The sequence below is a fragment of the Musca domestica genome, unplaced genomic scaffold (assembly GCF_030504385.1).
Source record: "Musca domestica strain aabys unplaced genomic scaffold, Musca_domestica.polishedcontigs.V.1.1 236, whole genome shotgun sequence".
NCBI classification, from domain to species: Eukaryota; Metazoa; Arthropoda; class Insecta; order Diptera; family Muscidae; genus Musca; species Musca domestica.
Genome location: NW_026712270.1, coordinates 218,843 through 362,112, shown reverse-complemented (window position 1 = coordinate 362,112; position 143,270 = coordinate 218,843). Strand labels below are relative to the sequence as shown.

At 35.2% G+C, this 143,270-nt stretch overlaps 13 protein-coding genes and 1 long non-coding RNA gene across 28 annotated transcripts in view; 7 read left to right on the top strand and 7 right to left on the bottom strand.

Annotated features, from left to right (window-relative positions):
- Positions 1-20,406, bottom strand: part of LOC101897750 (myotubularin-related protein 4) — a 69,969-nt gene extending 49,563 nt beyond the window's left edge. For 8 of the 10 annotated variants that reach the window (XR_009342351.1, XM_059123145.1, XM_059123151.1 and 5 more), the window contains exon 1: positions 19,423-20,007. The gene's annotated coding sequence lies outside the window, so the exon portion shown is untranslated. The other 2 variants (XM_059123146.1, XM_059123150.1) reach the window with 2 other exon arrangements.
- An 833-nt stretch (positions 20,407-21,239) lies between these two features.
- Positions 21,240-21,806, top strand: LOC131802730 (cysteine-rich DPF motif domain-containing protein 1-like). Its single transcript, XM_059123174.1, has one exon. The coding sequence runs from the start codon at positions 21,327-21,329 to the stop codon at positions 21,795-21,797; it is 471 nt and encodes a 156-aa protein (XP_058979157.1). The 5' UTR covers positions 21,240-21,326; the 3' UTR covers positions 21,798-21,806.
- A 145-nt stretch (positions 21,807-21,951) lies between these two features.
- Positions 21,952-23,810, bottom strand: LOC101899583 (RNA-binding protein 34). Its single transcript, XM_005183946.4, has 2 exons — positions 22,716-23,810; positions 21,952-22,654 (listed from the first exon to the last, which is right to left on the bottom strand). Exons 1-2 carry the CDS (start codon positions 23,689-23,691, stop codon positions 22,167-22,169), a joined length of 1,464 nt encoding a protein of 487 aa, XP_005184003.1. The 5' UTR covers positions 23,692-23,810; the 3' UTR covers positions 21,952-22,166.
- Positions 23,811-24,534: 724 nt separating this feature from the next.
- On the top strand, positions 24,535-32,798 carry LOC101899416 (myb-binding protein 1A). Its single transcript, XM_005183945.4, has 3 exons — positions 24,535-24,919; positions 24,997-25,374; positions 29,411-32,798. The coding sequence occupies exons 1-3, from the start codon at positions 24,605-24,607 to the stop codon at positions 32,582-32,584; spliced, it is 3,867 nt and encodes a 1,288-aa protein (XP_005184002.2). The 5' UTR covers positions 24,535-24,604; the 3' UTR covers positions 32,585-32,798.
- On the bottom strand, positions 25,741-28,251 carry LOC101897409 (putative glycerol kinase 5). The gene is made up of 6 exons (XM_005183931.4): positions 27,634-28,251; positions 27,458-27,551; positions 26,895-27,394; positions 26,403-26,840; positions 26,168-26,331; positions 25,741-26,109 (listed from the first exon to the last, which is right to left on the bottom strand). The coding sequence occupies exons 1-6, from the start codon at positions 27,727-27,729 to the stop codon at positions 25,833-25,835; spliced, it is 1,569 nt and encodes a 522-aa protein (XP_005183988.1). The 5' UTR covers positions 27,730-28,251; the 3' UTR covers positions 25,741-25,832.
- A 1,125-nt stretch (positions 32,799-33,923) lies between the features above and the next one.
- Positions 33,924-37,251, top strand: LOC101897229 (DNA topoisomerase 3-beta). The gene is made up of 6 exons (XM_005183930.4): positions 33,924-34,161; positions 34,252-34,996; positions 35,061-35,261; positions 35,319-35,913; positions 35,971-36,622; positions 36,685-37,251. The coding sequence occupies exons 1-6, from the start codon at positions 34,071-34,073 to the stop codon at positions 36,984-36,986; spliced, it is 2,586 nt and encodes an 861-aa protein (XP_005183987.1). The 5' UTR covers positions 33,924-34,070; the 3' UTR covers positions 36,987-37,251.
- Positions 37,252-45,247: 7,996 nt separating this feature from the next.
- On the top strand, positions 45,248-46,637 carry LOC101899235 (prisilkin-39). Its single transcript, XM_005183944.4, has 3 exons — positions 45,248-45,400; positions 45,472-45,808; positions 46,255-46,637. The coding sequence occupies exons 1-3, from the start codon at positions 45,389-45,391 to the stop codon at positions 46,527-46,529; spliced, it is 624 nt and encodes a 207-aa protein (XP_005184001.1). The 5' UTR covers positions 45,248-45,388; the 3' UTR covers positions 46,530-46,637.
- Positions 46,638-46,891: 254 nt separating this feature from the next.
- Positions 46,892-47,796, bottom strand: LOC101897052 (V-type proton ATPase subunit e). Its single transcript, XM_005183929.4, has one exon. The coding sequence runs from the start codon at positions 47,656-47,658 to the stop codon at positions 47,401-47,403; it is 258 nt and encodes an 85-aa protein (XP_005183986.1). The 5' UTR covers positions 47,659-47,796; the 3' UTR covers positions 46,892-47,400.
- A 1,812-nt stretch (positions 47,797-49,608) lies between these two features.
- Positions 49,609-70,385, top strand: LOC101896762 (plasma membrane calcium-transporting ATPase 3). Of its 3 annotated transcripts, none has more exons than XM_005183927.4 (12): positions 49,609-49,807; positions 63,487-63,847; positions 63,917-64,203; positions 64,267-64,477; positions 65,170-65,516; positions 66,507-66,749; positions 66,813-67,054; positions 67,120-67,564; positions 67,628-67,715; positions 69,166-69,479; positions 69,540-69,950; positions 70,009-70,385. In XM_005183927.4, exons 2-12 carry the CDS (start codon positions 63,496-63,498, stop codon positions 70,144-70,146), a joined length of 3,078 nt encoding a protein of 1,025 aa, XP_005183984.1. In that variant the 5' UTR covers positions 49,609-49,807; positions 63,487-63,495; the 3' UTR covers positions 70,147-70,385. The 3 variants fall into 3 exon arrangements, with proteins under 3 accessions (XP_005183984.1, XP_019892460.1, XP_005183985.1); XM_020036901.2 differs by lacking the exon at positions 49,609-49,807 and adding an exon at positions 54,225-54,337; XM_005183928.4 differs by lacking the exon at positions 49,609-49,807 and adding an exon at positions 54,637-54,956.
- A 702-nt stretch (positions 70,386-71,087) lies between these two features.
- Positions 71,088-73,252, top strand: LOC131802738 (uncharacterized). Its single transcript, XM_059123186.1, has 4 exons — positions 71,088-71,272; positions 71,356-71,663; positions 72,278-72,998; positions 73,063-73,252. The coding sequence occupies exons 1-3, from the start codon at positions 71,215-71,217 to the stop codon at positions 72,368-72,370; spliced, it is 459 nt and encodes a 152-aa protein (XP_058979169.1). The 5' UTR covers positions 71,088-71,214; the 3' UTR covers positions 72,371-72,998; positions 73,063-73,252.
- A 2,145-nt stretch (positions 73,253-75,397) lies between these two features.
- On the bottom strand, positions 75,398-86,995 carry LOC131802729 (endoplasmic reticulum resident protein 44-like). 3 transcript variants are annotated; one of them, XM_059123170.1, is made up of 8 exons: positions 86,821-86,995; positions 86,470-86,545; positions 81,590-81,681; positions 81,129-81,522; positions 80,927-80,974; positions 78,152-78,418; positions 77,877-78,075; positions 75,398-76,365 (listed from the first exon to the last, which is right to left on the bottom strand). In XM_059123170.1, exons 1-8 carry the CDS (start codon positions 86,866-86,868, stop codon positions 76,224-76,226), a joined length of 1,266 nt encoding a protein of 421 aa, XP_058979153.1. In that variant the 5' UTR covers positions 86,869-86,995; the 3' UTR covers positions 75,398-76,223. The 3 variants fall into 3 exon arrangements, with proteins under 3 accessions (XP_058979153.1, XP_058979154.1, XP_058979155.1); XM_059123171.1 differs by having other exon boundaries at positions 80,954-80,974; positions 86,821-86,994; XM_059123172.1 differs by lacking the exon at positions 80,927-80,974 and having other exon boundaries at positions 75,400-76,365; positions 86,821-86,993.
- A 1,184-nt stretch (positions 86,996-88,179) lies between these two features.
- On the bottom strand, positions 88,180-89,481 carry LOC131802728 (uncharacterized). Its single transcript, XR_009342352.1, has 2 exons — positions 89,374-89,481; positions 88,180-89,141 (listed from the first exon to the last, which is right to left on the bottom strand). It is a non-coding gene; the product is annotated as an uncharacterized LOC131802728 (long non-coding RNA).
- Positions 89,482-89,574: 93 nt separating this feature from the next.
- On the top strand, positions 89,575-90,697 carry LOC131802724 (serine/threonine-protein phosphatase Pgam5, mitochondrial-like). 2 transcript variants are annotated; one of them, XM_059123160.1, is made up of 2 exons: positions 89,575-90,274; positions 90,358-90,697. In XM_059123160.1, exons 1-2 carry the CDS (start codon positions 89,699-89,701, stop codon positions 90,664-90,666), a joined length of 885 nt encoding a protein of 294 aa, XP_058979143.1. In that variant the 5' UTR covers positions 89,575-89,698; the 3' UTR covers positions 90,667-90,697. The 2 variants fall into 2 exon arrangements, with proteins under 2 accessions (XP_058979143.1, XP_058979142.1); XM_059123159.1 differs by having other exon boundaries at positions 89,577-90,274; positions 90,355-90,697.
- A 2,418-nt stretch (positions 90,698-93,115) lies between these two features.
- On the bottom strand, positions 93,116-128,029 carry LOC101895839 (vinculin). The gene is made up of 7 exons (XM_005183921.4): positions 128,014-128,029; positions 109,086-109,370; positions 97,665-99,734; positions 97,467-97,587; positions 96,452-96,582; positions 94,031-94,429; positions 93,116-93,883 (listed from the first exon to the last, which is right to left on the bottom strand). The coding sequence occupies exons 2-7, from the start codon at positions 109,140-109,142 to the stop codon at positions 93,779-93,781; spliced, it is 2,883 nt and encodes a 960-aa protein (XP_005183978.1). The 5' UTR covers positions 109,143-109,370; positions 128,014-128,029; the 3' UTR covers positions 93,116-93,778.
- Between the last annotated feature and the right edge of the window lie 15,241 nt (positions 128,030-143,270).

Sequence of the window (143,270 nt, the reverse complement as noted above, 5' to 3'; positions counted from 1 at the left end):
GCTTCTTCGATTTTGCGGTAAAACTGAATGTGAGAATACAGCAAAGGAAAAACAACAACAGTATGTTGGAAATTGATTTTCTAAGATTTCCACTATTATTTCACTTAATGCCATTATTATTATTACTGATGACAATAAGCGATCTGGTTTTTTTTTGATAATATGTTTGACCCAAATTTCGCCGACCACTCGGCAGCAATTGCAGCTGCTGCTGAGATGCAATACGGCGCATCCATTGGAATGTTTGTCGCCAGGCCAGTAAAAAGTACAATTAAGAAGACGTCCAACTAACTGTGTCCCATTGATGATAATTGCCTTGGCCCATACGAACAATCTGATGTCCTTCTGCCACCTATTGGGCAATCATGTCAATGGAATTCGTTGTAGGTTGCCTTGAGAAACAAATATGAACAGTTAGTCACTTTTTGAATTTTCGAAGAAGGTCAGAAAATGAGTAAGGAGTCATTTTTTGGCGGTTATAAATTCTTAATATTTATTGACCAGCTATAAAGTGTCTACCGCTGAATGGGTTTATAACTCATATTTAAATAACGCCATCTATATGTCGGATATGTAGCAATGAGTCAACTGTTTGTAGTTTTGAAATATGTAAATAAAGAGTAATTTTTTTGGCGGTTAGAAATTCTTAATATTTTTGCCTAGCTATAAAAGGTCTACCGCTGAGTGGGTTTATAACTCATATTTAAATAACGCCATCTATATGTCGGAGGTTTAGTAATAAGTCGACTGTTTTTAGTTTCGAAATATGTTCTTAATATTTAGCTATTAAATATTATTCTTAATACTAGCTGGAAACAATCTCTAGATCCATAGATAACCTATCGTTCATTGTTCATATTTTAAGTAACGCCATCTACATGTCAGAAGTTAAGTAACAAGTAAGCTTTCAAAGACATAAAACTATAAAGACTGGAAAAAATGCATATGGGCTTTAATTTTTCTATCAGATAACAGATGGCAGACGACATAACAGAAATGCATAGGAAATTTTAGAAAAATATGTTATTCCGATATCGCCAAAAAATGGCAAAAATACGCGGAAAAAAATATCAGGTATGATAGACATGCTCTCAAAAATCTATTCCAGAGCATTTCCTTGTACATTGAATCGATAAAAATCAACAAAAACCCTTAAAAAGTGTCAGCTCCGTTAAATTATAACATAATGCTATGTCACGATATCGATATATTTTTCCACTACCAACGCCATCTATTGAAGAAAAGTGAAAATTTAATGTCGCATCTTATTATATTATATGTCTTTGAAGCTTTTTATAGCTGAAGTAAAAATTGCAAGCATTCATGGACTAGCTACTTATAATCTCTTTTTCCATAGCTTACATATTCATCTTGCAAGTAACGCCATCTACATGTCAGTAGTTAAGAAATGTTATCTTTTTATACCCTCAGCCAGATGACCTGATTTGATACGGCCAAAACGTGCCTCATCGAAATAACGTCTTTCGAACCTTGGTCTCTTTGGACCATATCCGTTTGAGGACATTTGGAGTCGATCTATCGATGTCCGTCCATCCGTTCGTCTCTCTATCTGGCTGGTGCTCACGATATTTCTCGAAGGGAGTATCCGATTTGATCCAAACTTGGTACATCATCATATAATTGTAAAACTTCAATCGGGTTCGGAGATGGTCAATATCGGTCCACTGCTTCTGGTACCTCCCACACAAAATCTCAATATTTTCAAGGAAAATAATTTGCTGCACAGAAAGAGAAAGAATAATCCGATTTTGCTCTAACTTTGCAAATCCTAATATTTGCATCAGTGCTATGTCAGGTGAGAAAATGGACAATATCGGTCCACTCCATCAAGTACCTTCCCCACAAAGGGTCAAAATTTTGAATTATTATAACTCTTTTAAAATGTGATGTAAGAATCCGACTGTCTTCGAATTTCACACATCCCAATATTTTTAATAACCCAAGATCTGCTGTGAAGATGAGATATATCGGTCCACTCCTTCTGGTAGCTCCCCCACAAAAGCTCGAAATTTTCAAAAAATATATTTTCTGCACAGAAAGAGGAAGGAAACTCCGATTTTGCTTCAACTTTGCAAATCCTAATATTTGCATCAGTGCTAGGTCAGGTGAGAAAATGGACAATATCGGTTCACTCCATCAAGTACCTCCCCCACAAAGGGTCAAAATTTTGAATTATTATAACTCTTATAAAATGTGATGTAAGATTCCGATTGTCTTCAAATTACACACATCACAATATTTTTACTAACCCAAGGTCTGGTGGGAAAATGGGATATATCGGTCCACTCCTTCTGGTGCCTCCCCCACAAAGAGTCAAAATTTTGAATATCCATGAAGCTCATAAAACACGAAATTTACATCCGATTCCATTCAGACTTGGCAAATCCTAATATTTCTATAATCGCAAGATCTTTTATAAAATTGGTAGAGATCGGACCATTCATTTTGGTACCTCCCCCTCAAAGGGTCAACATTTTGAATATCCATGAAGCTCTTAAAACGCGAAATTAACATCCGTTTCCATTCAGACTTGGCACATCTCAATATTTTCATCATCACAAGATCTGTTATAAAGATGGTAGAGATCGGACCATTCTCTCTGGTACCTTCCGCACAAAGGGTCAAAGATTTTGAATAACCAAAACGATCATAAAATCCGAAATAAACATACAATTTCATTGAGATTCGGTACAGCTCAATATTACCATAAATACAAAATCTGTTACAAAGATGGTAGAGATCGGACCAATTCTTCTGGTACCTCCCCCACAAAGGTTCGAAATCTTGAATAACCGAAACGGTCATAAAATCCGAAATAAGCACCCGATTCTCTTCATATTTCACACATCCCATTATTTCTACTTACACAAGATCTGATGTGAAGATGGAATATATCGGTCCACTCCTTCTGGTACCTCCCCCACAAATGGTCAAAATTTTGAATATCCATGAAGCTCAGAAAACACGAAATTAACATTCGATTCCATTCAGACTTGGCACATCTTAATACTTCCATCAGCACGAGATCTGTTATAAAGATGGTAGAGATCGGACCATTTCTTCTGGTACCTCCCCCACAAAGAGTCGAAATTTTGAATAGCTAAAACGGTCGTAAAATCCGAAATAAGCATCCGTTTCTCTTCATATTTTACACATCCCATTATTTCTTATAATACAATATCTGCTGTGAAGATGGAAAATATCGGTCCACTCCTTCTGGTACACCTCCCACAAAGGGTCAACATTTAGAATATTCATGAAGCTCTTAAAACTCGAAATTAACATTCGATTCCATTCAGGCTTGGCACATCTCAATATTTTCATCAGCACAAAATCTATTAAAAAGGTGGTAGAGATCGGACCATACCTTCTGGTACCTCCCCCACAAAGGGTCAAAATTGTTAATAACCAAAACGGTCATAAAATCCGAAATAATCATCCGTTTCTCTTCATATTTTACATATCCCATTATTTCTTATAATACAATATCTGCTGTGAAGATGGAATATATCGGCGGACTCCTTCTGGTACCTCTCCCACAAAGGGTCAAAATTTTGAATATCTACTAAGCTCATAAAACGCGAAATTATCATTCGATTCCATTCAGATTTGACACATCTCAATATTTCCATCATCACAAGATTAGTTATAAATAGGGTAGAGATCGAATCATTTCTTCCGGTACCTCCCCCACAAAGCGTCGAAATTTTGAATAACAAAAACGGTCATAAAATACGATATAAGCATCTAGTTCTCTTAATATTTCACACATCCCATTATTTCTACTTAAACAAGTTCTGCTGCGAAGATGGAATATATCGGTGCACTCCTTCTGGTACCTCCCCCACAAAGGGTCAAAATTTTGAATATCCATGAAGCTCCTAAAACGCGAAATTAACATCCGATTCCATTCAGACTTGGCAAATCCCAATATTTCTATAATCGCAAGATCTTTTATAAAATTGGTAGAGATCGGATCATTTCTTCTGGTACCTCCCCCACAAAGGGTCAAAATTATGAATAACCAAAACAATCAAAAAACCCAGATTCTGTTGTCGGAATGTATGATTTCGTATAAAATTGGATATAAATGTTCGATTGCCTTTAAATTTTGCACGAACAAATACTTTCATCTGTATTAGATGGTGTGGAATTCGGACCGCTATATCTGGTACCTCAGGCATTTTTCCACATTTTCCAAAAATTTGCACATATCTCATATGAAGTATAGGAAAAAGACGATATAGTCCAAATCTGACACGTTGTAATGTTTATATCAGATACGAATTGGACAATAAGGGCCAACTGCTTTGGAACCTCCACCCATAAAGGGTCAACAGTTTCAATAATCATAAATCAAGGCTGGGGGTATACATCTGTCGCCAAACCGACTGATACTATTTAACTTATTTTTCCATAGTTTTTTGTAGATCCACTGTTTTATAAGCTTCTTTCCCTTTATTCCTGATCCATAGTAGTAGATAATAAAGCCATCTGACAAAGTAAAAGTATTCCAAATCGATTTTTCATCCTCCTCTTCTCCATCGCTTGCCATGTGTTCATATTTTTTCTGTTTTTTTTTTTTTTTTTTTTGATTGACTCGAAAAAGTGTGCCTTACATTTCCAATCAAATTCTTTTCGATTTTTTTCTACGCATGTCTGCCAGACCATCGAGTCTGCGTCTTCTATTACAGATCCGACGTCTCTATGTCTGTCTGTCCCCCACGTCTAGCTCTCTATTACCAAGCCCCACTCTGATGACAGTTCACTTATCGCTGTGCGCAAAACATTAAGAAATGCAAGCAGCACTAGCGGCTCATTGCCTTCTATGGAATGTTGATGGCACTTGAAACTCTACTCAAACCCAAACAACAACAAAAAAAAACGAAATATGTGATGCGAAACGAAGATCGATGATAGAACGAGATTTCATACGGTCATAGTTTTAATTTTCACACTCAGCCGCGGTCGTATGTAGTGCATACAAATTGTGGTACACGGAGAGAAATGTGGGTGAGGTGGTAGGTACTAGAAGGGGTTGGAAGAAATATATATCATCTTCACAACAGATCTGCCATTAGCAAATATATTTGGAGGTGTGAAATTTAATTTTTTGTGGGGGAGGTACCAGAAGGTATGGTCCGATCTCTATCATCTTTATTACAGATCTTGTTGTTGGAAATATTGAGATGTGCCAAGTCTGAATGGAATCGGATGTCAATTTTTATTTAATAAGCTTCATGGATATTCAAAATGTTGACCCTTTGGGGGGGAGGTACCAACAGGAGTGGTCCGATATATTCCATCTTCACACCACACCTTGGGTTAATAAACATATTGTGATGTGTGTAAAATATGAAGAGAAACGGATGCTTTTTTCGGATTTTATGACCGTTTTGGTTATTCAAAACTTCGACCCTTTGTGGGAGAGGTACCAGAAGGAATGACCCGATCTCTACCATCTTTATAACGAATCTTGTGTTGATGGAAATATTGAGATGTGCAAAATCTGAATGTAATTGGATGTCAATTTCGTGTTTTATGAGCTTTATAGATATTCAAAATTGTTGACCCTTTGTGGGGGAGGTACCAGAAGGAGTGGACCGATATGTTCCATCTTCACACCAGACCTTGGGTTAATAAAAAATTTGTGATGTGTGTAATTGGAAGAGAATCGGATGCTTATTTCAGATTTTATGACCGTTTTGGTTATTCAAAACTTCGACCCTTTGTGGGGGAGGTACCAGAAGGAATCGTCCGATCACTACCATCGTTATAACAGATCTTGTGCTGATGGAAATATTGAGATGTGCCAAATCTCAATGGAATTGGATGTTTATTTCGTGTTTTATGAGCTTCGTGAATATTCAAAATTTTGAACCCTTGTGAGGGAGGTACCAGCAGGAGTGGACCGATATATCCCATTTTCACATCAGACCTTGGGTTGATAAGAATATTGTGATGTGTAATTGGAAGAGAATCGGATGCTTATTTCGGATTTTATTATCGTTTTGGTTATTCAAAATTTCGACCCTTTGTGGGAGAGGTACCAGAAGGAATGTTCCGATCTCTAACATCTTTATAACGAATCTTGTGTTGATAGAAATATTGAGATGTGCCAAGTCTGAATGGAATCGGATGTTAATTTCGTGTTTTATGAGCTTCATGAATATTCCAAACTTTGACCCTTTGTGGGGGAGGTACCAGAAGGAGTGGATCGATATATTCCATCTTCACCCCAGACCTTGGGTTAGTAAAAATATTGTTATGTGGGTAATTTGAAGACAGTCGGACACTTACATCACATTTTATAAGAGTTGTGATTATTCAAAATTTTGACCCTTTGTGGGGGAGGTACTTGATGGGGTGGTCCGATATTGTTCATTTTCACACCTGATCTAGCACTGATGCAAATATTAGGATTCGCAAAGTTGGAGTAAAATTGGATTATTCTTTCTCTTTCTGTGCAGTAAAATAATTTTCTTGAAAATTTCGATCTTTTGTGTGGGAGGTACCAGAAGGAGTGGACCGATATTGGCCACCTCCGAACTCGATTTAAGTTTGACAATAATATTACGATGTACCAAGTTTAGATGAAATCGGATACTCCCTTCGAGAGTTATCGTGCCAGCCAGCCAGAGAGACAGATGGGCGGATGGCATCGCTAGATCGACTCCAAATGTTCTGAAACGGATTTGGTCCAAAGAGACCTAGGGTCAAAAACTGTTATTTCACGTTTTGACCATATCAAATGATATATACCCTCTATAGCCATATGACTGATGGTGAAATGACTCATTCTGCTCGAGAGCTCTAATTTATTTCAGTACTCCCACCAAGATCCCGATATTATCCGATCAGAGATGACTTAGTATGTCAGAGAGCATACAATTTTTTTCAGTGTGTTTCATTTTTTTTGCAATACCTTGTTTTCTATTGGAAACGATATCAAGTTCGAAATAACTTGGTATTGGAAAGCCAATATCCAGCCTGTCAACATTTGGAGTCGCATTGCAATGCGTAGACAAACATCATTAACGTATTTTACGCATTCGACGTCAAATTGAAGGAGATATCAACGCCGGAACATTGGAATGTTTGTGGTCGATATCAGGCAAAAAAATATATATAGACGATGGCGATATTAAATGATAGTTACGAGGGTGGGTTAGGGAAATTGTTCGCATATAAGTATATACGAAAAAAAACAAAATTTTTCTTTAGAAATTTTTTTTTTGGCAAATGAGAATTCGAAAATTATGAGGAAGAGATATTGGAAATCACATGTAGATGTCGTTCGCTCCATGGCAGCTAGAAAATACCTTGGTTCATTGATGGACCGCCATCTCCATGTGAAACGAAAATACTCTCTTTGCTCAAAAATTTAAAATAATTCTTTGGAAGGAGTTTTGTCAAAAGTGAAAACTCGAAAGTAATGAGAGACGAGTTGGAATTGACATGTAGATGGCGCCAAGACCAATCAATGTTTTGAAAAAAGACAGAAGTTTAACTTCTTTGATGTGAACGACATCTACCTTTGAAATGGAACTTCTACCTTTGCAAAATCAAAATTCTTCATTGGAAGAATATTTTTCCACAAATTCAAACTTGAAAAAAATGAGGAAGAAGTTGGAATTCTAAGAGAGAAGATAGAATTCTTGATGTGAACGCCATCTACCTCTGAAAAATAATACAAAGAAAAACTAGCACATTTAGATGTCGTTAGCATCCAAGTCCCTCAGGCGATGATTTTTTTTAAAGAATTGTTTTTCCATCTCCTCAAAGACTCTACGGGTGGAGTTTATAAAAAAAATTTTGGCTTGCCCTCAAGACCTCTAGGCGTAGAATTTTTAAAGAATTTTTTTTAAAGAATGTGAACGCCATCTACCTCTGAAAAATAATACAAAGAAAAACTAGCACATTTAGATGTCGTTAGCATCCAAGTCCCTCAGGCGATGATTTTTTTTAAAGAATTGTTTTTCCATCTCCTCAAAGACTCTACGGGTGGAGTTTATAAAAAAAATTTTGGCTTGCCCTCAAGACCTCTAGGCGTAGAATTTTTAAAGAATTTTGGCTTGCCTTCAAGGCCTCCAGGCGTGGATTTTTAAACAATTTTTTGGCTTGCCTTCAAGGCCTCCAGGCGTGGATTTTTTAAACAATTTTTTGGCTTACCTTCAAGGCCTCCAGGCGTGGATTTTTTAAACAATTTTTTGGCTTGCCTTCAAGGCCTCCAGGCGTGGATTTTTTAAACAATTTTTTGGCTTGCCTTCAAGGCCTCCAGGCGTGGATTTTTTAAACAATTTTTTGGCTTGCCTTCAAGGCCTCCAGGCGTGGATTTTTTAAACAATTTTTTGGCTTGCCTTCAAGGCCTCCAGGCGTGGATTTTTTAAACAATTTTTTGGCTTGCCTTCAAGGCCTCCAGGCGTGGATTTTTTAAACAATTTTTTGGCTTGCCTTCAAGGCCTCCAGGCGTGGATTTTTTAAACAATTTTTTGGCTTGCCTTCAAGGCCTCCAGGCGTGGATTTTTTAAACAATTTTTTGGCTTGCCTTCAAGGCCTCCAGGCGTGGATTTTTTAAACAATTTTTTGGCTTGCCTTCAAGGCCTCCAGGCGTGGATTTTTTAAACAATTTTTTGGCTTGCCTTCAAGGCCTCCAGGCGTGGATTTTTTAAACAATTTTTTGGCTTGCCTTCAAGGCCTCCAGGCGTGGATTTTTTAAACAATTTTTTGGCTTGCCTTCAAGGCCTCCAGGCGTGGATTTTTTAAACAATTTTTTGGCTTGCCTTCAAGGCCTCTAGGCGTGGAGTTTTTAAATGAATTTTTGGCTTGCCCTCAAGACCTCTAGGCGTGGAGTTTTTAAATGAATTTTTGGCTTGCCCTCAAGTCCTCTAGGCGTGGAGTTTTTAAAGAATTTTTTTCCATCTCTTCAAAGCCTCTAGGCGTGGAATTTTTAAAGAATTTTTTCCATCTCTTCAAGGCTTCTAGGCGTGGAATTTTTAAAGAATTTTTTTCCATCTCTTCAAGGCCTCTAGGCGTGGAATTTTTAAAGAATTTTTTCCATCTCTTCAAGGCCTCTAGGCGTGGAATTTTTAAAGAATTTTTTTCCATCTCTTCAAGGCCTCTAGGCGTGTAATTTTTAAAGAATTTTTTTTCCATCTCTTCAAGGCCTCTAGGCGTGGAATTTTTAAAGAATTTTTTTTTCCATCTCTTCAAGGCCTCTAGGCGTGGAATTTTTAAAGAACTTTTTGGCTTGCCTTCAAGGCCTCTAGGCGTGTAGTTTTTATAGATTTTTTTGGCTTGCCTTCCAGGCCTCCAGGCGTGGATTTTTTAAAGAATGTTTTACCAACTATTTAGAGCCTCTAGACGTAGAGTTTTTAAGGAATTGTTTTCCCATCTCCTCAATGCCTCTAAGCGTGGATTTTTTAAGGAATTGTTTTCCCATCTCCTCAATGCCTCTAAGCGTGGATTTTTTAAAGAATTATTTACAAACTCTTCAAAGCCTCTAGGCGTGAATATTTTAAAGAATTTTTTTCCATCTCTTCAAGGCCTCTAGGCGTGGAGTTTTTATAGAATTTTTTTCCATCTCTTCAAGGCCTCTAGGCGTGGAGTTTTTAAAGAATTTTTTTTTTCATCTCTTCAAGGCCTCTAGGCGTGGAGTTTTTAAACAATTTTTGGCTTACCTTCAAGGCCTCTAGGCGTGGAGTTTTTAAAGATTTTTTGGGCTTGCCTTCAAGGCCTCTAGGCGTGGAGTTTTTAAAGATTTTTTGGGCTTGCCTTCAAGGCCTCTAGGCGTGGAGTTTTTAAAGATTTTTTGGGCTTGCCTTCCAGGCCTCTAGGCGTGGAGTTTGATGTCAGTCGAATCTACCTTTGAAATTAAAGTTTTTCCTTTCCAAAAAAAAATGAAAAATAGGAAACCTAGAAACAAGCCCAGGCACGATTATCCCAGGCCTCCCAGCCTCTGAAAATGAGAGAGAAGTTTGGAATCTACATTTGAAATGGAAGTCTTTCCTTTCCGAAAAAAATTATAAATAGGAAACATAGAAACGAGCCAGGCACGATTATCCCAGGCCTCCCAGCCTCTGAAAATGAGAGAGAAGTTTAATTTAAATGCAGATGTCGCTTTATTTAATGGCTTAAGATCCAATGGGACTGTCATTTATGCGAACATCATCTAACTATCAAATCTAACCTCAGCTTCAACTTTTGCATGTTGTTAGACCTTAAAGTATCGTGTCTTGGCTAATTTTCAGACTTCTTGACAAAAACTACATTTTTTTTGAACCATGGGAAAATTTGGAACTCACAGGTAGATGTCGTTCCGTTAGAACGCATTTTCGTCCATTGATGCAAGCGACATCTGCCTATGAATTTATATGTCTCCTTCTGCTTGACCTCAAAATTTTTTCAATGTTTCAATATTCATCTCTTCGATCCTCCCCAGCACATCCTCGCACTTGTGCGTGCTAATTTTTTCTCTTTGCATTGTAACCATTCACAAGTGTCAGCGAACATATAAAGCATTTATAAAAAAAAGCATACAAAGTCTGGCACAACTATGCACACTTTCTCGTTTGTTGTCTTTCACTGAAATACTTTGCTTGATTCAGGGATGGGAAGTGGGAATTTTGCAAAAGAAAAAAATTAATAATACAAAAATAGTTGAACAGTACATTCAAAGGCAGGAGTCCACATAATGACCCTTTAATTCTTCGCCCCCGCCAATACCCCTTGAAATTAGCATTTCCCATCCCTGGCCCCCTCACTCATCGATTAAATTCATAGGCCAAACCAGACATACACTTACATTCTACTTTTTCTGCACTGTTTAAAGTGTCTGTTAGTTGGAAATGAAAAGGCAGACAATAAAATGCGCCAATGGCCGGCCTTTAAAAGAATTTCGTTTTGAAATGTGGCTAAAAAAAAAGAAAAGTTTTCTTTTTATTCATTCGCATTATGGCTTTGGCGGCCGAGGAATGGCATAATATGTGATTTACTAAAGCAGCAGACGTGGTGCATACTCGGCTAGAGCAGATGACACTGTTTCATTCCACATGTTTTAGCAGAGATGTGGAATATTTTTTAAGGAATGTGGGTCCTCTGAAGGATCGAGACAGTCCAGAAGAGATTTTTTTTTGACCCATCGGTCCCGAAACGGCTAGGCATGACTCGCCATAACAAGCAATGTTAGAAAGAGCATAAAAATGCTCCAAACTATCTACAAAAATTGGTTTAGAATTTCAACTTTTTCATTTTTTTTTTTTTTTTCAACAACATCAAAATGAAATTGGGTTGGGCCCACTGTGCCGAGATGCCTAGACATGCATTGTTGGAAAGAACATAAAAAATATTCTTAAACTAAATTCTAAACTAAATTCTATTCTTTCTTAATTTTATTATTTTTTTTTTTTTTGGTCAAAAACTCAATAGTGAAATTGCTTTGGGCCCACTGTGCTGGGCTGACATCACTATGTAAAGTATTTGTTCCAATATAATCAAAATTACTCCTAAACAACGCATTTATAGACTTGGAATTCTGTCTTGAGCATTTTCTCGCTGACAGCCGAAAAGAGGAATTGGTTTGGGCCCACTGTGCTGGAGTGGCTAGTCATATCTCACTATACTATGCATTTTTGGAAAGAGCATTAAAAATACTTCTAATCCGCTGTCCATTATATTTCAATAACTTATTAATTTGCTGCTAACTATGTGATTTGATTTTGCTCATATTGTGAATAACTTCTTAGAAGTGAAGGTGGATTTGGACCAGTGCCCACCCAGGAACGACTATGAATACATTAATCTAATGTACATTTTTTGAAAGAGCGTTGAAAATGCTTCTAGAATATAATTCTCGTCATTCCAATAATAATTTTCGAGTGCGTCAACAACGGGTTTTACATTTGTACTTTTGTCATTTTTTGATTAACAGCCCAGAAGAGGAATCTCTTTGGATTCAGTGTCCAGGAATGGCCAGGCGAGCGCGAACCTAATGTGCATTTTCGGAAAGAGTATCAAAAATACTTCTAGACCAGGATTGAAGATATTCAAATTGTTTCTTGATATACCATCAATAATCGGCTCAAAATTTCATCTTCAAAATATTGTCCTCAAGTGACCATAGGTGATATTGATTTGTGTCCAGTGTCCAGGAACGGTTAGACGGACGCGGATTTAATTTGAATATTTGAAAAGAGCATGGTAAATGATTTTAGACCAAACTTCTAGATATTCGAAAATTATGTTCTGATTCCCCGTCAATAATCCGGTTTCAAATTTCAACTTGAATATTTTCTGAACAGCACAGCACATAAGGGAAATTGATTTGGTCCTAGTGTCCAGCAACGGCAAGGTTTGCATGGATATAATATGCATTTTCGGAAAGAGTATCAAAAGTGCTTCTAGGCCAGGCTTCAAGATATTCAAATGGTTTCTTGATATACCATCAATAATCGGCTTAAAATTTCAGCTTCAAAATATTGTCCCCAACAGGCCCAAGTGATATTGTTTTGCGGTCAGTGTCCAGGAACGATTAGAGGTACATTGATTTAATATAAATATTTGTAAAGAGCATAAAAAATGCTTTTAGACCACAATTCTAGATATTCGAAAATTATGTTCTGATTCCGTCAATAATCCGGTTTCAAATTTCAACTTGACCATTTCCTCACCAACAACCCAAAAGCGAAATTCGTTTGGGTCCAGTATACAGTAACGACAAGGTGTGCAGGAATATAATATGCATTTTCGAAAAGAGTATCAAAAATGCTTCTAGATCTGGCTTCAAGATATTCAAATGGTTTCTTGATATACCATCAATAATCGGCTTTAAATTTCAACTTCAAAATATTGTCCCCAAGTGACCATAGGTGATATGGACTTGTGTCCAGTGTCCAGGAACGATTATAGGTTCATAGATTTAATATGAATATTTGTAAAGAGCATTAAAAAGGCTACTAGATCACACTCCAAGTTAGTCAAATGATATATTCCGATTCGGTCAATAATCCGGTTTTAAATTTAAACTTGACAATTTTCTGAACAACAGCACATAAGGGAAATTGGTTTGGTCCCAGTATCCAGAAACGGTAAGGTGTGAATGGATATAATAAGCATTTTCGGAAAGAGTATCATAAATGCTTCTAGACCTGGTTTCAAAAAATTTGTTGATTTACCATTAATAGACGGCTTTCAATTTCAACTTTAAAATACAGGACGAGATGAAGAAACTGCAACCAACTTCAGACTGCTGTCATTTCTAAGCCACTCGTCCGACAGTTTTTAAAATTATTTCAGTGATAGCTCATTATATTGTTTACAAGCGTACCAAGGCATTTTGGTGAGAATTTTCCAGAAAAAAAGTTATTCGTTATGGAATTCAATCGTGATAGTGGCTATCGTTAGAGCACTCCAGCATTTAAATGTGAATAAATATTTTGCGTCTCGTACCATCGCACGTTACCGTGATACAGGTAGTGTAGCCCGACGACGTCAAGGAAGTGGACGGAAGAAAACAGCAACATCAGCAGAAATGGTTTAAAAAGTAAAGAAGCTATTTGATCGAAAGCCGCGTCCCAGTGGCCGAAAAATGGCCCGTGAGCTGAACATATCGCAATATTCCATTGAAAAATGAGCTCGGGGTAAAGCCATTGAAATTCCAATAAGTGCAAGAATTTACACCGCAATAGAAAGAAAATAGACTCAAAAGAGCTAAAGAGTTGCTTCGCTTGGCCGAAAGTGGTGAACTGCCGAATTTTGTTTTTTTCCGATGAGAAAACATTCGTTGTCCAGCAGTTTGTAAACAAACAAAATGATTGTGTTTACTTGCCAAAGAGGTCAGGTCTGAAAATGTGCACCTTCCGTTGGCCACCAGAACTCAAGCGCCAGCCATGGTGATAGTGTGGGCCGCCATAACAGCCGATGTTCGCTCTCCGCTCGTATTAATCAACCGTGGCATCAGAATAAATGCTGAATATTATCGCGAAAATATTCTGAAGGGTGTATTAAAGCCTTGAACATGCAAACATTTTTGGCCGCAGACCTTAGACATTCCAACAGAACTAAGTACCATCGCTCTCAGCACGCGCCACCCAAGAATGCTTACAAAATTAGGAACCTCGCTTCATTTCCATGGCACAATGGCCACCAAAATCTCCGGATACCAATCCGTTGGACCATTGTGTCCGGAGTATTTTGTAAAGCAAGGTTGGCACTAAAAAAATACCAAAGTGTCGATCACCTCAAGCAAGCGCTTCACCGGGAATGGGCCAAAATATCGCAGAGCAACAGCGTGTAACGGTTTCGTTGGCCGTTTGAAGGCCATAATTCGTGCCACCAAAAAATACCGAAGTATCGATCACCTCAAGTAAGCGCTTCGCCGGGAATGGTCCAAAATGCCACAGAGCAACATTAGGGCAGCGTGTAACGGTTTCATTGGCCGTTTGAAGGCCATAATTCTTGCCACTAAAAAAATACCAAAGTGTCGATCACCTCAAGCAAGCGCTTCACCGGGAATGGGCCAAAATACCGCAGAGCAACATTCGGGCAGGGAGCGTGTGACGGTTTCATTGGCCGTTTGAAGGCCATAATTCGTGCCAAAGGTGACGAATTCGAACAAATCTAAACTTATTCCCAAAATTTGATGCTATTTCTAACATTTTTTGTTTTCATTCAATAGAATTTAAAAAAAAAATCTAAAAAATCTTAGTTTAGAAAAATTTAGGGCGTTTGACTTTTTTGCAATTTTTTATCTCACCCTGTATTTCGTGGAGGAGAGTATGTAAATTTCGTGTTTTTTTTTTTCCTTAACTATTTCACAGCATTCGATCGGTTCCTCATTGGGTTATATTATTAAAATTATTCATTTCGGCACCCTTTGTTTTTTTTTTTCTTCATTTCAATATCGCTTAGAAATCCATTGGCCATCCATTGGAGTATAAACAATAAAATTGACTATCTATCAACAAAACAAAATATTGAAAACACAAATGAAAATAAAACAACAACTAGTATAGAACTCAAAGAAAAATAGCAAAACAAAGATGTGGCAAAAAAATATTGAAAAAAAAAAAAGAAAAGCAAGAAAGATTCAGAGAGGGTGCAAAATGACAATGCAAATTTTCAAAATTGTTTTGTTTTTTTCTGTTTTTTCATAACAGCATTTGCCAGCCAGCCAGCTAGTCAGCAAGCAAAGCGAATAGAAGCAAAGCGAATAGAAGCAAATCTCATCTCATCTCATCGTCATCAAAATCATCAGCAGCAGAAGGCGAAAGAAGAAAAAAAATAGTAAACAAATGATGTGTCTGTTGTTTATATGTGTGTAGAGATTAAAAAAAAAATTAAAAAATAAATTATATATTTAATATAGAATATTACACATAATTGTGGGATTTGTAATGGGATGCTAAAAAAAGAACAAATTGTTTCTAATATCAATAACAATAGTAAGTCGGAATAGTAAATCGGAATGGTCCGATCTCTACCATCTTTATAACAGACCTTGCGTTGATGGAAATATTCAGATGTGCCAAGTTTGAATGGAATCGAATGTAAATTTCGTGTTTTATGAGCTTCATAAATATTCAAAATGTTGACCCTTTGTGGGGGAGGTACCAGAAGGAGTGGACCCATATATTCCATCTTCACATGGGACCTTGGGTTTATAAAAATATAGCGATGTGTGTAATTTGAAGAGAATCGGATGCTTATTTTGTATTTTGTGATAATTTCAGTTATTAAAAATTTTCACCCTTTGTGGTGGAGGTACCAGAAGTTATGGTCCGATCTCTACCATCTCTATAACAAATCTTGCGTTGATGAAAATATTGAGAAGTTCCATGTCCAAATGGAATCCGATGTAAATTTCGTGTTTTATGAGCTTCATGAATATTCAAAATTGTGACCCTTTGTGGGGGAGGTATCAGAAGTAATGGACCGATATATCCCATTTTCACACCGGACCTTGGGTTAATAAAAAAATTGTGATGAGTGTAATTTGAAGAGAATCGGATGCTTATTTCGGATTTTATGATCATTTTGCTTATTCAAAATTTTGAACCTTTGTGGGGGAGGTATGAAAAGAAATGGTCCGATCTCTACCATATTTATAACGAATCTTGTGCTGATGGAAATATTGAGGAGTGCCAAGTCTAAATGGAATCGGATGTTAATTTCGTTTTTATGAGCTTCATGGATATTCAAAACTGTTGATCCCTTTGTGAGGGAGGTACCAGAAGGAGTGGATCGATACATTCCATCCTCACACCGGACCTTGGTTTAATAAAAACATTGTGATATGTGTAATTTAAAGAGAATCGAATACTTATTTCGTATTTAATGATCATTTTGGTTACTCAAAATTTTTACCCTTTGTGGGGAAGCTACCAGAAGAAATGGTCCGATCTCTACCATCTTTATAATAGATCTTGTGTTGATGGAAATATTAAGATGTACCAAGTCTGAATGGAATCGGATGTTAATTTTGCGTTTTATGAGCTTCATGGATATTCATAATTTTGGACCCTTTGTGGGGGAGGTACAAGAAGAAATGGTCCGATCTATACCATCTTTATAACACACCTTGCGTTGATGGAAATATTCAGATGAGCCAAGTCTGAATAGAATCAGATGTAAATTTCGTGTTTTATGAGCTGCATAAATATTCAAAATGTTGACCCTTTGTGGGGAGGTACCAGAAGGAGTGGATCGATATATTCCATCCTCACACCGGACCTTGGGTTAATAAAAACATTGTGATGTGTGTAATTTTAAGAGAATCGGATGCTTATTTCGGATTTTATGATCGTTTTGGTTATTCAAAATTTTAACCCTTTGTGGGGGAGGTATCAAAAGGAATGGTCTGATCTCTTCCATCTTTTAAACGAATCTTGCGTTAATGGAAATATTGAGATGTGCCAAGTCTGAATGGAATCGGAAGTTAATTGCGCGTTTTAAGAGCTTCATGGATATTCAAAATTTTGACTCTTTGTGGGGGAGGTACAAGAAGAAATGGTCCGATCTATACCATCGTTATAAGAGATCTTGCGCTGATGGAAATATTGAGAAGTGCCAAGTCAAAATGGAATCGGATGTAAATTTCGTGTTTTATGAGCTTCATGGATATTCAAAATGTTGATCCCTTTGTGAGGGAGGTACCAGAAGGAGTGGACCGATACATTTCATCCTCACACCAGACCTTGGGTTAATAAAAATATTGTGATATGTGTAATTTGAAGAGAACCGGATGCTTACATCGGATTTTATGATCATTTCAGTTATTAAAAATTTTTACCCTTTGTGGGGGAGGTACAAGAAGAAATGGTCCGATCTATACCATCTTTATAAGAGATCTTGCGCTGATGGAAATATTGAGAAGTGCCAAGTCTAAATGGAATCGGATGTAAATTTCGTGTTTTATGAGCTTCATGAATATTCAAAACTTTGACCCTTTGTGGGGGAGGTACCAGAAGAAGTGGACCGATATATCCCATTTTGACACCGGACCTTGAGTTAATAAAAACATTGTGATGTGTGAAATTTGAAGAGAATCCGATGCTTATTTCGGATTTTATGATAATTCCAGTTATTAAAAATTTTTACCCTTTGTAGGGGAGGTACCAGAAGTTATGTTCCGATCTCTACCATCTTTATAACAGATCTTGTGTTGATGAAAATATTGAGATGTGCCAAGTCTAAATGGAATCGGATGTTAATTTCGCGTTTTATGAGCATCATGAATATTCAAAATTTTGACTCTTTGTGGGGGAGGTACCAGAAGGAGTTGACCGATATATTCTATCTTCCCATCGGACCTTGGGTTAATAAAAACATTGTGATGTGTGTAATTTTGAAGACAATCGGACACTTACATCACATTTTATAAGAGTTGTAGTTATTCCAAATTTTGAGCTTTTGGGAATGAGGTACCAGAAGGTGTCGACCGATATTATCCATTTTCGCACCTGACGTAGCACTAATGCAAATATTAGGATTTGCAAAGGTGGAGCAAATTCGGAATATCCTTTTTCTTTCTGTGAAGTAAATTATTTTCTTTGTAAATGTTAACCTTTTTTGTGGGAGGTACCAGAAGGTGTGAACCGATATTGTCCATCTTCGAACTCGATCTAAGTTTGACAATAATATTACGATGTAACAACTTTGGATCAAATCCCTTCGAGAGTTATCGTGCGCACCAGCCAGATAGACGGGCGGACGGACGGACAACGCTAGATTGACTCCAAATGTCCTGAAACGGTCTAAAACCATTATTTCGATGGGACACGTTTTGGCCGTATCAAATGATATATACCCTCTGTAGCCATATGACTGAGGTTATAAAAATCCCAATCGCAATTTACCCCATTAAATTTCTGAAGAACATCAGGAGTAGTAGAATGAAAAACCGCAAGTGTAAGAAAAATTTTTGTAAAACAAATAGCCACATAAAATATCTATAATTAAAAAAGAGTTGTGGGAAAATTGTTGATAAACGAATTACTATCACAATTTGCGGTCAAATTACATTCGTGATAAGAAAACCAGTAAGGAAAAGTCATAAGGCAGGTGGGACCCACTATATGATACCCTAAACCATTATGCATATTTAGTAGAGCTCCCATTTCTTAAAGATCCACGTTCTATAGATTCTTGAAAAAAAATCTTTTCCTAAAGATCCACCTTCTGTAGATGCTTGACCGCTTGGAAATTAGTTGTTTAAAAAATCCACGTTTTGTGTGGTCAGACTGGACATGGATTGCATATTCGTCTTCTGCAAAAAGCACATTTCCCCGGACACCTTCTGTAGCAGCAATTTTCGCCTTGAATTTTATTTAAAATTTTCAAATATTTAGAAGTTTAGGAGCAAAAACTTTACAATTAGATTCCCATACCGGAATATAAACGATTTGAGAAAACCAAATCTATTTCCTGGTCCCCAATCGTGTCTAGCAAGCGATATCCAAATAAGACGCATCCAAATTCAAGCTTCCACGAAAGCTTAGACTATTTCCAGTCATTAAACCAAGGCTTATTCAATACAAAACTATGTTTAGGTTGGATATCGGCTGCATTTGTGTACTTATATGGCAAGCCTAGCCAGCCATTAGCGGAGTGAAAACCAAACCGGCATCAGAGCCAAGAGAAGTACAAAGTCCAGCCAAGAAAAAACGCCAAAGACATGAAAAGCAAGATTGAATATAAAGAAAATATGGCAAAAAAAAACAAGCTGGTAAAGAGGAAATAAGAAAAATGCAAAAAAAAATATCCAACATTGTCACAACCAAGTGACATTTGCAAGGACAATAATTATTACAAAAACAAATTATACTATATACATATGCTAGATAAACATTGGAGCAGACCCCCAACCCCTCCTCAGATAATATATGATCATCAGGAACTACTTACCTAACACTTCTAAACTTTGCAGTTGCAAATAATTTTCGTCTTCTTCGTTCTGTTTTTTGGCTGCACTGGCAGGCGCTGGTGATGACAAATCTTTGTGAAGTAATCGATGGAAAAATTTGTTAAAATAAGTATGCAATTTTTTCCAAATCAGATGGTAACAAATTCTTTCAACAACCGAAAATGTTGTTTTGTTTGCAATTCAATTTCTTTTCTTCTTCCTTTTTTCGTTTACACACAAGATAATATTTTTCGCGACGCTCTGCGGCGGAATTAAAATATTTTTTTTTTTGGTTTTGGTTTTTGTGTATTAAACAAAGAATTTTGTTTTCTTCTCTTGTTGTTGTTATTATTTATTTGTGATTCTGTTTTCGTTGATTTTTATTTTCTCTACTGCCATAGTTATCTTTTGTTTGCTGTTGTTTTGCTTCGTTTGGTCTGCTTCTACTACTACTACTGCTGGCCAAGATTGGTTTGGCCCAAGTGGCTTGTTGGCCAGAGGCAGACAGACGGCAGAGAGTTAGCATTCACACCACAGATCACACATATCAAAGAAAACCGAATAATTAAATATTTTAATAATATTCAATGAACTGCCGTTTGTATCTCAACGAACAGAACAGCTACTCGATTATTTTGATTAATTTTTCCAACTTTTGTTTTGTTCTTTATCTTCTTTGTTTTAAAAGGTTTTCTCAATTTTCTTTCGCTTATCGTTGTCGTTGCTTTGCTTTGCTGACTTTGCCCTTTTTTTTGTTTGCTTTTGTCAATGATGTCGTTTAATTTTTTTCCTCTTTCCTTGTTCGACCAACATTGCAATATTCTTTTCCCTCTTTCCGAGGAGAAAAACGTCTATTTTAACAAGTAATAAACAATTTCCAACAATTTTCCATGAAAATTGATTAAATTTTCTCAATTATCTTGACAATAAGAACTTTTCACTTCACTTCGCAACACTATTGTAACTCATACGAATGAAAATGACAAAGAAGAACAACAAAATGACATCCAAGGGTGTTTGATTTAATTTTTGTCGGCGTTAGGTGATGGATGAGCGAACTTTGATATTGAGCCTAGTCATATTCACATAACTGGCTGGACACACATCAACTCCTGGTATATATTAAAACGCATACTGGCAGGTAATGGTAGAATTAAGGGGTGATTTTTTGAGAGCTATAGAAAAGTTTTTCAAAAGAAAACAAATAAAAAATCTGAAAGTTCGGAAATACCGCAGAGCAACATTCGGGGAGCGATTGTTTTGAGAGCTATAGAAAAATTTTTCAAAAGAAAACAAATAAAAAATCTGAAAGTTCGGAAATACCGCAGAGCAACATTCGGGGAGCGTGTGATGGTTTCATTGGCCGTTTGAAGACCATAATTCGTGCTAAAGCTGGCCAATTCGAACAAATCTAAACTTATTCTCAAATTTGACATTTTTTGCTTTCATTCAATAAAATTAAAAAAAAATGTAAAAATTATGGCGTTTGACTTTGTTGCAGTTTTTTATCTCACCCTGTACTAATTTTATTGTCAAATTGTCGCCAACAGTCAGTCTTCTTATCTGACCTGGGACTGAAAATATGCAATGAAAAATATTTCCTTTATAAAAGAAACAAGAATCCATTGTCTGGTATGTGACTTATATACCCGAATATATGATAGCTTAAAACATCACGCGTTTTTAAGAGAGGAACATTTGAAAAAAAATGTGTGCAATACTTTGAACTCTTGATTTTACTGAAAATTTCGCAACTAGTTCCTCGGTTCATTTAAATGAATCTTTCGGCTTTGTATTTTTTTCTTTTGGGACGTTTTTTAGTTTGTTTTCCTCACAATTGGCCATGGCGGTACTATCTCAAAAAGCATCTTGAAAAACCCCCATTACTAACTTGATTTCCAATAATATGCCCAGATATAATCAAGAAATTCCACCAGCTACAATTGTCGCCGAAAATAATCCAGGAGTAGGTAAAACAAAAGATGCAGAGGATACGACAAAAAGTAAAGACGAAACCAAGGAATCCACCACCGATGATGAACGTGTAACATTCCATTGCAAATTGTGTGGTCTCCATGAAAGGGTACACTACTTTGGCCGGGATCCACCATTTGTTTATGGACTTGAATTTTGTGAAGCCACCTACATTATGCGTGATCCCTTTCAACCGCCCATACCTAAGTGGAAATCAAAACCGGAGTATTTTATAGCAATAGGAGCCCATTGTATACGATGCAATGAAATGGTGTGTAAGGATACTACATGTAGTTTTTATTTTAAAAACACCTATTGTCTGACGTGTACAAAGATATTGGCGAATACATTTCCCATGGATATTCAAGTCAAACTAAAGAAACAACTTGCAATGGTGCATTAAGCAATGGAATATAGTTTTCTTTGCCCTTTAACATTATATGGGGGCACCATATGAATTGTTAACTACAATTTTCTGTCGAATGTCACGATTGGACCGAATGCACTGAAAAAAATCAGGACTAATCTGCGACATTTTTATACAATACCAACATGAATTTCTAGATTGTTTAACAATTTATCTTTTATTACCATATATATTAATATAATATAAAAAATTGCGTTAAATACAGTCAGGGAGAAACATTAATTAAAATAAACCACTCTCCATATGTGGTTGATATACATTAAGAAAAAGGTCAACTTAAAAAAGAACACAACTACTTCAAGAATTACTGATATTTTCCCTAAAAAAAAACCAATCTCATTTTATTTACTCTTCACTTTTCGTTCTGGGTGCTATTTTCTTGGCAATATCCATGGCCTGACTTGGCTTCTTCTTTTTCTGTTTGTTCTTTTTCTTCAGAGCCTCAACTTTGACACCGCGGAATTCACTTTTCTTGGATTTCTTGCCTTCATCGCCTTGAGACTTATTTTGCTGTGGTTTAGAGTCTTTGGATTTGTTAAATTTCTTTGATTTGTCTCCTTTGTTCTTTGGGTTCTGATTTTGTTTCTCCTTAGCCGCCTGGGCATCACGTTGCTCTTTGGCACCCAATTTCTTTACACTGTAACGTTCAACATTGATTGGGCGATCATCCAAGAGGGTTTGATTCAATTCCAATGCCAAGCCCACAGCATCGGCAGTTTTGAAACGGACATAGGCCACTCCCTTACAACCTTTAGTGCCTTCACGTATACAACGGACATATTCAATTTCTCCACAGCTACTAAATGTTTCCCTCAGGGATTCTTCAGTGGCGGCTGCAATGAAAAAAAAAAACAAATTAACAAAATTTTCTACCCCACTCAAATTGCCACTTACTGTATTTGAGATTGCCCACAAAAATCGTACGCTTAGCCTCCTCCTTAGATTCCTGGGCAGAGGCAGAGTGTTTGAGACTGGATTTTGTGACACGCAAATGCATACCCTTGAATTCGGTACCATTTAGCTCCAAGGCCTTCTCAGCTGCCGTCTTGCTTTGCAATACCACATAGGCATTTAGGGCTCCCGAAGCCTTACGCATTTTGTGCTTATACAGAATCTGTCCGGCTGCAGTACGCATACGTATTGAGTTGACAGGTCCATACTTTTTGAAAAGTTTTATCAATTGCACACGTTTTGTGGTAACGGGCAGATTACCCACAAAAACTGTGGCATCCTCTTGGGCGGGATCTCGGGGTTTTTTCTCTGCCAATTTTTGTGCCTTCAATTCTTGGCGTTTCTTTAATTTCTTTTCTTTTTTCAACAGAACACGTTCCGATACCTCACTGGCATCTTTTGTTCCGCCAGCTTTAGGAGTTGGCTCGGATTTCTTCTGTTCACCTTCGGTTTGCTCCTCATTGGCTTTCTTTAGTTTATTTTTCTTGTTCTTCTTTTTCTTATTTTGTCCTTCCTCAGCAGTTTCACTGGTTTCTGTGCTTTCTAGTTTACGTTTTTTGGCTTTCTTTGACAATTTGTCCTGCTGGCCTTCTTGTTTGGTACCTTGCGTCGTAGCTTCGTTAGTTTTGCCAGAAGCCTTCCTCTCGGCCTTCTTTAATTTCTGGGCCAACTTTTTGGCTTTTTTCTTTTCGATCTTTTTCAATTCAGCTTCACTGAGATTTGTTGTCGTTGTTGCTGCGGATGTTTCCTTTTCCACAGCATGCACAATCTTTTCCTTCTTATTTTTCTTCTCAACAGCCTCCTTGTTTTTCTTTTTTCCAGCCTTATTTTTCTTTTCTACTTTTTCCGCGGCTTGTGTTTCGGATACTTCATCCTCCACGGGCTTACTTTTTAATGCGGATTTTTTGTTTTTATTCATAATTTCCAGATTTATTTAATCTTTTCTCCACGTGTTGTTTCTGTTGATATTTTATTTGTATTTTATAAAAGCACGCCGGACTAAATAAATCACCGCCGTCCATAGATATCGGCCGGCATCGTTATCAAATTAAACCATGCTTCTTCATACCGTGGTCGTCCAAGAGAAATAAAGGCATTCACACACATTGATAGCACCGGCAGAAATTATGTGAATATTTTAATAACTTTACCCTTTTTGACATTTTTACGTAATATTATTACTACCGTTGAGATGAAAACTTCAGATCAGTTATTTAATCTCAAGGTAATGGGATAAAAACTTCATATCAAGTATTTATTTTATGATAATGGCGAAATTGAAAAAGAAAAAACTTACAGTCATAGAGAATTGATAACAAGAAGAATGAATATCTTTTTAGTTTTCCAATCCCAAAGATCAAATACATTAAAAAGATAATAAGAAAAAATTGAGTAAGCCTTTTTATTCAAAAACTTTCTATTAGATAATTTTGTCTTATATGCTTAATTTTGAAGAACTATTATTTAAATCTGAAATTTTTCTCATTATCTCATTTTAATTCTTTATGCCTTTACTACGTTTGCCACACCAAAGCCCGCGAACAAAGCAAATAAAAATGTAGTGTTTTATATTACCCACATGCGTTAGTGATTTGAATTCTTCCTTTCTTTTTCTATTAAATACCTTCTTAATACTCAAGCCTCCAAGGTTCAGTATAAAGTATTATAAAGCCCTGCTCATTTTTTATATATTCAATTCACCATGAAGTATACTTCGTCGCAATAGTGTTTATTTTTAAGTTAACCATTTATTTTGCATTACAGTGTCGTTTAAAAAAAGAAGAAGACTTAAATAAAAACCCATCCAACACGTGCAGCGGACAAAAAATTATATGAATTTATCAAATAAAATGAAAGTTAAAAAGGATAAAAAAGCTGAAAAGCGTCCACAGAATGGCGATGAGACACAGGAAGAAACAGCGTCAGCCCTCAAAGCAAAAAAGAAACAAAAACTAAGCAAAGAAATTGCCAACAATGAGGATGGCGAGTTGGAGGCGCCACCAGCAAAAACTAAAGCAGCAATCAAAACATTGGATACAAATATTTTCAAATATTTTAAGGATTTAACTAGCGATGAGGAGAAACTCCGTCTGGAGGCAGCCGTACAGCTGCTGCAACAATTAAATCGTAACAAAGATGATGATAAGGTATGAACTCAAGAAATGTGCAACATTTTTTGTCCTCGTGTTAACATTTTCTAATTTAACCACGGATTTTCTTACAGAAACAAAAAGAACTACAATACAGTTTAAAACGTTTGATACGTGGTTGTGGTTCCTCCACCAATGCTTCACGTTCGGGTTTCTATGTAGGTCTGGTTGGTGTCTTGAAATCATTTTCCGCCGATGAGGTACCACTGCAACTAGTTTTGGATATTATGAACAAAGAACTGCATGTGGGATCTGCTGTGGTGAATAAGGAAGATGCTGATGCTGTGGTTGGAAAAATTCTAGTTATTGGTGCTCTTCTGCATTCCGGCCGTTTGGCAGATGTTAATCCAGAACATTTGGAACAAATTACCAATACCCTGTTGCAGTCAACTCGCCACAAAACCTATCATGCCTCGTTGGGTTATTCGTTTTTGTGTGAAATTATCGAAACGGTAAGTAAATTTGCCTTTTGTAAATTTGGAGTGAATAAGAATATCATTGAAAATCCAGTGATTGCGATAGGGATCTCAAAATATTTTGACTCTCCAGGGCCAGCGTTAATGTGATTTACATTTGGATATAGAATCCATCGGAAATGATCAAAAGCTGTACGAAGTTCTACAAAGAATGTTAGGCTGAGAAGTGTTATTGTCAAAAGGCTACTCGTATTAGGTTGACTCCTTAACCCCTCTGGGCTTTTGATTACTATTAAAAAATATCATAATATCCCATAAAAGAATGAATTATATTCATATTCCCTTGTTATTTTACTCAAATCATTATTAACAAAACTGCAAACTATTTTAATCTCTTTTTTTATTACAAAAAATTTCTTTGGTACAAAATTTGTCAAAATTTTTTCTATATAAAAATCACAATTTTAATATCAACTTATTACCCAAATTTCTATTTAATACCAATTGCCGAAACGTTCTACAGCCTTGAGCCAAACATTCAAGCGATCACGTATTTCGTTGTACTTTTGTGCTTGGGGTTCAAAACAACGATCCACATCACGAAATTGGGCAAGATCCTGGAATGAATTCCACAAACCGCTATTTAGACCGGCTGCATAGGCGGCACCCATTATGCTGCTTTCGGCATTGCGTGCACGTTCCACACAAATGCCAGTGGCATTGGCCAAAAATTGGCAAACAAAATTGTTCCGTGAAACACCACCATCGACCCTGCAAAAAATAATTAATTTTTTTTTAAACAATGATCCCACGAAACGGTCTATTTTACCTTAAAATTTTCAATTGCTGTTTAGTTTCCTCTTCGGCTGTTTCCACCAGTTTGACCAAACGAAAAACAATGCTTTCCAACAGAGCCCTAACCAAATGCTCTTTTTGCGTTGAGGGTGTTATACCAATAAATCCCGAGGCAGCCTTGTGATCATTTATGGGGGCCTAGAGAAACAAATCAGAAAATCAGAAAAAATTAGATATATATTAAAGTCTCGCTCTACTAAAACTTTTACCCCCAAACCACTGAAAGCCGGCACAAAGTAAACCCCATTTGTATCTTCTACCGATTCGGCCATTGCCTCAGTTTCACTGGGATTTGCGTAGAGACCACAACTTTGTCCCCATGCAATAATGGTGCCCATATCATGTGCCGCACCCTCAACACAGAAGGTGGTTTCTTTGGCATATTGCCATGCCACCAATGGGTACATACCCTTCAACGATGCATGACATTTATCACCAGTTATCAGATCCAAAAACGCCCCCGTTCCCATTGTAATTTTAACATCGCCTTTTTTAAAACACTGTGACCCAAATATGGCAGCACATTGATCACTTATTGAACTCGTTATGGGTATACGGCAATTTTTCCATTCGGGCCCAAAATCTTCGGGATCTATGCAGCCATAATCTTTGTAGGAATTATTGACAATTTTTGGTAAAAGGGATACCTGAAAGAAATATGTAATTTATGAAAATAAATTTAGTTTTTATTCACAACTTACCTCAATTCCCGTCAACATTTTCATCATCGGTGACCACTGCAATTGAAATGGATCAAACATGCCCGTTGCCGTACAAGATGTAACATCCGAAATATGTTCCACTTGTGGATTCTTGCCATTACCCGATCTCAGCTTATAAAGAATCCATGAATCCAACAACTCGACACGCACACATTTACGCTTAAGGGCCTCTTTCAGACGAGTATTGTTTTGTATTTCATACAATAATCTCAAGGTCACCTGACCGTTCATCATCTTCAAAACGCTACCGGCTAGAAAACGATTACTACGCGTTAACAAATACAGGGCATAAGCACAGTTATTCAACGTTTTCATGGCCACACTATTATTGAATTCATCTACCAAAGTATCGGAACGCAAATCTTTCCAGGTAATAAAATTATGGAAATATTCTTGGGTCTTGTGATTCCACGTCAGAAACGTGCAACGTTGGCTACTGATGCCAAGACAGGAAATTTGTGAGGGTTCCAAGGCGGCATCTAAAAGCAAAAAAGAGAGGATAAATCAAATTTTTTTAATTCAAAATTTTGCAACTCACTCACCTTTAAGAGCATTCTGTATGACCCTTACAATTTGCTGCCACAGGCCCTCTGGTTCTATTTCAAAATAACCCGCCTTGGGATTCAACAGTTGCACCTGTATGTGTGGCAGAAGAACAAGAGAAGCGTAAATTTTCATTCATAAATTTTCATGGCGCAGCACATGTTCCAGTTCTCACCTGCTCCACGGAACAACTTTTAATTTCACATTTTTCATTGAGCACAAAACAGCGCACCGTTGTGGTTCCCACATCCAATGCGGCAATATAAGACATATTTTACAATTTTTGTTGTTGTTGTGTTATTTTCCAAGCTCAAAAAACTTGTTTTCCTTCTTAATGATTGGCCAATATTTATTTGATCTTTGGTTTATTGAAATTATTGCTGGGGGTTTTGTTGCTAATCTTTTTAAACTTTATAGATAGCTGGCCACTTAAGTATTGTTTTATTGTTGTTATGGGTGATTGAGTTTGTTGTAAATTTTTGAATTTTTTAACTTGCTTGTTTGTTAGTTTCGCGTTGTTCCATCTTATCGTTTCTTCTAAACTTATTGAATGAATGGTGACAACTGAGTGCTGCGGTGTTTATTTTCCGTTGCCGGTGCTTTGTTTTTTATGCTCTGCACTTCCTCTCTTTTCATTGGTGACATGATAAACTCTCCCTCTCTGCACATTTTATTGACTCTCCCCCTAAAGTGAGGCAAAGTTCCATTTTATATGTTGAGTAGCAATTGATAAGACCATGTTGGGTGTCACCATAACGGAATATAAAAACCTTAAAATAGGTATCATCTTTCAAAGAATTCGGTCTAAGGAAATAGGGAGATCACATCACCTGGGAATATTTCATATCCAAATAAAAATAAGGACATTAGTAATTAAAATAGCCTTATTATTCTCAGGACCTTTAATTCCATTTTTCCATGCTCTGTTCCAGAACCTGCACAATGGAAAACTCGGTTATCGTCGTAAAAACTTTTACATTCTTGCAATTCTGGAATATACCAATAATTTATAAGCTCTTTTAATGACAAATTCTTTATCCCTTACAGTTTGTTTCGACAATGATTGTATTTAAAAATAAATTGATTTGGAATTCTTCAGTTGTGCCTAATGTGGAATTCATTCATTCATGAATTTATATTAGGCGCCAATTGTCTTTTTTTCTTTTCCTCCACACTTCTTCCCATGGCGCCTTCATTTCACACACATTTTATTTTCATTAAATATTGTATCATTCGAATTTTATAAATGCAAATAATTTGTAATACCTTTTGTACGGACAATGAAGTTTGTCGTTTGAATTATTTAATTTTATTCTTTTTAAATTGATAGCAATTGCTTGCAAGTTAATACCCTTTGCTTTCTTTATTATCATGTCACATTTAAAGAACATTGCTTCTCTGGGGGGTTTTGCACGTTCTCTCTGTGAGAAAATTCCCGGTTTCCTCTTCATAACTCTCTTCTGTAAAAATGTTTTTTTTTTTTTTTTCATAAGAAACCAACCCCCCAACAATGGAGATATGATGCCCCAAAACCTCTACATTGTAGTGTGTGAGATAGAAACAATAACAAACATAACTTACTCTCTTGTATATGAATGCCATTGAGAGATGAAATTGAAATTCTCTTAACACTACTCATGCGTAAGCGGTCATTGCATTTGCAAAAGGAAATGTGTAAAAAGTATATGACAATTAAAAATGGCGGGAAAATAAATTCGTTGATTATTGTAAAAAAAAAAAACAAATAAAAGCTGAAAGAAAATATTTAATTCAATGCCAATTGAAAAGGAAAGGGGAAAGGAAGGAAATGAATATAATTCAAATCACAGGGGCATCCCTAACTAAGTGGATGGCTCCCAAGTAGTCCCTCCTGGTATTCTTTAGAAAAAAGTGCAACTTCATCAATTTTACTCATTTTTTTAACATATATTCATTTTTTTCTCTACTTTCAGTTATCACAAGAGCAATTTGAATCCGCCGTATGGCCTCTGGTACAAAAGGAACTGTGCAGGCCATGGACGAAACAAAATCTCCAAACCATACACTGTATTATAGTATTGCAAAAGAAATTCCCCACCGTGTTGAATGCCAAATTTCTTAAAGCCCATTTCGGAGGTGCCGAACTGCTAAATTCCGAATCCTTCCAATATTTACATAAAATATTTTGGGTTCACAGCAATACGGACATTCTAACTCACCCGGCATTTGAATATTTTGGAGCATATATAGCAACATCGAAAAATTTAACAACATTTTGGCGTGAAACTGTTGATGCTGGTTTGGAAAATCCCACCAAATTGGTGGAAATTGAAACACTGAAAATTCTCACTGACATCATGGATAATTTGGATGTGACAAAGACCAAGGTGCACGATTTGTTGGGTAAAAATTTCATGCAAATGCTCATTGAGGGCTTGAAGAATTTGAAACAGAAAAAGGATGAAACGTTGAAGGCATTCTATGGTGATTTCTTGGAATCGTTGGTGAAATGTTGTGGCAAAATCACTCAGGACGGCGATAAAGTAGCAATAATACAACGTTTAATTCTGCCACCTGGTACATTTAATATTGAGAAATTCACCGGCAATCGCATTGTCCACCAGCTGATTAATACGCTGGGCGAGGAGGGTGTCAAGGAGATTTTCAAATTATACAAAAGTATATTCTTGGGAACGTTGGCCAAAAATCCCGAAAATTCTTCCGAAACTTGGCTTAATTTTGAAAGATTGAATGCTGGCTATATGTTGCAATATTTGTTGCAACACAAATCCGTACACAATGCCTATGCATGGAGGGAAGAACAATTGAAATTTCTGTTCACTTGTGGTGTGTTCTATGTCACAGATTTGGCAGAGATTTGTAAAAAAGAAACGGCCGGCTCGTTTAGTAAAGACTTTGCGGATCAATGTAAAAACATGTTCTTTACCTGTTTGCAGACTAAACTCCATGACATCGATGAGGAGCAGAAATTGTTGTACAATTTGGCCCAATACTGCCAAGAGAAGTTGGCCCAAAAGCAGGCAAATAAATGTATACGCATAACCAAATTCGATGAGGCTTTGCAAAAAGCATGGCGTTCAATGTATGAAGCTGTGTCAGAAGGTCAAAATAACAAGAAGAAAGCTTCCAAGGACAACAAGCTACAGAGTGTATTCAATATTCTGTTGTTGAACATGGGTCTCCAGTTGTTCCGTGAGCCAGAGATGGCAGCCCCTGCCGTAGAAGATTTATTGAAATGTATGGCCAAAACAAAGGAGGCTGGTAAAAATAAAAAGAAATCCAAAAAGTCATTGGAGGGAGGTGAAGGCGGTGAAGAACCCGAATGGATTGAGGTGGTGGTGGACTTGTTCCTGCATTTGTTGTCCCAAAATAATGGAGCCCTTCGCAATATTGTCAATGCCTTGTTTCCCCATTTGTGTGATAATTTGACATTGACAGCAGTGCATCAGATATTGGGTGTTTTGGATATGAAGGATGGCCAAAATCCATTGACTGGCAAAGATGAGGAGGAAGAAGATGATGACGAGGACGACGACGATGATGATAGTGAAAATGAAGAAGAGCAGAAACCTAAGGCAAATGGTAAAAATAAACAAAAAAGTGAGGAAGACGATGAGGATAGCGATGACGATGGGGAAGAGGACGAAGATGATGAAGAAGACGACGATGAGGATGATGACGAGGAGGAGGAGGAAGATGATGAAGAAGGCATTACAGAAATCGACAAACTACGCAATGCAGTCTCCCAAGCCTTGATTGCCAGTGGCACCCAAGTCGATGACGACATGGAATCGGTAGATTTAAATGATATGACCGAAGAGGAAGGCCGCAAGTTGGATGAGGCCCTGGCAAATGCTTTTAAGGCCATGAAGAAGACCGGTTCTTCTCAAACGAAAAAATCAAAAAGTTATCGTGTCAAAACCACCACGGTTATGCATTTCCGTATACGTGTTCTGGATCTTTTGGAAATCTATTTGCAACACAAACCATCTCTGTTGATTTCCATTGAAATTATGTTGGCCCTTTACAATATGTTGGAATATTGTGTGGGCGATGAGCTGAAGCCCCTACAAAGTAAAGTCGAGAAGACTCTTCTCAAATTAACTGCTCTAAAGAACTACACCAACACCGATAAGGATCTCAAAGAAGAGAATTTTGTTGATTTCCTACGATTGGTTATTGACAAGAAGGCACCCGCCCCAGTCTTTGAGATTGTAAATAAGATGCGCAACAAGTGTTGTTGCTTCCTCATTGGAAATGCCTACAAAATCAATGCCAATGGACAAACGCATAAAATTCTTGCCCTCTGCCGGGAGTATGTCCAAGAATTTGTCAAGTCACGTAATCCCACAATAAATATAACTCTGCTTTCGGATATTTTCAAATTGCGATGGTGTCACAACTACGATCTGGCTGAAGATCTTACCCAGCAGGGCATAAATCTAGAGGCACGTACTTTCCGTCGCATACAAGTCTATGAAATACTCTCCATACTGTACAAAAACAATGAGCTACAAAAACAAAATGAAGATGAGACCAAAAAACGTTTTAAGAAAATTGAAAAGACGCTCAAGGCACATATCCAGGCGCTGACACAAAATAAATCCCTTAAACAATCACCCAAAGAATTCCAAACATTGTTGGAATTAATAATAAATGTGCAAAAGGCTCATCAACGTTTGGGCACAAGCTCCCTTCTGACCACAGACGAAACTCTCAGCAGTTTACAAAATCTAAGGAAATTAATACGTCTGGAGTCCACGCATGTTTATCAGCGTTTCTGTGGGGCCTTTAAGCTTAATGTTATACGTAATACTGAAGTGCAACAAAAAGAAAATGGAGAAGGGGAAAAAGAAAGTTCTTCCGAATCAGAAGGTAGTGCATCATCGGCGGACGATGACGATGAGGAGGAGGAAGAAGAGCAAAATAATACTGCCAATGGCAAACATACCAACGAATCCAAGAAATCCGCAGCCACAGCCCAAAAGCGTAAACAACAAACTGCCAATGATTCGAGAAAATTAAAAAAACAAAAGAAACTTCAACGACTGGAGGCGGCATCAAAGGGTCTTAACGGTGGAATAGGATTTTCCCAACAAAATGGAAATGATTCAGATTCATCGTAATTTTTACAATCCCTTTTTTTCCCCCCCCCCAAAATTTACTAGTTTGTTTTTAATTTCTATAATATTTGTATGTAATTTAAAAAAATAAGTTGTTTCCATATTTCATTAAATAATCGTATGGATCTGCTGCAAGAATATTCTGTAAACTATATTATTTTTATATAGGAACAATAGATATTTTTTATTAAAATAAATATGTATGTAAAGACAATAACATTGATTTTGTAATATAATGCTGTTCGTCAGGGTTGGGTCTTTGAAAAGGAGAATTTTTGATAATTTACAAGAAATTTTGGGATTGCACCAAATGGCCAATATTAGTGCAAATGACCTGAATTTTGGCACATCCGACCGAATTCAGTCTAGAAGAAAGTACATCAAATATAGTGAAAATTGGTTCAAATATAGCTATAGCTCCCATATATAGGTTTCATGCGATTTCGTATTAAAGTCCCTCACATTCGTATATGCATTCGACAACAAAGATATTTGGTATTAGATATCAGGTACAGCTCTGAAATAAGTGTATCAAATTTTATCAAGATCTATTCAGATTTGGACATAGCTCCCATATATATTTTCCACCGATTGCGGGTTAATTTTGCACCAAATGGCCAATATCTGTCAAAAAGTCCTGATTTTTTTGTACATTCAAACGAATTCAATCTAGAAGCAAGTACATCAAATTTGGAGAAATCCCAAATATATCCTTAATCCCATTTCAGGTTTACGAATTTCGGGACGTACGTTTGCATTTGGAAATCGGCGCCGATATACATTGTTTAATAAAATTCTTCTCGAAGTGATATCATGCAATGTTATTTGGAATAAAAGATTGAAATGTCTCAAATTTAGTGAAAATCGATTCAGAATTCGATATGCCTCCCTTATATTAGTTTCCTCTGAAACCAAATTATAACTGCTCTAAAGGCAAATGTTGATAGGTGGTATGATCTACCTGAAATAAATTCTTTTGTTACGGAAGCTCTACTAAATACGCCTAGTGGTGTAGGGTAACATAGAGTCGGCCCCGCCCGACTTTTGACCTTTCCTTACTGGTTTAATTTTATTTTTATATAAAAATAAAGACACAAGGGGAATTGCCAGTACGAGCATTTCCTCATTTCTATTCACATTTATCCTCTCTCGAACAAGCGGAATTAAGCTTGCCCGATATAAATTCGGACATACTATTACCCCATCCCCAACAAAACAGAGACTTTTCGAAAGTAAACTTGCCTGATGTAAATAGCACCACAATTGTTGTGTTGCTGTAGTACAGAGTACACACAAAGCACAGCGTGCCGCCGTCAATTGATTCTCACCTGAGAAGCCGCCGCTGCCAGAAAAAATAAACGTTTCGCTTCGTTTGTCTGGTGGTGTTTCTGGCAAAAAATACACATCCAAAACATAGAAAATTAAATTATTAAATTAAACAATTTATTTGTATAAATAATACTACCGCCGTAATATTGTCGCAGGCATAATGAAGAAAGTGTTGATGGTGGCGGAGAAGCCATCTTTGGCAGCATCGTTGGCGCAAATCTTGTCGAATGGAAAGAGTCATGCGAAAAAAGGTTAATATTAGTTAGTGATGTCATTATGCAAAGAAAACATTAAACAATAGTTTAGAGATTTTGTTAATAACTCTCAATCTTGATTTCCAGGCACCTCCAATTCATGTTCCACACATGAATGGAATGGTGATTTTAAGGGTTCGCCGGCCCTGTTTCGCATGACATCGGTGTGTGGCCATGTAATGTCATTGGATTTTGTTGGCAAATACAACTCATGGGACCGGGTCGACCCGGCAGAATTGTTTGGTTGTCCGACGGAGAAAAAGGAGGCCAATCCGAAACAGCATATGCCCAGCTTTTTGGCCAATGAGGCCAGGGGTTGTGATTACTTGGTGCTATGGCTCGATTGCGACAAGGAAGGCGAAAATATTTGCTACGAAGTCATGGAGTGTGTATCGCGTGTTATAAACAATGTTTATAGCCGCAATGTTACGTATCGTGCTCATTTTTCCGCCATTACGGAAAAAGATATTAAGGGTGCCATGAACTCATTGGGTTATCCCAATGAGAATGAGGCCAAGTCAGTGGATGCCCGCCAGGAATTGGATTTACGTATTGGTTGTGCCTTTACCAGATTTCAAACGAAATTCTTTCAGGGACGTTATGGTGATTTGGATTCCTCGCTAATCTCCTACGGTCCATGTCAGACACCCACATTGGGTTTTTGTGTTAAACGGCACGATGATATACAAACCTTCAAACCGGAAAGTTTTTGGTATTTACAGCTGACGGCGGGTCAACCGGAGTTTTCGTTTGAATGGAATCGTGGAAGGGTATTCAAGAAGGACATTGCCACAATGCTGCTGAATTTGGTAAAGAATCAAAAGGAGGGGCTGTAAGTAATGCGAAGATCAGTGATGGAAATTATTTTTAATTTATTCTCCCTTTGCGTTGAATAGCATTGAAAGCGTCTGCTCCAAGGAACAAAGCCGGGTACGTCCCCAGGCCTTGAACACCGTGGAACTTATGAGAATTTGTAGTTCAGGTTTGGGAATTGGACCCTTTCAGGCCATGCAAATTGCTGAACGCCTTTACACCCAGGGTTATATCAGTTATCCGCGTACCGAAACAAATCAGTATCCAGCCAATTTCGACTTAAAGTGAGTCCAAATCGCTTTTTAGAAAGGAATTTTCTAATAAATTTCTTTACTTTACAGCGCCGTTCTTCACATACTCAAACCCTCTTCGGAATTTGGTACCGAGGCTCATGCCATATTGGCTGACTTCAATGCACCGCGCAAGGGCAAGGACTGCGGCGACCATCCTCCCATTACCCCCATGAAATTGGCCACACGCAACGATTTCGATCGTGACACCTGGCGTGTCTATGATTTTATATGTCGCCATTTCTTGGGTACCATTTCAAAGGATCTGAAATATCGCGCCACAACCGTAAAACTGAAAGTTGCCACCGAAACATTCACCTGCACTGCCAATGTCTTGGTTGATCCCGGTTTTACCAAAGTCATGACATGGCTGGCATTTGGTCGTGATGAGGCAGTACCCACATTTAGCCAAGGTGAAAAGGTGACCATAAACGATGTACGCTTGGCCGAAAGTCAAACAAGTCCTCCCGATTATTTGACCGAGGCTGAATTGATTACGCTTATGGAACAACATGGCATTGGTACGGATGCCTCTATACCGGTGCATATCAATAATATATGTCAAAGGAACTATGTGACCATAGAGAGTGGGCGTAAACTCATACCCACCACACTGGGTATTGTTCTGGTGCACGGTTATCAAAAGGTAGGGAAAAGCTAATTTCTTTTTAAAAATCAGCTATTAATCTTAACTTGTTTTCAGATCGATCCTGAGCTGGTATTGCCCACCATGCGTTCGGAGGTGGAAAAAATGTTAAATCTGATTTCAAAAGGCTCCGCGGACTTCCATGCCGTACTCAAACATGCCATCGAAATATTCCGTTTGAAGTTTTTGTATTTTGTTAAAAATATCTCCAATATGGATAGCCTGTTCGAGGTCTCCTTTTCACCCCTGGCCGAATCGGGGAAATCCCATTCACGTTGCGGCAAATGTCGCCGCTACATGAAATACATACAATCTAAACCTGCCCGCCTTCATTGTTCTCAGTGTGATGAAACCTATTCCCTGCCTAATGGTGGTAATGTCAAGGTTTATCGTGAATTCAAATGCCCGTTGGACGATTTTGAACTTTTGGCATTTACCACCGGGGCCAAGGGGCGTTCATATCCCTTTTGCCCCTATTGTTACAATCATCCTCCCTTCAGGGATATGCCAAAGAATGCCGGCTGTAACTCGTGTACACATCCCACCTGCCCGCATTCGCAGAACACCTTGGGCATATCGGGCTGTGTGGAATGTGAACATGGAGTTTTGGTACTTGACTGTACGCTGGCGCCCAGTTGGAAGGTTGGTTGCAATAGATGTGATGTCATAATTAATTGCTTTAAGGGGGCCACCAAGATTACGGTGGAAGGTAAGATTAATTAGAGCATAATCTCTGGATGATCTTAATTTCTTTTGTTTTTTATATTTCAGATGAAAAATGCGAGGAATGTGGCGCCCAAACCGTCAATGTTGTGTATAAATCGGATAAAACGAAATTTAAAGACGGCTCGGAGGAAAAATCTGGTTGTATCTTCTGTTCAACGGATTTCACCAATCTGGTGGAGAAACATCGTGCAGTGGCCTCACGTCCTGTAAATATACGCAGTGGCCGCGGTGGTACGCGTGGCGGTCGTGGTGGTAAACCTGGCCGTGGTGGTAGCGGTCGTGGTGGACGCGGTGGCTCAAGGCAACCCAAAGATAAAATGGCCCAACTGGATGCATATTTTGTATGAGAAGAAAATATGCCAGGGAATAATTTCTTAATGCTAGGTTTTGTCATTAAGTCATACTTATAAAGCAAAATATAGATATTAGTTTGTATTACAATGAATGTTTTGTAAGTAACAAACCAAACCGCCCCCCTCCCCCCACATACATACTATGTATCTGTGTCAATGCATTTTTCACCCCACTCAATATCTATTTATTAAAGTAGTTTCTCTTTTTTTATATAAGACATAGAACACATAAGTAAAATATTGATATACAAAACCAAAATGGAAAAGTAGTATTTATTTGTTAATGAAGGGAGTTTTAGAAAAAAAAAATCCAGGTATAGTTGGTCTAAAGCGGGCTTTTCTACGTCAATATTGTTTTTTTTTTACAGGATTCTGTTCATTATTGTTTTAGATTTTTGATTACGTCTGGGTCCTGAAACCAAACATTTTTGCTGGTTATGCAATATGTAAAGCTATTACTACACATTTGCTAAGAAAATCATTAATACGGGGTGCTGTCATTTCTACTGCTGTCATTTCTAAGCCACTCGTCCGACAGCTACTAAAATTATTCCAGTGACAGCTCATTATATTGTTTACGAGTGTACAAAAGCATTTTGGTGAGAATTTTTCCGAAAAAAAGTTATTCGTGATGATGGAATTCAAGCGTGATAGTGTGATTTCTTTATATTTGGCTGGAAAACCACGAGGGGCTATCGTTGGAGCACTTCAGCATTTAAATGTGAATAAATCTTTTGTGTCTCGTACCATCGCTCGTTACAGTGATACGGGTAGCGTAGACCGCCCACGTTAAGGAAATGGACGGAAGAATATCAACAGCAACATCAGCAGAAACGGTTGGAAAAGTAAAAAAGCGACTTCAGCGAAATCCGCGTCGCAGTGGCCGAAAAAATGGCTCATGAGCTGAATATATCGCAATTTTCCATTCGGCAAATATTGAAAAATGAGCTCGGGGTAAAGCCACTGAAATTCCAAAAAGGAATTGCTTCCTTTGGCCGAATTTTGTTTTCTCCGATCAGAGAAAACATTCATTGTCCAGCAGTTTCTAAATAAACAAAATTATCGTGTTTACTTGCCAAAGAGGAGGTCAGCTGAAAATGTGCACCTTCGGTTGGCCACCAGAACTCAAGCGCCGGTCATGGTGATGGTGTGGGCCGCCATAACAGCCGATGGTCGCTCTCCGCTCGTATTAATCGACCGTGGCATCAGAAAAAATGCCGAATATTATCGCGAAAATATTCTGCAGGGTGTATTAAAGCCTTGGGCCCGCAAAAATTTTTTGGCCGCAGACCTTGGATATTCCAACAGGACTCAGCACGCGCCACCCAAGAATGGTTACAAAAATTGGTTCTGCTCGCTTTATTCCCAGCGCACAATGGCCACAAAAATCTCCGGATACCAATCCATTGGACTATTGTGTCTGGAGTATTTTAGAAAGCAAGATTGGCACCAAAAAAAATACCAAAGTGTCGATAACCTCAAGCAAGCGCTTCGCCGGGAAGGGGCCAAAATACCACGGAGCAACATTCGGGCAGCGTGTGACGGTTTCATTGGCCGTTTGAAGGCCATAATTCGTGCCACTAAAAAATACCGAAGTATCGATCACCTCAAGCAAGCGCTTCGCCGAGAATGGTCCAAAATGCCACAGATCAACCTTTGGGCAGCGTGTAACGGTTTCATTGGCCGTTTGAAGGCCATAATTCGTGCCACTAAAAAAATACCAAAGTGTCGATCACCTCAAGCAAGTGCTTCGCCGGGAATGGGCCAAAATACCGCAGAGCAACATTCGGTCAACGTGTAATGGTTTCATTGGCCGTTTGAAGGCCATAATTAGTGGCAAAGGTGACCAATTCGCAGAAATCTAAACTTTTTCTAAAATTTGGGGATATTTCCGACATTTTTTGCTTTTATTTAAATTTAAAAATTTTTTAAAAATTATGGCGTTTGACTTTGTTGCAGTTTTTTATCTCACCCTGTAGCTGGTGGAAAACATTGCATTTAACCTTCAAACAATCAAGTGTCTCCACATCAACGACATTGGAACAATAAGAAAAAAATAAAAACGAAGAACAAAGCATTAGACGTTCCCACAATTTCTACCTATGATGTATGTTTTTTTAGCCCAAACAATGGACACATTTTCCTCTCACACACTACAGACATATGTATGTTGTTGCACTGCAAAAACCTTCACTTTGGTCAATGTCAAATTTGGTATTTTTCCTACAGAGAAATTTGATGCAAATTAAATTATTTCATCAAAACCTGCCATTAAAAATGGCATGCATGCAACGGTGAGGTCATTGACTCGGGGTGACTCGATAAAAAAAACTCTGAAAACCTTCAGGAGATCTCATAGATTTTTGGGAAAAAAGCAATTGCTGACTACTTTCACAGTTTGTCCCCAGTTGGTAACTCAATATAAAACTATAAAACTGTGAAAACCTTCAGGAGATCCCATCGATTTTTGAAAAAAAAAAAAAACAATTGCTGACTACTTTCACAGTTGATCCCTAGTTGGTGACTCCATATAAAACTGTGAAAACCTTCAGGAGATCCCATCGATTTTTGAAAAAAACAAATTGCTGACTACTTTCACAGTTGGTGGAAGAACACACCTTTAAAAATACGTCCTTCCAATTCCACATTTCTAGCTGATTTCCATTTGTTGCGCTGCTTATTCGTCTTTTGCTTGTGCTGAAGGATGCCAGTGTTTTTAGGAGCTAAAATAAAATTATCAAACAAAAGTCTGCCTTAGGCTCTGAAATACAGAATAAGTAGGTCATAAGTTTCCAAAACTACTATAAGACGACTTAAAGAAAACTATGAATCTAGAAACCTAAGTGGATTTCAATTATCATTTCTATACCATACGTCCTCATAAAGGAGGCTACACTGGCAAGAGTATCTAATGAAAATCTGTTGTAAGAGAGATTCTTCCCTTAAATGTCGCTAACTAATGTAATTTTTTAGAAGAAAGAAGATGTTAACAAATTTAAAGGATTATTTTCAAATAATATATGGCCATCCTTTAAGAAACCTGCCATTTAAAGGATTATTTTCAAAAAATATTTGGCCATCCTTTAAGAAATCCGCCCTTCTTTCCTATTTTTAATCCAAAGCTCCAAAACGCAAATCTTGATGTGATTTGATGATTACCTAGCCATTGACGTACTAGCTATATATATGTAGCTGTGATCTTGATGCCGTCAATGATGATGATGTTGATGATTTCAATCGGTACTTAATTATGTTATAAACATAAATATTAGCCAGAAAAAAAAAAAAAACAGGGCTGGGGATCAACCAAAAACACAATGGATACTTTAAGCTAGACAGCAGTACATTCACATATGTCACACAGTCAATCTCATACCGAACGACTGCCGCAGCTTGTGGGTTGTAAGCATGTGTGCCGGACAATTGGTCGATTTGATGTTAAACATCAACAAATGTAATAACATAAATAAATTTTTGCTAAAAAATATCTTTGAAGTTGAATTGAGATTAAGAGATTGGGATTTGAAATTTTTGTTTTGTTTTTTTTATTTCTTTTTGTAATTTATTATTATTACCTGTTATTTACATAGAAAATGGGATCGTTTGGTTTAGAAAAAGAGGTACAATAAAAGTGATGTTAATTTTAGAAACGATTGGAGTGAATTAATAGAAACTTTAAAATGGCCATAACTCCTCAAATATTGAGTTTTCGGCATTTTTAGCTATTATTTATGATCACTTTTTTAAGAGTGAATTAACAGAAACTTTAAAATGGCCATAACTCCTTAAATATTGGGTTTTCGGCGCTTTTAGCTATTATTTCTGATCACTTTTTAAGAGTGAATTAACAGAACCTTTAAAATGGCCATAACTCCTTAAATATTGGGTGTTCGGCGCTTTTAGCTATTATTTGTGATCACTTTTTCAAGAGTGAATTAATAGAAACTTTAAAATGGTCACAACTCCTTATTGGGTTTTTGGAATTTTAAATACGAGTTTTCGATTGTTGGCGGAAAAATCATAGGAAGAACCCATTAAACAGTAGTCTATCTATTCTTTTAAGCGTTTTCAATTACCGGCAGTTGGGAACATTTATCAAAAACGCATTGTTTTATGAATTTGAAGACAACAAAATCTGTTAAAAGTCACGATGACCCAATATTTGAGTTGTCTCTGTTAGTTGTTATACCCTACACGGACAAGGTGGTCGGGGTATTATGTCTTTGAGCATTTCTTTGTAACAGGCAAAAGGAAATGAGGTAGGCCCATAGTTACTTTTGGTGATCTACATAGAATCACATTCTGAGTCGATTTATACATGTCCGTCTGTCTGTCCATGTATTTTTTGTAAACAAAATACAGGTCGCATTTATTGACCGATCTAGATAAAATTTTGCACAAATCATTTGTTTGATCCAAGGACGAACCCCATTGAAATTTGAGATAATCGGTCAAAATTTAGATATAGCTCCCATATATATCTTCATCCGATTTGCCTTTTATTGTGCACCAAATGTGTAATATTAGTTCAAATGTCCTGACTTTTGGTACATCCGACCAAATTCAGTCTAGAAGCAAGTACATCAAATTTGGTGAAAATCGGTTCAGACATAGCTATAGCTCCCATATATATGTTTCATCCGATTTGATGTTTAAGTCCCTCACATTCGTAATATGCATTCGACAACAATGATATTTGGTACCAGATATCTTATGGAGCTCGGAAATACCTTTGCCAAATTTGATCGAGATCGGTTCAGATTTGGATATAACTCCCATATATATCTTCAAACGAATTCGGATTAATTGTGCCCCAAATGGCCAACATAAGTCCAAAGGTCCTGAATTTTGGTACATCCCAGCGAATTCAGTCTAGAAGCAAGTACATCAAATTGGGTGAACATCGGTGCAGATCTAGCTATAGCTCCCTTATATATGTTTCATTCGATTTGATGTTTAAGTCCCTAACATCCGTAATATGCATTTGACAACATTGATATTTGGTACCAGATGTCAGATACGTCTCAGAAATACCTCTGCCAAATTTTATCAAGATCGGTTCAGATTTGGATATAGCTCCCATATATATCTTCAACCGATTTCGGGTTAATTGTGCACCAAATAGCCAATGTCAGTCCAAATGACCTGAATTTTGCTACATCCGAACAAATTCAGTCTAGAAGTAAGTACATCAAATTTGGTGAAAATCGGTTCAGACATAGCTATAGCTCCCAAATATATGCTTCATCCGATTTGATGTTTAAGTCTCTAACATTCGTAATATGCATTCAACAACAATTATATTTGGTACCAGATATCTTATAGAGCTCGGAAATACCCTTGCAAAATTTTAGCGAGATCGGCTAAGATTTGGATATATCTCCCATATATATCTTCGTCCGATTTGCCTTATATTGTGCCCCAAATGGCCAACATAAGTCCAAAGGTCCTGAATTTTGGTACATCCCACCGAATTCAGTCTAGAAGCAAGTACATCAAATTGGGTGAACATCGGTGCAGATCTAGCTATAGCTCCCTTATATATGTTTCATTCGATTTGATGTTTAAGTCCCTAACATCCGTAATATGCATTTGACAACAATGATATTTGGTACCAGATATCTTATGGAGCTCGGAAATACTTTTGCCAAATTTGATCGAAATATATTAGTTCCCTCTGAAACCAAACTTTAACTGCTCTAAAGCCAAATGTTGATAGGTGCTATAACCTATTTGAAATTAATTATTTTGGTACGGGAACTCTACTAAATATGAATAGCGGTGTAGGGTATCATACAGTCGGCGCCGCCCGACTTTTGACTTTTCCTTTTTGGTTTATTTTGTTTTTTTGCTTTGAAGTATTACCTGATTCAATGACCGCACTTCGTTCACATAACCTCAATTTGTAAAATGGGGGTGCTGGTGGCAGTAATAGTTAAATTTATGTGAGCAAGTATGTATATTAAGAGGTATTTCTATTAAATTTGGTATATTTTGGGGAATGCAAATGTCAGTGGATAATATACGTACATACTACATATGTGCAAAGATCCGAAATAAGCTTAAATATTATTCTATTATATTATTTTTTCAATATAATAAAGAGAAGCAAGGTTTTTGTGGTAAAACAAAAAATCTTGCTGGTTGTGGAACAGATCAATAATGAATACCATCAAAATTACTTCTTATATTTGTAGGTTTAATCCGACTATTAATTTGCAATCGTATTTTCCTACTTCTTTATACCACCCTCCATTAAAGTTATTAACTAATAACCAAAAGATTTTCACATCAATTGTTTTTCAACAAATGTGTTAGCTGTTCATGTTTTAAAAAATGTTGGCTTCTTTTTTGGTTTGTTTATACGACCGGGGTATTTTTTTGATGGTTACCCGATGCCCTTAACTTATTGCCATAGATTTCGAATGAGAAATTTTAACATGTTTTAGGCGTTGCTTGAACTCTCATTGAAACAAAAAAAAAACTATTGCTACTAATACTAAAAATAGCAACAACAATAACAACAATTTGTTTCGCATAATTGTCATACAATAAAATCGTTTGTAACACCACCGCCAGCACTCATCAAAGGTAGTCAAACAAAAATCTGGCGGTGAATTGTTTTTTCGGGAAGATAATTGTATTTGTAGCCAAAAATAATGAAACTAACCGTTTAGTCTATGACTTTTTTTAAAAAGTGTTAATTTTTTTGGGGGGAAATCTCATTTGAAGTGAATAAACAAATATCTGGCTCAAGATGTTTAAATGTAAAACCAAAATCTAATTGAGATAAAGGAATAAAAAACGTTTTTTGCAGCTGGCCGAGGTTCAAATTTGATATGAGTAGGGGTTATCAATATTCAGAATATGTTCGTAATCAATTGCTGTTTTAAGGTCTTAATTTGGGTATTTCTTCTTAACATAACCTCAAAATGAAGACTTGTTAGAAATTTGTTAGACTTTTAAAAATCTAAATAAAGAATTCTTTATTTACATTTTTATATGAAATCTGCAATACATAAATTAAAATATGTTATTCATTTAAAAAAAATAGTCTAACTTTTTTCGGAATTCATTGAATCGCCTGCCAAATGAGACATTTTATATTCAATACTCTAAACCAACACTGAATCATTTTAATTGCATTCTTTAATTATGGGGTTTGTTGTACATGCACCACATTTTCGCTTGTTGTTGCTGTTTTTGTTGTTATTGGATATAATTAAAATAACAATTTAAGTTTAATGTCTTGCAAAATAAACAAATAAATCTAATCAGATCAATTTGAAATGTTCTACTTAAAATTTAGTATGGATGCTTACAAATTGTGAAGTTTTTTTATGGTAAACACTTCTACTTGCCTACGACTGGAGAGAATAATATTGGGTTTCCTTTGGACTTATAGCTAATTGAAATTTCGGCAATGTTTGTAGGGAATTTTAGAGTTTCCTTCCAAAATGCATTATTGGGATAGAAATCAACATCGATTTTTATACTCTCAGATACGAATCAGTAAATATTGGCCAACTGATTCGGAACCTCACCCATAAAGGGTCAACAGCTTGAATAATCCTAATTCAAGGCTGGGGGTATACATCTTCCTTTAACATATACTTATCTAATATTTTGATATGTTTCATTAAATCTATGAGAAAAGTTTTATTATTGTCACCCCGGCAACTTTAACTTAAAACCATGTTAGTTTGAGAATTTTTATTTGTTTTATTAAATTTACTGACATCCAGTAATGGAATCAATTAAATAATTACATTCCCAACTAATTATTTACAATAATTCCTTTAATTTATGATAATTTAAACCACTCCCTGTAATCTATATTTCAATATTGTAACATTAGAGCATAATAACAAATCAAAAACGATTTTCAAAACTTATTGCCCGTAAAAAAATTGAGGTTGATTCATAATTCAGAAACTACTGGCAAAAGCCTAGCTAGCCACTCTCACCTGTTGCAGTGAATTGCTAGCGTTGTACATCCCCCACCATGTCATACCATCCATACAACAATGTTGTTTACTCACCACAAAATAAGATTCTATACACATCGTTGGGTTGCCTTACTGAATGGTCATTGTTCAATGGTGTCTGTCCGGCCCTTAACAAGTGGCTTAGCTAGTAACAGCTATTTGCAAGCTGTTGATGTACAAGCTGCCGCTGCTCAATGAACAATGATTCTTGCTGTATGCTTTTGCGCGCATTGAGTTGTTTGAAGTAAATATTGTGATGATGGCAAACGGAATTGACCGGCTATAAAAGCTATAGACTCTCCAGAGTTAGGTATTAGTAGCTGTTTAGTAGTTTTAGAGTTAATAGCTTTTGTGAATTTGAACGGATTACCACAGTTGCCAATCTCCATTTTTTTAATCAAAGCCAACATGAAGTGTTTTGTAAGTTAATCCCATGCCAGGGATCAAAAGGATAAAAATGCTAAAGTGTATGTGTGTGTGTTTTTCTTTAGATCATTTGCGCTGTTATTGCCTGTTCCCTTGCTGTTTTTGTAAGGGCTGAAGATGATCAGATTGCTGCTGCATCAGAAAATTCTTCGCAAGATCAATTATCGGCATCGGCCAGCAGTTTGAATCCTTATTCGGAAAAACATCAAGGCAAGCGTTACGTAGGTGGTTATAGCGGACTTGGAGGCTATGGTGGTTATGGAGGTCTAGATTCGACAACATTGGGCTATGGCGCTGGTCTTGGGGCCTATAGTGGAGCCCTGGGCGGTGCTGGTTATGGCGGTTATGCCGGCTATGGTGGTTATGGCGGTTATGCTGGTTATAACTCCAGATTGGGATTGGGTAAGTTGTGTTTAATAAATGTTAGATTCATTTCTCTGTCCAGGACAACCTGTTTTCAAGATTCTGTAACTTCTGTAATTGTATTAAAACAAGTAAAAAGCAGCTAAGTTTGGCCGGACCGAACTTTTTATACCCTCCACCATTCGGAAGGAGCTTGACAATTTTCAAAAAAAAAGAAAAAAATCCTCCGAAAAATACCACTCAAACGAAAACTTTTATATGGAAGCTATACAAAGATGTGATGCTGCATAAGTATTTTTTTGTCATAGGCTATAGTAAAGTTTCCGAAATTTACAGTTATGCAATAATATTTTGTGGAAACCTTTCCAGCTTTCATTTCCTTTGAGATATTATTAAGAATAATATCCCCAAGATTTGAATATAACCTCAAAATATTTTCCCCTCCCAAAAAAAAACTTAAATTTTTATGTTTTACCCCTTTTTAGATGGCTATGCTGGTTATCCAGGCTATAGTGGTTACTATCCCGGTGGCAGTTATCCCTATGGCAGCACATACTACAACAGCTATCGTGCTGGTGCCTATCCTTATGGTCGTGGCACTTATGGTTACAACAGCTATCCTTCCAGCTATTATTCCGGCGGTTATGGCAGCAGCATTGTTGGTGGTGGTTTGGGTGCCTTGGGTACACCCGGTTACGTACCACCTGTTGCCGGTGCTGGTTACAATTATGGTCCCGGCATTACCGGTACTGTTTACTAAAAGCAAAACCAAAATGAGAGTCTGACCCTCTCATTGAAGTTCAAATTCAATTTAGAACAAATTCTAAAATAATTTTTTTACGCAAAATAAACTAAAATATGAATATATTAAAAAAATCTAAGGCGTTTTCCTTTTTTTTATTTAATAAATGTTTTTAGAATATGCCACTAAATGGTTTCAATCTTTCCCTCGAAATATTTAAGGGACAAGTCCGCCTATCTATCAATTTATGATGAAAACTGATTCCATTTAATTTGTAAATTCGGAATTTTTGTGGTTGTTAATAATGTAAAAGATATTTCTTAGTCAGAGCTCAAATTCTACGTACACACCCTCGTTTCTTCATTGAAAAAATACCAGAATTCCTTTTTACAATATTTTGGTAATTTATTGCTGCCATATTAACATTGTTTACATATTTCACAATAACATTTTAATATTAAGTTGGAATTAAATACATATATAATTTAAATGAGATTTTTTATTTCTTTATTCTTTATAGTTCGATTAAGTTTAATAATTTGCACTAAATAAAAGGAAATGACATTAAATGTGGGTGGACAGTAGGGGTAGGGGATTGTCATACATTCTCAACCAATAAAGAACATACAAACATATGTAGAACATAGATTGAACTAACAAAAGGGGGCAACATACATGGAATGATAAAGTATATATCAAGTGTTATTTTTTGATAACATACATTTTTAACAAAAAATTGATTTCGAAATAAGAAGAAAAGATGAGGGGGGAAACTAAAATTAATGACTAACACAATTCAAATGAGATAAACTAATGAGTAAATTTGGTTAATTGTACATAAATTTCGGATTAGCTGTTTTTATATGTTTACGTTTCCGCCTTCCACTGTTTAACCTTCCTTCAAAGAGTTACCCCATTCACGGGCAATCATGAAAATTGTATGCTGATTTAGTTTGGGTCCAATCAAAGGATTCATTTGGGCCATGTAACAGCATAACCAAAAAAGCCAGCAACAACAACCCGTTAACATTAATGTGCAGCGTATTAGATTTTGATGTGGCCCCTTTGGCGTCATCATGGGCAAACCAATACCAACTCCAGCCCATACGGCAGTAAAGAATAAAATTGGAAAGAATGAGGCTCCCATTTTGTAGAAATATTATATATTTTAACTTTTTTCAGCAGGAAAACGCCAAGAAATTAATTTTTTCGTTTTTTTCTGTACAATGAAAAACAATGGCAATGACAGCTCACAGAAAATACAGTCTTCTTCTTATTTATGGCAAGTAATCACGGTGGCTTGACGACATTTACAAACAAACAGTGTTGCCACTGTGAAGAGTAACCAGGAAATGAAAATAAAAATGTTTATGGCAAATTTACTGTTGATATGCATTTGCCGTTATATTTAAATTATAAATTTAGAAATAATTTAATGTACTTTATTACTTAATTTATTTTAATTTATTATAAACATTTTACATTTACATTTTTGCCAATGTTCACTACAGACTACACGAAAAAAGTTGTTTAATTTAGGAAATGCATCTTTTTACCAGAAATAAATAACCAAAATGTTTGGTTTCTCTTCTTGCAGAAATTATACAGAAGTTTCATTTTGAGAGTGTAAAGATGAGGGTACATAAGCAGCTTTGATTCATGGCTAGGCATTTTAATGTCAAATTAAAAGGAAAAACGATGGCAGGATTTGAGTGCGACTCTGGCAAAATATGCCAGGCGAAAACTTTTGTACTCTCACCTTAATGCAGTTTTACTCTCTTTTATAAGAAAATAAGTACAAAGACGAAATATCTGCCAAAGCAGAGTCCGTCATAAATAGAAATCAGTACTTTGAACTGTCAAACTAATTTTGGAATTGAAAATTTTGAATGAAAAATTATTTAAATTGGGAAAAACTTTTGAAAACGCGAATTTATTAACCTCCGAATGTCGTCTTATAAAAAACATATAAAAATCTACTTATATTTGATAGAACATTTAAACTCTGAACTTTCAAACCCATTTTAGAATTGAAAATGGTGGATGAAAAATTATTTAAATTGGCAAAAACTGTTGAAAAACGCGAATTATAATAACCTCCGAATGACGTCGTATAAAAAAAACATATAAAAATCTACTTATATTTGATAGAACATTTAAAATTTTTTGACATATTAATGTTCCCAAGCGTTCATGCATCCAACTGTATTCTTCTACCATGGTTGCATCGACATAGCTGCTGGGGCACTGAACTGTCAAACCAATTTTAGAATTGAAAATTTTGAATGAAAAATTATTTAAATTGGCAAAAGTGGTTGAAAAATGCATATCGTAACAAACACCGAAACATATAAAGATCTACTTTTTTTCGTCAAAATATTTAAATATTTTTGACATATCAATGTTCCCAAACGTTGATGCATCTACCCATATTCTTTTACCATGAGCTCTAGCATTAAAAAAAGACTTCAAACGTTGCACAAGTACACAGGAATTCTTTGGTATTCCAATTTAGGGTCATCCTAAAATTATGTGTTCATATTTCCTATCCATCCTAATATAAAAATATTTCATCTGAACTTGGTAGGGTTTTCTTGACACGAGATTTTTTTTTCAAATCTTTTATGATCTAATGTGTATGGGTAAATATTTAATGTACCGATGACATGAACTTGAGAATTATCATGTTGCTACTGTCGTATAGTAGACTGGCAAAAATCAAATAGCACTACCCAAAAAGTTGTATCCAAATTTAAAAAAAAATTGTAATCTATTTTGCTGTTGATTTTTTTTTTCGTTGGAGGTTACAGAGATGTGTAGTATAGAAAGATAGATAAGAAATTACCTGCGAGGATGGCGGTGATGCGAATTGATGGAGAAAAGGCGCGCGGTAAGGCAACAGATTGATATCTCAAACACTAGAGTACAGAACGTTGCAGAGGTAACGTAATCAAATCAAATATGTTTAATGATAAGATCGTCTTATGTTCTTTTTTGTTTTTTTTTTTTTTGCCATACTCCGGACAAACTAAAAATGTCTGATAATAAAGATTAAAATGATGATGTTAAGGCTGCTGTTGTGGTAGTTGGCGAAAAATTCAACGGTTTTCAAATCAATGCAGTGGGCGCCAGCAGCGGTGACGGATAACAACAACAAATCCTACTGAGAATTTTTGATACAAATATCAGTGGTTGTGACTAAAAGGATTTTAGTTGTTTGTTAAACTTAGACGATAGTAGCTGGATATAAAACAGTTGTGTTGTGTGTGTTCCTCTCTGAATGTGCTAAAGAGAAAGTGAGTGCAATTATAAAATAAGAAACGTTTAAACAAAAAATATAGAGACATTTACATTGAAAATAAAGTGGACAAATAATAAACTATATATAAAATATTATGTAAATAAGTGAGAACAATACAAAGTACAATGAAAAACTATTTTGTATTTTAATAAAGCAAAATGTAACAGAGGAGATTCTAAACTCGACTCCATAACATAAATATGACAAATAACAATGCTACTTAAAATGTGAACACTATATAACGGATTGTATAACAGCTGACTGCAAGCTAAGCTAATAGCCCATTTACATTACTAGATAAATTATAGCACACATTGCAACAGAAAATAATGAGCTTTTGTGACGGTTCCAAAAATTTTAATAGACGTAATTTATTGATGCATAGTGATTTTTAGCAAATTTTTTAATTTATTTAATGATAATTCAACATTATTGTCATTTACTTGTTCACCTACCACCAAATATTTTAGGTTTCCCTACAAGCCTCCCATTATGACATAAGAAACCCTTAATGAGCCTAATGAAAAGAATGTAAACAAAGCAAATAATAAAAAACGCGCGCGCACACACGCACACACACACATGCCATACGCTTTGTTCTGTGTTCTCATTTCTTAATGGACATTGTAAATTTACATTTTCATAACTGTTGTTTTTGCTTATTTGACATTTACCTAAAATAAAATGAAGTTCAGTATAACAATCTTGGGATATTGTTTCATAATCTCTTTTATATTCTTTCTTGATGTGAAATTTCTATAAATAAACTCCTTTACAAGGTTTGCAGTTTCATGTATTAGTGAAATACAGTAGCTACTCTAATGGAGAAACTTTTCCCAAAATTCTTAAATATAACATGTCAATAATTCTTAAAGTAAATAGTTAATTAGATAAAATTGAATTTAATTTTTATTTTATTTCACATTCCAGTTGTTCCAATTCTAATAACATATAAACCAAAAAAAACCGACACAACATTTTTGCTCTTACTCTATGTTGGTAATTGATAGCATCATTAAATAATGACGTATTTTTAAATCAATCACTTTGTTTATGATATAATTACCCATTTTAACAATAAAATTCTTAATCAAACTAAATTTAGAATTGTGCTAACAAAGATGACATAAATAGTTTTTGATTTTCTATTCATAACAATTCTTTGACATCAATTCATTATAGAGATCAAAGATAATTGTAGGATTCAATTGTTGTCAAATTTGATAGATGTAGACTCATTTGGCAAATCGAATATGGCAACCCTTTTAATTTAATTTTACATATATCTGAAATATTTACGTATGACGAGGGGCATATATTAATAATTACATATAATATATTTATACATATATAATAATAATTATTTTTCATTGGGACCATGGTAGAATATTGAAGGTAAAATCATGTGATCATACGTTTACATTTTTTTTTTCAAAATTATTCATTCGACAACATCTCATTGTCAAAATTTGTATTGATAAATCCATGGTCAAATAAGGAGGTAGAACAGCTTCGCAAAACTACAGAAATGCAGCCCTGAGGCTATGCACGCTTCCTGTCGGAATTATTTAAAATTATATCCAACAAGTTGTTTTCATTTATTTGATATTTTTTGGTTATTTTTCAAATGCATCAAATAGCGCGAAAGATGAATGAACTGCCTGGATTTTCTCTCAAAAATATAATCCTTAGTGTTCAATCTTTCAAATCCGTGTCAAATTTGGTTAATATCATTAATGCGCGTCACGCTATTTATGTTTTTCCCTATCATTGATTTTGAAAATATGTTGTTTTTATTTTTCAAAACAATAAATACATACACAAAATTGACAGTCGGGCACACTTAGTAAAAAAATTGTAATCAGCTGGTAGCTCTACCTTACCTTTTTATTGTACCATGGATGTATCAATTGTAGACACACAAATCAGCGATGGGAACCTGTTTTCAATGCCGTGTAATTTGGCATACCTTGCCAGAAAATGCACAGCTGGGAATGCTTATTTGAAATGACTTTACCGTCTTTATTTTACCATGCATTTCTTGCCAGTTGTACACCCATATATAAGGAAGAACTACAACATATATGGTTACCTTTGTAACAATTGTTGCAAATTGTTACCGAAAGTCGTCTGTTTACAAAAAGCAAAAGAGAGCAATTCGAGAGAGAAATTTTGACAGTTTGCTAAGCTAACTGAGAGTTAACAAATTCTTGCTGGACAAATTTCTTCTTGCAATCACTTGCAACTCTTCTTCTTCTCTTCCAGCGATTTATATTGATTGTCACTTAAAAACATCTTTATTTTGAAACTCCCAATCCGAATTCCCTCGGATTTTTAATTTTTGCATCCTTCATTTTTCGGCCAAATTGTTTTGTTTTGACAAAACAGCTAAATGCTTATAAGTTTTCGCAGGGACTCCTTCTGTTTACTTTTCAAAGTTTTTTTTTGCAAAAGAGAATATAATTGTCTACCTCTCTCAGAAAGAAGTTGCTGGAGAGTACCTGCAGGAAAAGTAATCAGACACATCAATAACTGGGACAATGAATGGATATCAAATAATCATATGATTGCATGAGATTACCTTTATAGCTGTACCGTGGACAATCTATTTACTTAACAATTGCAAAATTTTAAAACGATTTAAAAAAGAAAAAAATTTCAGCCGAAATTTAAACATTTTTATTATTTATTACATTTGAGCATTTAGTCCCTTATTAGGATTTATTTGGTTTAGGAACATATTGATATGTTAACAAATTTAAAATGTTTTTTTTTTTTTTTTCAAAAATAAGTAGATTTTTTTATTGTTGCTATAATATGCATTTTTCAACAATTTTTACAAATTTGTTTAATTTTTCATTCAACATTTTCAATTCCAAAATCGCTTTGACAGTTCATTGTCCCAGCAGCTGTGTCGATGCGACTACCTGCATTCTTCTACAATGCCAGAGAACCATCAACACTTGGGAATATTGATATGTCAACTTTTATTTAATGTATGGTCAAAAATAAGCATATTTTTATATGCTTATGTAAGGATATGCAAATTTTGAAATTTTTTTACAAATTTCATTATTTTTTCATTCAAAATGGTCAATTTCAAAAATGATTTGACAGCTTATTGTTCCATCAGCTGTGTCGATGCGTCTAACTGTATTCTTCTACCATGCTTATAGCATCTTTACATTTGAGCTTTTTGTCCCTAATTTGGATATATTTGAGGTATGTGCATGGTAGAAGAATTCAGGTAGATGCATCAACGCTTGGGAACATTGATATGTCAAAACTTTTAAAATGTTTTTTTTTTTTTTTTTTCAAAAATAAGTAGGTTTCGAAGTTTGTTAAAATATGCATTTCTCAACAATTTTAATAAATTTGAATAATTTTTCATTCAAAAATTTCACTTGCAAAATCGGTTTGACAGTTCATTGTCCCAGCAGCTGTGTCGATACGACTGGTAGAGAATCTATTCTTATAGCATGTTTACATTTGAGCTTTTTGTCGATTAAACCTCCCTTTTGAGGATTTATTTGAGCTGCATGTTTAAATCCACTTGCTTTTCTAGATTCAGTGCAATATAAACTGAATATTTTGTCTGTGACTCTTCTCTATTCTACGTCTCTTTATGCTAAACAGCTGAACACATTTTCTCTGTTAACACATAGACAAATGAAAATATAGACAACGAAATGCTCTCACCGTTTATCTTCGAAAAAAATCGGATCAGCAGATGTCGTCCATATCGTTTCAGGGGTTTGAGTGGGAATTTTGAAGTCACTCAATTCAAAAATGTTAAAAATAACAAAAACTGTAGGATATTTGTAAGCTGAAAATTATTTCATAAAAAAAGAAAAGTGAAAAGTATGTGATGACATCGAAAAATATGGGAATATTCCAGTGAAATTCTTGAAAAAAGATAAAATGTGTTTTCGAAGTCGAGTGGCTTGAACGCGTAAATCAGCATGTTGACTATGCAAAACATGATGAGAGCCATCTGGATAAAAATACAAAACTAACTTTTCGTTGTCTATATCTTCATTTGTCTATGGTTAACATCCAGTAAACTCTCAGGGCACAAATGTCAAAATTTCTCTTCATTTCAACTTTTGCATAAAAAGACCATGTCCCTCCAAATTCCCCGTAAGCACAGCAGTCCATTGAATTATGCAGAAAAAAACAGATTGAAACCTTTCTCTCTCTCTCTCTCAAAAGCAAATTTACTTTCTTCTCCCGAAAATGTTTATATAAATCCTTTAGCATCTGGCAACTTATAACTTGCCTTTAGCCTGGCAACAATTTGCGCACGCACACTTTTCGCCTGGATTATTGAAAAATTTCCATATTTCGTTTTTTTTTTTTGTTTTTCAATCAGGTGTAATCAATGAAATCCGTTTTTCGAATACAATGATCAGTATCGATTAAACAGTGCACGCGGCGGTTTTGTTTTGCAGGCCCGGGGAAAACGTTGCGGCATCTGTTTCATTCAGTTTTGCCTGGCATTCATCCCACTCAAACAGCAATAAAAGTAAACAATTATGAGTTTGGGATTTTTATAAAAAAACACACACACACAATCGTTAATGAGTGAATTAATTAAATAATTTGAAGATAAATTTTTTTGACATAAAAAAGAAGTGTATCTCTGAAAGTAAATGCAAAAAAATAATATTCTCAATTGAATTGCAATTGAGAATTCAATTCAATATTATCATTCAACAAAGACAACAACAACAACAAAAAGTTCCTTATGTTAGCCATTTTTACTGGATTCACAACTACACAACTTGCTTTTAGTGATTTATTTTTATTACTTTTCGAAACGACAGCGGCGGCGTTCAATTGTTTACATTACATCTGGTGTTTGAATTTCTTAATGTTTACATAAATTTATCAGAATATATAGCAATAATAATAACAACAACAACACCACCACCACCATCACCACATTCTCCTCATCCTCGACCTCATCATTGACAGTGACGGTAACAGCAGAAACAGAAACAACATCAGCAGCAGCATCATCATCATCTACAGAAGAGCGGAATATGGATCATTCATAGTGCGCTCAAATCTTTGCACACAATTCAAGAAAAAGCAACAACAGCGAAAATATTTTGAATATCAGCGATTCAGTTATATTATTGGTAACTACCGCGTTTTTTTGTTGTTGTACTTGTTTCTGGTATATTTTATAAACAAAACATAGTTTCTATTTTTTTTTTAATTTGGAAAAAGAACTATTTGTCATTACATAACGTTTTTTTGGTTTTAAGGAAAATCTCGTGATTAGAAAGGGGAAATGGTTAAAGGTGTTCAGTATAATTACAAAGAGATATAAATAATCTATGGAATATAGTAGAAATCATAGTAGAAGAATACAGGTAGATGCATCAACGCTTGGGAACATTGACACGTCAAAATTTTTAAAATGTGTTTTCAAAAATAAGAATATTTTCATAAGTTGTCTTATACGACAACAATCGGCGGTTGTCATGATGTAAATTTTTTAAGAATTGTTACAAATTTGACTAATTTTTCATTAAAAATTTTCAATTTCAAAATTGGTTTGACAGTTCATTGTCCCAGCAGCTGTGTTGATGCGACTAACTGTATTCTTCTACCATGGTAGAAATCAAATTTACATATGGTCAGAAGAAGAAGAAGCAAATATTAAACCATGTTTACATAAGAGCACATAACTGCATTAGTGTAACGTAAATTACGTGTCTTGTAGATGTCAATCAAGAAGATAAAAACCATGGTAGAAGAAAACAGGTAGATGCATAAATGCTTGAAAACTTTGATATGTCAACATTTGTTAAATGTTTCTTCAAAAATAAATAGATTTATATATGTTTTCCTATACGACGTCAATCGGAGGCTGTTATGGTAGGTATTTTTTAAAATATTTTAAAAATTTCAATAATTTTTCATTCAAAATTTTCAATTCTAAAATTGGTTTGACAGTTCATTGTCCCGGCAGCTGTGTCGATGCAACTATCTGTATTCTTCTCAAATGTCATTTCTATAGCGTTTACGCCAAAAAATAAAAATAGTGAATTTAGTAGTCTAAACGTGCTCTTTTTGTTTGTGGATGCATCAACGCTTGGGAACATCGATATGTCAACATTTTTAAAATAAAAAAAATTAGTCGATTTTTATATGTTCTTATTCTTCCAATTTGAAATTTCGGCATTTATATGCCATAAAAATGAATTGTAACATAAATAGATTGCGAAAACAATGTGAATTCTAGAATAGAGAAAATCATCCGTTTACTTTTTGTCGATAAAATGACCCGATGTTTTTAGTCTATTTATTAAAATGAATGTAAAATTTTACAAAAAGGCATATGACACTCATCTTGCGTAAAACTGCTATCAGACGATAAGGGTTTTACATATGTGCTGTCACATTTATTATCCAAATGTATTTTTGTGTGTATGTCAAAATAGTCATTTTACATATGATTCATAGTTCTTGCTATCACACACTTGCATATGTATTTTTTATATCCCTCGATTACATTGTGATTATAACAAATTTTAATATTTTAAGGATGATTTTTTATCGCAAATTTAACTTAAAATTTTACAAAAAGAAATATGACACTCGTCTTGCGTAAAACTGCTATCAGACGATAAGGGTTTTACATATGAGCTGTCGCATTTATTATCCAAATGTATTTTTGTGTGTATGTCAAAATAGTCATTTTACATATGACTCATAGTTCTTGCTATCACACACTTGCATATGTATTTTTTTATATCCCTCGATTATATTGTGATTATAACAAATTTTAATATTTTATGGATGAGTTATTACCGCAAGTTCCATTTTTTACTTTTTTACACAACAAAGAAGCAACACTTTTCATTAAATTCCATTTTTTCCAATGAAAATAGGGCTCGCAGTGATCGAAAAAGTACATATGCACTTTACTCATGTATTTCACAATTGAAATGTCGTCCATGTATCACACAATGTGTGCAACTTTTACATACAGAAAATTTGACATTACATATGTAAAAAACATATCGTCTGATAGCGCCTTAAATATTTTTGGAATTAATTTTAAAATAATTTGAAAATGATAATCTTGTCTTGTTTAATGGCGTCAATTCGTATCGTTCTCTTTGGAACTTGCCTCTTGCAAAAGGCATAGGCCGAAAATTGCCAGAACGAGCATTCCCATTAAGGTGAGAATACATAAAACGTTTTTTTGACTGTCTTAAGTCATCGGCTGGCTTCTTCGGAAATGAACAACGGCCAAAATCGAACTAAGTCAACCTAAAACTACTTTGTTCCTCTACGAAGAAGCCAGTCTAGAAAGCGTTTTATTTATTCTCACCTTAACTCCTCTCATCTAAAAACAAAGAATTTCCGCCAGAAAACTTGCCTAATATAAATTCGAACATAGATAAATTCCAATATAAAAAAGGGTTACCATTATCGATTTGGCAAATGAGGTTACCTTTTTCATTTTACCTTGATTGAAACCTTGCCTTGGCAGAACAATACAGTTAGATGAATCACCACTGTTGGTGACAGTGATATGTCAAAAATTAAAAAACGAAAAAAAAAATATTTTTTTATTTTATGTGATTTTTTTAAATAAGTTTTGCAAATTTTGAAAAAAAAAAAATATAGCAAAATTTTGAATTCAGAAATTTTTTTGACAAATTTTAATAATTTTGAAAAGAAAGTGTAATCATATGAGTTCATGACCTTATCTTCTTAATTCTATGACTTAAGGTGCGGGTACATAAAAAGCTGGGCATCATGGCCAGGCATAATAATGCCAATTTTTATGAGGAAAAACGACGGCTGGAATATGACACACACACATTTACAATGTCACATTGTTTTTCCCCCGACACATTTACAATGACAGAAAAGTTTTTCCCCAGAAATCATTATTGGGTCATTGAACAATCCATTCATATCAATGATTACTTTTTTACGGTACTTTGTTGTTGCATTGCCTTAAGGCGGCAGCGTTACATTTGTTTTTTTAATTTTTACAAACTTTTAAATTGAATTAAAACATTTATGCCGTTGCTAATTGGAGGCTCAATTATATATACATATTAACATATTTTACACGTACTGGATAAATTAAATTCATGATGTAACGTTTTTGGGTGGAAATTTGTTTTTGGGCAATGTGGGGAAAATTTGTTGCTTTTAATTAACATGCAAAACAAATATATTATACGGACATAATTCGAAGAGTCATTGAAGAGTGAGTTCGCAATTTGAGTTGCAAATTATTTTTAGTCCTGTGTAGAAAATAACAAAAAAACAGAAGGCGTTTCAACAGGTGTTTACGGTGTTTTAACAAAAAAAAAAAAAAAAACACATTAAGGAAGTAAGTTCAGCAAAAAAAAAAAAAACAACAGATAAATAAATTTAACAACATCTACAACAAGGTTTCCACTGTCCAACAAAACGTTGTTTCATATAATAAACGATTTTCTTTTTGGCTCCAACCAATTAGCATCCTTTGCTTTGTAAACAATAAGAAAAGGATATCCTCTTATATAAGTTTATATATTTTTTTAACATTTACCCACGCTGGCTTCCACACGTATCTAGATAAGATAATCCATATAAACAATTATCTAGTATACGCATGTACAGATTTGTCAAAAGCAACAGAAAACAGTTATTCACTATTCTCTTGCACACTACCGCTTACCTGTCATTCATAATTTCAAGGTTTACTTTAGTTAAATTGTTTTTTGTGGTTGTTGCTGTTGTTGGCTTATCACAAATATTGGATGAATACTTTCTTTGACGACATTGCAGTGGCAATGATTCCCTTTTAAAGATAAAAGCTAAAATTATATTTTAAACCAAAAAAATGCTTGGTAGCCATGAGTAAAGAGAGCAACTAAGGAGGAGAGAAAGAGAGCGCGCGCAAACGGCAGGAAGGTAGACGATAAATCGTGAAAGCCAAACAAGCTTCATTTGTGTTTATACGTTGTGGGATTACTTTGGTTATAAATTTTGGTGTGAAACATTACAAAGAAAATAAATGCAAGCAAGAGAATGTACAATCCAGCCATAAAAAATATTAAGGTGGATGGATGCTACTTATTATTTTGTTATTAATTTTGGCTTATTATCAAATTATATATTTATTTTAAGTTAAAATCATCAGGCAATCATTTTAAATTTAAAAAAAATAGCGAGTCGAGAGAGACAATTGACAGTTCTTTTACGGAGGTCGCAAATGTCTTCTTCACTCGTAACTCTTTTTCTTCTCCCTTTTTGAATAACCAGTGATAAGTTTTTGTGAGAAAAAAAAAACGTTGAAAACATTTTTATTTTGGGAAGGTGCAGCTGGTTTTTTTTATTGGCTTAAGTTATTGGTTTGCTGTTTGGTAAAAAAAGAAGGAGGCGTAGGGTGAACAAATATAAATTATGGGCCGAAACTGAACTAAGGCAACCTAACGTTAGTTTGCTTTTTTTATGAAGATGACTTATAGTACGTTTACATTATGAAGGATTTAAGGTGAGAGTACATAAAACGCTTTTTTGACTGGTTTAAAGGTTAGAGTACATAATACGATTTTTTGACTTGCTTAAGTCATCAGCTGACTTCGTCGTAGAGGGAGAAAGCAGTTTTAGGTTGACTTAGTTCGATTTTGGACCTCCGCTCCTACGTTCTTTTCCAAAGAAGCCAGCCGAAGACTTAAGCGATTCCAAAAAGCGTTTTATGAATTCTTACTTTTAGAAAACCCAGTCGGTTTAAAATGTCAATTACATTCCATGTACCTCAAATTAATCTTCATAAAGAAGGTTAAACTGAAAAAAAAATCACACGTAGACCCACCGTTAAAAAAACCCTTTTCTATCAGACGAAATGTTTTTTTCATATGTGATGTCAAATTTTCCATATGTAGAAGATGCACACATCGTGTGATACATGGACGAAATTTCAGTTTTGAAATACTTGAGTTAAGTACATACCATGCTAGAAGAATACAGGTAGTCGCATCGACACAATGAACTGTCAAACCAATTTTGGAATTGAAATTTTTGAATAATCAATTATTTAAATTGGTAAACATTTTAAAGATGCAAAACACATAAAGACTACTTATTTTTCATAAAACATTTTAAACTTGACATTACATATGAGAATATCCACATATCATGTGATACATGGACGGCATTTCAGTTGTGAAATACATGAGTAAAGTGCGTACTATGTTAAAAGAATACAGATAGTCGCATCGACACAGCTGCTGGGGCAATGAACTGTCAAACCAATTTTGGAATTGAAAATTTTGAATAAAAAATTATTCAAATTTGTAAAAATTATTGAAAAATCGCTGATTATAATAACCTCAAAATTGACACGTATAAGAAAACATATAAAAATCTACTTATATTTGAAAAAAAAAAAAAAAAACATTAAAAAATGCAGAGATGGATATCCTTATTTGAATGACTTAACCTTCTTAATTTGACCATGAGTATAAATCAATGGAGTTTTTTCCCTCCGTTTACCAGCAAATATTAAACAATTTGACCATTGCCGAATAATGAAACAAGGATTTAAAGCTTAATTTTCTTTTATTAATTAATTCCTTTAGCTTAAAGCTGCTGTGTAAACCCTTTGATTATTATTTAAGTCACATGGCCACACATCGAATTAGCCAATTAATACTTTCCCTACCATATATACGACTTGATTAACATTTCCAATTTTACTAACATTAATTTTTCAACACTTTAAAACAATACATTTCAAAATTGTTGTTGTTGTTGTTTGGTATATATACATATAAATGTTTGCAAAAAAAATTTATAAACATTCTATTCGTATTTTATGTTCAATTTAGTCTACACAAAATGCTAAAGTATTCAATGGTTTTCGGGTTTTGTAAATTTTAGTTTTCCGCAAATACACACATACGCATACACACAAATTTTGTTTAAACATATACTAAACGGTGTTTATATTAACTTGGGGTAAAATTAAAATATAAACAAATTTTTTAAACACATTTTAAGATAAATCTTATCAAATGCAAACAAAATTTAGAAACTATTTAAAGATAAAATAAATATATATATTGTGTGTTTTTGTTTTAAACAAACTCCAATGTAGTTCCGCATTAAATTACTCAGCAAAACAACAACAACAGAACACACACACACGCTATGCTGAGAATATTTTCATTGGCAGTCTTTTGTAAAATATTTCTATTGAAATGTCACTTCCACTGGGGCATGAGAATACATAAAAGTTGTCCTTGGATTTATAATCGAATTCACGTGCTTTTATTTAATTGGAGATTATGTATAAACATTTTTTATTTCAAAATGGAAAAAATGCTCTCCTGAGAGTAAAAAGTTGCAAAAGTTAAAGATTCTTGCACATTAAGGAACAGAGCTAATACGTGTCAAACAATAAATGGTTAAGTACATAAACAGCTTGACGTCTTGGCATGGCAAATTTTGTGACATATAAAGGGATGACGACATTAATATTCCTAGCCATGATGCCAAGCTGTTTATGTATCCTCACCTTAATATTTCTTTAAAGCTGCTATCAGACGTTATGGTCTTTACATATGTCCTGTCACTTTTATTATACATGTGTATTCCCGCGTGTTTGTCCAAATTGTCATTTTACATATGACTCATAATTCTTGCTATCATACACTTACATATGTTATTTCTTATTTCCTTTGCTTACATTGTTGTTATATTGTATTTCCCATGGTACAATAAAGAGGTAGAACAGCTTCGTAAAACTGCAGAAATATTGCCCGCTTCCTCTCAGAATCATTCAAAATTATATACAACAAGTTCTTAATATCTCTTTTCATATTTTTAAAGTTAAATGGCGCGAAAGATGAATGAAATGCCTGGATTTTCTCTCAAAAACTATGATCTAAACTTTCCAATCTTTCAATTTCATGGCTAAACTGGTTAATAGCTTTAACGTGTCTTCCAATCTTTGGTATTGAAAATATTCTTCATTCATTTTTCAAAACAAAAAATACATACACAAAATTGGCAGAAGTCGAGCACACTTAAAAAAAATTGTAATCAGCTGGTAGCTCTACCCTACCTCTTTATTGTACCATGGTATTACCTAAAAAATATATAATATTTTATAGATGACTTTCTACCGCTAATTTATTTTTTATATATTTTCACATAACAAACAACACTTTTGATTGTATTACATTTTAAAAAATAAAAATAGGGCTCGCTGTTATCGAAAAAAGTACATATGTGCTTTACTCATGTATTTCACAACTAAAATGTCGTCCATGTATCACACGATGTCTACATATGGAAAATTTGACAATGCATTTGTAAAAAAAAATATCGTCTGATAGAGCCTTAAAAATTGATTTAGGTGTCAGTATTTTTAGTTTGTAGAATGCATTATCGCATCGCCATATCTGCTGGGACAATGAACTGTCAAACCAATATTTGAATTGAAAATTTTGAATGAAAAATTGTTCAAATTTGTAAAGAATTGTTAAAAAAACATTTGTGTCATATAAAAAAACATATAAAAATCTACTTATTTTTGTCAAAACATTTTAAAACTTTTGACATATTAATGTTCCCAAGCGTTGATGCATCTACCTGTATTCTTCTACCATGATATGTACTTTACTCATGCATTTCACAACTGAAATGTCGTCCATGTATCACACGATGTGTGCAACTTCTACATATGGAAAATTTTACACTTCATTTGTAAAAAAAACATAGCGTCTGATAGAGCCTTAAACAATTTGATTTAGCTGTAAGAATGGTAGAAGAATACAGATAGTCGCATCGACTCAGCTGTTTGGACAATGAACTGTCAAACCAATTTTGGAATTGAAAATGTTGAATGAAAAATTATTGAAATTTATAAAAAATTATTGAAAAAAGCAAATCATGACAATCACCGATTTTTGTCGTAGAAAAAAAAAAAAAAAAAACATAAAAATCTACTTATTTTTGTCAAAACATTTTAAAATTTTAGACATATCAATGTTCCCAAGCTTTGATGTATCTACCTGTATTCTTCTACCATGATATGTACTTTACTCATGTATTTCGCAACTGAAATGTCGTCCATGTATAACACCATGTATGCAACTTCTACATATGAAAAATTTCCCACTGCATTTGTAAAAAAAACATATCGTCTGATAGAGCCTTAAACAACTTGATTTAGCTGTAAGCATGGTAGAGGAATACAGATAGTCGCATCGACACAGCTGTTGGGACAATGAACTGTCAAAAACAATTTTGGAATTGAAAATTTTTAATCAAAAACTATTGAAATTTGTAAAAAAAAAAGTTGAAAATGCATATCTTAACAACCTCTGGTAGGCGTCGTATAAGAAAACATACAAAAACCTACTTATTTTTTTATTCATAATAATCACTAAAAGTGGCATCATAACTAGCTTAATGTAAAGGTCGTCTGAACGTTGTTTTATTTACAATATTTTATAGAGTTAAAAACTTATCTTTATTTCAGATTTGCGTTTAAACTTTTTAATATCATTTTTGTAACGACTTTCATTTCTAGACCAATGTAAATGATATATAAGTATTATGATAGGATCACACATTAGAGTAATCTCACTTAAGTAATTCCCCATCACTAATTTCTCGTTTTTTTCTTCTTCTTTCCAGGTTTAACAAATGGCCAGCATTAATGGACGACCGGCCCAATATGGGGTATCACTTCGGCAATTGCGCGAACTCATGGAGAATCGTGGCCGTGAGGGTGCCGCCAAAGTCGAAGAAATGGGTGGTGTAATGGAGCTGTGTAAAAAACTCTATACCTCGCCCAATGATGGTTTGAATGCATCGAAAACTGATATTGAACATCGGCGTGAAACATTTGGTTCGAATATTATACCGCCCAAGCCGCCGAAATCATTTTTCCGATTAATGTGGGAGGCAATGCAGGATGTGACATTAATTATCTTAGAAGTGGCTGCCATTGTATCACTGGCATTGTCATTCTATGCACCAGAAGAGGAGAATGCACGTAAGTTGAGGGGGGTGCGAAATGAGAAAAAGATAAAAATCTCATTAAAATTTACTCTTTTCTTTACAGCCGTCTTGGAAGAGGAAGAAAGCCATCATGGTTGGATTGAGGGTTTAGCCATTTTGATTTCTGTTGCTGTTGTCGTCATTGTCACCGCCTTTAATGATTTCTCCAAAGAACGTCAATTCCGTGGCCTGCAAAATCGCATTGAGGGCGAACACAAATTTGCGGTTATACGCAAAGGTGAAGTTTGTCAAATTTCAGTTGGTGATTTGGTTGTGGGTGATATTGCCCAGATTAAATACGGTGATCTGTTGCCAGCCGATGGTATTATCATTCAAAGTAATGATTTGAAGGTGCGTTATTCTTGTCATATAAGGCAATGATATTTATTACAAAAAGTAACTTTATTTCCCTAGATTGATGAATCCTCGTTGACTGGTGAATCGGATCATGTCAAGAAAGGAGTTGATTCGGATCCCATGGTCTTGTCGGGAACTCATGTCATGGAAGGCAGTGCTAAAATTGTCATTACCGCCGTTGGTGTCAATTCGCAGGCTGGTATTATTTTTACCCTTTTGGGTGCCACCGATGATGAACACGATACGGAAAAGAAGAAAGCCAAGAAAGGTATGTTTCGACAAAAAATGTAAAGTTTACATGGGCAAATAGGTTTTGGTTGAGGCTTTATGGATCTCATGGTATGTGCACATAAGAGCTTTTTGGCAGGTTAACCTTCTCCATTAGAAATTAGCAATTGAAATTTACTCGATTTATTAAATCCAGTAAGTTGTAAACGTACTATAAGTTTAAAAATTTTTGTTCCTTGTTTAAATCAAGTAGACTTGTCAACTGTCAATTCTATTGGCTCTATCAGATGATATGTTTTTCACATATGTAGTGTTAAATTTGCCATATGTAGAAGTTGCACACATCGTCTGCTACATGGACGACATTTCGGTAGTGAAATACTACATACGTACTTTTTCGATCACAGCGAGCCCTATTTTCATCAGAAAAAATATAATTTAATCAAGTGTTGTTTGTAATTTAATGTTGCATAGCAAAGCTCGTATGAACTCGGCATAACATTATTTGACGGGCATCATGTACTGTACAGTTATCTTTTGTCATTAACCATGTTCACATGCCCCAATATATTGTGTTGGTGAATAAAACACATGGCAGTCGACATTTTATGGGGAAACCCTTAATTTTTTTTTTTTGAAAATGAGTAGCTAATCTATTTAAAATTATTTTAGTTAATTGTTTCATGATTTTTTACTGAATTATTTTTTTCTCATTACATCATTTCTTTTTAGAAAATGGACACAAAAATGGCATCAAATCCGAAGGCAATCATGTACAAAGTCCCCCGGCCAAATCCTCCGGCGATGGTGATAAAAAGGAAAAATCTGTATTGCAAGCAAAACTTACCAAATTGGCCATACAAATTGGTTATTTCGGTTCGACAGCTGCTGCCATTACCGTTATTATTCTGATCATTCAATTCTGTGTTAAGACCTTTGTCGTTGAAGAGAAACCCTGGAAGAATACCTATGCCAATAATTTCGTTAATCATTTGATTATCGGTGTGACCGTATTGGTTGTGGCTGTGCCTGAGGGTCTGCCATTGGCCGTCACCCTGTCGTTGGCCTATTCGGTTAAGGTAAGCGGGGAAAGAAGGAGAAAATGTGTTGTCATATGGCAAATCTGCCATAAACGACTGAAACAACACAATGGGGAAACTGTGGCTTTGACAAATTTCAATTGCACATGGCATGCGAAGCGACAAATCTTTCATTGTGTTTTGGCCTCTAACTTGGAAAAACACTACTTCGGAACACATTATATTTATAAATACGATTTTCTTTTGCATTCATTAGAAAATTATAAAAGATAATAACCCTTTGACAAATTTCAATTTCACATTGCATGCAAAGCGACAAATCTTTCATTGTGTTTCGGCCTCTAACATGGAAAAACACTACTTCGCAACACTTTATATTAAAAAATACTATTCAGAACTACCATAAGAACTGAAACACAATGGGGAAACTTTGGCTTTGACAAATTTCAATTGCACATGGCATGCGAAGCGGCAACTCTTTCATTGTGTTTCTGCCTCTAACTTGGAAAAACGCTACTTCGGAACACTTTATATTAATAAATACTATCCCGAACTACCTTAAGGACTGAAACACAATGGAATCTGTGTCTTTGACAAATTTCACTTTTACATGGCATGCGAAGCGAAAATCTATCATTGTGTTTCTGCCTCTAACTTGGAAAAACACTATTTCGCAACACTTTATATTAAAAAATATTATCCAGAACTACTATAAGAACTGAAACACAATGGGGAAACTTTGGCTTTGACAAATTTCAATTGCACATGGCATGCGAAGCGGCAACTCTTTCATTGTGTTTCTGCCTCTAACTTGAAAAAAAACGCTACTTCGCAACACATTATATTAATAAATACCATTTTATGTGCATTCGTTAGAAAATTATGAAAGATAATAACCTTTTGACAAATTTCAATGGCACATGGCATGCGAAGCGACAAATCTTTCATTGTGTTTCTGCTTGTAAATTGGAAACACACTACTTCTCAACACTTTTTATTAATAAATACAATTTTTTTTGCCTTCGCTAGAAAATGATGAAAGATAATAACCTGGTACGTCACTTGGATGCTTGCGAGACCATGGGTAATGCCACCGCCATTTGTTCCGACAAGACTGGTACCTTAACCACCAACCGCATGACGGTTGTTCAATCGTATATCTGCGAGAAGTTATGCAAAATTTTGCCCAAATACAATGACCTGCCCAAACATGTGGCCGACTTGGTTACCCAGGGCATTTCGGTCAACTCTGCCTATACCTCGAATATTTTGGTGAGTTAAAATCTCAAAAAAAAGCGTTAGCTTACAAAATTTAATAATTGATTAATTTTGTAGCCTGCTCCCAAACCCGAAGACTTGCCCACCCAGGTTGGCAACAAGACTGAATGTGCCCTCTTGGGTTTTGTTCAAAACTTAGGAGTTAGTTATCAAAAGATTCGCGATGAGATTACCGAAGATAAATTCACTCGTGTCTACACCTTTAATTCGGTGCGCAAGAGCATGGGTACTGTAATTCCTCGGCCCAATGGTGGCTATCGTCTGTTCAGCAAGGGTGCCTCCGAAATTATGCTGAAAAAGTAAGTAGAACATTTGAGGGTGGGATGAAAAAGCCATTCTAACTCCTCCTTCTGTTTGTTTGCAGATGTGCCTATATCTATGGCAACAATGGCGTTTTGGAAGAATTCACCAGCGAAATGCAGGAACGCATGATCCGTGAAATCATCGAACCCATGGCCTGTGATGGTCTACGTACCATCTGTGTGGCCTATCGCGATTTTGTCCAGGGCCCGGCCGCTGTGAACGAAGTTGCCATCGATGGTGAACCCAACTGGGATGATGAGGAAAATATCATGTCCAACCTGACATGCTTGTGTATTGTGGGCATTGAGGATCCTGTCCGCCCCGAGGTGCCCGATGCCATACGCAAGTGTCAACGTGCCGGTATTACGGTACGCATGGTTACTGGCGATAACATCAATACGGCTCGTTCCATTGCCACCAAGTGTGGTATCTTGAAGCCCGGAGATGATTTCTTGATTTTGGAGGGCAAGGAATTCAACAAGCGTATTCGTGACAGCAATGGCAATGTAAGTTGTGAGCAAATTTTATATCTAAGAAGAATGGAGATTTCACAATTTACCTCTTCCTAGGTACAACAACATTTGGTCGATCAAGTTTGGCCCAAATTGCGAGTTTTGGCACGTTCCTCACCCACGGACAAGTATATTTTGGTTAAAGGTTTGTATTACACGAAAATAAGAGGGTTTTTGGACTGTCCTGAAAATCTGTAGAGAAGAGAGTGAACCAAGACTTAATAGACTTTAGGACTTTGTCATGTTCATCCCGCTGGGATTTTGAAATGGGGAGGGCAAAATTAGTGTTTTTACCAACCGGGGTAAATTAGTTCTAGGTGCCAGCAGCATTTCTGTAGTTGCAATATAATATGGCGCCCAACCATAGACATGAATTGTTCTAATCATAATAGATTTTAGCATTTTATCTCGTTCCACCTACTGGGACGTTGAAATGGGTAGGGCAAACTTAGTGTTTTACCAACCCAGATAAAAATTAGCTCTAGGTGCCAGCATCATTTCTGTAGTTGCAATGTAATATGGCGCCCAATCATAGACATGAAGAATTCTAGTTTAGTCTAGGTGTTTTTTGGGCTGACCTAAAAAATCTGTACTTTGTCACGTTCCACCTACTGGGCCGTTGAAATGGGGAGGGCAACTTTAGTGTTTTCTGTAGTTGCACTGTAATATGGCGCCCAAGCATAAACATGAGTTATTCCAGTTAAACACACCAAAGTAAACCATAGGATTGAGAAAGGGCTTTGAATGGCAGCTGCTCTAAATCGTAGCCACGGTTGCCCCACAGTGGAATATTCAAATTTTTCTTAAGACATTTTTGATCAGAAATTGAGAAAGTCTATCAGAGCTAAAATAGCTCAAAGTGCAATGGTGGTAGTGGTTTTCCGACCTTAGGTGGTATTAGCTCTAGGGGTAAGCAGGACAATAGTTGCAACATAATATGGCGCCCAATAAAAAACTTGACTTTTTCTAGTTAAGTTTAGACCTAAAGACCCAAGGTCTAATCACAGCTGACCCATGTGATTGCCATTCTTACGCCTCAATGGAACGCAAAATCATTCCTGCCCAATTTTTGATCAAAAATTGAGCAACGACGGTAGTGGCTTTCGGACCCTAGATGCTGTTAGCTTTAGTGTCTTGCAGCATTCCTGGGTTTGCACAACAGTAGTTGCAACATAATATGGCGCCCAATAAAAAAACATCAGTTCTTCTAGTTAAGTTTATAACTAATGACCTTTGAAAGGCAACTGGCCTGGCCAAGTGATAGTCTTGAGCAACGGTTGTAGTGGCTTTCCGAGCAACGCTGGTTGTGGGTTTCCGAACTTAGATGGTGTTAGCTCTAGGAGCTAATAGAATCCCTGGGTTTTCTGCACAACAGTAATTGCAAGGGATTATGGCGCCCAATAATAGACAGGAGTTCTCCTAGTTTAGACTAGACCTAATTACCCTTGAAAGGCAACTGTCCTGGCCTAGTGATAGCGACAGTTGCGTCACAGTGGAACGTAAAATTTTTGATTGAACATTGAGCCATTTTTTTTTTCTTTTTATTTCATTTTACATTCTTCCAAATTTAACCATTCTTTGTCCCCCCTCGCCAGGTATTATTGACAGTACGGTTAGCGAGAATCGTGAAGTTGTTGCTGTGACAGGTGATGGCACCAATGATGGTCCCGCTCTCAAAAAGGCTGATGTTGGTTTTGCCATGGGTATTGCCGGTACTGATGTTGCCAAGGAGGCTTCCGATATTATCCTAACCGATGACAACTTCAGCAGTATTGTTAAGGCTGTTATGTGGGGTCGTAATGTTTACGATTCCATTGCGAAATTCTTGCAATTCCAATTGACTGTAAATGTGGTGGCGGTTATTGTGGCTTTCGTCGGAGCCTGTGCTGTGCAAGATTCTCCTTTGAAGGTGAGGTAAAGAAATTTATTGGAAAAATATCATTTAATGACAAACAATTTTCTTTTTCAGGCTGTACAAATGTTGTGGGTCAACTTGATTATGGACACCTTGGCCTCATTGGCATTGGCCACAGAGTTGCCAACACCCGATCTATTGTTGCGTAAACCCTATGGACGCACAAAACCCTTGATTTCGGCCACCATGTTGAAGAACATTGTTGGCCAATCGATTTATATGTTGGCGGTCACCTTTGGCTTGTTGTTCTATGGCGCCAAATGGCTGGATATTGAATCGGGCCAAGATCAACCCTTGGGTTCCGGTCCCACTCAACATTTCACCATTATCTTCAATGCCTTTGTCATGATGACTTTGTTCAATGAAATCAATGCCCGTAAAATCCATGGTCAACGTAATGTCTTTGCCGGTCTCTTCACCAATCCCATTTTCTATACAATTTGGATCTTCACTTTTGTTTCCCAGGTACCACGAATATATTTAATATTATGAAAGTTTCCCACCAAACTTTTCTTCTCTTTAGATTGTCATCATTCAATACGGCTCCTTGGCCTTCTCCACAAAAGCTCTTTCGTTGGAACAATGGATGTGGTGTGTTGCCTTTGGCATGGGCACATTACTGTGGGGACAAATTGTCAGCACTTTTCCACCAAAGAAATAAACATAAGTCACAAAGTTGTTGTTTTCCTCCGCCTTAATGTGTCGCCCTCTCTAAGAGAGCGACACAAAAACAAAAAACAAAATGTTCATAAACAAATTCTTAGCACATAACTAAACAGTATTTATTAATAATTTAAAGAATCTAGCGAATGTTTTAGAAAGAAAATGAAAATGAGAATCATCCCGTCATCGCAATCATTTAATGCAAATAAAGTGAAATTCATTTTATATTTATTAAATCTATGATGTCAAACAAATTGTCAATAATTGCAGAATCATAACACAGGGGGGAATGCTAAAATATTCAGGAAGAAATAAACAGTCTACATATTTACGACAAGGCTTCTTAGAAATAGTGAAACATACATCGCTTCTCGAAATTAAAATGTTTTTCATTGATTGATTTTTTTTGTCCTGACTAATCATTCGACTTTTTTTTGACAGTTTCTTCAATTATATGAATAGGTTCTGATTTACACTACGCGAGTTTACTGGCTGCAACTTTGAACGTTGTCTTATGAACTTGTCTCTTTTAATCATACAAGGCAAATATTTTCAGCAATTTTCTGTTGCATCATTGTCTTTTCTGTCATTTTTTTATTATATATTTGTATAAAAATAAAAGCACAAAGGGTCAGATGTTGCAGCACAAGCAATATTGTCCTATTATCCTATGACGACGATGAATATTGCTTCTAAATATTTGTTAGTTAAAAGTCGACCTTTAAATCCCTTCCCACAACATTTCGTCATGTCTCTCATTTGTAAACAAAGCTCTTGGCTATTATGCATTACACTCATTCGTAAACAACGAAAACTCTCGGTCATTTTACCTTGTTCTTATTTTTCAGCGGTTATTCTCTTTTGCCTTAGTAGTTTGTATTGGTTGGAGCGTTTTTTAATTTTACGCCGTTCAAATTCAAGATGGCGAGACACGGCGTTAATTATGCTCATTCGGCTGTGTTGTCTTCACACACACTTGTTATTAATGTTTTTATTTCCATTAACGAATTAGCTTTCTTTTGTTTATTAGTTATTTTTTGTTGAAAAAAAGTGCTTTGGATAAATCATGGAACTGTGGAAAGTCTCTATTTTTGCAATAATAGCCATTTATTATTGTACACAAGGTAGTTTAGAGCTCAAGCCCGTAAATAAAAGTTTTCTGAAGAAACCCCACCCCAACTGTTGTTGTTGTTGTTTTTGCTTTCAGTTAACTTTGTGGCTGGCCTGGAATGTTATGTTTGTTCCAATCAAACGGGTAATGTCGAGAAATGCTTGAACACCATTAAAACCTGTGAACCTGGCGAGGATGTTTGTGGCACCGAAATCCGTTGGGGCAGTCAACCATATTTCTCACAGGGCGCCCTCAAACAGTACTATGTATCGAAACGTTGCATGACCAAACAACGCTGCCAAGCCCAACGTAAACGTCATATGCCCTATTGCACACACATTTGGTATGAAGATTGGTCGTGCCATGAGTGCTGCCAGGGTGATCGCTGTAATTACTTTGTTATTGTGAGTAGTTTTTAATGCCCCTACCCAAAGGGTGGACGATATTTTTTTTTATTAGATTGTAATTATGTTTTAAAAACTATAGACATAGGGATGGATGTGGGTGCAGTCTTAATTATTTACAGAACATACACCTAGAGTATAGACTATAAATGTAAATGGCGTAATGGATCGAATTCTGACCTGCCTAGGTGTCTAGAAACCGTGGACGTTCACTGGGTGGGACTCAAGCTCCCTCAGAAATGATCACTTTGTGACCTTACGATTTTTTCGAAATGTATTTCTGGCTACTACGCTCCTTCAAACCTAAATCAAGTCTATCATTTAACATTCTCCAAATTTGAAGTACTGGTAAACTTTTTGGTCTTGGTATTCTCCCTAGAACAATTTTGTAGAATAATTGGTTGCCAAAACTATAACCGCGCCACAAATTTGTAACTTTACGGCTTGAAACTCTGGCAAAGCTTTAGAGATTTTACTTAATCAAATCAATCCGAAAGTGTTACCTATTATTTTGGACTATCGACTCCTAAACAGATGCCATGCAGATATAGCCCATTCTTAGTGTTGTTTTTAAGATATACAAACTAAAACCAATTTTTTTATTCTTTTTTCAGAGTGGTTCTTCAAAACTTGAAGGTGCCATAAATTCAGTGATTGGAATCGTATTCGTTACGGTGCTAGCAGGACTACGAAAAGCTATTGTTTAATAAGAACGTATCGCATTAAGCTGCAGATAAATATGTATAGAAAAATATACATAACTCGAATACATTTTTATATATATATATATAATCCGTCCATAAAAACAAGTGCTCTTATCCTTCTAAGAATCTCTTTAAAAAAAAATCAAATACTACAAAACATGACTAGGCATTTAGTATTAAAAGTTTTTTAACACATTTATTTAATCCGTATTTTTTAGATAATAAAAAAAAACTACATTCCTATATTACGCACATTCCGTCCACACGTTCAAATTGTCTTTACATATATTATTTTTGTAGTTAATTAAATAGTTTTTATATGTAATGCCAAAAAACGAATAAACTACAATTGTTTTACACTTTATAGCACTCAAGTGTTTCATTGAAGATAGTTATCATTATCGCACTCTAGAGCGAACATCATTCAATGAATATTAATTGACTAATTCAATCCATTTTCTCATTTCATGTCAAACTTATCATTAGGTTGTTAATTTTTATTATGGGGCCAATGAGAAAATCATGTGTACATTGTAGCTGGTAGTTAAACAAAATGGAATAGTTAGCTCTTTGCCATGGAAGCGGATAGAAGTTCTATGAATCAAATATCACACATTAATTTGAGTGAAATGTAAGTAATTAAACGAAATATAAGAATAAAATTTTCAAATAACATTTCATCTGTCTTTCTGTAGTGATTTAAGGGAGCAGGCCAGGCGTCAGAGTAGCCATAACCGCAGAGATGTTAAATGTAGAAATTCATGTATGAAAACCATCATGGCTCTCACAATCTTGGGTCTACATAATGTGCTGAATACAAGATTGCTGCTTTGATTTGTATATTTGAAATTTTAATGAAATATAAACACAAATTAATACACTGTTTTTGGTTAGGAAAGACATTTTGCGGGATTTCCTCATAAAAAAATCTTTGGACAAAAGAACGTTTCAGGACATTTGGAGTCGATCTAGCCATGTCCCTCCGTCTGTCTGGCTGGCTGGTGCGCACGATAACTCTCGAAGAGAATATCCGATTTGATCCAAACTTGGTACATTGTAATATTTTTGTCAAACTTAGATCCAGTTAGGCGATGGGCAATATCGGTTCACTTCTTTTGCTACCTCCCCACAAAATATCAACATTTTCAAAGAAAATAATTTACTGCACAGAAAGAGAAAGGATAAGCCGATTTTTCTCCAACTTTGCATATCTTAATATTTGTATCAGTGCTAGGCTCCACTTCATCAAGTACCTTCCCAACATAGGGTCAAAATATGGAATAATTATAACTCTTACAGAATGTGATGTAAGTGTCCGATTGTCTTCAAATTTCACAGATCACAGTATTTTTATTAACCCAAGGTCTGGTGTGAAGATGGAATATACCGGTCGACTCCTTCTGGTACCTCCTCCACAAAGGGTCAAAATTTTGAATATTCATGAAGCTCATAAAACACGAAACTAACATCCGATTCCATTCAGACTTGGCACGTCTTAATATTTTCATAAACACAAGATCTGTTAAAAAGATGGTAGAGATTCGACTATTCCTTCTGGTACTTCCCCCACAAAGGGTTAAAATTTTGAAAAACCAAAAACGATTATAAAATCCGAAATAAGCATCCGAATATCTTCAAATTACAAACATCACAATTTTTTTATTAACCCAAGGTCCAGTGTGAAGATGGAATATATTGGTCCACTCCTTCTGGTAGCTTCCCCACAAAGGTTGAAATTTTTGAATATCCATGAAGATCATAAAAAGCGAAATTAACATCTAACATCAACACAAGATCTGTTCTAAAGATGGTAGAGATTCGACCATTCCTTCTGATACCTCCCCCACAAATGGTTAAAATGTTGAATAACCAAAATGGTCATAAAATCCGAAATAAGCATCAGCTTCTCTTCAAATTACACACAACATAATATTTTTATTAACCCAAGGTCCGGTGTGAAGATGGTAGAAATCCGACCACACTTTCTGGTACCTCACCCACAAAGGGATGGAAAATTGAATATCCTTGAAGCTCATAAAACGCCAAATTAACATCCGATTTCATTCAGACTTGGTACATCTCAATATTTCCATCAATACAATATCAGTGATAAAGATGGTAGAGATCGCACCATTCCTTCTGGTACCTCCCCCACAAAGGGTTAAAATTTGGAATAACCGAAACCCTCATAAAATCCGAAATAAGCATCCGGTTCTCCTCAAATTACACACATCACAATATTTTTATTAACCCAAGGTCCGGTGTGAAGATGTAATATATCGGTCGACTCCTTCTGGTAACTCCCCCACAAAGGGTCAATATTTTGAATATTCACGAAGCTCATAAAACGCCAAATTAACATCCGATTCCATTCAGACTTGGTGCATCTAAATGTTTCCATCAATACAATATCTGTGATAAAGATGGTAGAGATCGCACCATTTCTTCTGGTAACTTCCCCACATAGGGTTCAAGATTTTAAGATGATATAAATGAATGTTGTGAAGATGATATAAATCTGCCAACCCCTTCTGGTACCTCACCCACATAGGGTCACCATTTTTAATGCTTATATCTGGCATAACTATTATATTTCTCTTAACCAAAAATCTGATATGAATATGTAATTTATTGGAATTTATGATTTCGCATAAAATTGGATATAAAAGTTCGATTGCCTTCAAATTTGAATCTGTATTAGATGGAGTATGAAAATAGAATACTTTGGTCCCCTTTATCTGTTACCTCACGCATATTTCCACATTTTCCAAAAATGTGCACATATCTCATGTAAAGTATAGGAAGTAGTCGATATAGTCCAAATCTGGCATAATGTAATATCTATACCAGTCTTAGGTCAGATACGAATATAAATCTGTCGGCAATACTGACTGATATTATTTTAGTTGTTTGTTTTTCAGCTTCATCTGAAATATCCAAAACTAAATTTGCTTTTTCTTTGTTTACTATATTTAATTTTATTATTATAGAATTTTCTTTTTTAATATTATTATATATTATACATAATTTATAATACATCATCATCATTTTCATTATTTAAATACAAACTATATAAAGTGTTTTACATTTTTTTTTTGTTGTTGTGTTAATGTTTTCAATTTATAATCAAATGCTTGCTAAAACGTAAACGTATACCAAAAAAGAAAAATATATATTTATATGAAAAACACTTCAAAAAAATGTGGTTAAATGCCAAGCCAAACAAATAAATAATCTGTAAATATTTGTGTGTGTGGATTTTAGGAGAAAAAAAACATGCCAATAATTTAAAAACAAAACAGAAAATAGTGAAATATTTCAAACAAAAAAACTTTAGGCAAACTGAGGAAAAATTTAGGGTAATTATTGGCCTCTATTTATATATAATCTAAAGTTTATAAAGAAAATATACTTCATATTTAGATTTTCTTTCTACAGTTAATACGAGTCCAAATATTCAGCAGAGAAGTTGTTTCATTTATTACAAAAAAAGAAAACACAAAGAAGGCGCACATAAAAATCACAATGATTGCTTGAATCAACAAAATAGTTATTAGCATTTGAAGAGTTGTGGTGTGGAAGGGGAGGAGAGGGGCAGGAAACAATCAATTCAATATCATATTATAAATAAATATTTAGTTTCAAGGACCTTTTGTAAGTAAAAAATGTTTCAAATTTGTTTCTCTGTATTGGAAAAAGAATCTGTTGAAAGGTTTTCTCCTTTTGTTTTCAGCAAACTTTTAGACAAGGAAGGAATATATGGAATTGAAAAAAACGTTTCAGCACATCCACAAATCCGAAAAAGTGGAATTTGTAGTGTGTTGAAAAACAATTTTAAAGTTGAAAGGAATATAATTTACAGTTCATCTTTTGTTAATAGAGTGTAGCGATTTTTAGATGGTCCCAATTTCTTGAATGTTGACTCGGGCGGTGATGTATTTGAGTTCACATCGACTTGGATTTCATTTGTCACTGGATCTGGACCATAATGGAATTCCCTGAAATGATGACAAAAAATAAGAAAATTAGACGATGATATAAAATTTACAATATTTATATACTAGAAAGATAAATAATGTGTGAAAATATCTGATAGTTTTTAAAAATTGTATTAATTAAATACTAAATAAAATATAGCTCAGCTAAAAAAGCAAGAGGGAAGATGTTGGAAAGACCGACAAAAATATTCCCCAGATTATAGCTCAAAAGTATTCCGCCTTGGGGGCATAACTGATTGCTATCGGATGCATCCCCAGGTTGCAGATGGTGGAAAACTGGATATCTGTGAATTGAATAGGCAGTCGAGAACAGTCAGTGGGACTGGAGGAGATTCTCGGCTTATATAACCGATTCCCAATGATCCTAAAACCAATGAGGCGATGTATCAGCGCCTCTAGAATAAAAAAAATCTCTGGGCTGGCCCCCATCAAGAGAATTGGGTGCTTATTTCGTTTTCTTTGAACGTTTTATTCTTCAAAATCTTGAACCCTATGTGGGGGAGGTACCAGAAGAAATTGTCCGATCTCTACCATCTTTATAAAAGAGATTGTGTAGATGAAAGTATTGAGACGTGCCAAGTCCGAATGGAATCGGATGTTAATTTCGTGTTTTATGGTCTTCAAAATTTTGACCCTTTGTGAGGGAGGTACCAGAAGGATTGGACCGATATATTTCATCTTCGCACGAGACCTTGGTTTCATAAAAATATTGGGATGTGTGTAATTTGAAGACAATCGGACACTTATATCACATTTTATGAGATAAAATTATTCAAAATTTTATCCCTTTGTAGGGGAGGTACTTGATGGAGTGGTCCGATATTGTCCATTTTCGCACCTGACCTGGCACTGATGGAAATATTAGGATTTGCAATGTTTAAGCAAAATCGGATTATCCTCTCCCTTTTTGTGCAGTAAACTATTTTCATTGAATATGTTGACATTTTGTGGGAGAGGTACCAGAAGTAGAGGACCAATATTGCTCATCTCCGAACTCGATCTAAGTTTGACAATAATATTACGATGTACTAAGTTTGGATGAAATCGAATACCCCTTCGAGAGTTATTGTGCGCCCCAGCCTCCAAATGTCCTGAAATGGATTTGGTCCAAAGAGACCTAGGGTCTAAAACAGTTCTTTTGATGATTAACGTTTTGAACGTATAAAATGATATATACCCTCTCTAGACATATGGCTGAGGGTATAAAAGCAAGAGACATTGAAAAATTCAGATATTGTAACTCAGATAATCCTTTAAAATGGCCGTTAAACAATTCACGTTTCTAGCTCAGACAGTTCTGATAAAATATACCTTTAAAAGCCAGAAAATATCATATAAGATCCACAAGTAAAGGTATGACAATCCTTAAAATAAATACGAATGTAACTCAGACAAATCTTCAAAAACTTCTTTCAAAGCCAAGAGTTTGATATGCCCTGTTATTCGATTTTGCTCTTTTAAGTGGTTTGCTTCGAAGCATTGGTTTATCACCTAGCCCAGCTCCAACTCACCTATGCAATTTGCCATTGTATAAATCCTGCAAGAATTGCTTCAATTTGCCCGGTTGGTACATATCCTTAAAGTTGGGGAACAAGTACATGTGCCTGAAGGAATCAATGGCAATAATTGGTAAATCTTCTTCGGATTTACCCAAATGATGTAGCGGATGGGCAAAACGTTTGCCATCGGCCGTTAAGAAGTTGACATTTTCTGTAAAAAGAAAACAAAATGGATAAGATTAAATATTCTTCTATTCATGAGAGATTAATTCATTTAAATGTCTTACGTTTCTCATCCATCAGCTGTTGTTCAATGATAGCCTTGTAATCCTTGATGGAATTTGTATCATCGGGATGATGGAATAGAATCAAGAAAGGTAAACCTTCTTCGGTTAATTCTTCGGCATTTTCAAAGGTAATTTCCCGCACCAGTGGTACACATTTTTCCTGTATCCATATTTTCAGTTCATCGAAATTTTTCAGACTGCCAGTGTAGGTTTCGTCATTTTCATGTGTCAACGCCACATCGGGACGGAATACAATGATGGGATGACCTTTATGAAAAAAACGAAAACAAAATGTTTTATTTGTTAGTCTTGGGTATAAATTTAATTTAATTTTTAAGCCATTGTTTTTGGTTACCAAAAGAGATACATAATTATAAGATTTTAGCTCAAAGAGTTGGAATGTGTGTGAAGAAGAAATAATGACATCAAAGGCCCAGACCAGTTGCATAGTAACGTTCATTGCCAATTCAGGAAAATACTTAAATCGGTAAGGAAAGGTCAAAAGTCGGGAGGGGCCGACTATATGATACCCCCTGCACCACTATGGGAATTTTTGTGTAAAGTAGATCATACCAACCCCATTTCCCTAAATTCGATGTATTTTTCTTCTAGACTGAATTCGGTCGGATGTGCCAAAATTCAGGTCATTTGGACTTATATTGGGCATTTGGTCAACAATTAACAATTAGCTCGAAATCGGTTGAAGATATATATGGGAGCTATATCCAAATCTGAACCGATCTCGATAAAATTTGACAGAAGTATTTTCGAGCAGCATCTGATGTCCCATACCAAATAGCATTCTTGTGGAGTGCATATTACGCATGTGAAGGAATTTAAACCCTAAATCGAGAGAAACATATATGGGAGCTATAGCTATATCTGAACCGATTTTCAGCAAATTTGATGTACTCACTTCTAGACTGAACTCTGTCAGATGTGCCAAAATTCAGGTCATTTGGACTGATATTGGCAATTTGGTGCACAATTAACACAAAATTGGTTGAACATATACATGGGAGCTATATCCAAATCTGAACGGATCTTGTTACAACTTAGCAGAGGTATTTCTGGACTGTATCTGATATCTGATACCAAACATCATTGTTGTGGAATGCATATTACGCTTGTTAGGGACTTGAACACCAAATCGAATGAAACATATATATGGGAGCTATAGCTATATCTGAACCGATTTTCACAAAATTTGATGTACTTGCTTCTAGACTGAATTCGGTGGGATGTACCAAAGTTCAGGTCATTTTGACTGATATCGGCCCTTTGGTGCACAATTAACCCGAAATCGGTCGAAGATATATATGGGAGCTATATCCAAATCTGCACCGATCTTGACAAAATTTGATACACTCATTTCAGAGCTGTATTTAATATCTGGTACCAAAGATCATTGTTGTGGAATGCATATTACGCTTGTGAAGGATCTTAAAACCCAAATCGGATGAAACCTATATATGGGAGCTATAGCTATATCTGAAGCGATTTTCTCCAAATTTGATGTACTTGCTTCTAGACTAAATTCGGTGGGATGTACCAAAATTCAGGTCATTTGGACAGATATTGCCCGTTTGGTGCACATTTAACTCGAAATCGTTTGAAGATACATATGGGAGCTATAATCAAATCTGTTCCGATTATCACCAATTTCAAAAGGGTTCGTCCTTGGGCCAAACAAATGTTGTGTGGAAAATTTCATCTCAATCGTATAATAAATGCGACCTGCATTTTGTTCACAAGAATACATGGACAGATGGACTGACTCAGAAAGTGATTCTATGAAGATCATCAAAAGTAACTATGGGTCCATCTCGCTTCCTTCTCCATGTTACATACAAATGCAGAAAGACATAATACCCTTACCACTATATGGTGTAGGGTATAAAAACTAAAATGTAAGCGACATTGAGACCCGGTGCAAATGAATAACCTCATCACCATTTTATCCGGTAATTTGAAATCGCATAAATTTACGGTCAAGGTACCACCGTGTTATGCGATATTCATTCATGTGTGTAAAAAGGAGGACTTTTATGCTCTGACGGTATCAAAAACGTCAGGAATATTGGGGTTCCAACAATTCTTGAAACAAAAAAGAAATAGAAAATTTTTCGGATAATCCAAGAATTATTGAAACCCCGGTAGTTCTGACGTTTTTGATACAGTCAGAGAATAAAAGTCCTCCTTTACTCACATGAATGAATATCACATAACACGGTGATACCTTGACCGTAATTTTAGGCGATTTTAAAATTACCAGATAAAATGGTGACGAGGATTTTCGTTTGAGCCGAGAATTGAAATTTTAGGCGATTTTAAATTACCAGATAAAATGTTGACGAGGATTTTTGTTTGAGCCGGGTCTCAATGTCATTTATATTTTAGTTTCCATTCTGAAAGTAACTTCCACGGGCCCATAATCTGAATTTCACTTTCATACAACCTATTGCGAATCTTTTCTTCGAATCTTTTTCTTCGAAGAACCAGATAAATTGGCCACGTTTTGAAATCACCGAATTTGAAACTACTCTAAAAGACTGTTACGATTTTAGTTCCTATCTGATGTTCCTTGTCCAGTATTTTCCTTTGGCCTGTTCTGTGCCTTGGCTACCAAAACTTACACACAATCCACTTTGAGCTCTAAGAATATGTTAAATAATTTAGAGCAAAATTTAAACAACCAAAAAAGAAGAATAGGCAATCTAAAGGTGTTAAATAAGGAAATTAAAACAAAATAAAAAAATAAAAAACTATAATTACCTAAAGTTATATTATGTATTGCATTACCTAGGGGTTTATTTTCACCACCTTTTTGTTTGTTTGTTTTTGGTAGTATTCAATTACAAAAGGTAAGTAGAGACATAAACGTGGGGAAAATCAAAGGAATTTGTGTTAGATAGCAGCATGCAATCTTTATAAATTAGTACAATAGTTCTTCTTAACGAATTTAAGCAAAACTTACCCGGCGGATGCATTGCTTGGGCAGCCTCACCAAAACCAACATGGAACTGGCATTCATCTTTGAGATTTGAGGCAACCTTGCGGAATGTATCATATTCCGGTTGATCACGACGATCGAAATAGCCAATGATAATACGTTTTTTAGAATCTAATGTTTCTAAATCTTTCAGTGAATGGAATTCCTTGATGGGATCTTCCAATTGTTTCTTTACAAATTCCAGGAATGCATCGGCCGAACGTTGGCCACGATATTCACGTTTTGACAACTGGCCATTGCGCACAATTTTCAACGTGGGATATTTGGTTATGTGAAAACGTGAGGCAATTGCTGTCTCCTTGTCACAATCAACTTTGCCTAGGACTACTTTGCCGGCATCGGGGAAGGCTTCCCGGACCTAGGTAATAAAAAACAATAGCAATTAATAATAATTTTATGAAAAAAGATTAATTATTTTCAATTACCTTATCTGCAGCCTCATTAAATATGGGTGCTAATAAATTACTAAATCTACACCATTCAGCATAAAAATTTAAAAATACCAATTCATTGGAGGCTGTAAAGAAAAAGAGAGTAAAAAGTATAAATAAATAATTAATTTTGAATGAAATTTGCATAAAATCATTAGCTAAAATTCTTAAACAACCCCCCTTAGGGCATAGTCTACATTGCGTAAGATAGTTTTGAAACAACAAAAAGAAAAAAAACGAAACCTGTTTCAGCTAATGGTTTAAAGTTCATAACCCACAAAAAACACATATGTTACGACCGACCCAAAGTGAAAGTTATTATGTCAAATATCAACCAAAAATAGGCAGAGAGTAGAGATCAAAGCAAAATTTACATAAGACACAAAAAAAAAAAAAAAAAACAATTGGAAGCAGCAAATATCGAATGCTCATACAAAGGTTTTCGGAATTATATTGAAGCAAATCATATTCCTATCTGTGCAACAGAAAAGTCTTCCAATAGGTCGATTCAATTACAGGGTGAGATGAAAAAAAGTAGATGAAAAAAGTGCAGCCAACTTCAGATTGCTGTCATTTCTAAGCCACTTGTTGTTCGACAGATGTTAAAATTATTCCAGTGACAGCTCATTATAAAGTTTACAACCGTACAATAACATTTTGGTGAGAATTATTGCAGAAAAAAAGTTATTCGTGATGGAATCCAAGCGTGATTTCTTTATATTTGGCTGGAAAACCACAAGTGGCTATCGTTAGAGCACTCCAGCATTTAATTGTGAATAAATCTCTTGTGTTTCGAAACATTGCTCGTTACCGTGCTACTGGTAGCGTAGCACGACGTCCGACGTCAAGGAAGTGGATGGAAGAAAACAGCAACATCAGTAAAAATGGTTCGAAAAGTAAAGAAGCGACATGATCGAAACCGGCGTCACAGTGGCCGAAAAATGGCTCGTGAGCTGAATATATTGCAATATTCCATTCGGCAAATATGAAAAATCAACTCGGGCGGGATAAAGAAATTGAAATTCCAAAAAGTGCAAGAACTTACACCGCAACAGAAAGAAAATAGACTCAAAAGAGCTGAAGAGTTGCCTCGTTTTGCCGAAAGTCGTGAACTGCCGAATTTGGTTTTCTCCGATCAGAGAAAACATTCGTTGTCCAGTTGGTAAACAAACAAAATGATCGTGTTTACTTGCCAAAGAGGTCAGCTGAAAATGTGCACCTTCGGTTGGCCACCAGAACTCAAGCGCCGGTCATGGTGAGTGATGGTGTGGGCCACCATAACAGCCGATGGTCGCTCTCCGCTCGAATTAATCGACCGATGGCATTAAAATAAATGCCGAATATTTTCGCGAAAATATTCTGGAGGGTGTATTAAAGCCTTGGACACGCAAACATTTTGGCCGCAGACCTTGGACATTTCAACAGGAATGGACAAAATGAGGTTCCTCGCTTCATTTCTAGCACTAAAATAATATTCGGCATCGGAATAAATGCCGAATATTATGGCGAAAATATTCTGGAGGGTGTATTAAAGACTTGGGCATGCAAACATTTTGGCCGCAGACCTTGGACATTTCAACAGAAATGGACAAAATTTCCGGATACAAATCCGTTGGACTATTGTGACATCAGAATAAATACCGAAAATTATCGCGAAAATATTCTGGAGGGTGATAAAAGCTTTGGGCATGCAAACATTTTGGCCGCAGACCTTGAACATTCCAACAGGATTCAGCACACGCCACCCAAGAATGAAAATGAACTTTCCTCGCTTCTCTTCCAGCGCAGCAATGGCCACCAAAATCTCCGGATACCAATCCGTTGGACTATTATGTCTGGAGTACTTTGAAAAGCAAGGTTGGCACTAAACCAAATACCAAAGTGTCAATCACCTCAAGCAAGTGCTTCGCCGGAAATGGGCTAAAATACCGCAGAGTAACATTCGGGCAGCGTGTTACGGTTTCATTGGTCGTTTAAAGGCCATAATTCGTGCCAAAGGTGACCAATTCGAACAGATCTAAACTTATTCTAATATTTGATGCTATTTCCGACATTTTTTGCTTTCATTCATGTATTGTATGTATTGTATTGTTACAACATATTTTGGTTATTGTGCCAACTACAAAACAAACAAATGAAATTTGTGACTAAAAAAACTTATTCGATTATATGGGAGTTATGAGTATGGGAGTCGATTTGTACAAAATTCCAGAGATCAATGACTTTGTTGTTGACACACATGGTAATTGAGACTTCTTACAAAACAACTTCCATTAATTATCACCTTTTAATGTTCACAAAAAAAAAAAAAAAAAAAAAAAAAAAAAAAAAACAGAAAAGAAAGTCTTCAAGTCGAGCAGGGCCGACTTAATGATACTCTACACAACTTTACATTTTTAGTAGAGCTTCACATAACAAATACAAATTTTTTTATGGGTAATTTGTAAGAATTATATCATACCAAGTTTGATTATAGTTATAATTTAAAGTACAAAGGAACCAAAGAGGAATGTCCTCCTCTGAATCGATTACTACTAAATTTGCCGAGTCACTTGTGCCATTTCAATTCGGGATTGTATTATCTATTTGGTGCACAATTAATTTGAACACGAATATAGATATATATGGGAGCTATATCCAAATCTAAACCGATTTCGATAAAATTTAGCAAAAGTATTTCTGAGCTGCATTTGATATATTTCCCTGAATATCGTTACTACGAAGTGCATATTACGTCTGTGTGGGACAAATTAAAAAAAAAATCGTATGAACAAAATATATGGCAGCTATTGATATATCTTAACCGATTTTCAACAAATTTCACAAATTTCAGATATATATGGTAGCTATATCTACATTTTGAGCGATTTTCTCCAGTTTAAATAGGGTTCGTACTTGAGTCAAATAAATGATTTTTGCAAGTTTTCATCTGAATCTGGCAAAAAATGCGACCTGTACTACTTTGTTCACAAAAATAGAATTGATGGGCAGACGGACGGACATGCATAAATCGATTCAGAATGTGATTCCTATTGCATGTTACAAACAAATGCTCAAAGACAATACCCTGACTACCTTGTGGTGTAGACTATAAAAAAAATCAAAACAAAAGAAAAAAATAAAATAAAATACAAAAGAAAAATTAACGTAATTTCCATTTTTGGTTAAGCAAACATTCAACCTACTTTACCATACAGGTGTTTTTATTTTAACATTTAACAACATTGGTTTTCATATACAAGCATTTGTACAATATTTATTTACATATGCCACGAGCAAATAAAGGTAGCAGGAAATTAAGGTTTCAGAAACATATGTTTTATATGTAAAAATATACATATGTACATTTTAAATCGGCTAATTACTATTAACAACCAGTTCTACAGATTTTGATACATTCGATCTATCTCCATTATGTCAAATCTGAATGTATCAAATATATTGTTACTCAAGCAATGAAATAAAAGAGGGTTAAAAAATAGAGAATGATCTATCAAATCTAATAGAGTTAAGCCGTCTTCATTTCTATGTAAACCGTGATCTCATCTTACACATATGATATTATATACCTTTCAGAAATGGAGAAGGTCAATGCAGTTCATACTTCACTGAGTACCATGCACAACAAGTGGTAAATTATTGCATTAAATTACCTGAAAATTTCAGGACTTTTGGACAGATATTGGCCATTTGTTGCACAATTAACCATAAATCGGTTGAAAATATATATGGGAGCTATATCCAAATCTGATCCGATTATCAATTTCCAAAGGGTTCGTCCTTGGGCCAAGCAAAAGTTGTTGAAAAGTTTCATCTCAATCGGATAATAAATGCGACATCTGCATTGCAAGGGTGAAGAGATATCTGCTTTGAAACATTATTTACTATTCAACTTGTATGCAAGTCCTGGTACACCGAAAAAAACATAGCTAAATTTCAAACTCTAACTATTTTGTAGCTATTTTTATATTGAAAAGATTTGTCACTTATACTTCGCCCTTTACATAAGTGTCCAACTCAAATAGAATCATTGATGATTCATATAATTCAAGAAAAAAAAAAAAAAACAATCAATATCGAGGCAAACCATAAGAAATTTATCTTTTGTCAACCACAACTAAGTGAAAAATAAATAGTTCGTTTACTTAACAGCTATTTTCTCAAAGCACATAATCTTATGATCGCCCATCACAATCAACAAGTATTGTGACGGATGTATGGCGTTCATTGTAAATAGAAACATGTCAAACAGCACAGACCTCCAATTCATTTAGGCACCGAAAAAATGTTGTAGGTTAATGTTAAATGAAAAGGTCAATAAACGGCCCAAATAGTCAATGTTTGGGCTAGACATGAAAAATTGTGTGTGTGCATGTCGCAGACATAAAAGAATCCAATGAATCTGAGGGTAAATTGTGACTACTTGTTTGTTTACGTTTTTTTTGTTTTTTTTTTTTTTTTTTTTTTATGTTTGTTGTTTGTTGCATTCAGTTGTATCAGCATGTGAAGATGATACACCGTTAGCATAATAAGATAGCTGCACACACACGTACACCCACTCCCCCAAAGGTAGTGAATAATTATCAATTTGACACGTCAAGAGGGCTGGCTAGAGCTAATGAAGCATCACTGTAACAAACCAGAAAAAAAGGAAAGCCACCTACCACAAAATGTAGCCCTAGACCTTAATAAACAATATAAACATAATATAAGCAACAATTGCCAAATATTAAAATATAAACAAAATATTTCTTAAATTATTAACTGATAACGAGATAGCGATAGGGTTTCTGGAAGTTTGCACAAACACACATCTATGTGAAGATTGCTAAATGAAACAACAACGACACATCAAAAAAATATAAACTACTCACCTAATGTCATGTCAATATTTTCACTGGTCAAAGATACCGCCCCGCTATCTGCGGGATGATAGAACACATATAATATCTGCAATTAAAAAAAGGAAAACATTTACAAAATTTTGTGGACACCACTAACAATGGAACCAAAAATAATTTTGTTTTATTTTGGCATAAACAAAAACATTAGTTTGTAATGGTGTCGCATGCCATCTGGACCGGCTGGTTTGGTTAAATCAATGTGTATGACATTTCTCCACGTATACGTGGTGTTTCTTTTCTCTAAAGGGTAGCAATTTTCACTGCCAACCGATCCGACTGCATTGATGTCGGATTTTCTTTGCGCCCACCTCACAAACTTACCATAAATACCGCCGTGTAATAACATTTTCGCAGATTCCACGCTCTCATTTCTTTGTAGTTTTTCTGTAATTTGCGGGTGGTTAAACTTAGAAAATTAACTTAACTTCTAGAAAATTAACGTCTAAAGTATTGTGGGTAACTTTTTTTATGCCCTGCACACATTAAACACTAGGGATACTCAGTGTCGACTTTTGACTTATCGAATAAAACAATCGATAGTTGGGAAGAAAAATTTGAAGACAAAATAAAAACGTTCCAATGGTCGTTATAATATACGACCGCTTTTATATTAAGATCAAATATTCAAGATATGGTAGAAGAATATAGGTAGACGCATCGACACAGCTGCTGGGACAAATAACTGTCAAACCAATTTTGGAACTAAGAAATATTGAATGAAAAAGTATTTAAATTTGCAAAAAAAACGGTTGGAAAACGCGAATAATAATAACAATAACACCCGAATGGCGTCATATAAGAAAACATATAAAAATCTACTTATATTTTATATAACAGTTATTTATTTTATTTATTTATTTTCAATTAGTACAGAAACCTAGCCAACAGGGCCATGGACGGTTCAAAAAACTTCTATACATGACTACTCTAAAATTATTATAATATCCTTAATCCTAAAAGAATTACTTAAAATTAAACACTAAAACAAATTAACAAAAAATGAATAAAATTAACAATTGATTGATGGTTCCAAGAACTCCTATACATGACTACTCAAAATTAAATCAAAATTAAATTTTTTGACATATCAATGTTCCCAAGCGTTGATGCATCTACCTTTATTTTTTTACCATGATTCAAGAAATTATGGAATCATATAGCCCATCATGGATATCCGCTCCGAATTCTATTCCATGGAAAGCATTTTTCTTAAGATATCGTTTCTCCGCTAATGGGTATTTTTTATTCAGTGGGTGTCTATTTGCGGTAAATATTAAACAACTTAAACAGCGTTGCGTAATTAACTCTAGTTATACCTAGTTTTGGAAATTATTGTCCTGTTTCAGAATATGCAAGAATCTACTTGCTTTGCAAATTGGTTCGACATCCTAAAGAGAAAATCGATTATAGTAGCACAAATTTTTACATTCATGCAGTTCTGGAAGGAAACACATACATTAATTAAATTTTTTGAACCAACTCTTCCATTTGTAATCCCAATTTGTTAATAACTAATGTTTTTCCTCCACAAAACAAAACTTAATTACAAAGTTGAGACTCTTAATTATTATGATCCTTTCTGTCTTTTTCAATATATTTTAAGCAAATATTTTTATGTACGTAAGATTAAAAATAAAACTAAAAAATATCCTAAAACAAAAAAATTAATGAAAATCTTAGTTTTTTTATTTTTATCTTCGTGTTTTATTTGCATTAAATACAAGTCGATAACAATTAATAACGTATAAATTCATTTCACAGAAGATGTATAAATATTCAGAATGTGATGTTTAGGAGGTAGCAGTGTTTTTCTGACGTTCATTCATTCATTTAATTTTTTTATATCAAAAATAATTATTGTAATAATTATAATCATATGATGAATATAATCGACTAACATATTGTGATACTCTGATATTGAATGTATTAACCACATCTAAACCGATTGATATGCGTATCTTCAGAGATGGTACCAATAATACTGTCAAAGGTTTTGTATGTCCATTATAGCCAACATTTATGCGTACCGTGCCCACAATATCATTTATTTGACCATCAGCTGTTCGAATATATGGCTGGTAGCAGGGAAATATTTCCAAACCGTTTCTTTGGACAAAATCCAAACAACCCATTCCCAAACATGTTACTGTTGTACCGGTATCAATGAATCCACGAAAATACCAACCGTTTATATATAATTCAATGCAATTTGCTCCATTGTGATATTCGCTGATAATAGCTCTAGCGATATTTGGACAAAATTGCTTTCTCTGTTTAAATCGATCTTTTGATTTGGAGATTGTCTTAGTTACTTTAGTTTTTGCCGTATTTTTATTATTGTTGTTTAGGTCTTTAATTTCATCGTTTTCCTTATTTGCCACAGTTTTTAATTCCTTTAGTACATCATCAGTTAAATCCGACAAGATTTCTTGCAATGTGACAATTAAGTCATCATGCAAAGAATCTTCATTTTTATTCGAATTCTGAACCGTTTTTGGTTGTTTACTATTTTGACATATGTTTGTTTCCTTTTCTGTTGTTGTTGTAGTCCTCGACATTGTTTTTGGCTATTTTCTTCTATTATTAGGAGAGGTTTTAATTACTAGAATTTAGAAATTATTCCAATTAGAAATTATGGGTTTCTGCAAAAATGTAAAAAATCGATTACACTTTCAAGGGTTAATAAACTGTACGCTTTTTATTAAGGTTTCAAGGCAAGAACAATTACTCAAGAAACGATTACTCGATTACCCTAACAAAATTGCCGCCAATGAGAAGGGATTTTTATTTCGTTTTTATATAGTCAAGATTACGAAATTCACTTTATATTCGTGTAAAAATCTATATTTTCATAATTTTTTAAATATTACATACCCAGAAAAATGAATGTTAAACGATCTTTTGAAATTTTCCCAGAATTATTTGAAGAAAACTTTTCTCACAGAGCCGGCTGCTACTTTTGATTGACTTGGAATAGGGATATGTAAGTTGACTTTCGATTGACCGATTAATCGACTTTTTTCTAATTGGGAATATCGATTTTGTGTCATCTACTAAATATAGTCCCGAAAGTTTCGTTCACTGAACAGCTCATCTGAACATTGATTTCAAAAGTGTTGGAAGCTTTTAATTTTTATTTAATTTCACAAGCAAAAATTCCCTTGAACATTGATATTCTTAGTATACAAAGGAAAGCAACATGGTTATGTGGCATGGAGTAAGGAAATTCGGCGTTGTCGCCTTGGGAACTGGTGCCGGTCTGGGTGCCTATTATTATCAAAAATTGCGTGACAATCAACAAAATGTACAAATGTCATGGACGAATAGCGACAAGCCGGTGAATGCTTGTGCGCTCTGGGACAGTAATTGGGATTGTAGAAGCCCCAGAAGTTTGGTAAAGCCTGTCAAGAATGATACACCCCAGGAACAGAATCGTTATAACAGCGAACTGGAGAAGGCCACCCCAAAAGTTGCACGTCACATAATTCTTATTAGACATGGAGAATATCTGGATTTGGGTGATACAGATGAGACACATCGTCTGACAACAAGGGGTCGTTTGCAAGCCCAATATACGGGTAAACGTTTGCAGGAATTGGGCATTAAATGGGATCGAGTGATTGCTTCTACAATGACCAGGGCCCAAGAGACATGTGATATAATATTGAAGGAAATTGATTTTGACCCCAAGGATGTGAAGCATTGTGCGTTCATAAGGGAAGGGGCGCCCATACCGCCACAGCCGCCGGTGGGACACTGGAGGCCAGAGGAATCGGTGAGTTTTATTTAAAAAAAGAAGCTTATTAGCTTATTATTTACAATTGCTCTTGTTCTTTCATGATGACTACAATGCAGCAGTTCTTCCGTGATGGTGCCCGCATTGAAGCCGGCTTCAGACGTTATTTCCATCGCGCCTCGCCCTCCGATAAACATGATACATATACCCTAATTGTGGGTCATGGCAATGTTATACGCTATTTTGTTTGTCGTGCGTTGCAATTCCCACCCGAGGCATGGTTGCGTATATCCATTAATCATGCCTCCATAACATGGTTGACCATACAACCTTCGGGAAATGTTAATATAAAATATTTAGGAGATACTGGTTTTATACCCGCCCAATATCTAACGAATCGCATACCACGTGATGCCAAAAATATTGTTTAGGTTTGAAAATCCTGAAACAAAAAACAAACAATAGATTGTTGCATTAAAAATAAGCGTAGAATAGGCATTAAAAGTTAAAATTTAGGATGCAAAATTGTTTTTTATAATTAAAAAGAGAAAGAGTACAGTTTTTAAATATTTAAATTAAAAGAGAGAGTCTCCTATAAATCCAAATTGTTATTTAAAAAATAAAGTTATATAATATTGTTCTGTTTCTTATGTAGATTGGAAAAATTAAAAAAACCTGTACTTAAAAAATAATTTAATAGCGTTTAAGAAAAATGGAACTGCCAGTTATTAAGATGTACACACCCTTACTGGGATAATATATTCCGAATTTTTAATAAACAAAAAAAAAACTGTTTTTAAAACTTAAATAAATATAAGTATTTTTCATTGGCAGAGACTTTTCATAGCCTCTTGTCGGATAACTTTTGGGGAAACCTTTTTTGAATCACTAGAACAAAGAAAAATGTTAATTTTTATAAAATAAAAAAAAATAAGAATATAAGCCTGTCACTCGTGCCAATTAGAATGACCTTGTCATAAAAACTCGGTCCTTTATTATTTTCATGTAAATCTGAGATTTTTTTCATTCCATTCCGTTTGTAACTCTTCGAAATTATAATTTTATACTCAACAAAGACGCTTTAAAGACAGGAAGCTAAAATTAGCACCGATCTGCCTTTTATCTGCAGGCAGGTCAAGTTCGAAGATGGGATATATCGATCCATGACTTTTACCTCCCGATATTTGGTATATTGACGATTTTAGCCAGATTTCTAAAGGAATTGTCTGAAATACTACAAAGGAGTTACCCCCTGATAGAGAATTGTCTATTGTCCCATACAATGGTGCCCTCCGCCCCGATGTTCCGTATTTCGTTGATTCTAGCCATATTTTCCAATAGAATTGGCTTAAAGTCCGCACAAAGAGTTCCTTCTGAGTACTTATCCCCCTGAAAGAGAACTGTCTATATAGGTCCACGATATCGTATAGCCCCCATACATTGGTGCCCCCGATAATCGATATTTTGATGATTTTAGTCACATTATTCAATGGAATTGACTTAAAACACACATGGAATTGTTTCCGAGTACTTATCCCCCTGAAAGAGAATAGTCTACATAGGTCCACGATATCGTATAGCCCCCATACAGTGGTGCCCCAATATTGGGTATTGACGATTTTAGTCAGATTTTTTAATGGAATAGTCTGAAAATACACACAAGGAGTTCCCTCCGAGTACTCTACACCCTGGAAGGGAATTGTCTATATAGGTCTATGTTTAAGTAACACTACCCTGAGATATTTGGTATTTCCAGGACATTATTCACCGGAATTGCGTAAAATTTCATATTTGAATTTCGAAATGGGTACTACAACTTATGACGGAAAACTGTCTATTCAGGTCCGCGTCTTAGTGTAGCCCCACACACAACGATACCTCCTTTTATTCGATATTTTGATGATATTAGCGTCATTATTCATCGGAATTGCGTCAAATTTCGTATTTGAAATTCGATATCGTTACTACAGCCTCCACATAAAGGTTATCATTTGGGTGGTATTTTTCGACGGAATTTTTTTTGTATTTTTTTTTAGTTTTTTTTTTCCCAATGCAGGAGGGTATATAAAGTTCGGCCAGATCGGACTTAGTTGCTTTTTTTACTCGTTATGGCTGTTTTCGTTTATTGTAAATAATTTGCAACATTTGCACTTTGAGGTTAAGTTGGATTATTTTCAAAAGTGGCTACTTTTTAAAAGGTTTTATTTAACTCACCCCGTTTGTTTTATTTGTTATTTATTATTTACATATTTTATTATATAGTATTGTCGAGAAATTCAAAAATAGATTTTTTTAATCGGGTTGAACTTGAAAATTTTTTTGTTTTAAGGTTATGTCTATACAAACCTAAATATTAAGATTTTTTTATTAAAAATATTACATGAGATTATACCTAGATAGCCTCGTTAATGTGCCTGTTTTTTTTTTTAAATATTTTATTTGGCATTGTCCATGGAACTTAGTAGTCCATATAACATCCGACTTTTTCTAGAATAATGGGTAAGTTCCATATGCATCTTTGGGTCTGTTCCAGAACTGCAAGAATGTAAAAAATGTTTACTACGGTAATAGATTTTCCATTTATGATAGCGAAAAAAAATGCAAAACTAGTAGATCCTTGCAAGATACAGGAACAGAGGAAAGATTTCCTAAAAATAAACATTTCTTTACATTACCAACCATTTTCATTGCAAAATATTTATATTTTACCTTCTGGATTCCAATTATGTTACAATACATTTATTTTTTTTTTTCATATAAATCCTATAAGCTGCTATATTAACTTTGCCTGGAAACTACGCTATATGAGATTTTTTTGAAAATCTATGTAAATTGCTGGAATTGTAAAGTTGTTATATAATAAAATTCAAAGACTTTGAATTGTTTTTATTTGTATTTATTAAATCTTTTTAGAGATAAAACACTCATATGTAAACTATAATGTAATTCAAGAATATGTTAGTTATACATGTTTGTATCTTTCACTTTGAGAGAATTTTTGAATTAAATGCTTCAACATGGGCCTATTAAACACGCTGGGAACGTTGACCAAAATAGATATCATTCCACTTTCACCTTTTTTAATGTGGCTAAATCCTAGCGTTGTCACAACTGTGTTCATGGCCTGCAGTCGAAATTTCAGCAGCCAAACTTGTTATTGCACATCTTTATTTTAATTATATATTGAAATTTCTTCATTACTTTTTTTTTAATATTTGACACAGATTGTAGAGGGGGCGTTTGGGCACTTTATTTTTTGTATTCGTTGTAAAAAGCTTAAAATTAATATAGAATTGAAGGAGAAAAAAAGAAAACTAATAACAACGATGAAAATATGGTGGTTTTGGGACCAACAATAAGCACAAATAACTAAATAAATATCAATTGCATTTTTTTGTGTGTGTTAAACTTTTAAGGCACTTATGTTAGAGGTTTTGTTTGTTTTTGTTCTTGTTGTTGCTTTTTAAGTAGAAACAAATGATAAAATTGTAAAAAAATAGAAACCTATACAAATTTATACGATTTTCCACATTCATGTTCTGCTTAGTATTGATACCAAGGCTGGCGACGCACCCATTGTAGGCGATTGGTGTGATCGGAACGAATCTTAATGCTAGCACCCTCAGCAGCACGGACAGTTTCTTTGACCTGGAAATAAGAATTATAGAAATTAAAAAGGTAACAGATATAAAAATAGAATTCGAATTATTTGCAATTTTGAAACCCAACAACTTCTCCTGAACGTTCTTCCTCAGACTTCCAAGCAATAACTACTCTGCTTTAAAATACACTTACACTTTGCATAAGATTTTGGGCATTGCCAACCAACATTTCGGTAGCCTCACGATCTTCATCCGATCCCTGGGCACCCAACATTGTGGCCTTAACGGTGGACAAGATTTTCAATTGTGTACCAATTGTGGGTATACGTTCACAAACTTGCAACAGATTTGTGCGTATACGACGATCGGTACATTGCCGGGCCAATTCCTTGGCCAAGCGTGTAACATCCTCGGAAGCTTCGGCAATTTGTTTAGCGGTGGCAATCAGCTCACGTTTGCTGCCTCGCGAATCGGATTGTACTAGATCAGAAAGACGGGCCATTAGGATGGCCATTCTCTTGGCAGCGGCAATAATTTCATTGTCCTTCGATGACCATTGACGGACTTCTTGATGAAGGCCACGGGCAGCAATCTACAAAAGGAGGTGGAAAAGAAGTATTAATAAATCATTTAAATACAGTTTAGGTAGAGTTTGAGGCTCAAAATATGATGCTACATGATTGCCTATTTTATATGTAAGTGACTTCAAAGATCTTAAGATGTCTACATTACCTGAAGCCTGAATAATCTACATAAGGCTAATTTAGAAGTCATATTTGAGTCATGCTTAAGGTTACTGTTTTCTTTTTTTGCAAATTTTTAAGTGCTCTCAACCTAGGCGCCTAAAAATATGCTAAGAAAATGCAAAATTTAATTGTGGGAAAAATCTACTAATTGCTTGTGTAGACATGCCTTAAACGAAACCTGGAGGGGGCTTTCTTATTATGGAACATGTCCTATATGAGTTCTAAAGTTCTGATGTTGTTTATTGTTGTATCTAACGCCATATTCAACTATTTTTATAGGGACTGATAACGATGGGATATTAATAATCAAATGGTACACATTTCTTGACCATGCCAAGAACCAACCAAGAAAACAAACATGCAATTCAACAAGTATATGTGGTGAGTAAAATTCTAGCTTACTCTCTCTCTCTCACCTCTCATGCTTAGATCACTAAAATGACTATATGAAAATTATTCGGGATTTACACGCTTAAATTTTAATAAAAGATAAACAACGAGGACGATGGAAAGAAAAATCTTTATTTTCCTCACCCACCTTTCACCCTAGACTCCTTCATTCGAACCGTTTTCCACTAAAATAATTTCCTACATCTGCTTCCCGCGTAAAATGAAAAATGTCATTGATGTAGGGAACACTACACTCAATATGAGCTACATGATAGGGTACTAGAGGCTGACTAAGGGATTTAATAATTTTCGTTATATTTAGGAAAGTTTACCTTGACGAAACTTTCATCTTCGTAGATTGTAGTTAGTTTATGATGCTGTGTGTCGAGTTGAGTCCCATCAAAATGAATTTGAGGTTAAGTCCAGTTGTGAATTATTCATTACTATTGTCTTAAGCTAAATAGCTAATTGAGTTTATTTTATATTTTTTAAAGGTTTAGTAAGTTTGCGACTCTTTTACACCGACATTTAAATAACGTGTTTTACGAAGATTCCTAATTTATTTGACGTCTAATGAAAGAAATTGACAAACTAGGTGGCAAAATAAAGCCTTTAAAGGATTAAGTAAGACCAGTGGATTTTTGGACTGTCAATTCCATTATGTATTCATCAAATGAATTCTTATGAAGAAGGTTAGCCAGACCAAAAGCTTACTTTTTAATTTGAGGTTAAATTGCAAAATATTTCACTTCAAAAATTGCATATTTTTGACTTTTTCATTAAGTTTTGGGAATCTACAATTAGGATTATTTAAGATTTAGGTTAGGTTGACATTTTTTCATTTAATGTAACTCGTCGAAGCTAAAATTTTGCACAAGTTAGAGTGGGAATACATAAAGCGCATATTTGGCTTGCTTCTTCGTAGAGGAACAAAGGAGTTTTAGATTGACATAGTTCGGAAATGGCCCTAGGCTCCTTTGTCCATTTCCGAAGAAGTCAGCCGATGTCTTAAGCCAGCCAAATATGCGCGTCATAGGAATTGTTTCAAATTTCGTATTTTAAGTTACTAATGGGTACTTCAACCTGTGACAGTGAAATTGTCAATGCAGGTCCACTTCGTATAGCCCCCATAATATTTTTTTAATTTCCAAATGCGTTCCAAATGGTAAAGGGTATATTTCACTTGTTTTCTAAAAGACATACATTTCTTTATGTAACAACAGTTTACACCGTCCTCTTTTTCAAAATTATTGCTAGTTTAGATTTAAGCTTAAAGGAGAATTTCGAATTTTGGCATCGGTTTTCTCGGCAATTCTATTTTTCTAAGGCTATTTGCATGGTCTAGGTTATGTTCGCTATCTTATTTTACTTCCCCTAAATCTGTTTTATTTTTTTTTTTTTTTTGAGAATTTGAGGTTATGTTCCCCCCTATAAGTTACAACTTTGAGAATATCGGGAAAGAATGCCTAAAAACTTACCAAAATAGGTTGATTAGCATGTGGCATTGTACGGAAGACACCCTCATCTTCATCATCGGTTTCTGGTGGTGGTGGACGTTGTGGGGCCAAACCTTCACGTGGTAGTGGTGGACGGGGTGGAGCACGCTCAGCTGGAAAATAAATTTTAGCAATGAAAATTCGGGTTTCTTAAAGCTTCTGGAGGCAGATTAGAGCAATTTTTTCATTAAAAAAAAGAAGAGGCAGCCAGGACGGACACATAATCATCTTGGCATATTGATGTCAAATTATAAGGTACAACAAAGGTCAATATTAAGACGGCCAAGAAGCTTACTTTTGACGCTAATTTGACAATTTGTCAGATGGGCTTACTGTCCTACTTTAAGCAGCTATCAGACGATAAGGGTTTTACATATGTGCTGTCGCTTTTATTATCCATGTGTATGTCAAAATTGAAAATTTTCCAATGAAAATAGGGCTCACTAAGATCGAAAAGTACCATTGTAGAAGAATATAGGTAGACGCGTCGACACAGCTGCTTGGACAATGAACTGTCAAACCAATTTTGAAATTGAAAATGTTGAATGAAAAATTATTTAAATTTATAAAAATTGTTGAAAAACGCGAATTATAATAACCTTCGAATGACGTCGTATAAGAAAACATAAAAATCTACTTAGATTTGAAAAAATATTTAAAACTGTTTGGCATATCAATGTTTCTAAGCCATGATATGTACTCATATATTTCGCAACGGAAATGCCGTCCATGTATCACACGATGTGTGCAACATCTACATATGGAAAATTTGACACTACATATGTAAAATCCTTATCGTCTGCTAGCAGCTTCATATAGGGACAACGACGTCAGAAATGGAGTGCCACTCCGACATTCTTTTTTAATGTGTCACTTAATAAGCCATGCGAAGATGCCAAGCTGCTTATGTATCCTTAATTAATCCTCTTTTTAGCAGCATTTTTTCGGTGAAACTTTTTTTCGGCGAAGCCTTTTGGTGGGGGAAAAACAAACCTACCATTTTGATTGGACAAATGCATGGCACTGAATTCTGGAATTGGTGGTGGTGGGACCTCGGGCAATGGTGGTGGTTGGGATGGTGCAATGGCATTGCGTACATCCTTGACATCACCCAGTAACTGTAGAGGATCAAAACAAAAGAAAATTATCAAAAAAATCCTGAGAATCTTTAGAATGACAGACAATCCTCACTCACCCTTTGGAATGACGCCTTCCAGGCATGGGCAGCGGCCGGATCATTTATATTGGTGGCCACGCGCTTGGCATCCAACACCATGGCAGGCAGGGAACTTTCCAAACGATTTGCGGCCGCATTCAAGGTTGCCGTGTATTGGGGATCTTCCGAATTGTCCGCCTCTTGTTTGGCCACCAGCAGCACACGATTTATCAGACGGGCAATGTTGGAAGTGTTATCGACCATTTTCTGTGGCTGCTTGCCATGTATGGCATCCTCACAGAGCTTGGCATACATTTGCATATGTTCCTCGGAGGTTTTAATGAAATCCGCCGGATCAGTGGCCTGATCGCAGACGGTACGCATGCGCAGCACGGTATCGGCATATTGTTGTTTGAGATTTTGCAAATGTTCATCGGCTGCCTTGCTGGTGGGATAGTTCATGCGAATGCGTCCGGCATTAACGAGTTGCGGTGTTAGCGAGTCCACCTGGGAAGCGGAGGAGAGCAAAATTTCGGCAATTTTCTTGTTGCCACAGGCGCCACCTGCCGCCACCATACGTGAAGTTTTGGAGGCACGATCTGAAAAGGCCTGGAGATTGTTGGATTTCTGATTGAAATTCTGTTCCCGGCCAGGGGTGCCTTCGGGCAGCATTACCGCCTCGGTGAATTGTTTCAGAGGCGTGCTCACATCCATGAAGTCCTGGACAATGCGATTGACCAAGGCATTTTGGACAGCGGCCTTGAGTTCGTGCAGCTTGTGAGTCAATTTCTTGGCTGCCTCCTTGGCAGCTGGGCTATTGCCGGCAGCCTGGCGCTTCAGACGTTCCACTTCATCACAGAGCTGCATAATTTCGGCCTTTTGATGGCCTGGACAGCCCTCGGCAACCTTACGGCCCTCTTCGACTATTAAATTGACAGCACGCTCACCCAAACCGCCATCATTGATTTCGGGATGTTGCAACCATTTGACGGCCTGCTCCAAACGGCCCTGAATTGTGTGGGCTGTCTGCTGTACTCCGGCCTTGTCCACACCCACAACGGCATTTTGTATTTGCGATTGCAATTCTCCCAATTTTTCACGAATGCTACGGGCCAGCGATTCAGCCTGGGGCGAAGTGCCCTTACCCTCCTGGCGCAGTTCACACAGGCTATTGGTCATGGCTGCAATTTCATCGGCTGTCCGGCGAATGGGATAGGAATCTTGGGGCAAGCAACGTTCGGATATTTCATTGGCATTTTCAATTATTTGTCGCAGGGCTTTTTCTCCCACGCCTCCCTTCAGGGCATAGGGGTTGTTCAGCCAATCATTGGCCAACTCTGCCTTGGTGTTGACCGCATTGCTCAACTTCTTGAGGACCGTGAGATTATCCAGCTCACTGGTATCCTCATCGTAGGTGGTCAATTGGAGAACCCGTATGATTTCCTGGATTTCATCACTCATCCTTGAGGCCAAATAGTTACGATTCTCGGCCGCCTCTTCCACCCCCTTGCCCTGCTGCTCGACAATGTGAATGTACACCTTCATGCTGCATATCAGAATGGGCGCCAAAATCTTGACTTGTTCCAGGCAACGCACCAAAATCTCACTATGCACCTGATGGGTCAGCTCCTTTTCACGGGCACTCACCTCACGCGACACTTTGCTCAGGCAGGGCGATAAATCCTTGAGGAATTGCACTAAATCTTCCATTGTATTAATGACCTCGGCCACGGCCAAATAGTCTAGCACCCGCTTGCACTCCTGAATGATTTTACGCACCTCCGACTCGTCGAAGCAGAGCAATAGCGACGAGGTGCCTTGCAGTATACCGCGGCTTCCCTCAATTAGCTTTTTGCGTGCCGGCCCTGAGTATGGATCGGCCCGCAACATATCGGAAGCTTCTTCGAGTAACTGCGAGGCAGTCTCGACGCGATTCAATGCGGCTGGCATATCTTGACGCAGGATATTGTCATCGGAACTGTTGATAGTGTCGCGACCCACTTTGACCAGGTTGGTGACGGCAGCCGATACCACTTGGACGGGACGGCTAAGATCGGGCATGGCATTGCCATCTTCGGCTTCTTCGTGAAGAATGACCAGGCGAGATACCTGTAAGGGGGAGGGAGAGAGAAAAAAAGATGGTAAATGTTAAAAAAAAAATAAATTTTGTCGAAGAAAATTGAAGAAAAGAGAGGGAAAGAAATGGCAAATAATTAAATTTTAGGAGATAAAATTGAGGAAATTTGGAGAAAAAGAGAAGATCAAGAAAGAGAGGAAAATTATGGAGAAAAAGATTTCCTTAGAAATTTGACATTTGACAGTTGATATTTGACAGCTGCCATTTTACAGTTGACATATGTCAGTTGACATTTTACATTTGACAGGTGGCATTTGACAGTTGACATATGACAGTTGACATCTGACTTTTGACATTTGACAGTGACATATGACATTTGGCAGCTGTCATTTGACAGTTGACATATGACTGCTGATATATAACATTTGACAGCTGACATTTGATAGTAAACATCTAACATTTGACGGCTAAAATATGACAGTTGACATATGACATTTGACAGCTGATATATAACATTTGACAGCTGACATTTAATAGTTAACATCTGACATTTGACGGCTAAACTTTGACAGTTGACATCTGGCTTTTGACAGTTCACATATAACAATGACAGTTGACATATGACATTTGACAGCTGACATTTGATAGTTAACATCTGACATTTGACGGCTAAACCTTGACACTTGACATATGACAGTTGACATCTGACATTTGCAAGCTGACATTTGACAGTTCACCCCTTGCCAAAGGGTAATTTACCCCATGTCAAAAGGTCATTGACCCCATGACAATGACATTTAACAGTTGACATGGAAAATTTGACTTTACATATGTAAAACCTATTCCGACTGTATAGAGCCTTTAGGGAAACGTGAACAGATTTTCATCAACGGATGTCAGAGCCTGCTGTCGTTGTCTTTATAATTTATGGTTCATGAGCGAGGCGACGCGGCCAAGCTGCTTACGTGTCGTCACCTTAAATCGAACAGTTCTGATTATATTTCCGAATTGAATGTTTCCAAAGTTGAAAATACAAAAAAAGGCTTTTTTGACTGGATTAAGTCATCAGCTGGCTTCTTTGGAAAAGAATAAAGGAGTTTTAGGTTAACCTAGTTCGATTTGGCCCTAGGCTCCTTTGTTCACTTCCGAAGAAGCCAGCCGATAACTTAAGCCAGCCAAATAAGCGCTTTATGTATTCCCACCTTTATGTACACCTTAAGTCTTCTATGCATAGAAGACCTCAGGAAACTCTCCCCAGCTAGTCCCATAAATCCCTCCAATCTATGGGCTCAAGACTCTCGAGTCTCATGCTCATCTAACATTAATGGCCCATAAATAATGGCTGCCGCTGAATGGATCTTGTCCAACATAATTTATAATCCAAGGCAATTTTTATGTAAACAAAAATCCATAAAATTAGAAAGAAAAAACTTGAAGTAAAAAATTAAATTATTTTTAGTCTAAACGTAACATTTGGCATTCGATCAAATAAAATAAAAACATAACAGAGGATGGGGCACAGTGGCTAGAAATGAAGAAATGAAACTGGTGTCCAAAGCGAAAAGGTCTAATGTAAACATACTATAAGGGGAGAATAAGAAAACAGAGCAATCATGGTGGAAGCGTGCAGGTAGATGCATCAACGCTTGGGAAAATTGATATGTCAAATATTTTTTTAAAATTATTTTGTCAAAAATAAGTAGATTTTTATGTGTTTTCTTACGTTGTGATAATCCGAGGTTGTTCTGATGAGCATTTTCAACAGATTTTAATTATTTCAATAATTTTTCATTTAAAAATTTCAATTCCAAAGTTGGTTTGACAGTTCATTGTCCAAGCAGCTGTGTCAATGCGATTTTTATCATGAAAGCAATGTAGGGTGATATAGTTCAAATTATGGGTCGAAATCGAACTATGTCAACCTAAGCTATATTAGCCTTTTAGGAAAAGCCAGCTGATGTCAGACAAATTTTGTCTCTCTACCTTATGTATTTTAATATCCAAAATTTTTAACAGATTTTAAATATTTCAATAATTTTTCATTCAAAATTTTCAATTTCAAAGTTGGTTTGACAGTTCATTGTCCCAGCAGCTGTATCAATGCGACTACCTGTATTATTTTATCATGAAAGCAATGTAGGGTGATATAGTTCAAATTATGGGTCGAAATCGAATTAAGTCAACCTAAGCTATATTAGCCTTTTGGGAAAAGACAGCTGATGCCAGACAAATTTTGTTTCTCTACCTTAAATCTTATTATATCCAAAGTGAGGTGAGCCAGAACCAAAACAAAAATCAAAAAAAAAAAAAAAAAAACAATCCAAATCTCTCGGAACTTCAAACCAGAATTGTCATACTTCCTTCTCTATTGGGCGCTAGAGGAAAACATCTTTTTATGTATGGTAGATGGAATTGCATTGGGCGCCAATAGGGACATTTTTACATTTGAACCAATTTTTTCGATAAAAAAATTAAGAAAACATGCCCAGTGTTCCTCTATACCTCCGCGGCAATTGGAATGATGCCATGGGACAGCGTCATTTTTATTTGGCGACTAGAAAAAAAGCCAACATCTCGTCGAATTTCTTTTTATAAAGATCACATTGGCAAGCAGCATATGGACATCGTGTTCATTCAAGCGAAAGGTGGGCGGTGTGCCTGTTTTTCGAGCACAGCCAAAAGTAGTTGAACTTTTATTCTGCTTTTGTTTTTTTTTTTTGGTGGTCTAGTAAATCTGATGAATGATATGTACGATTAGTCATCGTAAAATTGAAAATATAATCTTCTTATGGCGAGATCGTCTGATGAGAATAGCCAACAAGCATCAAGAACGATGAGAGATGGGCCATAAAATGTGTGAAATTACAAAAGCTTTCCAAATTTGATTTGCTTTTGTGGGGGGGGGGGGAGCTGGTGTTTGAAATATAGCCTGCTAGAAATATGAAAGATTGAATTAATGGGGGCACAAGGTCGTAAAAGGTGTCATGCTTTGATTTGTATTTAAAAATTGGGATGTATCAACTGATTTAAGCTTTCGAGAGCCTTTTTTGCTTATGAAGGTTATGTGGTTAGATTTTGAGTAACGAAACACAATGGATTCTTGACTTATAGGCATTGCTTTGCACAAAACTTTCAATATCCGATCCTTTAAAAACATATAATAGCTAGAGATTCACAAATTTAACAAATTTCGTAAAAGAGGGGCTCTTAAAGGAATCCTTGCCTGTATTTATGGCCTGGTGTTTTAAGCTGAAATATATTTTTTCGATAATAAGGAGCAAGTACATAAAGAGTTACTGGCTTGAACTTAAGGTGAGAACGCATAAAAGGCCTTTCTGACTGACTTAATTCATCAGCTGCCTTCTTCGTAGAGGAACAAAGGAATTTTAGGTTTTCTTAGTTTGATTTTGGAACTTTAATTTATTTTCACCTTTAGTACAATTTCGGCCCATAATTTATCTATATTTCAAAAATCTTGTATATATTCCAAGCTTTGAAGATGATGGAGCTGGTCCTGTTTTAAAATAAAATCTTTGGCCAGTCTAATTGACTTTCAGTCATCCAATTTTTTTATTAAATATTGTGGAAGCATTCGCCTTTAGGGCTACCAATTTATAATGAATTTAATGTGTGGGGGACCCATAGGTCGACTAGTGACTTATTAAATACTTTGGCTAAATGGCAAACTACTGACACCTCCAAATTTGTTTTTAACACAGAACTGTTCCCGAGACCTTGCTTTTACTAAACTTTCAATCACTCATATCAAATCGTTCATTGTTATCTGCGAAAAAGTGTTTCTGTATTGCATTTTCTAACTACACTTATTTAGGGTGCCCTAATTCAATATGCAAACAATATTTTCTATATTCTAAGCTTTGAGGATAGTGCCAAATGCTATAGGAAAAAAGTTTAAGAATTACGCCTTTACAGCTACCAATTCTCAGTGATTTAAAAGTTGGGGGACTCTTAGGTCGACTTGTGATAAATTAAATATTTTAGCCGGATTACCAACATCTGACAATTTTACGTTTTTTATGCACTCCGCCATAAATAGGCTGGGCTGTATCAGTATCCACGATATCGAATGGCCCCATATATCGGAAACTCCCGATATTCAGGTATTTGGATGACTTTAGCCACATTTTTCAATAGAGGTGTCTGAAATGCTACACAAGGTGTTTTCTGAGAGAACTTTAATCCCCTAAAAGATAATTGTCTATATAGGTCCACGATATTGTATAGCCCCCATACAATGGTTCACCCCCCCCCCCCCCGATATTCGGTATTTTGATGATTTTAGCCACATTTTTTAAGGTCATTATCTGAAAATCCACACAAGGAGCTCTCTCTGAGTACTTTACACCCTGAAAGAGAATTTTCTATATAGGTCGACGATATCGTATAGCCCCCATATAATGGCGCCACCCGATTTTCGGTATTTTGATGGTTTTAGGTACATTTTACAATGGAATTTTCTGAAATCCTACACAAGGAGTTCTCTATGAGTACTTTACTCCCTGAAAAAGAATTTTCTATATAGATCCACGATATCGTATAGCATCAATATAACGCTAAACAAATATATTCGGTATTTCCAGGATTTTCGCGATATTATTCACCTGAATTGCATCAAAATTCACATTTGAAGTTCGTAATGAATACTACAGCCTAAGACAGAAAATAGTCTGTGCAGGTCCACGTCTTCGTATAGCCCCCATACAACGGTACCACCTTTTATTTGGTATTCGGATGATATTAGCGACATTATTCAACGGAATTGTTTCGAATTTCGTATTTGAGGATCGTAATGGGTACTACAGCCTATGACAGAAAATTATTTATCCAGCACTACGTCTACGTATAGCCCCCATATAAAGGTTTTTATTTAAGCGGTATTTTTCGACGGATTTTTTTTGAAAATTTTACAAGTTCCTTCCGGATGGTGGAGGGTATAAAAAGTTCGCCCTGGCCAAACTTAGTTTCTTTTTTACTTGTATTACCTCAGATTAAAAATTATGGTGGGAGCTTTCGCCTTTAAGGCTATTAATTCATTGTGATTTTATTGTTGGGGGACTCTTAGGTCGACTAGTGACGTATTAAATACGTTGGCTTAATGCCCACCTTTTGATACTTTCAACTTCTACATGTGTTTTTTTCGAGATCACAACTAATATAGAAGTTAACTCAGGCTATCAATTATGGTAGAGGTTTTCGCCTTTAAGGCTATCTATTCATCGTGATTCCAACGCTGGGGTACTCTTACTAACATATTTTGGCTTAATGCCCAACTTTTGATACCTTCAACTTCTATATGTGCTATCAATTCACTGTGATTTCAACGTTGGGGGACTCTTAGGTCGACTAGTGACACATTAAATATTTTGGTTTAATGACCTACTTTGGTAAGGTCCAACTTCTTATTTCTTGTTTTCGTCATCACAAAACACATCTCAACGCATTTATGTGGTTGATATGTGTTGTGATGACGAAAAAACAACATATATAAGTTATCTCGAACTTAGATTAAAAATAATTGTGGGGGCTTTCGGTTGTAAGGCTATCAATTCATTGTGATTTCAACGTTTGGGGGACTTTTAGGTCGACTTGCGACATATTTAATATTTTGGCTTAATACCCCACTTTTAGTACTTCCAAGTTCTGCTTTTATGCAGCACAATGATTTCCGGGATCTCATTTATAATAAGTGATTAAATTACCTATTTTAAAGATTAAGGTAAGGAATTTTTCTAGGTTAAAGACATTTAGGTTGACATAGTTCGATTTCGCCCATTTTTATTAGAACTAGGAAGCAAACCTATGGCATATGGCGTAGAAAATTAACAAGCATTGTACAATAACTAAGTTGTTTTAAATAATTTAAACTCGGATTTGTTTAATAGTACCATACGTTTAGAGAACTTTGATTAAATTAAGATTCTTAAGGTGAGAATACATGAAACGCTTTTTTGAGTGGCTTAAGGCATCGGCTAGCTTCTTCAAAAAAGAAAAAAGACCAAAAATCGAACTAAGTCAACCTAAAACTCCTTTGTTCTTCTACGAAGAAGCCTGCCGATGACTTGAGCCAGTCAAAAAAAAAAAAAAAAAAAAAAAAACCTTTTATGTATTCTTACATTTAGTTATTAAATGTGAGTTAAAATTAATTCAAAATAAATTCCTTAGGTATATAAAAATATTTCAATTTCAATTCCTGCAAAATCCATTTCATTTCCAAACCAAAATTTCTAAAATATCACAACTACCAATTTTCTCACAAAATATTTGATCATTTTTTCGAACGACGGAACCAAAAACCGTTCCATTTTGTAAAGCCATCTAAAAATAGCGTTATTTGTTAATTTTTCAATTTTTATTTCATTTCAAAACACACATCTGGTTCATTAAAAAAATATGAAAAAAACAAACCGTGAAGGCAGATCAACTTTCCGGCATCTAAAAAAGGCAACAAACAAATGTGTTTTTATTTTGCAAAACATTTGAAATTATTATTTTTTTTTTGGTACCAAAAATCACACATTTCATGTTGGCCGCCTTGATAGGAAAACATAGAAGAAAAAATAACAACATCAAAAAATCGTGAACCGTTGAAAATGAATTCGAAAAAACACCTACACCGTTTTTTCTATTCATCACCCCAGCCAACGAAGTAAGAAACCTGAATGAATGCCAATGCCATAATTGACTTGCGTAGTAATAATAGAGTATGACATGGCTGCATTGAGTGTATGCTTCTTCTTCCTGTTATTCACGTATTTCTATGAATGAACGTAGCATAACGTCATTTGTCATGTGATGGTAGTAGTAGAAGTGGAAACATTTGAGAGGGAAGTAAAAAAGTAGGAAAAAAAAGCGTGGGTCAAAAGTGGCATTGATCTTGCCATATCATTAACACCTGCTCAGGTAGGTTATATTTCTTTCAATGGCCATAAAAAAATGTTGCTGTAAAAATAAAAAAGAAAAAATACCAGCAACGGAGGCGTATAAAAGAGCGGTACATTTTTTGAACAAAAAATAAAAACAAAAATAAATGAAGTTGAAATTTTGTTAAGAATGAAAAATAGAGTAGTTTATGACGCTATAATAACACAGGTGCCGTATGTCCCGTTTTTTGCTAATTTGAACAATAAATTGTATTCAAGAACCACCGCCAAATCAGATGTATTACTTTTGAGAGAAGAAGGCACTAGGGGGAGACTTGAAAGGTGAGAGTACATAAAAGGCTTTTTTGACTGGCTTAAGTCATCGGCTGGCTACTGCGTAGATGAAAAATTCGAAAAGAACTATCTCTAAGTGGATAAAAACAAACTTGCGATAAGCAGAGCTCTTAAGGTGCAGATACTTAAGGAGACTTAAGGTGAGAATACATAAAATGCTTTTTTGACTGGCTTAAGGTGGGAAACATAAAGCGCTTATTTGGAAAAGAGGAACAAAGAAATTTTAGGTTCACTTAGTTCGATTTAAATAAAACGCTTGTTTGGCTGGCTTCTTTGTAGAGTAACAAAAGAGTTTTAGGTTGACTTAGTTCGATTTTGGCCCTATGCTCCACAGTTGACCTCTTTGGCAAATAAACACAATCATTTTGTTTGTTTACAAACTGCTGGACAACGATTGTTTTCTCATTGGAGAATACCAAATTCGGCAGTTCACCACTTTCGGCCAAGCGAAGCAACTCTTTCGCTCCTTTGAGTCTATTTTCTTTCTCTTTCTGTGGCGATGTATGTTCTTGCACTTTTTGGAATTTCAATGGCTTTACCCCGAGTTCATTTTTCAATATTTGCCGAATGAAATATTGCGATATGTTCAGCTCACGAGCCAATTTTCTACCACTGCAACGTGGGTTTCGATCAAGTCGCTTCCTTACTTTTCGAACCATTTCTGCTGCTGTTGCTGTTCTTCCGTCCACTTCGATTTAAATAAAACGCTTTTTTGGCTGCCTTCTTTGTAGAGGAACAAATGAGTTTTAGGTTGACTTAGTTCGATTTAGGCCCTACGCTCCCTTGTCCATTTTCCGAATAAGCCAGCAGATGACTTAAGCCAGTCGAAAAAAAAAAACGTTTTATGTATTTTCACCTTTAAGTCAAGTTAAGTTCGAAAAAGAACAAGGGAACGTAGGGCCAAAATCGAACTAAGTCAACCTAAAACTCCTTTGTTCCTCTACGAAGAAGCCAGTCAAAAAAGTATTCTCACCTTTATTACTGGCTGAAGTCATCGGCTTGCTTTTTTTATTAGTTGATTTGTTATCGAAATGCATTTGAAGTACTCTCTCTCTCTCTCTCTCTCTCTCGTAAATTTAAATTTATTTGATATCTAAAACATTTCCATTAAAATTTGACACCGCTGGCAATTTTTCATTGCCCCAATGGGAGACACAAACACACACAGAACACGCATACAAAATGTATCTAACAAGTGCTCTTTGGGTGCTTATGTTGGGCGCCATTCTGGTGATTAATGATGATCGGCTTATAATTGGTACACTGGCAAATCTTGTATATCATAAAACAGTAGTGGCAATGTGTCTGTTTATCTGTCTCTTCGAATGACAGCCCCTAATTCATATCCGAGCGGATGAGACAATAAAATAGAGATTTTTTAAAAATTGAAATAAAAAATTGACGGATTTTAGATAAATTAATAAGATGGCTACTGGGTAGCAAAGATCGCTGGAATGAAGGGATAGAGTCGAATTTTACTGTTGTTCTTAATAAGATAAGTTAGGGATGGGTCTTGACTCCTACCCTCATCACAAGTGTAAAGGTGAGAATACATAAAACGCCTTTTTTGACTGGCATAAGTCATCGGCTGGCTTCTTTGTAGAGGAGCAAAGAGTTTTAGGTTGACTTAGTTCGATTTTGGCCATAGGCTCCATTGTTCATTTGCGAAGAAGCCAGACGATGACTTGAGTCAGTCAAAAAAAGCGTTCTGTGTATTCTCACCTTAACTAAACAAAGGTTAGTCGACACTTATGTTCTTTATTTATGATTACCCGAAATAAACACGAACAATAAATACTCTAAATGCATTGATAATATTTTTTTTTCTAATTGGTATATGGTCGCAATAATGCTCTGTGTCCGGCAATAAAATCCATTGTTTATCTAAAACGCAGATATGTTAACGCACCCTTAAGGTGAGAATACATAAAACGCTTCTTTGACTAGCTTAAGTCATTGGCTGGCTTCTTGGGAAAATAAGAAAGAAGCGAAAGGCCAAAATCGAACTAAGTCAACCTAAAACTCTTTTGTCCTTTCCCAAGATGCCAGCCAATGACATAAGCCAGTCAAAAAAGCGGGAAAGGGAAACTGTTTTCAATCAAATTAAATTTGAAATGAACAAATAATTTACAAAACTTGAAAACTTACCTGCTGGGCAACAGGATCTAAAATGCTTTCTATAGTTTTCGTGTGAAAAACTGGCATTTTGTTGTTCTCTCTTCTGTTACGCGTGCTCGTACAGCTGAAATTTCTTCCTTTCCTTATCCAATGTCTTACTTAAAATTCTAATTTGTTTACGGAGTTGAGTGTAAAAATTTCGTTTCGCAATATAGGCAATATTGTGGCTAATTTAGGAGGGGGAATTCAATGTTTGTGTGTGTTTTCGGGGGGAATTTTTGTTTCGCTTCAAAAAATCAAAAATAAAATGGCTTCCTAAAATAAAACAAGGGGAGAACATTAAAGGTGAGTTTTTTTTTGTTAAAACAATTTATTTATGTCTAACAGTATTTTTTCGAAGTATTTTTTTTTTTCGAAGTTTCAATATTGCTGCTGATATTACGATTTATTTGTTTATTTTTGTTATTTCTCAGACGAAGTTGCATCATCTTTGCCATTACGTTATGATCAGCATTTAGTTTTTTCTTCACAATTTTTGTTTAAATTTGGAATTGTTATTGTTTATTTGTTTTTTGTTTATAAATATTGATTTTTTCTTTCACAAACGCCAATATTTTTTATATTTTTCTTTCTCTCTGTCTGCCACACAAATGCTGCTCTGCCACATAACTGATGTTGTTTGCCTGTTTCTCTTTTGTTCCATCTCCCTCTCTCTCTCGCATTTAATTGGAAAGAGTACTCACAGTGTTGTTATTATTGGCAGCCACTCTCCATCGCCGTGATTCGCTAATTTGTATAAATTTAAGAAATTATGTCAGCTGTTCGTTTTGCGAGTTTTTTTTTCTTTTGTGAAAAAATTTAATTTAGCAAAAAAGTATTTGTTTATATGGCAGACTTAATGCTATTTTTTTTTTCTTGGGAAACAAATTAAATTAGTTTCAATAAAGCAATTTATTATGTATGTGAGCATATGAAGTACAGTGTTAACGAAAAGTGTTCACACAATTGAAATATAAATTTCAATTATCAAATATGAATTTAATTAATCATCCGACAATATCGATATATAAAAAAAACAATCAATCGATCGATAAAGCATCGAATTTTCGAAATATCTAGACTAAAGAAGAAACTTTGAAATGTTTCTTCTTAAAACTATTACCAGACAATAAAGGTAAAGGTGAGAGAACATAAAACGACTTTCTGTCTGCCTTAAGTCATCGGCTGACTTCTTCGGAAAAGAATAAAGAAGCGAATAACCAAAATCGAACTAAGTCAACCTAAAACTCCTTTGTTCCTCTACGAATAAGCCAGCCGATGCAAAAATGTAGCAATTAACAATAAATCCTAATTACCACACCATTCTATAATTCATCCATCCATGGCGAACATTGACATTCATAAAGGGCAGAGCCGCGTCATTTCTATGGCCAACATTCATGCATTGCAATTTAATTCAATGGAATGACACAGAACACCCACTCGAACTTTGCAGTGCTCGTTTAGCGACTACTGGGAATTTCAATGACGCAGAGAATTTGTCATAAATAAATAATAAAAATAATTACGGATGATATTTTCCCTCAAATGCGAAACTTGAGAAAAAAATCGGTGAATAATGTCGCTAAAATCATCAAAATACCGAATATCGGGAGGTATCGTTATATGGAGGCTATACGAAGACCTGAGCCTGCATAGACAATTTTCTGTCTTGGGCTGTAGTATCCATTACGAGCTTCAAATACCAAATTTGAAACAAATCCGGTGAATTATGTCGCTAAAATCATCAAAATACCGAATATCGGGAGATACCGTTATATTGGGGCTATATGAAAACGTAGACCTGAAAAAACAATTTTCTGTCATAGGTTGAAGTATCCATTACGAACTTCAAATACCAAATTTGAAACATTTCCGGTGAATTATGTCGCTAAAATCATCAAAATACCGAATATCGAGAGGTGCCGTTATATGGGGCCTATACGAAGTAGTGGACATGCACAGACAATTTTCTGTCTTAGGCTGTAGTATCCATTACGAACTTCAAATACCAAATTTGAAACAATTCCGTTGAATAATATCGCTACAATCACCAAAATACCGAATATCGGGAGGTAGCGTTATATGGGGGCTATATAAAACGTGGACCTGAAAAGACAATTTTCTGTCTTAGGCTGTAGTATCCATTACGAGCTTCAAATACCAAATTTGTAACAATTCCGGTGAATTGTGTCGCTAAAATCATCAAAATACCGAATATCGGGAGGTATCGTTATATGGGGACTATATGAAAACCTGGACATTAAAAGACAATTTTCTGCCTTAGGCTGCAGTATCCATTACGAGCTTCAAATACCAAATTTGAAACCAATCCGGTGAATAATGCCGCTAATATCATCAAAATACCGAATATCGGGAGGTACCGTTATATGGGGGCTATATGAAAACGTGGACCTGCACAGACAATTTTCTGTCATAGGTTGAAGTATCCATTACGAGCTTTAAATACCAAATTTGAAACAATTCCGGCGAATAATGTCGCTAAAATCATCAAAGTACCGAATATCGGGAGGTATCGTTATATGGGGGCTATACGAAGACCTGAGCCTGCATAGACAATTTTCTGTCTTGGGCTGTAGTATCCATTACGAACTTCAAATACCAAATTTGAAACAAATCCGGTGAATAGTGTCGCTAAAATCATCAAAATACCGAATATCGGGAGGTATCGTTATATGGGGCCTATACGAAGTAGTGGACATGCACAGACAATTTTCTGTCTTAGACTGTAGTATCCATTACGAACTTCAAATACCAAATTTGAAACAAATCCGATAAATAATGTCGCCAAAAATCATCAAAATACCGAATATCGGAGGGTCCTATTATATGGGGACTATACCAAAACGTGGACCTACATGACCCATTTTCAATACCAAAAGTTATGCAGTCATTATATACATTTGTGTAAAATTTTATCACCCTTCTTCAATTCGTTCGGAAGCTAGAGTGATTTCCACAGACGGCCGGAAATGGCTAAAACGACATAGAATTTTATGCTGATCAAGACTATATATATCTCGTGGGGTCGAAAATGTATATTTCGACGTGTTACAAACGGAATGACAAACTTAATATACCTTCCATCCTATGGTGGAGGGTATGAAAATGCACCATCCAACATTTTGTGAATTTTGAATTTTCTTTTTTTTTGATTTGCAAATCTCCTCTCGACCCCAGCCACTGTATAACCCCCAACGAAAAGGAAAGGAGGGTCTCCATAAAAACCAATCTGTTCCCGCTCCCGCTCAAAATCTATCTACTTTGGCAAATATTAATTTCTGCTATTGCCCATATTTAGAAACTAGCTATGAGAATGTATGAACCGTAAATATAAACAATTTTGTAACAATTGCAGTGCAGTTCCGGTATTTTACGAGCAACGTCGTCGTCGACAGATGACTATTATTTGAAAGTGAAAAATAAATTGAAATGGTGCAGACAAACACAAGTAACCAACGCCGTGCCGGGGAGACTATTACAATGCCTGGTGCTGGAAATGACAACCATGCCATGACAGCAATAATGCACTTATAATTAATTATGCAATTTATTTAAATTGAATACTAAGCTGAAAATTCCACGGGGACGGGGGAGGATAAAATTGAAATTTGATTAAAATTTTCAAAAAAAAAAAAAAAAAAACTATTTCCTAATTCTAAATTGCTTGGGAAAACAATTATTTTTAATGAAAAAATAAATTCAAGTTCAAGGGGTATAAAGGGGTTAAAAATTATTTTCAGAACCAGATTATTAAATGACAATATTGAAACAAGTAAAATAGTATCACTCGCTTTTGCCAACAAATGTATACACCCAGCCTTGAGTTATGAAATTTTAAACTGTTGACCCTTTATGGGCGAGGTTCCGTTGGAGCCGTTAGCCAATATTGAGCAATTCTTAACTGACCCAAGACTAATAAAAATATAAGAACGTGCCAGATTTGGACCATATTGACTACTTCCTATATTTTAAACATAAAAGAGATATGGGCAAATTTTTGGAAAATATGGAAATAGGCGTGAGGTAGCAGATATAGCGGATCGAAGTATTCCATTTTCATACTTTATTTATACACAGATAAGAATATTGGTATGTGTAAAATATGTAGGAAATCGAATATAAGTTTTGAAAATTATGGGCCTTTGTAGGTGAGGTACCAGAAGGGGTTGGCACATATCTATCTATCTTCACAACAGATGTTGTCATAGCAAAAATGTTTGAAGAGAGTTGGATGCTTATTCCGCGTTGTATGAGCGTTTTGTTTCTTTTTTTTAATTCGAACCTATTGTGGGGGAAGTACCAGAAAAAGTTCGCCGATATATCCCATTTTCACAGCAGATCTTGTATTAGTAAAAATAAAGGGATGTGTGGAATTTAAAGAGAACCGGATGCTTATTTCTGCTTTTATGATCGTTTTGGTTATTCAAAAATTTGACCCTTTGTGGGGGAGTTACCAGAAGGAATGATCCGATCTCTACCATCTTTATAGCAGATCTTGTGTTGATGGTAATATTCAGATTTGCCAAGTCTTATGGGAATCGAATGTTAATTTCGTGTTTTATGGGCTTCATGGATAATAAAAATTTTCACACTTTGTGGGGGAGGTACCAGAAGGAATGGTCCGATCTCTACCATCTTTATAGCAGATCTTGTGTTAATGGAAATATTGAGATGTGTCAAGTCTGAATGGAATCGGATGTTAATTTCGTGTTTTATGAGCTTCATGAATACTCAAAATTTTGACCCTTTGTGGGGGAGGTAACAGAAGGGGTGGACAGATATATCCCATCTTCACACCAGACCTTGGATTAATAAAAATATTGTGATGTGTGTAATTTGAAGAGATCCGGATGCTTTTTTCGGATTTTATGATCGTTCTGTTATTTTAAACTTCGAACCTTTGTGGGGGAGGTACCAGAAGGAATGGTCCGATCTCTACCATCTTTATAGCAGATCTTGTGTTGATGGTAATATTCAGATTTGCCAAGTCTTATGGGAATCGAATGTTAATTTCGTGTTTTATGGGCTTCATGGATAATAAAAATTTTCACACTTTGTGGGGGAGGTACCAGAAGGGGTGGACCGATATATCCCATCTTCACACCAGACCTTGGATTAATAAAAATATTGTGATGTGTGTAAAATGAAGAGGATCGGACACATACATCACATTTTATAAGAGTTATACTTATTTTAAATTCTGACACCTTGTGGGGGAGGTACTTGATGGAGTGAACCGATGTTGTCCATATTCATACCTGACCTAGCACTGATGCAGATATTAGGATTCGCAAAGTTGGAGCAAAATTGGATTATTGCTTCTCCTTCTGTGCAGAAGATATATTTTTATGAAAATTTCGTCCTTTTGTGGGGGAGTTACCAGAAGGGGTGGACCGATGTATTCCATCTTGACACCAGATCGATGTATTCCATCTTGACACCAGATTTGTTCAAAAATTTTTTGAAAAATTTCACATCTTTGAAAAATTACTTTTTTTAAAGTCCTGCTTATTTTCGAAATAATATTTTTCGGCAAATCCCTACATTGTCCCACAGTTCCAAGCCCTAAGACAATGAATAAATTTCTGTAATTTCCTTTCATGTTTTTCTTTTCCATTTAGGCCACATCTTAACTAACACCCAATTTACGGATATTGGATGTTTGTCTTGGGAAACATTAGAAAATCCAAACAAAAGATTCGCTTCTCTGTCGAAAAAAATAATTTTTACATAAAAACAAAGAGAAGACGCCAAGGGAGGAACAAAGGCGAAAAATGGCCAACAAAAAAAATTTGTTGTCTGTGAAGCTCATGTAAAATTAATTTTCGGGCTGTGAGATAGAGGGGGCGCGGGGTGGTAAAGGAATGAATGAAAGTGAAACCATTCCATTTATGGGTGTGTGGAATATGTGGAGGGAACCGACGAAAGGTGAATGAAAAACAAATACCAAAATCGGCTAAAAACAAAACCGAAAGTTATTAATAACCTCCCGGGTGGGTGAGTCATGTGGGGAGACACAATATTTTGTGTGGCCAGTTTGGGAGAGGAAGGGCGGCTCGGGGGGTAGATAGGCAATAGGCTTAACAATGTGTCACCGTTTTAAACAAATGTTTTGATTGGGTTATTATTTCTTCATTTAGGGAGCTTTGGTGTTTTCGTGTGGCCTTGTTTGTTTGCCGAGGAGGGAAGGGGGGCTGAGAGATTTGAAATCAAATTCTTAGGGTATTTTTATCATTTATTTTGGTAGCTATGTATGTTTATTCTCATGAGTGACTGTGCCGACTTTTAAGATTGAGGTTGGGCTAATAAAATAATTCGCTCGAAAGGATTTTCAGTATTTGTTTGGTTTTAGCTAATTTGAAAAAGAAATGGTAAGGATATAAGGGGATTGTTTAGGAAATATTAGGACCAATTTGAAAGACCAAATCAGGAAGATGAAAATCCAATCATGGCTCTCGGGAAAAAAAACTTATTTTTTTAATATCCTCCACCGTTTGGAAAAATTTTGGAAATTTTCCAAAAAAAAAAAGAAAAAAATTATAAAATTTAAAAAACAGCGGATCTACACGAGACGTGGACCTGCACGGACAATTTTCTGTCATAGGCTGTAGTATACATTACGAACTTCAATTACCAAATTTGAAACAATTCCGGTGAATAATGTAGCTAAAATCATCAAAATACCGAATATCGGGAGGTACTGATATATAGGGCCTATACGAAGGTGTACACCTGCATACGCCATTTTTTGTCTTAGGCTCTAATATCCATTACGAACTTCAAATATCAAATTTGAAACAATTTCGGTGAATAATGTCGCTAAAAACATCAAACATCATCATACCGAATATCGGGAGGTACCTTTAAATGGGGGCTATACGAAGACGTGGATCTGCACAGATTATTTTCTGCCTTAGGCTGTAGTATCCATTACGAACTTCAAATACCAAATTTGAGACAATTCCGGTGAATAATGTCTCTTAAATCATCAAAATACCGAATATCGGGAGGTACTATTATATGGGGGCTATACGAAGACGTGGGCCTGCACAGACAATTTTTTGTCATAGGCTGTGGTATTCATTACGGACATCAAATACCAAATTTGAAACAATTCCGATGCAAAATGTCGTTAAAATCATCAAAATACCGAATTTCGGAAGGTACTGATATATGGGGACTATACGAAGACCTGGACCTGCATAGACAATTTTTTGTCACAGGCTGTAGTATCCATAGCGGACTTTAAATACCAAATTTGAAACAATTCCGGTGATTAATGTCGCTAAAATCTCAATATACCGAAAATAGGGAGATACTGATATATAGGGCTTATGCGAAGACCTGGACCTGCACAGACAATTTTCTGTCATAGGATGTAATATCCATTACGAACTTCATATGCCAAATTTGGAACAATTCCGATGAATAAAGTCGCCAAAAATCATCAAAATACCGAATATGGGGAGCTACCATTATATGGGGGCTATACGAAGACTTGGACCTGCACAGACAATTTTTTGTCACAGGCTGTAGTTCCCATTACGAACTTCAAATACCAAATTTGAAAAAATTCCGGTGATTACTGTCCCCTAAATCATCAAAATACCGAAAATAGGGAGGTACCTTTATATGGGGGCTATACGAAGGCCTGGACCTACACAGACAATTTTCTGTCATAGGCTGTAATATCCATTACGAACTTCAAATACCAAATTTGAAACAATTCCGGTGAATAATGTATCTAAAATCATCAAAATACCGAATATCGTGAGGTACCGTTATATGGAGGCTATACGAAGACGTGAACCTACATGGCCCATTTTCAACACCAAAAGTCATGCAGACAAAATATGCATTTGAGTACAATTTTATCAACCTACTTCATTTCGTTCGGAAACTAGAGTGATATCCGCAGACGGGTAGACCGACAGCAATGAAATCGACAAAGAATTAAATAGCTATATCCGAACCGATTTTCATCAAATTGGATGTACTTGCTTCTAGACTGCATCCCGTCCGATGTGCCAAAATTCAGGTCATTTGGACTTATATTGGCCTTTTGGTGCACAATTAACCCAAAATCGGTTGAAGATACGTATGGAAGCTATATCTAAATCTGCACCGATTTTGATAAAATTTGGTAGAGGTATTTCTGGGCTGCATTTGATGTCTGGTACCAAATATCATTCTTGTGGAGTACATATTACGCCTGTGAGGGACTTTAAACCCCAAATCGGACGAAACATATGTATAGGAGCTATAGCTATATCTGAACCGTTTTTCATCAAATTTGATGTACTTTCTTCTACACTGAATCCGGTCGGATGTGCCAAAATTCAGGTCATTTGGACTTAAATTGGCCCTTTGGTGCTCAATTAACCCGAAATCGGTTGAAGATATATATGGGAGCTACATCCTAATCTGATTCGATCTCCATAAAATTTGGCAGAGGTATTTCTGGGCTGTATGTGATATCTGATACCAAATATCGTTGTTGTGGAATGCATATTACGCCTGTGAGGGGCTTAAAACCCCAAATCGGATGAAACATATATATGGCAGCTATAGCTATATCCGAACCGATTTTCTTCAAATTTGATGTACTTGCTTCTAGACTGAATTCAGTGGGATGTACCAAAATTCAGCTCATTTGGACAGATATTGGTCATTTGGTGGAAGCTATATCTAAATTTGAACCGATTCTCGCCAATTTCAAAAGGTGTTCGTCCTTGGGCCATACAATTATTGTCTGGAAAATTTCATCTCAATCGGATAATAAATGTTACCTGAATTTTTATTTTTCACAAGAATACATGAACGGACGGTCAGACGAACTGACATCCATAAATCGACTCAGTAAGTGATTCTAAAAAAATCCTCAAAAGTATCAATGGGTCTATGTCGCTTCCATCTCCCCGTTACAAATAAATGGACCCACACATAATACCCTTACCTCTGTGTGTGGTGTAGGGTATAAAAACTATATTCAGTTCCCCATCTCCCCAGACCATTTTCGGCCCACCGTCGGTGTCACTCACTCTGTGACAGCCCACACAGCTGATGTTTGGCCGTCTGTCTGTCTGCCTGCCTGTCTCCCATTCCATTCCAAGATGCGGAGATGTCATTCAAATGCATTTTCTAGTCACAGAAAATTCCATAATGTCCACCAACATGTCCAAGACCATAAAAAGTATTTAGGGCTTATCTGGGTTACTGCTGTAGTTTTTTTTTCAGGAGATAAACAGAAACCGTAAACGTCAGTTGTTGTTTTTGTTGTTGCTTGTTTTGCCGTTGTCAAGATGAAATGTAAATTATGGCCCCAATGTAGGCTTAGAATACAGAATAATTAAATTTTGCTTATCTTTGTTTATCAAGATTGTAGGACTGTGTTATTTTTTTCTCTCGTTCTCGGAATGTGGGGAAGATAAAAATAGGACTTTCTTTTTTTTTGGAAAATAAACAAAAAACAACATTCTTTATTTAATTAAAAAAATTAAAGAATTTTTTTTTTTGAGGCATAATTTTGTTTCAATATTTTTATACCCTCAGTCATAAGGCTAGAGGAGGTATATATCATTTGATACGGCCAAAACGTGCCTCATCGAAATAAAGGTTTCAGACCCTAGGTCTCTTTGGGCCAAATCCGTTTTAGGATATTTGGAGTCGATCTAGCGATGGCTCGAAGAAAGTATCCGATTTGATCCAAAGGTGGTAGAGATCGGACCATTCCTTCTGGTACCTTCCCCACGAAGAGATCAAAATTTTGAATATTAATGAAGCTCATAAAACACGAAATTAACATCCGATTCCATTCAGAATGGAGAGTATATTTCACAATCGAAAAGGGAGATAGGATTCTATTCTCATTTACATTGGTCCTTCGAGCCGGATAGAGAATAGAGTTGACAATGGAAGGAGGAGATTGAATTCTATTCTCAGTTACATTGATCCTTCGAGCCGAATAGAGAATAGAGTTGACAATCGAAGAGGTCGTATTCCTTTCTCACTAAACATTGCTGCAGTCGAGGCGAATCGAGAATTGAGTTGACAATCGAAGAGGGAGATTGGATTCTATTGTCAAAACATTGGTCCTTCGAGCCGGATAGAGAATAGAGTTGACAATCGAAGAGGGAGATTGGATTCCATTCGGAAAATATTGGTCCTTCGAGCCGAATAGAGACTATAGTTCACAATCGAAGAGGGAGAATGGATTCTATTCTCATTAATCGTTGGTCCTTCGAGCCGAATAGAGACTATAGTTCACAATCGAAGAGGGAGATTGGATGCTATTCGCAAAACACTGGTCCTTCGAGCCGGATAGAGAATAAAGTTGACAATCGAAGAGGGAGAATGGATGCTATTCTCAGTTACATTCATCCTTCGAGTCGGATCGAGAATTGAATCTACACCCAAGCGAAGCGGCCGTATTCCTTTCTCACTAAACATTGCTCTAGTCGAGCCGAATAGAGAATTGAGTTGACAATCGAAGAGGGAGATTGGATTCTATTCTCATTAATCATTCGTCCTTCGAGCCAGAAAATAATTGACAATCGAAGAGGGAGTTTGCACTCTTTTCTTATTTAAACATTGGTCCTTCGAGCCGGATAGAGAATAGAGTTGACAATCGAAGAGGGAGATTGGATTATATTCTCATTAATCATTGGACCTTCGAGCCAGAAAAGAATTGGCAATCGAAGAGGGAGATTGGATTATATTCTCATTAATCATTGGTCTTTCGAGCCAGAAATGAATTGACAATCGAAGAGGGAGATTGGATTCTATTCTCATTAATCATTGGTCCTTCGAGCCAGATCGAGAATTGACCCTACACCCAAGCGAAGCGGTCGTATTCTTTTCTCACTAAACATTGCTGAAGTCGAGCCGAATAGAGAATAGAGTTGACAAACGAAGAGGGAGATTGGATTCTATTCGCAAAACATTGGTCCTTCGAGCCGGATAGAGAATAGAGTTGACAATCGAAGAGGGAGATTGGATTCTATTCTCATTAAATCATTGGTCCTTCGAGCCAGAAAAGAATTGACAATCGAAGAGGGAGATTGGATTCTATTCGCAAAATATTGGTCCTTCGAGCTGGATAGAGAAGAGAGTTGACAATCGAAGAGGGAGATTGGATTCTATTCTCATCAATCACTGGTCCTTCGAGCCGGATTCAGAAAGGAATTGACAATCGAAGAGGGAGATTGGATTATATTCTCATTAATCACTGGTCCTTCGAGCCAGAAAAGAATTGACAATCAAAGAGAGATATTGGATTCTATTCGAAAAACATTGGTCCTTCGAGCCGGATAGAGAATAGAGCTGACAATCGAAGAGGGAGATTGGATTCTATTCTCATTAATCATTGGTCCTTCGAGCCAGAAAAGAATTGACAATCGAAGAGGGATATTGCACTCTTTTCTTATTTAAACTTTGGTCCTTCAAGCCGGATCCAGATAGGAATTGACAATCGAAGAGAGAGATTGGATTCTATTCTCATTAATCACTGGCAGTTATTTGGCTGTAAAAGTACCGCCTATATAACTGAAACACCAAATATTCGGAATTTTTTCAACGACATTTCTTTAAATTTTGCAAGGTTCGGACCTGCAGAACTTAGCTTTTTTTACTGCTTTTTAAAGATCTTCAACAAATTATTAAAAATTTTGTCTGCCACTGTTAATAAAATTATTTGTAAATGGGACACCAAATTCTCTAAAGGCCAGCTATTCAAAATGTTCAGAAAATTGGAGCTTCGGTAGCAAACACAAACAACAAATACAAAACAAAAATATTATTATCAATTATTGCTAGACCTACACATTGTCTGTGTTTTGCTCACCGTGTGACAGTTGTTTTGCGGTTGGTTTCCCCACATTTGTTGGGGCGCTGCATTTTTATAGCTTCGTTCAAAATTTTGAAACTGACGATGATGTTGATGGTGGCGATGATGGCCTCGTATAAAAAAAAAAACAATAATAAGTTTATTAATAATAATAACAACAAACAATAATAATGCTCTGTAACCACATGTGTGGTGTGTGTGTGTGTTATTGTCCCATGATTATTATTGTTGTTGTTGTTTTTGTTGCTTATATCCAAAGTCACATAAATCGTGAGCGCTGGCATTTCAACATCAAAACAGAAAATAACGCAACGCTTCCATCTGCTTTGAGCTAAGCCTTTATGTCAAGCCTCCAGCATCCCTACTACCCTGGCCCTAGATAGCTCAAATATGGCAATGACTGGAATTTAATTGATGTCTTCCCCGATAATGTCGGTTGGTTTTCAATTAAAAATTCTGCAACCGTTGCTCGATGGCGTGGCGTTTTTTTTTCTTTGTGGTGGGGCCCAGTCGCCAGCTTTTGTTGTGGTAATTTTGTTCTGGATGCCGCAATGAATTTTAAATAAAAAAAAAAGAATTCCAATTGCATTTGATTCGATTTTAATGGGAAATCAAGTGGAGGCAATGGTGCTACATAAATCTATTAAGGAATCAAAATAAATCAATTAAGAGCTTTCGAAGAATCAATTCAATTTTTCTAAAATTTCGGAATTTTAAATAAAATTAAAAATTTTAAAGACCAGCTATTGGGGATTTTTTTTTAAATATTTTATTAAAAAAATTAGTCATATATTTTGTAAAAAAAGTTTTTAACAAGTATTAATAGTTTTCAAAAAACCAAAAAATCAATTTTTCTAAAATTTCGGAATTTTGAAAAAAATAAAAATTTTTAAAGACGAGCTATTGGGGAATTTTTTAAAAAATATTTTATCAAAGAAAAATAGTCAAATATTAAAAAAAAGGTTTTTTACAAATAATAATAGTTTTCAAAAAACAAATTTAAACTCATTAAAAACTCATTAGTTTTTATTTATTTTTCTTTCTAATTTTTTTCTTTATTTTTTTGGGAAAGTTTAAAAAAAATTAAAGATCAACCATTGGGTAATTTTTATACCCTCAGACATATATATGTCTAGAGAGGGTATATTTCTATGTCTAAAGAGGGTATATTATCATTTGATACGGCCAAAAGGTGCCTCATCGAAAAAATGGTCTTATATCCTAGGTCTCTTTGGATCAAATCCGTTTCAGGACATTTGGAGTCGATCTAGCGATTCCCGTCCGTACGTCCGCTCGTCTGTCTGGCTGGCTGCTACGCACGATAACTCTCGAAGGGAGCATCCAAGTTGATACAAACTCGCTACATCATAATATTATTATCAAACTTAGATCGAGTTCGGAGATGGGCAATAACGGTTCACTCCTTTTGGTACCTCCTCCACAAAATGTCAAAATTTTCAAAAAAAACATTTACTGCACATAGAGAGAAATGATAATGCGATTTTGCTCTAACTTTGCATATCCTAATATTTACATCAGTGCTAGGTCAGGTGTGAAAATAGACAATATCGCACCACTCCATCAAGTACCTCCCCCACAAAGGGTCGAAATTTTGAATAATTATAACTCTTATAAAATGTGATGTAAGTGTTCGATTGTCTTCAAATTACACAGGTAATAATATTTTTATTAACCCAAGGTCTGGTGGGAAGATGGAATATATCAGTACACTCCTTCTGGTACCTCCCCCACAAAGGGTCAAAATTTTGATTATTCATGAAGCTCAGAAAACCCAAAAAGTAACATCCGATTCCATTCAGACTTGGTACATCCCAATATTTCCATCAACACAAGATCTGTTAAAAATATGGTGGAGATCGGATCATTCCTTCTGGTACCTCCCCCTACAAAGGGTCGAAGTTTTGAATAAGCAAAACGATTATAAAATCCGAAATTAGCATCTGGTTCTCTTCAAATTTCACACATCTCCATATTTTTATTAAACCAAGATCTGATGTGGATATGGGATATATCGGCGCACTGCTTCTGGTAGCTCCCCCTACAATCGATCAAAATGTTGAATATCCATGAAGCGTATAAAACGGGAAATTAACATCCGATTACATTCAGACTTGGCACATCTCAATATTTCCAGCAACACAAGATCTATTATAATGATGGTAGAGATCGGATCCTTCCTTCTGGTACCTCCCCCACAAAGGGTCAAAAGTTTTGAATAACCAAAACGATAATAAAATCCAAAATAAGCATCCGATTCTTTTCAAATTACACACATCACAATATTTTTATTAACCCAAGGTCTGACGTGAAGATGGGATATATTGGTTCACTCCTTCTGGTACCTCCCCCACAAAGGGTCAAAATTCTGAATATCCCTGAAGCTCAGAAAACGCGAAATTAACATCCGATTTCATTCAGACTTGTTACATCTCAATATTTCCATCAACAGAAGATCCATTATAACGATAGTAGAGATCGGACCATTTCTTCTGCTACTTCCCCCACAAAGGTTCGAAGTTTTGAATAACCAAAACGATCATAAAATCCGAAATAAGTATCTGGTTCTCTTCAAATTATACACATCACTATATTTTTAATAACCCAAGGTCTGACGTGAGAATGGAATATATCGGCCCACTCTGTCTGGTACTTCCTCCACAAAGGGCCAATATTTTCGAGTATGTATTCATGAAGCTCATAAGACACGAAATTACCATCCGATCCCATTCAGACTTGAACATCTCAATATTTCCATTAACACAAGATCAGTTAGAAAAATGGTACAGATCGGACCATTCCTTCTTGTACCTCCCCCACAAAGGTTCGAAGTTTTGAATAACCAAAACGATCATAAAATCCGAAATAAGTATCTGGTTCTGTTCAAATTATACAGATCACAATATTTTTATTAAACCAAGTTCTGACGTGAATATGGAATATATTGGTCCACTCCTTCTGGTACCTCCCCCACAAATCGTTTAAGATTTGAATATTCATGTAGCTCATAAAACACGAAATTAACATAAGTCTCCATTCAGACTTGGCACATTTCAATATTTCCATCAACACAAGATCTGTTTGAAAAGATGCTAGAGATCGGACCATTTATTCTGGTACCTCTCCCACAAAGATCAACAGTTTCAATAATCATAACTCAAGGCTGGGGCATATATCTGTCGTTAAAACCGACTGATATTATTTTACTTCTTTTAAATATTTTTTATTCACAAACCAACAATCGTGGATTTAAAAAAAATGTTTTCCCACAAATGATCGATTTTCTAGAAAATTTTTCCAAAATCCTTTTGATGATCTCGAACATACCCAAGTCACGAACAAACATTTTCCTATGACTGGAACGTTTGTATACATGCAGCTATTTTTAGAATGAATTTCCGATTTGTTTAGACAAACACCAGCAGAAGCAGCAGGTGATATTTCGAATCTCCATATTTCCATTCTTACTTTTTTAATTCTAAAATACATTTGCGACCTTTTTTCGTTAAACGATTGCAAGCAAAACAAGCCAGCTATTTAAGCAGTCAGGTACAAAGTATGCAGATAAAACAGATTCTTGGGTTGTTGTATTTTTTTTAATTCTCCCCCCCCACTCATCGCCTCCTTCTTCCAAATACTCCGTAAACTTTTATTTGTTTGGCCATATCAATGGAAAGGTGTGAGCGAAAGAGAGCACTTCAGAGAGATCTCAACTGAAATTCCCCCAAAAATGGGGAGAGTACGCACAAATGAAACGACGAGAGAGAGAGAGTGTGTGTGCCCAAGAGTGCGTCATTAATTGTTTGTTCAATGAGTCATATATAAACATGTGTTGTTGTTGTTGCTGCCACTGATGTTGTTACTGGCTCTTTGTAGAGAATAGAGACAACAGGGATGGGAAGTCATAATTGCATAAAATTAAAAGATATTCAGTGAGGGGAATTGGTTGAAAAATATTTAAAAAAATTACAAAAATTAGAAAAAAATACATAACTCATTTTAGAAACTTAAAAACAACATGAATGGGTTAATTAAACAAAAATATTTTAAACCTCGAATGAGAAATTTAAAGCAAAAATTCCATTCTTCAAAAGTGCATTATCAAGGCATTAATTTTTTTAAATAATTCTCGATCGAGATATTTAAAGGAAAAAAGCAAATACTAAAATAAATCTATGCCTAGAAAAATCTACGATTTAAAAAAATATATTTTAACAATTAAAAAAAAAAAAACAAAGTTATTCGACGGGGGGATTTTTTTTAAAAGTATTCAAAAAATTACAAAATTAGATACAAATTACAAAATTTTTTTACAAATAGGCAAAACAAAACACGATTGAGTTGAATTAAAAAAAAATGTTTCAAACCTCGAATGAGAAATTTAAAACAAATTTCATTCTTCAAAAGTGCAAGATCAAGGTTTTTAATTTTTTTTTTAAATAATTCTCTATCAAGACATTTAAAAGGAAAAAAAGAAAATATTTGTCAACAATTTTTTTTGAACAAAAATAAATATTTAAAATAAACCTATGCTTAAAAATGCTTTCTAAGTCACTCGTCCGACAGCTGTTAAAATTATTCCAGTGACAGCTTTGGTGAGAATTTTCCAGAGAAAAGGTTATTCGTGATGGAATTCAGGCGGGATAGCGTGATCTCTTTATATTTGGCTGGAAACCCATAAGTGGCTATCGTTAGAGCACTCCAGCATTTGAATGTGAATGAATATTTGGTGTCTCGTACCATCGCTCGTTACCGTGATACTGGTAGCGTAGCCCGACGACGTCAAGGAAATGGATGGGGAAAAAACAGTAACATCAGCAGAAATGGTTCGAAAATTATAGAAGCGACTTTATCGAAAATGGCTAGTGAGCTGAACATATCGCAATATTCCATTCGGCAAATATTGAGAAAAGAGCTCGGGGTAAAGGCATTGAATTTCCAAAAAAGTGTAAGAACTTACACCGCAACAGAAAGAAAATAGACGACTCAAAAGAGCTAAAGAGTTGACTCGCTTGGCCGAAAGTGGTGAACTGGCGAATTTGGTTTTTTGCGATGAGATTCCGATAACATTCGTTGTCCAGCAGTTTGTAAACAAACACAATGATCGTGTTTACTTGCCAAAGAGGTCAGCCGAAAATGTCCACCTTTGGTTGGCCACCCGAACTCAAGAGCCGGCCATGGTGAATGAGTGTGTGGGCCGCCATAACAGCCGATAGTCGCTCTCCGCTTGTATTAATCGACCGTGGCATCATCGTGGCAGAATAACATCGCGAAAATATTCTGGAGGGTGTATTATAGCCTTGGGCACGCAAACATTTTGGCCGCAGACATTTGGACATTCCAGCAAGACTCAGGACCTCATTTTGGATACACCCAAGAATGATTACAAAGTGAGGTTTCTCGCCTCATTTCCAGCGCACAATGGTCACCATAATATCTCCGGATACCAATCCGTTGGACTATTGTGTCTGGAGTATTTTGGAAAGCAAGGTTGGCACTAAACCAAATACCAAAGTGTCGATCACCTCAAGCAAAAGCTTCGCCGGGAATACCGCCAAAATACCGCAGAGCAATATTCGGGCAGCGTGTGACTGGGTTTCATTGGCCGTTTGAGGGCCATAATTCGTGCCAAAAGGTGAACAATTCCAACAAATCTAAATTTATTCTAAAATTTGATGCTATTTCCGATATTTTTTGCTTTCATTGAATAAAATTAAAAAAAGTAAAAATTATGGCATTTGACTTTGTTGCAGTTTTTTTTATCTCACCCTGTATATACTTTATGAGGGAATGATGAAGTTAATATACCCTCCATGGGGAGACCCTCTTTATGGGTAGATTATTGAGCACAGAGATGTATTAAATTCAATAATTGCCGTCAATTTGTTGATTAATCAAAAGTCGACCTACATATCCCTGGTAGAACTAAATCCTTTTATGCTCTTTTTTATATGGGAAAATTCTGGGGAATGCCTGAATGTATGATAAAAATGTGACAATTTAATTCAAATTTATGGAGGATATAAGTACCAGAATACCGGTTATTTCCACATTCCTCAAAAAATATTTGGCAAAAAATCTCCAAACACCTTTGCCAAAAATGCATCAACTTGGGAGCATTGATATGACAACAATTTTTAAATGTTGTTTTTTAATATAAGTAGATTTTTATATGTTTTCTTATACCACGTCATTCGGAGGTTATTATAATTCGTGTTTTTTAAAGAATTTTTACAAATTTAAATAACTTTTCATTCAACATTTTCAATTCCAAAATTGGTTTGACAGTTTATTGTCACAGCAGCTGTGTCGATGCGTCTACCTATATTCTTCTGCCATGCTTTTTTGAGACTTAAGAGGAGACTTTCCATCCCCGGCATGACGGCGTTGGTGGCGCGTCGGCGTCGTCGTCGTTTTATTATTGTCTGCATTGGCCCCCCATTTGGCAAGATCAAATTTTGACACAAATAGAGAAAACTGTTGCTTCTTGCCATTTCGTTGCTTTCTTTTTTTGATTCTTTTTAGTGTTGGATATTTCTTTCTTCGGGTTATTCTGGGATTTTTTAAATTAATTTTTTGTTGTTGTTCCGTTCTTTTTTTTTTTGATCGAAATTGGAGGGAGGAGGTAAATAGCATTTCGATATAGACACAATTTTCGCTTCATTGGTTGCCTCCGCGCCGATACAACTGAACTCACTGGTGTTGTTTCTTGTTCTGCTTCTTCTTGTTTTATTTTTTAATTAAATTGGATTTTTTTGGGGTAGTAGTTGTTGTTGTTTTTTTTTTTTTTTTTTGATATTCCAAATTTAGCACTTTTTTGGCATTTAATTAATTCAATTGGGGTTAATTAAAATAAACAAATTTAATTTTGCGATACATTTTTCATAATTTGCATTTCACTTCAATAACATCAACAACAATATTTGAATTTATTTTTTGTTAATAAAATTTTATTTATATTCTTTTTTCTTCTTGATTTTCTTTGTTATTTTCTTATATTTTTTCTTCGCATCCAAGCCAAACACAACTTACTCGCCCGAGAATATTTCGCCAACTAAATGAGTGGTGGCCCCCAGTTGCCAAGCCATCATTATCATCATCGTTGCCAGCAAGAGACCATGAGAGAAAATTGTGCAGCTAAACCCCCCCTCCCCCTGCCTACCACACAGAGAGTGTGGGTGTGTGTGAGTGATTGTGTGGAGCTTAAATGTTGTCTATTCTCAATCGATTGCTGTATTGCTTGCGTGCTGTCGACGTCCCCATTACCATTTCTCTTTGCAACAGTAAATCTCTTAAGCGCTCTTATGAGCGGGGGAAACACATTGAGAGTAAAGAACTTAAACGTGACATTTGCCAACAACTGATCGTAGTTGTTGTTGTTGTTTTGGAGTTGGAGATTGAAATCTTGGCTAAACGGGCGAGGGATAAAAATAAATTGTTTGTAGCCAGCCCACCTTTTTAACATTGAACTCATGCCTTTTTGTCTGTGTAAAAATGACAACAGGTTAATGGACTGTTTACACCATTTCAATGGGAAAAGAGCTGTGGAACGATTTTTACTATTGTGGACTTTTTGATAATGGTATGTTCGCATTAGAGCTTATTTTTAAAAACAAAAATTCATCGCTAATTTTTAAAAAATCGTAAATAAAAAAATCAAAAACCTCTTAAATAATTGTGAAATTTAAAAAAAATATATTTTTAAATAATTGTGGACTTTGACAGATTTCTTTTTATTTAAAAAACACTGTGCAATAAAATTTAAATTTTTTCAATAATTAAAGAGAAGATATCATGGTAGAAGAATATAGGTAGATGCATCAACGCTTGAGAACATTGATATGTCAAAATTTTTTAAATGTTTTGTCAAAAATAAGTAGACTTTTATATGTTTTCTTGTTCGACGCAAATCGGAGGTTGTGATGATATGTATTTTTCAACAATTTTTACAAATTTCAATAATTTTTCATTCAAGATTTTCGATTCCAAAATCGGTTTGACAATTCATTGTCCCAGCAGCTGTGTCGATGCGACTATCTGTAATCTTCTACCATGGAAGATATAACAGATTATCATAATAGAGCTAAAAAAATAAATGACATGTGTGTCGTAGTTCTGAAAGTCTACATCACAAAGTAACCTAAATAGATGGTGGACAAATTTCCCCCTTTCCATTATTTTTTGAAATTTTCGGATTAAGAATCCTTTGAATCCGTTGGTTTTAGATGTGTAGTGTCTTCGGGAATATTGCAGAAAAAACACGATTTTTTGCTCGAAAATTTTAACCCTCAAGCGAGCCGGGGTCTTTTTAGTCCCTTTTGCAAAATATGCTTTAAAATTCGCTTTAAACGGGATAATGGCAAGACAAAATACTCTACAAAGTTATATGTTAACAAGTAAAAAAAAAAGTAAGTTCGACCGGCCCTAACTTTCAATATCCTCCACCATTTGTAACGAATTTGGAAATTTTCTAAAAAATAATACCCGTTAAAAAATTCTGTTAAAATCGTAAAAATACAGAATACAGGAAGTGGCCGTTTTATTGGGGTCTATATGAAGACGTAGACCTCCATGGGTAACTTTTGTCATAAGCCATTACAATATTCAAATACGAAATTTAAAACAAATCCGGTGGATAATATCGCCAAAATAATCAAAATACCGAATATAGGGAGGTACAGATATAAAGGGCTTATGCGAAGACCTGGACCTGCATAGACAATTTTCTGTCATAGGTTGTAGTACCCATTGAGAACTTCAAATATGAAATTTAAAACTATTCTGGTGAACAATGTCGCTAAAATCATCAAAATACCGAATATCGGGAGGTAGCGTTATATGGGGGCTATACGAAGACGTGAACCTGCACAGACAATTTTCTGTCACAGGTTGTAATACCCATTGAGAACTTCAAATACCAAAATTGAAACAATTCCGGTGGATAATGTCGCCAAAATCATCAAAATAACGAATATAGGAAGGATACGTTATAGAGGACCTATACTAAGACATAGTCCTGCATTGACAATTTTCGGTGACAGACTGTTGTACCCATGGACAACTTCAAATACGAAATTTCAAACAATTCCGGTGGATAATATCGCCAAAATAATCAAAATATCGAATATCGGGAGGCATCGTTGTATGGGGGCTATACGAAGACGTGGACCTGCACAGACAATTTTCGGTCACAGGCTGTAGTACCCATTACGAACCTCAAATACGAAATTTGAAACAATTCCGTTGGATAACGTGGACAAAATCATCAAAATACCGAATATCGGGAGGTACAGTTATATGGGGGTCATTCCTAAAGGTGGACCTGTACAGACAATTTTCTGTCATACGCTGTATTATCCATTACGAACTTCAAATACCACATTTGAAACAATTCCGGTATATAATATCATTAAAATCATTAAAATACTGAATATTAGGAGGTACAGTCATATGGGGGTGATACCTAAACGTGGACCTATATAAACAATACTCTTCCAGAGAGTAAAGTACTCAGAAGAAACTCGCTGTGTGGACTTTCAGACAATTCCATTGAAAAATTTGGCTACAATCATCAAAATAACGAATATCGGGAGGTATCGTTATATGGGGGCTATACGAATACGTGAACCTGTGCGAACAATTTTCTGTCACAGGCTGTAGTACCCCTTAGGAACTTCAAATACGCAATTTGAAACAGTTCCGGTGAATACTGTTGCTAAAATCATCAAAATACCGAATATAGGGAGGTACCACTATAGGGGACCTATAGGACCTGCACAGACAATTTTCTGTCACAGGCAGTAGTATCCATTGCTAACTTTTATTACGAAATATAAAAAAATTCCGGTGAATAATGTCGTTAAAATCACCTAAATACCGAATATCGGAAGGTGCCGTTATATGGGGGTCATACCTAAACGTGGACCTATATAAACAATATTCTTCCAGGGAGTAAAGTACACAGAAGGAGCTATCTGTGTGAATTTTCAGACAATTCCATGTAAAACTTTGGCTACAATCATCAAAATACCGAATATCGGGAGGTAGCGTCATATGGGGGCTATACGAAGAAATGGATCTGCACAGACAATTTTCTGTCACAGACTGTAGTACATATTAAGAACTTCAAATACGCAATTTGAAACAGATCTGGTGGATAATGTAGCCAAAATCATTAAAATACCGATTATGGGGAGGTACCGTTATATGGTGGCTATACGAAGACGTAAACCTGCACGGAAAATTTTCTGTCACAGGTTGTAGCATCCTTTACGAACTTTTATTACAAAATTTCAAGCAATTTCGGTGAATAATGTCATTAAAATCATCAAAATGCCCAATATGGGGAAGTACAGTCATATGGGGTTATACCTAAACGTGGACCTATATAAACAATACTCTTCCATGGAGTAAAGAACTCAAAATGAACTCGCTGTGTGGATTTACAGAAAATTCCATTCAAAAATTTGGCTACAATCGTCAAAATACCGAATATCGGGAGGTAGAGTTATATGGGGCCTATACGAAGACGTGGACCTGCATAGACAATTTTCTGTCATAGGCTGTAGTATCCATTACGAACTTCAAATACCAAATTTGAAACAATTCCGGTGAATGATGTCGTTAAAATCATCAAAATATCGAATATCGGGAGGTATCGTTATATAGGGGTTGTACCTAAACGTGGACCTATATAAACAATATTCTTTCAGGGGGTAAAGTACTCAGAAGGAGTTCCCTGTGTGGATTTTCAGACAATTCCATTGAAAATTTTGGCTACAGTTACAAATGGATGGCCATAGACCCTAAAAATAACTAAAATCAGGGGGCATCTTTATACAAGGACTGTACCAAAAAGTGGACCTTTATTAATATTTTAATATTTTTTTTTATAAATAGCATTTCTATATACTTAGAACTCAAAATGCCAGAATTTAGCAACAATGAACTGACCAGCCTCACTCTTTCCCAACAATAAAGGTGAGAATACATAAAATTCTTCTTTGGCTGGCTTAAGTCATTGGCTGGCTTCTTGGGAAAAGATGAAAGAAGCGTAGGGTCAAAATCGATCTAAGTCAACCTAAAACTCCTTTGTTGCTCTACAAATAAGCCAGCCGATGACTTAAGCCATTAAAAAATAGCGTTTTTAGTATTCTCACCTTAATATTTATTATTTCCGAAAGTCGTTGCCTTTTTCTCTGGCCAGACGAAGGCCGTTCTCCCTTTACCCAAAAGTCCGTGGGTCATGTGAAATTGAATCTTTATTAGTCCTACAATTCATAGACGTGAATTTAAACAAATCTTATAATTTTTACGATTCATTTATTCGATGTGCATGTCTCAGTGGCTACGACACAAAGGATTGAATTCAATATCCTTAACAGAATTTCAAAACATCAAATGAAGTCATGTCTCAAGGTTATTGAACAAACAACAAAACAGTCAAAGGTTGTTGTTGTTGTTGTTGTTGTTTTTCTTCTTTTCTATTTCAGAACTTTTGATGGCTGTTGTAGGAATTCAGTTCATTTCGCATTTAACGCACCATTGCAGTCATCGAAACAAAACTGAGATAACTCTTTGGACAAAACAGGGCCAGACAAATACTGAACTTCTCCTGCATACAGATTTATGTGTGTGTGTGGGTGTCCTTTTTGAAGATACAGTCAAATCCGGCTACTTGCGTTTGAAGTCAACAAAAAATTATAAATAATAGTTTTTAAATTATCATGAATGCTAATATTTTTATACCCTCCACCATACTATGGAGGGTATATTAACTTTGACATTCCGTTTGTAACTCCTATACCTATATTCGGTATTTTGATGATTTTAGCGAATATATTCACCGGAATTGTTTCAAATTTGATATTTAAAGTTGGTAATGGATACTACAGCCTATGATGGAAAATTGTCTGTGCAGGTCCACGTCTTCGTATAGGCCCCATATAACTGTACCTCCCTATATTCGGTATTTTGATAATGTTAGCGATCTTATCCACCGTAAGTGTTTCAAATTTGGTATTTGAAGTTCGTAATGGATACTACAGCCTAGGACAGAAAATTGTCTGTGCAGGTCCACGTCTTCGTATAGCCCCCATATAAGTGAACTTCGCTATTTTCGATATTTTGATGATTTTAGCGACATTATTCACCGGAATTGTTTCAAATTTGGAATTTGAAGTTCGCAATGGATACTACAGCCTATGACAGAAAATTGTCTATGCAGGTCCACGTCTTCATATAGCCCCCATATAACTATACCTCCCTATATTCAGTATTTTGATGATTTTAGCTTCACTATTCACCGGAATTGTTTCAAATTTGGTATTTGAAGTTCGTAATGGATACTACAGCCTATGACAGAAAATTGCCTATGCAGGTCCACGTCTTCGTATAGCCCCCATATAACGGTACCTCCCGATATTCAGTATTTTGATGATTTTACCGACATTATTAACCGGAATTGTTTCAAATTTGGTATTTGTAGTTCGTAATGGATACTACAGCCTATGGCAGAAAATTGTCTGTGCAGGTCCACGTCTTCGTATAGGCCCCATATAATTTTACCTCCCGATATTCGGTATTTTGATGATTTTAGCAACATTGTTCAACGGAATTGTTTCAAATTTGGTATTTGAAGTTCGTAATGGATACTACAGCCTATGACAGAAAATTGCCTATGCAGGTCCACGTCTTCGTATAGCCCCCATATAACGGTACCTCCCGATATTCAGTATTTTGATGATTTTACCGACATTATTAACCGGAATTATTTCAAATTTGGCATTTGAAGTTCGTAATGGATACTACAGCTTGAGACAGAAAATTGTCTATGCAGGTTCACCTCTTCGTATAGGCCCCATATAACTGTACCTCCCTATATTTGGTATTTTGATGATTTTAGCGACATTATTCACTGGAATTGTTTCAAATTTGGTATTTAAAGTTGGTAATGGATACTTCAGCCTATGACAGAAAATTGTCTATGCAAGTCCACGTCTTCATATAGCCCCCATATAACTGTACCTCCCGATATTCGGTATTTTGGTGATTTTAGCAACATTGTTCAACGGAATTGTTTCAAATTTGGTATTTGAAGTTCGTAATGGATACTACAGCCTATGACAGAAAATTGTATATGCAGGTCCACTTCTTCGTATAGCTCCCATATAACGGTACCTCCCGATATTCGGTATTTTGAAGATTTTAGCTTCACTATTCACCGGAATTGTTTCAAATTTGGTATTTGAAGTTCGTAATGGATACTATGGCCTATGACAGAAAATTGTCTATGCAGGTAAACGTCTTCGTATAGCCCCCATATAACGGTACCTCCCGATAATCGGTATTTTGATGATTTTAGCTTCGCTATTCACCGGAATTGTTTCAAATTTGGTATTTGGAGTTCGTAATAGATACTACAGCCTATGACAGAAAATTGTCTATGCAGGTTCACGTCTTCGTATAGCTCCCATATAACGGTACCTCCCTATATTCGGTATTTTGATGATTTTAGCGACCTTATTCACCGTAAGTATTTCAAATTTGGTATTTGAAGTTCGTTATGAATACTACAGCCTAAGACAGAAAATTATCTGTGTAGGTCCACGTCTTCGTATAGCCCCCATATAATTGTACCTCCCGATAATCGGTATTTTGATGATTTAAGCGACATTATTAACCGGAATTGTTTCAAATTTGGCATTTGAAGTTCGTAATGGATACTACAGCTTATGACAGAAAATTGTCTATGCTGGGCCAGGATTTCGCAAAGTTCCGATATAACGGAAAGTTTTTGAAAATTTCCAAATTCGTTCCAAAGTGGTGGAGGGTATTCAATGTTATTGCTTTTTAAGTTGTTAGTATTTAGAATATATGGAACCATTATATTTTCCAGATTTTGTTTTGTCCGCAAAATCGAGGTTTCACTGTACTTTTTCTGTGTGCTGGTTTGCATTTGATTTTCCTTTCAAAAACAAACCATTATTCGCACAAACATAGTCCAGACAATTTTTATGATGTTTTAAAGTATTTTTATTAAAAATATTCCAAGAGGTCAGAAAACATAGTTTTCCAATTCAATGAACTGAAACTAATTCGAATTTTGAATATTTATTTATGAATTTAAAGATTGACATAATTAAAATAATCTTTAATATTTAAGGCAGCTACATAAAGAGCGTTTTTATTGACGTAAGACGTCGGCTAAATATTGAGTTTTCTTTTTTAGGTACGAATTAATGAAAACTTTAAAATGGCCATAACTCCTTAAATATTGAGTTTTCGGCGTTTTTAGCTATTATTTGTGATCACTTTTTTAAGAGTGAATTAATGAAAACTTTAAAATGGCCATAACTCCTTAAATATTGAGTTTTCGGCGTTTTTAGCTATTATTTGTGATCACTTTTTTAGGTACGAATTAATGAAAACTTTAAAATGGCCATAACTCCTTAAATATTGAGTTTTCGGCGTTTTCAGCTATTATTTGTGATCACTTTTTTAGGTACGAATTAATGAAAACTTTAAAATGGCCATAACTCCTTAAATATTGAGTTTTCGACGTTTTTAGCTATTATTTGTGATCACTTTTTTAAGAGTGAATTAATAGAAACTTTAAAATGGCCATAACTCCTTAAATATTGAGTTTTCGGCGTTTTTAGCTATTATTTGTGATCGCTTTTTTAGGTACGAATTAATGAAAACTTTAAAATGGCCATAACTCCTTAAATATTGAGTTTTCGGCGTTTTTAGCTATTATTTGTGATCACTTTTTTAGGTACGAATTAATGAAAACTTTAAAATGGCCATAACTCCTTAAATATTGAGTTTTCGGCGTTTTTAGCTATTATTTGTGATCACTTTTTTAGCTACGAATTAATGAAAACTTTAAAATGGCCATAACTCCTTAAATATTGAGTTTTCGGCGTTTTTAGCTATTATTTGTGATCACTTTTTTAGCTACGAATTAATGAAAACTTTAAAATGGCCATAACTCCTTAAATATTGAGTTTTCGGCGTTTTTAGCTATTATTTGTGATCGCTTTTTTAGGTACGAATTAATGAAAACTTTAAAATGGCCATAACTCCTTAAATATTGAGTTTTCGGCGTTTTTAGCTATTATTTGTGATCACTTTTTTAGGTACGAATTAATGAAAACTTTAAAATGGCCATAACTCCTTAAATATTGAGTTTTCGGCGTTTTTAGCTATTATTTGTGATCACTTTTTTAGGTACGAATTAATGAAAACTTTAAAATGGCCATAACTCCTTAAATATTGAGTTTTCGGCGTTTTTAGCTATTATTTGTGATCACTTTTTTAGGTACGAATTAATGAAAACTTTAAAATGGCCATAACTCCTTAAATATTGAGTTTTCGGCGTTTTTAGCTATTATTTGTGATCACTTTTTTAGGTACGAATTAATGAAAACTTTAAAATGGCCATAACTCCTTAAATATTGAGTTTTCGGCGTTTTTAGCTATTATTTGTGATCACTTTTTTAAGAGTGAATTAATGAAAACTTTAAAATGGCCATAACTCCTTAAATATTGAGTTTTCGGCGTTTTTAGCTATTATTTGTGATCACTTTTTTAAGAGTGAATTAATGAAAACTTTAAAATGGCCATAACTCCTTAAATATTGAGTTTTTGGCGTTTTTAGCTATTATTTGTGATCACTTTTTAAGAGTAAATTAATGAAAACTTTAAAATGGCCATAACTCCTTAAATATTGAGTTTTCGGCGTTTTTAGCTATTATTTGTGATCACTTTTTTAGGTACGAATTAATGAAAACTTTAAAATGGCCATGACTCCTTAAATATTGAGTTTTCGGCGTTTTTAGCTATTATTTGTGATCACTTTTTTAAGAGTGAATCAATGAAAACTTTAAAATGGCCATAACTCCTTAAATATTGAGTTTTTGGCATTTTTAGCTATTATTTGTGATCACTTTTTTAGGTACGAATTAATGAAAACTTTAAAATGGCCATAACTCCTTAAATATTGAGTTTTTGGCGTTTTTAGCTATTATTTGTGATCACTTTTTTAGGTACGAATTAAAGAAAACTTTAAAATGGCCATAACTCCTTAAATATTGAGTTTTCGGCGTTTTTAGCTATTATTTGTGATCACTTTTTTAGGTACGAATTAATGAAAACTTTAAAATGGCCATAACTCCTTAAATATTGAGTTTTCGGCGTTTTTAGCTATTATTTGTGATCACTTTTTTAGGTACGAATTAATGAAAACTTTAAAATGGCCATAACTCCTTAAATATTGAGTTTTCGGCGTTTTTAGCTATTATTTGTGATCACTTTTTTAGGTACGAATTAATGAAAACTTTAAAATGGCCATAACTCCTTAAATATTGAGTTTTCGGCGTTTTTAGCTATTATTTGTGATCACTTTTTTAGGTACGAATTAATGAAAACTTTAAAATGGCCATAACTCCTTAAATATTGAGTTTTCGGCGTTTTTAGCTATTATTTGTGATCACTTTTTTAGGTACGAATTAATGAAAACTTTAAAATGGCCATAACTCCTTAAATATTGAGTTTTCGGCGTTTTTAGCTATTATTTGTGATCACTTTTTTAGGTACGAATTAATGAAAACTTTAAAATGGCCATAACTCCTTAAATATTGAGTTTTCGGCGTTTTTAGCTATTATTTGTGATCACTTTTTTAGGTACGAATTAATGAAAACTTTAAAATGGCCATAACTCCTTAAATATTGAGTTTTCGGCGTTTTTAGCTATTATTTGTGATCACTTTTTTAGGTACGAATTAATGAAAACTTTAAAATGGCCATAACTCCTTAAATATTGAGTTTTCGGCCTTTTTTTTGCTATTATTTGTGATCACTTTTTTAGGTACGAATTAATGAAAACTTTAAAATGGCCATAACTCCTTAAATATTGAGTTTTCGGCGTTTTTAGCTATTATTTGTGATCACTTTTTTAAGAGTGAATTAATGAAAACTTTAAAATGGCCATAACTCCTTAAATATTGAGTTTTCGGCGTTTTTAGCTATTATTTGTGATCACTTTTTTGAGAGTGAATTAATGAAAACTTTAAAATGGCCATAACTCCTTAAATATTGAGTTTTCGGCGTTTTTAGCTATTATTTGTGATCACTTTTTTAAGAGTGAATTAATGAAAACTTTAAAATGGCCATAACTCCTTAAATATTGAGTTTTCGGCGTTTTTAGCTATTATTTGTGATCACTTTTTTGAGAGTGAATTAATGAAAACTTTAAAATGGCCATAACTCCTTAAATATTGAGTTTTCGGCGTTTTTAGCTATTATTTGTGATCACTTTTTTGAGAGTGAATTAATGAAAACTTTAAAATGGCCATAACTCCTTAAATATTGAATTTTCGGCGTTTTTAGCTATTATTTGTGATCACTTTTTTGAGAGTGAATTAATGAAAACTTTAAAATGGCCATAACTCCTTAAATATTGAATTTTCGGCGTTTTTAGCTATTATTTGTGATCACTTTTTTAAGAGTGAATTAATGAAAACTTTAAAATGGCCATAACTCCTTAAATATTGAGTTTTCGGCGTTTTTAGCTATTATTTGTGATCACTTTTTTAAGAGTGAATTAATGAAAACTTTAAAATGGCCATAACTCCTTAAATATTGAGTTTTCGGCGTTTTTAGCTATTATTTGTGATCACTTTTTTGAGAGTGAATTAATGAAAACTTTAAAATGGCCATAACTCCTTAAATATTGAATTTTCGGCGTTTTTAGCTATTATTTGTGATCACTTTTTTAAGAGTGAATTAATGAAAACTTTAAAATGGCCATAACTCCTTAAATATTGAGTTTTCGGCGTTTTTAGCTATTATTTGTGATCACTTTTTTAAGAGTGAATTAATGAAAACTTTAAAATGGCCATAACTCCTTAAATATTGAGTTTTCGGCGTTTTTAGCTATTATTTGTGATCACTTTTTTGAGAGTGAATTAATGAAACTTTAAAATGGCCATAACTCCTTAAATATTGAGTTTTCGGCGTTTTTAGCTATTATTTGTGATCACTTTTTTGAGAGTGAATTAATGAAAACTTTAAAATGGCCATAACTCCTTAAATATTGAATTTTCGGCGTTTTTAGCTATTATTTGTGATCACTTTTTTAAGAGTGAATTAATGAAAACTTTAAAATGGCCATAACTCCTTAAATATTGAGTTTTCGGCATTTTTGTGATCACTTTTTCAAGAGTGAATTAATGAAAACTTTAAAATGGCCATAACTCCTTAAATATTGAGTTTTCGGCGTTTTTAGCTATTATTTGTGATCACTTTTTTAAGAGTGAATTAATGAAAACTTTAAAATGGCCATAACTCCTTAAATATTGAGTTTTCGGCGTTTTTTTGCTATTATTTGTGATCACTTTTTTGAGAGTGAATTAATGAAAACTTTAAAATGGCCATAACTCCTTAAATATTGAGTTTTCGGCGTTTTTAGCTATTATTTGTGATCACTTTTTTGAGAGTGAATTAATGAAAACTTTAAAATGGCCATAACTCCTTAAATATTGAGTTTTCGGCGTTTTTAGCTATTATTTGTGATCACTTTTTTAAGAGTGAATTAATGAAAACTTTAAAATGGCCATAACTCCTTAAATATTGAGTTTTCGGCGTTTTTAGCTATTATTTGTGATCACTTTTTTGAGAGTGAATTAATGAAAACTTTAAAATGGCCATAACTCCTTAAATATTGAGTTTTCGGCGTTTTTAGCTATTATTTGTGATCACTTTTTTAAGAGTGAATTAATGAAAACTTTAAAATGGCCATAACTCCTTAAATATTGAGTTTTCGGCGTTTTTAGCTATTATTTGTGATCACTTTTTTGAGAGTGAATTAATGAAAACTTTAAAATGGCCATAACTCCTTAAATATTGAGTTTTCGGCGTTTTTAGCTATTATTTGTGATCACTTTTTTAAGAGTGAATTAATGAAAACTTTAAAATGGCCATAACTCCTTAAATATTGAGTTTTCGGCGTTTTTAGCTATTATTTGTGATCACTTTTTTGAGAGTGAATTAATGAAAACTTTAAAATGGCCATAACTCCTTAAATATTGAGTTTTCGGCGTTTTTAGCTATTATTTGTGATCACTTTTTTAAGAGTGAATTAATGAAAACTTTAAAATGGCCATAACTCCTTAAATATTGAGTTTTCGGCGTTTTTAGCTATTATTTGTGATCACTTTTTTGAGAGTGAATTAATGAAAACTTTAAAATGGCCATAACTCCTTAAATAATGAGTTTTCGGCGTTTTTTGCTATTATTTGTGATCACTTTTTTGAGAGTGAATTAATGAAAACTTTAAAATGGCCATAACTCCTTAAATATTGAGTTTTCGGCGTTTTTAGCTATTATTTGTGATCACTTTTTGAGAGTGAATTAATGAAAACTTTAAAATGGCCATAACTCCTTAAATATTGAGTTTTCGGGGTTTTTAGCTATTATTTGTGATCACTTTTTTAAGAGTGAATTAATGAAAACTTTAAAATGGCCATAACTCCTTAAATATTGAGTTTTCGGCGTTTTTAGCTATTATTTGTGATCACTTTTTTGAGAGTGAATTAATGAAAACTTTAAAATGGCCATAACTCCTTAAATATTGAGTTTTCGGCGTTTTTAGCTATTATTTGTGATCACTTTTTTGAGAGTGAATTAATGAAAACTTTAAAATGGCCATAACTCCTTAAATATTGAGTTTTCGGCGTTTTTAGCTATTATTTGTGATCACTTTTTTAAGAGTGAATTAATGAAAACTTTAAAATGGCCATAACTCCTTAAATATTGAGTTTTCGGCGTTTTTAGCTATTATTTGTGATCACTTTTTTGAGAGTGAATTAATGAAAACTTTAAAATGGCCATAACTCCTTAAATATTGAGTTTTCGGCGTTTTTAGCTATTATTTGTGATCACTTTTTTAAGAGTGAATTAATGAAAACTTTAAAATGGCCATAACTCCTTAAATATTGAGTTTTCGGCGTTTTTAGCTATTATTTGTGATCACTTTTTGAGAGTGAATTAATGAAAACTTTAAAATGGCCATAACTCCTTAAATAATGAGTTTTCGGCGTTTTTTGCTATTATTTGTGATCACTTTTTTGAGAGTGAATTAATGAAAACTTTAAAATGGCCATAACTCCTTAAATATTGAGTTTTCGGCGTTTTTAGCTATTATTTGTGATCACTTTTTTAAGAGTGAATTAATGAAAACTTTAAAATGGCCACAACTCCTTAAATATTGAGTTTTCGGCGTTTTTAGCTATTATTTGTGATCACTTTTTTGAGAGTGAATTAATGAAAACTTTAAAATGGCCATAACTCCTTAAATATTGAGTTTTCGGCGTTTTTAGCTATTATTTGTGATCACTTTTTTGAGAGTGAATTAATGAAAACTTTAAAATGGCCATAACTCCTTAAATATTGAGTTTTCGGCGTTTTTAGCTATTATTTGTGATCACTTTTTTAAGAGTGAATTAATGAAAACTTTAAAATGGCCATAACTCCTTAAATATTGAGTTTTCGGCGTTTTTAGCTATTATTTGTGATCACTTTTTTAGGTACGAATTAATAGAAACTTTAAAATGGCCATAACTCCTTAAATATTGAGATTTCGGCGTTTTTAGCTATTATTTTGAATCAGTTTTTTAGGAGTGAATTAATGAAAACTTTAAAATGGCCATAACTCCTTAAATATTGAGTTTTCGGCGTTTTTAGCTATTATTTGTGATCACTTTTTTAAGAGTGAAAGAATGAAAACTTTAAAATGGCCATAACTCCTTAAATATTGAGTTTTCGGCGTTTTTAGCTATTATTTGTGATCACTTTTTTAGGTACGAATTAATGAAAACTTTAAAATGGCCATAACTCCTTAAATATTGAGTTTTCGGCGTTTTTAGCTATTATTTGTGATCACTTTTTTAAGAGTGAATTAATGAAAACTTTAAAATGGCCATAACTCCTTAAATATTGAGTTTTCGGCGTTTTTAGCTATTATTTGTGATCACTTTTTGAGAGTGAATTAATGAAAACTTTAAAATGGCCATAACTCCTTAAATATTGAGTTTTCGGCGTTTTTAGCTATTATTTGTGATCACTTTTTAAGAGTGAATTAATGAAAACTTTAAAATGGCCATAACTCCTTAAATATTGAGTTTTCGGCGTTTTTAGCTATTATTTGTGATCACTTTTTGAGAGTGAATTAATGAAAACTTTAAAATGGCCATAACTCCTTAAATATTGAGTTTTCGGCGTTTTTAGCTATTATTTGTGATCACTTTTTTAAGAGTGAATTAATGAAAACTTTAAAATGGCCATAACTCCTTAAATATTGAGTTTTCGGCGTTTTTAGCTATTATTTGTGATCACTTTTTTGAGAGTGAATTAATGAAAACTTTAAAATGGCCATAACTCCTTAAATAATGAGTTTTCGGCGTTTTTTGCTATTATTTGTGATCACTTTTTTGAGAGTGAATTAATGAAAACTTTAAAATGGCCATAACTCCTTAAATATTGAGTTTTCGGCGTTTTTAGCTATTATTTGTGATCACTTTTTTAAGAGTGAATTAATGAAAACTTTAAAATGGCCACAACTCCTTAAATATTGAGTTTTCGGCGTTTTTAGCTATTATTTGTGATCACTTTTTTGAGAGTGAATTAATGAAAACTTTAAAATGGCCATAACTCCTTAAATATTGAGTTTTCGGCGTTTTTAGCTATTATTTGTGATCACTTTTTTGAGAGTGAATTAATGAAAACTTTAAAATGGCCATAACTCCTTAAATATTGAGTTTTCGGCGTTTTTAGCTATTATTTGTGATCACTTTTTTAAGAGTGAATTAATGAAAACTTTAAAATGGCCATAACTCCTTAAATATTGAGTTTTCGGCGTTTTTAGCTATTATTTGTGATCACTTTTTTAGGTACGAATTAATAGAAACTTTAAAATGGCCATAACTCCTTAAATATTGAGATTTCGGCGTTTTTAGCTATTATTTTGAATCAGTTTTTTAGGAGTGAATTAATGAAAACTTTAAAATGGCCATAACTCCTTAAATATTGAGTTTTCGGCGTTTTTAGCTATTATTTGTGATCACTTTTTTAAGAGTGAAAGAATGAAAACTTTAAAATGGCCATAACTCCTTAAATATTGAGTTTTCGGCGTTTTTAGCTATTATTTGTGATCACTTTTTTAGGTACGAATTAATGAAAACTTTAAAATGGCCATAACTCCTTAAATATTGAGTTTTCGGCGTTTTTAG

What these genes read in the sequence shown, in the direction of transcription:
- LOC101897229 (XM_005183930.4), top strand. Translation starts at nt 34,071, where the DNA reads ATGAAGAAAGTGTTGATGGTGGCGGAGAAGCCATCTTTGGCAGCATCG. An exon ending in CCAGCCAATTTCGACTTAAA is followed by an intron (nt 35,262 to 35,318) that starts GTGAGTCCAAAT and finishes TTTACTTTACAG; the next exon opens with CGCCGTTCTTCACATACTCA. An exon ending in CACCAAGATTACGGTGGAAG is followed by an intron (nt 36,623 to 36,684) that starts GTAAGATTAATT and finishes TTTATATTTCAG; the next exon opens with ATGAAAAATGCGAGGAATGT.
- LOC131802738 (XM_059123186.1), top strand. Translation starts at nt 71,215, where the DNA reads ATGGAACTGTGGAAAGTCTCTATTTTTGCAATAATAGCCATTTATTAT. An exon ending in CATTTATTATTGTACACAAG is followed by an intron (nt 71,273 to 71,355) that starts GTAGTTTAGAGC and finishes TTTTGCTTTCAG; the next exon opens with TTAACTTTGTGGCTGGCCTG. An exon ending in GCTGTAATTACTTTGTTATT is followed by an intron (nt 71,664 to 72,277) that starts GTGAGTAGTTTT and finishes TTCTTTTTTCAG; the next exon opens with AGTGGTTCTTCAAAACTTGA.
- LOC101899416 (XM_005183945.4), top strand. Translation starts at nt 24,605, where the DNA reads ATGAATTTATCAAATAAAATGAAAGTTAAAAAGGATAAAAAAGCTGAA. An exon ending in GTAACAAAGATGATGATAAG is followed by an intron (nt 24,920 to 24,996) that starts GTATGAACTCAA and finishes ATTTTCTTACAG; the next exon opens with AAACAAAAAGAACTACAATA. An exon ending in TGTGTGAAATTATCGAAACG is followed by an intron (nt 25,375 to 29,410) that starts GTAAGTAAATTT and finishes CTCTACTTTCAG; the next exon opens with TTATCACAAGAGCAATTTGA.
- LOC131802730 (XM_059123174.1), top strand. Translation starts at nt 21,327, where the DNA reads ATGCCCAGATATAATCAAGAAATTCCACCAGCTACAATTGTCGCCGAA.
- LOC101895839 (XM_005183921.4), bottom strand. Translation starts at nt 109,142, where the DNA reads ATGCCAGTTTTTCACACGAAAACTATAGAAAGCATTTTAGATCCTGTT. An exon ending in TAGATCCTGTTGCCCAGCAG is followed by an intron (nt 99,735 to 109,085) that starts GTAAGTTTTCAA and finishes TCCCCCTTACAG; the next exon opens with GTATCTCGCCTGGTCATTCT. An exon ending in GGAAGGCGTCATTCCAAAGG is followed by an intron (nt 97,588 to 97,664) that starts GTGAGTGAGGAT and finishes GATCCTCTACAG; the next exon opens with TTACTGGGTGATGTCAAGGA.
- LOC101899583 (XM_005183946.4), bottom strand. Translation starts at nt 23,691, where the DNA reads ATGAATAAAAACAAAAAATCCGCATTAAAAAGTAAGCCCGTGGAGGAT. An exon ending in TGTGGGCAATCTCAAATACA is followed by an intron (nt 22,655 to 22,715) that starts GTAAGTGGCAAT and finishes TTTTCATTGCAG; the next exon opens with CCGCCACTGAAGAATCCCTG.
- LOC101896762 (XM_005183927.4), top strand. Translation starts at nt 63,496, where the DNA reads ATGGCCAGCATTAATGGACGACCGGCCCAATATGGGGTATCACTTCGG. An exon ending in CGTTGGCCTATTCGGTTAAG is followed by an intron (nt 65,517 to 66,506) that starts GTAAGCGGGGAA and finishes TGCCTTCGCTAG; the next exon opens with AAAATGATGAAAGATAATAA. An exon ending in CAAGTATATTTTGGTTAAAG is followed by an intron (nt 67,716 to 69,165) that starts GTTTGTATTACA and finishes CCCCCTCGCCAG; the next exon opens with GTATTATTGACAGTACGGTT.
- LOC101897409 (XM_005183931.4), bottom strand. Translation starts at nt 27,729, where the DNA reads ATGTCTTATATTGCCGCATTGGATGTGGGAACCACAACGGTGCGCTGT. An exon ending in CATACAGAATGCTCTTAAAG is followed by an intron (nt 27,395 to 27,457) that starts GTGAGTGAGTTG and finishes TTTTGCTTTTAG; the next exon opens with ATGCCGCCTTGGAACCCTCA. An exon ending in CAGCAATTGAAAATTTTAAG is followed by an intron (nt 26,110 to 26,167) that starts GTAAAATAGACC and finishes TATTTTTTGCAG; the next exon opens with GGTCGATGGTGGTGTTTCAC.
- LOC131802724 (XM_059123159.1), top strand. Translation starts at nt 89,699, where the DNA reads ATGGTTATGTGGCATGGAGTAAGGAAATTCGGCGTTGTCGCCTTGGGA. An exon ending in ACTGGAGGCCAGAGGAATCG is followed by an intron (nt 90,275 to 90,354) that starts GTGAGTTTTATT and finishes ACTACAATGCAG; the next exon opens with CAGTTCTTCCGTGATGGTGC.
- LOC131802729 (XM_059123170.1), bottom strand. Translation starts at nt 86,868, where the DNA reads ATGAGAGCGTGGAATCTGCGAAAATGTTATTACACGGCGGTATTTATG. An exon ending in TTAATGAGGCTGCAGATAAG is followed by an intron (nt 81,523 to 81,589) that starts GTAATTGAAAAT and finishes TTTATTACCTAG; the next exon opens with GTCCGGGAAGCCTTCCCCGA. An exon ending in CCAAGCAATGCATCCGCCGG is followed by an intron (nt 80,975 to 81,128) that starts GTAAGTTTTGCT and finishes ACAAACAAAAAG; the next exon opens with GTGGTGAAAATAAACCCCTA.
- LOC101897052 (XM_005183929.4), bottom strand. Translation starts at nt 47,658, where the DNA reads ATGGGAGCCTCATTCTTTCCAATTTTATTCTTTACTGCCGTATGGGCT.
- LOC101899235 (XM_005183944.4), top strand. An exon ending in TAACTCCAGATTGGGATTGG is followed by an intron (nt 45,809 to 46,254) that starts GTAAGTTGTGTT and finishes ACCCCTTTTTAG; the next exon opens with ATGGCTATGCTGGTTATCCA.